Here is a 144,179-nt window from a genome sequence, read left to right on the forward strand (position 1 = left end):
CCATTCTGTACAACATCGATTTTCTCGGAAACTGTGGGCGTAGCGTTAAAGCCGCTAGCCAACTGCTTAGAGCAGGTCCCTGTACGACATACTTAAGACATCAGAATCAGTTATTAACAAGTCTGATGGTTCCCTTGAAAGTCTCAAAATATTCCCAATGGCAAAAAATCGGATTGATTATTCTAGAATATTGCCTTTCATGATGAATATATATTGAAGTGACAAAAATCATGGGACAGTCTTCTGCACACATACAGGTGACGGTAGTATCGCGTAACTAAGGTATGAGGGTCACTCCAAAACAAATGCACACTATTTTTTTAAAAATCTATCTTTTCTTCTACATGTTTGAAAGTTTTACAGTGTGTAGATACATCCTTTAGGAACAATATTTTCATTTCTCTACATAATTTCCATCCTCCTCAACGGCCTTACGCCATCATGGATCCGGCGCCTGTATACCTGCACGGTAAAATTCTGGACCAACCTGTTGGAGCCACTGTTCGGCAGCGTCCACAAGGGCGTCATCTTCAAACCTCGTTCCACGAAGAGAGTCTTTCAGTTTCCCAAAGAGATGATAGTCACATGGAGCCAGGTCATGACTATAAGGCGGGTGTTTCAGTGTTGTCCATCCGAGTTTTGTGATCACTTCCATGGTGCATTGTCGTGCAGCAGCAAAACATCCTGATTTTGCCGATGTTCTCGAACAGGACTCAGTCGAGCTTGAAGTTTCTTTAGTGTCGTCACATATGCATCAGAATTTATGGTGGTTCCACTTGGCATGATGCCCACAAGCAAGAGTCCTTCGGAATCGAAAAACATTGTAGCCATAACTTTTCCAGCAGAAGGTGTGTTTTTGAATTTTTTTTCTTGGATGAATTTGCGTGATGCCACTCCATTGATTGGCTCTTCGTCTCTGGTGAAAAATGATGGAGCCATGTTTCATCACCTGTCACAATTCTTCCAAGAAATTCATCTCCACCATTCTCGTCCTCTTCCAACACTTTCAGTATTCTGCAAACACTTCATTCCCCTATCCCAACGCAGCGTGACAATTCGTTCACTGTGATGCGTCTGTCAGTAGTCACCAATTGGTTAACTCTCTGCACATTGTCTGGAGTGTGTGCAGTACGAGGCCTGCCACTGCGGGGACAATCCTCAATATTGCCGTGCCCGCTTTCATCACGTAACCTGCTTGCCCACCGACTAACTGTACTGCAATCGATAGCAGCATCTCCATAGGCCTTTTTCAACCTCTAGTGGATGTTTTCCACAGTCTCGTTCAGCACAGGAATTCTATGACAGCATGTTGCTTCTGACGATTGTCAAGCATAGCAGCCATCTTGAAGACATGCTGCGACGGCACCACTCAGGGGAACAGGATGAACTAAGTTTGAAAACAAGCGGGAAGGATGTATCTACACACTGTAAAACTTTCACACATGCAGAATGAAAACTATATTTTTACAAAAATAGAGTGCAATTCTTTTGGAGTGACCCTCGTATAAAAGGGCAGCGCATTAGCAAAGCTATCATTTGTACTCAGGAGATTCATGCGAAAAGGCTTCCGACGTGATTATGGCCTCACGACGGGAATTAATAGACTTTGAGCGAGGGATGGTAGTCAGACACATGAGACATTCCATTTCGGAAATCGTTAGGGAATTCAGTATTCCGAGACCCAGAGTGCCAAGAGTGAACCGAGAATGGCAGATTTGAGACATTACCTCTCACCACAGACAACGCCGTGGTCGAACGCCTTCACTTAACGACCGAGAGCAGCGGCATTTTCGTAGAGTTATCAGTGCTAACACACAAGCGCAGTGCGAAATCCACACTGTTTGTCACCGAGACCGTTTGACGCACTTAGAGCGGTACGAGAGGTGTGGCCCAACCTCTGACCGATTACTGAGATACGAGATCAACATTGGCGCCACTATCTACGAGATGCCGCTGTTATCTCTGCGCGAGTGAAGCGCCGTGGCGTTGCGCGGTGTGCGAGGTTTGTAGGCTCAGTGGCTGCGCAACGGTAGCGCCGGACACCTGGTTGCTAACTACACTCGTAGCGGCTGGCCAGGCACCGTGCCCTGCTTCCGGGACTGGTCGCGCTGCGTCAGCCGCCGAGATCTCCTCTGGCGCGGGTCACCACGGGCGTTATGCCACCTGCCACAGGTACGTCCGCAGACCAGCAGGTAGGCAAAAAGTGTACTAGAATAAGCCGAACGAGGAGAATCGTATCGTAACACCGCGCTCAGGACCAATGAATGCTTCTCAGCTCAGGGAAAACGGATCTACATCTACATTCACGATCCGCAAGCCACCGCATAGTTCGTGGTGGAGGATACCCCGTACCGCTACTAGTCATTTCGATTCTTATTTCACTCACAAACAGAGCCCTAATTTCTCCTATCTTTCCTACGTGGTTTAATGCTGAATAAGAAGTGCACTGTTTTTGTACTACTGATTTTTTAAAGTTATCGGATTATTGGGCCATATTCTACATCTACATCTACATCCATACTCCGCAAGCCACCTGACGGTGTGTGGCGGAGAGTACCTTGAGTATCTCTATCGGTTCTCCCTTCTATTCCAGTCTCGTATTGTTCGTGGAAAGAAGGATTGTCGGTATGCCTCTGTGTGGGCTATAATCACTCTGATTTTATCCTCATGGTCTCTTCGCGAGATATTCGTAGGAGGGAGCAATATACTGCTTGACTCTTCGGTGAAGGTATGTTCTCGAAGCTTCAACAAAACCCCGTACCGAGCTACTGAGTGTCTCTCCTGCTGAGTCTTCCATTGGAGTTTATCTATCATCTCCGTAACGCTTTCGCGATTACTAAATGATCCTGTAACGAGGCGCGCTGCTCTCCGTTTGATCTTCTCTATATCTTCTATCAAACCTATCTGGTACGGATCCCACACTGCTAAGCAGTATCCAAGCAGTGGGCGAACAAGCGTACTATAACCTACTTCCTTTGTTTTCGGATTGCATTTCCTTAGGATTCTTCCAATGAATCTCAGTCTGGCATCTGCTTTACCGACGATCAACTTTATATGATCATTCCATTTCAAATCACTCCTAATGCGTACTCCCAGATAATTTATGGAATTAACTGCTTCCAGTTGCTGACCTGCTATATTGTAGCTAAATGATTAGGGATCTTTCTTTCTATGTATTCGCAGCACATTACACTTGTCTACATTGAGATTCAATTGCCATTCCCTGCACCATGCGTCAATTCGCTGCAGATCCTCCTGCACTTCAGTACAATTTTACATTGTTACAACCTCTCGATATACCACAGCATCACCCGCAAAAAGCCTCAGTGAACTTCCGATGTCATCCACAAGGCCATAGCAATGGTCCTACGACACTCCCCTGCGGCACACCTGAAATCACTCTTACTTCGGAAGACTTCTCTCCATTGAGAATGACATGCTGCATGACATGTTGAGGAAACAACTGACTTGCGTCTGAAAGGGGCACTAGTTTAAAGTTAGCGAACCTTAGGGACAAAGATGCAATCCATTTGCATACAGTGTTGTGCGTCGAACATCTTTCTTAACGCTGAAACTATTACAAGTTAAATGGTTATAATATTAAATTTTGTTAGATCTTGGCATTTGCCGAAAAACTGTTAAACAGAGCGAGGCAGCGCAGAAGTTAGCACACTGGATTCGCGTTCGGGAGGACGACAGTTCAAACCCAAGTCCGCCCATCCTGATTTAGGTTTCCCATGATTTCCATAAATCGCTTCAGGGAATTGCCGGGATTGTTCCTTTGAAAGGACATGACCGGCTTCCTTCCTCATCCTTCCCTAATCCGATGGGACCGATGACCTCGCCGTTTGGACCCCTCCTCCCCCAGATCAATCAACCAACTCTGCGTTTATGTTATGCAAAAAACATGCTTTACATTGTACTTTACAATGTAAAACATATTTATTGCATAACATAAGTTAGACACATAGTTCTCAGCCAATGTCACATCACATCCTATGGCGTCACAAACAAAAAAATGGTTCTGAGCTCTATGGGACTTAACATCTAAGGTCATCAGTCCCCTAGAACTACTTAAACCAAACTAACCTAAGGACATCAGACACATCCATGCCCGAGGCAGGATTCCAACCTGCGACCGTCGCGGTCGCGCGGTTCCAGACTGAAGCGCCTAGAACCGCTCTGCCACCCCGGCCGGCCGTCACAAACATATAAACCGTAATACCGTGAGCTTATATATTTTAAATATTGTATATAACACTAAAGTTTAGTTTACAATTATTTAAAAAACATGTTCGTTGCACAACATAAATGAAGAGTGCTCAGTTTACCAGTTTCTCAGCTAATTTCAAGACCACGCAAAATTTAGTACCGGTATTAGAAGCATTTAACCTTGAAGGTTAATTGTTAATTGTCCTTAACCTTGTGCATTGCTTAAAGTGTAATTACAACGTTAAGAAACAAGTTTGATGCACAGCACTATGCAAGCGGACTGTATTTTTGCTTAGAACTACTGTCCGTTTCAGACGCTAGTCAGTTGTTTCCTGAGCATGGCCCAATAGGCCGAAAAATAGTTTGAAATAAAGAAAAAATAGTAGAACGAAAACAGCGTACTTGTTGTACAACATTAAACATGGAATTGTTCTACCAAGAAGTAAAGAATGAATTTATAAATAAGATTATCTACGTGGTCCTTATGTGAAATGTATGCTGACTGGCAGTAGAATCATTCTGCAGGCAGCTTCAAATGTCGGTTCTCTAAATTTTTCGTAATAGTGTTCCTCGAAAAGGATTCCCATTTGAGTTCCCGAGGCGTTACCTTAATACAGGGGTGTTGTTCGAACCTAGATAGTAATAAGTCTAGCAACCTACCTCTGAATTGCTTCGATGTCTTCCTTTAATCCGACCTGCTGCGGATCCCAAACCCTCGAGCAGTACTCACGAATACGTCACACCAGCGTCGTATATGCGGTCTCCTTTACAGATGAACCACACTTTCCTACCACAGTCCTTACTTGTTCTTTCCATTTCATATCGCTGTGCAGCGCTGTGCCCAGATATTTCAACGCCGTGATTGTGTCAAGCAAGAATGCTGTATCCGAACATTACGGGTTTGATTTTCCTACTGATTCGCATTAACTTACATCTTTCTACGTTTAGATCTAGCTGCCATTCATCACACCAAGTGGAAATTTTGTCTAAGTCGTCTCGTATCTTCCTACAGTCACTCGACTTCGACACCTTCTCGTATACCGCAACATCGTCAGCAAAATATTGCAAGATGCTGCCCACCGTGTCCGCCAGATCATTTATGTTTATAGAAAATAATATCGGTTCTATCCCACTTCCCTGGGGCACTCCTGACAATATCCTTGTTTCTGATGAACACTCGCCGTCGAGGTCAACATACTCGGTTTTATTACTGTAGAAGTCTTCGAGCCTCTCAAATGTCTGGGAAACTATTCAATATGCTCGTACCTTCGTTAACAGTCTGTGTTGGGGCACCGTGGCAAATGCTTTTCGGGAATCTAGAAATACTGGATCTGCCAGTTGCCCTTCATCCGTAGTTCGCAGTTCATCATGTGACAAAGGGGCAAGCTGAGTTTCGCACGGGCGGTTCTTTCTGAAACCTTGCTGATTTATGAACATAAACATTCCGTTATCTGAGAAATGTACTGTATTCGAACTCAGGATATGTTCTAAAAATCTGCAGCAGACCGATGTTAAGGATACTGGTCCGTACGGGTTTGCTGTCGGATCCTGAAATCAACTCGATTCAGTGTTTCAGCGATCCAAGTGTTCGCCATCTTCTGGAGAATGCTGCTTCTGCTGAGGAGTCCCGCTGAGAACTCAGGATCCGGCAGCAAAACCGAAGAAACTTCCACGACTTACGAGGGTAATCCCAAAAGTAAGGTCTCCTATTTTTTTATAAGTACATAGACCTGATATTTCTACAATGGTTTACATCAGTTAACAGCTTGAACATTTAGCTATTTTTGGACATAACCACCATTTCTGTCGATGCATTTTTGTAGACGCTGTGGCCGCTTTTGTATGCCCATGTCATACCAGCTCCCCGCTATGCTGTTAAGAAAGTTATGAACCTCTTCTTTCACCTCGTCGTTGGAGCTGAATCGCTGGGATCACAATTAACGCTGACAGGTACTATGAGATGCTGAAAAAACTCAAACTGGCAATTCAGAACCGGAGAAGAGAGATGTTGAGCAAGGGCGTGCACATTCTCCATGACGACGCTCGCCCACACACCGCTCGGCAAACCGTTTCTCTCCTGCAACAGTTTCAGTGGAACATAATCACCCACCCACCCTATAGTCTTGACTTGGCGCCAGTGACTATCACCTGTTCCCTAGGTTAAAAGAACATTTGGCCGGAAGCTCCAACGACGTGGTGAAAGAAGACGTTCATAACTTTCTGAACAACATGGCGGCGAGCTGGTTTGACATGGGCATACAAAAACTGCCACAGCGTCTACAAAAATGCATCGACAGAAATGGTGATTATGTCGAAAAATAGCTAAATGTTCAAGCTGTAAACTGATGTAAACTATTGTAGAAATAAGCAGGTCTATGTACTTATAAAAAAATAGAAGACCCTACTTTTGGGATTAGCCTCGTATTACGCCGGGAAAGCCTAGGAACTCATATCGGTCCGTAATTTTGTTGGTCCGTTCTTTTATCATTTTTATATACAGGAGTCATCTGGCCGTTTTTCCAGTCTCTTGGGGCTTTGCGTTGGACGAGAGATTCTCGATATATGCAAGCTAAGTAAGGAGCCAATGCCTTAGAGTACTTTTTGTAAAATCGAACTGAGATTCCATCCGAACCTGGTGACGTATTTGCTTTCAAATATTTCAGTTGTTTCTCTAAGTCATGGATGCTTATTACTATGTCATCCACACGGTACTCTGTGCGATGGTGAAGTGACAGTATGTTTGTACGATTCTCAAATGGTTCAGATGCCTCTGATCACTATGGGACTTAACATCTGAGGTCATCATTCCCCCTAGAACTTGGAACTACTTAAACTTAACAAACCTAAGGTCAACACACACATCCATGCCCGAGGCAGGATTCGAACCTGCGAACGTAGCAGTCGCGCGGTTCCAGACTGAATCACCTAGAACCGCTCGGTCACCAAGGCCGGCTGTACGATTCTCCTGCGTGAACGATTTCTCAAGGGCGAAATGTAAAACTTCGACTTTCGTTTTGTTATCTTCTGCTGCCGCGCCAGACCGGTCAGCGAGTGACTGGATGAAAGCCTTAGACCCGCTAAGCGAATTTACATAGGACCAGAATTTTCTCGGGTTCTTCGACAGATTTTTTGCTAAGGTATGACGTGGTTGTGGTTACATGCTTCGCGCATAGATCTTTTCACAGATAATACTGGGATGTTGTTGATAGACAGTTGTCCCGGCCGTTGATATTGACTGTTGAAACGGGAGCTCACACTGTTTCAGTCATCTGTTCAGTTGCTTTCATGACAATGAGTTGAACAGGGAGCGGACCTGGATCGTCTGTATAGCAGCCGGACTACTTAGCTGTACTTCTCGTACTAGTTAACTAAATAGCTTCGTTGAGGAATGGAAGGATCCATGCTTGAACACTGGCCAGTAACATAAATCGTAGTCAGCCAGAAGATTGGTTTTAAGATGACAATGCGTTACTTCCTACTGAATATAGTACGTCTGCTCATCCCTCCTATCTGAGAACCAGCTTACTCTGTTATAAGTGCGTTACGTCTAATGTGATTTTTTCCTAACACAAGGCAGTCTCCAAATGAAAGCCACGTAAACGGACAGTAAAGGAAATAGTAACAGCAGGAACGGATAATCGTATTCCGAACCGTAGGATCTGTAACCGGCCGCAAAGCCACACGTCGATAGATTAGCAACTACTAAAAAAAAAAATTTTTTTTCCTAACTAGGAGGCTACTGGTGAGAGCTAATTTGATCATGATTCGGACACCAACGAGAAGGGAGATGCCATGAGATCGTACTGTTAGCGAAGTGATTCTTTATTATCTAAAGCAAAACCTAAATGGGGACGTGCACTTGAGATTGTGAACTTGAAAAAGATTTTCACGGTCTCCCCTGACGTTTTTGGAACACTGAACAACTGAAATTCCAGTAACGCACCATCGCTCTCCTACATCCGTCTCCCCCCCCCACCCCCCCCCGCCCTCCCACGATGCCTCGACCAGACCAATTTAACACACACACACACACACACACACACACACACACACACACACACACACACAAATTAACGACGATTGTGTCTAAACCATAATCGCTCAAGAAACAGCTATGGCGTTGGTGGTATAGACTCAATATTAAACTAAGTACATCGCAATCCATGCAGCAACATGACGCCCTTTAGCATACAACGCGAACTGTTGCATCACAACGTGACCATAAGATGTGGCAACCGATGTTTGTATCAAGTGAGAACTCTCTCGAAAGAAGCTACCTGGTTATCTGTGTTATTAACCATGCTTCTCTCACGCACTGAAGCATCAAATCCTTTTGGTTGAAACCTAGAAGCAGTTTTTTAAAACGTGTTTTGAGAATGAAAACATGGTCCAAGTAGGCTGTAATCTGTTTATTATAAGAGTAATTGGACGATTTCAACCTTGGGTCATCTTCAGGCAACCCTAATATGTTTAAAAATGGTGACAATGGTTTATACTTCAATTGTCTACAAGTTTGCGACATCTGATCCCGAGAGTGTAGTTGTGTAAGAAACAGATGTCAATACTGACAGATTTCGTCATCAATTTAGTTTTTTTAGCGACACAGTTTATATTGCGGACAACCATAGCTGCAAGAATGCATTCTTGTTAAACAAAACGGCAGCAGCTGTTAAATAGTTCTTTACTAGTATAAGCTTTTTAGCAATCTAAAGTTGAATCATGAGGTAGAAATCAATAGGAAAACAGAAATAGGAGGGAAAAATAAAAAACAAATTTGACAAGAGATCCAGTGAAATCAATATGTAATTTCCGCACGAATGTACAATAACGTGCAAGAGAATCATATAAGCAACAAACAGAATACTCATAGTCACATTTTAGTGTTAACTTGAACGAAAGCTTACGTATATACTTTATAAACAAAGCTACTTACATATTTTAAACTTTACGCTTCATTTCACATTCTAATACATCGCTGGTAGTTGTGGACAGATATGCATGCTATTTCTGTTACGTGGCACAAAACAATTCAGCTGTGTACATGACTAAATCCATTAGCCGACACAAACATAAAGCTGTCATATCGGAACAGCTCTTACAGTATGACCAAAGATGTTTAGAATCCTGTCTATGGATGGTCGATAACATTAAGTAAGCATATTATGTTTGCTATTCTCACGTGGTGTTATTCTATTAAAAGTAGAGGATCGGAACTCATACATCACATGTCATATCACATGTAATACTAGAAATTACAATGCAAAGTCCGAACTGCAAAAGATTACGTCGGGGCTTTTAATGAGGAGTACCAACCCATGAATAAAATAAAACAGTAGTGATATAATAGCAAATACGCCATTTTATACACTAGATCCGGAAACAGATTAGGCGCATTTTTTTCACTTTATCTTTTTTTGCGTTGTTATAATAAAACTGGAAAACCAAAGTTGAATTACAACATGTCAACACAGCGCAGATGTTGGAACCTGCAGGTGTTACGTGGAGGAAAAGGGACGTGCTGTAGATTAGCTGTATGGGCCTTCTAAATTACTGCACAGCTGTACTAGACGCAATCGCTAATACTTACTTTCAGCTAATAACTGAATCGTACTGCACTGAATTTTCGACTGAGCATGTGAAGCAACGAAAACACCCATAACATTCTCTGTAAAACAACATTCTCCTTGTCAGATGTGCTTTATTTTAGTTGTTTCCCAACACAGGAGGCTGTAGCGTCAATCTGTAGTTATCGCTAGCTTGTTTTATGAGAGCTGCTCTTGGAAATCGAAGATTTGTTAGCAGTGGTAATGTCAAAGGTCTTATAAACATCGTAGCCCTGATAGACAGCTATTGTGTTTCCGGTAGAAATGAGACATAGTTTACTCGTAGTTCACAAGAAAACATCCGATAAATAATAAATCGATTCATTGTTGAGTTTTTAGAGTATCATTCGCATAATATATTTACTTGAAGTAACATCCAAATTTGGGAAATATGTGTACAAGAAGGCGCAATGAGACACCTGCACATCGTCCTTCACCTGTTTTGAGTGTACTGTGTTGCTACATTTTATGAAACGTTTCACGTCCCATCGCCAACACCATCGTCAGAGCCCAGAAAAATATCTAGGAACATAATATACGTCTATTAAATGTTTGTCTCAGCTCTGTTTCTTTCGATCGCAAAGCTACGGCTTTCGGAGTTGCAAGAGTAAGTTTTTACTGAAATCTATTTCCGACGGTCGTCAAATCTATTTACTGGTTGGTTTGTGGAAGAGAACACAATTAAAAAGATATATATGGGCAGTATATTTCTGGATTATCGTTCCCACCAGGATATTCGATCGCCACCTTCCTGCACAAAATTGCATAGAGAAATGAAACTGATATCGGTATTATTTCATGCCCTGCATGGTTACGTCCGTGAACGATCTGTTGGTTCTAGCTGAGCGAAGATAAGGGAGCACTTCGAGATTAGTACCGCGTAGCGATAAGCGAGCCGTGTCGTCACACATGTAAATAAGAACTGTTTATTATACCAGCATCAGCCAAACTCCCTACAGCCGCGCCCGCATGTAACACAGTTGCTTGCCAAGAAACTAAATCTTTGTTCTAGTAGTCTTATTTGAGAACCACTTTTTTGGTTCACAGAAGGAAGGACTGGCGTCTTTGTAGATTATTTCGTTATACAAATGCTGTAGGTAGCTGGTTCGAGTTCTGTCTGTTGGTGGAAACAACTTCACCAAAATTTGGTTGTCAATGAGCGTTGATCGCGACGCATAGTTGTATGGTACACCAGAGCTGTCCTCAGTGTCGCGTGATATAAGGACGTCTTGAAGGTGTTTCGTCCGTGCGGTGTGAAACGTTAACCTCAGCGGCTCAGTTGGTGCCATTCGAAAGCAGTAACTGTTATTACAAAGTGACTCAGCATCAGAATTGTTTGCATAAGTAGCAGGGTTCCAATGTTCCAGTCCCCATCTGGCCATCTTAAACAATGTTTCTCGCAGTTACGTAGAGCGCGCTAGGAGAAGGCGGAAATATTTCCAACGCTAAGGCCACGAACAATTGAAGAGAGGAAATGTAAAACGTTCTAGTGCCATTTTTTCTGGAAAACGCATTTTCTATGCTATTGTATTGTCGGTACTCTGTTGCATGTTCCTGTACTTGTTCCAAATGTCACATCATGGAGAAAATATTTTAAAGATAGGTTACTACAAGGTGCACAGTCTCAGTGCCAAGAAATGCTTCGCCCAGAAGTTCCAAATGTCATTCCAATGCATACAACTGACTTCTTTAATTTTAAAGATGCTGTTGAAACTTTGATGTCAATGCTGGTACATAAGTTGTCCAAATGCAGTATGATCAAAGTGTCTCATACTCATCCATCTCAAATAGCTCTTGATAATTCTTACTCTGAAACAAAAGAATGGAAAACTGTCAGTGTGTTCAAAGGAGAAAAGACTATGCCAGATGTATGGCATGCTGTACTTGATATGAAAGACCAGCCATGTTTATTAGCCGCAAAACAAGAAATACCTGTTGACGACGTTGCAATTTCTTCCTCAACAGCACGGAAGTTTTATAGCAAAGATTGCGACATCTGATCCCGAGAATGTAGTTGTGTAAGGAACAGATGTCAATACTGAGAGACTGCGTCATTAATTTAGTTTTTTTAGCAACACACTTTATATTGCGGACAACCATTGCTGTAAGAATGCACGAGCGGTTCTAGACGCTTCAGTCCGGAACCGCGCTGCTGCTGCGGTCGCAGGTTCGAATCCTGCCTCGGACATGGCTGTGTGTGATGTCCTTAGGTTAGTTAGGTTTAAGTAGTTCTAAGTCTAGGGATGACCTCAGACGTTAAGTCCCATAGTGCTTGGAGCCATTTGAATTTGTAAAAATGCATTCTTGTTAAACAAAACGGCAGCAGCTGTTGAATAGTCCTTTACTAGTACAACCTTTTAGCAATCTTAAAGTTGAATCATGAGGTACAAATGGATAGGAAAACAGAAATAGGAGGAAAAAGTAAAAAAAAAATTGACAAGAGGTCCAGTGAAAGCAATATGTAATTTCCACACGAAATGTACAATAACCAGCAAGCGCGTCATATACGCAACAAATAATACTCACATTCACGTTTTAGTGCAACTTGAACGAAAGTGATTGGAACCTCCAATAATCTGTGTTTCGCTGAAAATGATTTGAATGTGCGTATTCTGCTTTTTGCGTACCTGATTTTCTTGAAAGTTACTGTGCTTCGCATATTTAGCATCTAAACATCATCGAAATTACCTAGAGATTTTAAAGAACCTCAGGTCGAAACTTCTTAAATTTTCCTCCTGTCTCTGTTTCTTTAATGAGATATACTTGATGATACAACTTTACGTTGAGAAACCGATTGTACTAATAAAGGATTATTCAACAACTGTTGCAGTTTTGTTTAATAAGAATGAACTAATTTTGTTAATCGCTTGTACAAATGAGAAATGGATTTTGTTGACTACAGTTCTGTTAGTTACAATATTTCTGCTGCATTTCTGTACTTGTATTATTACGAATCCTTCTGTATTGATGGCACTTCGAACAAGAACTTTCTTATTGGTACTTAGAACCAGCCAGTTTCCTCGTACGGAACTTAGTGTCCTTAATACTTTTTTTTACTTTCTAATTAGCTCCGTTATGTTTTGCAGCTATGAGTTGGGTGGCATAATTCTGTGGTATCAGAATATATTCTCAGTTTTTTTTAATAAAAATACGTTATGAACAAAAAGAGATACAATGTTTTTTGGGTTAGATAGAGCAGCAATCAGTCGTAGAATTAAGTTGCTTTAATATGACATTTATAGTCACAACTGTGTAAGCATTCACTTGAGCACGAACAACTGCTACAATTCCGCACTGCATTGATAATGACCTGACACAGGTCGAAATCTGATCTGCGTTGTGACTATAAATGTCATATTAAAGCAACTTTAATTCTGCGACTGATTGCTGCTCTATCTAACCCAATGTAACCACAGTCGTTGCGTGCACCCACCCCATGGAGGGCAACCTGATGACAATGTTGTTTGCTTCTCCTGACAAATGTGAGCCTTTGCACTTAGAACGTTCTTCACTTCCGATCTTCAATTCTTTCTTCCACCCTTCTCCATCTTAGCTAATACTGCGTCTTAAATGGTTATGTTGTCGACGAGAAATTAGCTTCCTTATAAGGAAGTACCCCCAACTGGAACAACTAAAATCGAATAAGAAGAATGATTTTAAGACACGGGTATGTGTCTGCTCTACCTTTACATCAAGGTCGTTTATCTGTAATATCTGCATTCGTGGTCAATTGATGTTTGAAGGTTAAGGACTCTACAGACAACAAAAAGTTCAGTACGTTGTAACAGACAGTTATGACCAGCAGATTTACACGAATCATAGGTGATGTATTATTCAGCGAAACGCTAAACATTTTATTGAAACAATATATTTTATGTTAACATATGTAGTACTTACAGGCAGAACGCACACTTGGCGAGGGCACTCTATGAACACGCTACACCTTTCCCAGTGTATCTTCACTGCTGTACTTCAACACAAAAAGTTACAGAGTCTACGTTATACAGAATTTTGCCACGGGGTGTTCCATGACTTTTTTTTATAACTTCATAAAAACTCCACGTTTGCACTTCAGGGACACACAAGGGAAGAGCGTACTAAAAAAAAGCTACAACTATTATGGGAAATATGAGACCGTAAGCACTGCATGTGTTAGCCGACATTGATGATATTGTTTCTTTAGCAGCTTGTGGTTCTGTAGTCGACTTACCACAAATGCAGAATTTTACATACAAATCAGCTTGACGGGTTGCAGGAGAGAAACATCTCCCCATTTTAAAATAATTTTATTTGGCTATAGCCGCTCGAGCATGGGTGCTTTCATTGTTAGTGAGGTTTCTAGACTTCGTAAACTGTATTGCTCCCGAAAAAGGTCCTACTACCACCTTGAGCTGCTGGTAGAATTCTTTACTTTCACAACCGGTTCCTAACATCAGGCTCCTATTTACCAAATAAAATAATACGTAAGTAATTTTACAGGCTTAAACTGTCAAGAATCTGTTAGATGTTAACAACAAGACACACGGAATGAAGTGCCACGTACTAACATAAAAGTATTCACAGCTCATGTTAGGTGATATATGATATCATCATCTTCAAATGATGAAACTGTGAATCAGACACTGAAAATCGAAGTATACCATAATACATTGGTATGACTCAATACGAAAACCAAATATTATAAAAACGTAAATAGTTGATGTTGAACAGAATTACCTTTTATCATATAACAATATAAATTACATCGTCACTCTGTAAAAACACTTGATGCCTGGAAGAATGTGGCATGGTTCGATGAATCATCTTTTACATTGTTTCCAAAAAAGTCTGGGTTTATGTATGGACAAACCTAAAAGAAGCCTGTGAGCCGACACGCCTGCTTCGTGCAGTCAAGCACGGAGGAAATTCTGTCATGATTTTGGCGTCTATATCGTGGTGTTCAGCTGGTCCTATCGTTACGCACACTGGTCGGATTACTTCGAATACACGTCTCGAAATGCCCCACAAGAAGTGCTTACTGTGAGCAGCATATTGCTGGCAAATAGTTCCATATTCCGAGATGATAATGCGCCAGTACTCACAGTCCAGAAGGTTCAGACGTGGTTTCTGGAGCATCAGAATGTCATCAAACATCTTCCCTGGCCAGCACAATCGCCAGACCTCGACATCATTGAACTGTCACGAAGAGCGTTAGAGCAGAGAGCGAGGAGCAGATTTTCAGCTCCAGCATCGCTGAAGCAATTGGCGGATGTTTTGGTACAGGAATGCGAGAACATTCCGCTGAAAACTATTCAGATGCTCTACGAATCTATTCCGCGAATAACTGCAGGCTGCTCTCAAAGCCAATGGTGGCCCAACTCCTTGATTTCCGAGTTTCTTCTTTTGCATAAATATAGCGTTACAGAATGTGCTATAAATATTGGATGACGCAACAAGGTGCTTCCGAGATCAAGGAGCAGATACAAATGGCTGACGAAGATGTAATCGTGGTGCGAACAATCATACTGACTGTGTCTTCTGAACTATTTTCCACGCCTGTTAAGGCGAACACATTATTTACCTTGCAGGAATAAACATACTGCTTATGAAACTGCACACAAAACACCTTCTATCATGCGTAAATGCTTTACAATTATTAGAATTCATGATGGCAATTCAAATTCCTTAACGTATAAAGGAAAACTGTCTACGGTATTCTTCTCAGTTTTTTTATAAACAATCTCGGTAAGATAATATCTGAATTCAAAATAATGGAAACATTGTCAGAGAAACTCACATAGTTAAATGAAATGTAATACGTTTTGAAAGTGAGTAGCGTTATTATTTATTTAAACTGATCTGAGTAGAGCATAAGGTCCTCTCTTACACCAGACCTGGGTTTCACACAAATAGAAGCTTTTTTTTAGATCATACTAATAATGAAAATAATAATAATAATAATAATGGAGGAAAACAAATAGAATTAAGGTAAGCTGCTTGGCTTTTGCGGATGGTTTTACAACACTTTCAGAAAACCTGACAGAAGTACTTATTCAAATAGACCTTCTGGAAAAAATAGCAAACAGAACTGGTCTCAAAATTTCAGCTGAAAAAAAAATCATGACAAATATTAAAAATGCGTCAAAATTCACAGAAACACAAATAGGTAAGATAGAGCGAGTAAATAAATTTAAAGATCTTGGAGAAACTATACAACAAAATCTGCAATAGATGTAAGAATTAACTAAATGGAAAGAGCATATGGTTTGACCAAAAATATTTACAAAAAGAAATGTATATCTAGAAAAACAAAATTAAAACACTACACCACAGTGGTACGACCAGAATGTTTATATGGATCTGAACGCCTAACGATTACCTATAAGATGGACAAACTAGAGGTACTGGAAAGAAAGATTATTAGAAATATAATGGGTGCAATAAAAACTGCAGATGGTTGGAAAATAAGAAGTAATGAGGAGATCAATAAAAATATAGAGAAAATATCTGAAGTAATGGCCAAATGAAGATTAACCTTTTTCGGACACCTCTACCAAATGGATAGAAATAGACTAGCAAAACAAATACTCCTATATTTCTGTAAGAAGAAATCGGCAATAGCATGGATTACTGAAGTAAGGAAAGATCTAGAAAGAAACAACATCAAAGAATCAGAAATAGCAGGAAAGAACAGTTTAAAAAAAAAAATAATGAATTTGGAATGGTTTCAAAGCAGAAGAAATAAAAAAATCAGAACAACATGGACAGAAGAAAGGAAAAGACTTCATAGGGAGAAAATGAGGGAATACTGGAAAAATAGGAAACAACAACAAATGAAGAAGAGGAACTGAAGTTGTTAACGTAACCATAGTCGGTCAATACGATTGTAAATAATAATAATAATAATAATAATAACGATAACAACAATAATGAGAGAGTGACTTATAAAAGGAATTTAAAGGTGTACAAAAGAGATGTGGTCTGATATAGGGAGTTCTGGGGAAAGGAAATTTAAGGAGACTGCACCAGCTAAGGATACTGGAAAATAAGGCAGATCTGGTTGGAAAGAAGTTTGTACAAGGGTAATGAGCGCGTACAGGGACAATGGTAATTATTATTGTTGCTTTAGTAGGCATGCCATTAACTGTCTTCTGAAGCTGAAGATGTCATTCAGTTCTCTAATATAATGCGGGAGGTTATTCCAGAGTCGGGTTCCTGCTACTCAGAAAGACTTCTAGAAGTGACTGAACGATGGAGTGGAACATAAAGGACTTTGCGCTAATGGGAACGGGTGTTTCTGCCATGTTTTTCAGGCAAGAGCTTTAAGGTCGAGGAGAGATGGAAATCTCTGCGCTTGTCTGCACGCTGCCAGGATAGTTGTGCAAATGATAGTAAAATACGATCAAAGAGACGAACATCACAGGTACAACGAAAACAGGCATTCATAACCAGTCCCAGGAGCCGTGAAGTCCTTGCAGGGTAACGTCGCCCTTATCAATAGTAACTAGAAGTATATGTGTTTGTTCAAGTTACATTTTCAGGTCAAAAGGGAAAAGCTTGTTGTATTTTTGTATGGCATGGAGCGATGCTGATACCTTCTTGCACATTGTAGTTGAATGTGCAGTTCATTTTAGATTTTCAGCTATTATTGCTCATAGACTCTTTGCTGAGGGAGAGAAGCTGATATGTGTCCCATTGAGGGTTAAAGATAGTAGGGACTCCCGATATTTCGGGCTAACGATACTACAACGACCAACCAGTACCGCTTGGGTTTTGGATAGATTGCTCTTTAACTCTGTGTCTTTCGCCCATTTTGAAGTGCACACAGGTCGGTGTTGAGATTCTCCATAGCTGTCTTCCAGTTTACTGGTTTTGCCCATAGATAAAACTGTAGGTCATCAGCGTAGGTGTGGTATTTGCAGTCTTCGTGAGATAACATCTGCATTCAAAATGATGGAAACATTGTCAAACAAACACGGATAGTTAAATGAAATGTAATACGTTTTGAAAGTAACAAGATAGCAGTAGGGTCTCGATTAAATCTTAGTCGCTGCTCTTGAAGCATTCTCTTACTGTCGTATATGGACACTGTAGCGCAGGCACGTCTCGCACCTGTCCGCTGCGGATATGCAGGCAGCCTGATTTGCACTTCGCTCCCGACAACTTTAGCACATGTGTGCTAACGAGATGCGAAGTGGCGTAACGCTAGGAAGATGCGCTAGTTTTCGGTTTCTGGTGCAAAATACTTGCCGTATTTTTACTGTACCCTCACAATTTCAAACCTCGAACGCTTATTGATTGCTCTTGTAAAGGAATGCCGAGCTCAAACAAGAGTTATCAAACGTACGAAGTAAATACGCAATATGTTATGAGTAACTTTAAACTAACAGGGTATGTCGCCGAGGAAGCAAACACTGCAGAGGTCGTGAGATTACCTGGGACTGCAACATACGATTGTTTCACAGGGTGATGGCAGTAACATGAAGCAGGCAACCTTTACCTTATCAATAACCCTAAGACCCGAGTTTACTTAGGGATCAACAAATTTCATCCGACTTCAATGTTTTCTTTCTTTCGCAAGTTTTCTTGTTAGAGACAAGGCATACACGAACAGACGAGAGTATCCGCTTCAGTTATTAGATCGTAACACAACAGTTTCGTTTTTTCATTTCCTACGTGTTCATGTAGGAGAACACATTAAAAACGAATGTACCGTTGTCTCCTAAACGCACGCACAGCTGCACTGTTCGACCGTAAAACAACAGTTTTATGTTATTATTGTTCATTTCGATTGTTTTTCTGTACAAGAATGTGTTATCAGAATGTATATTTGTTTTATCTGCTGCACGTATACCAAGTACTGTTCACGAACCGTGTGACCTTTCCACTGAGCGCAGTTATCCCGTTCGTGTGCCATACGAAAAAACCAACGCTGTCAACCGTTCGCAGCGCGCCCAGCTAAAATGGCAGTTGTAGAACGGGTAATAGGCTACCGAACAAAAATGTGTTATCAAGGTTTTATTTACAACTAGCTGGGTACCGGACATTGTCCGGGGAAGTACAGGGCTATTACAAATGATTGAAGCGATTTCATAAATTCACTGTAGCCCCATTCATTGACATACGGTCACGACACACTACAGATACGTAGAAAAACTCATAAAGTTTTGTTCGGCTGAAGCCGCACTTCAGGTTTCTGCCGCCAGAGCGCTCGAGAGCGCAGTGAGACAAAATGGCGACAGGAGCCGAGAAAGCGTATGTCGAGCTTGAAATGCACTCACATCAGTCAGTCATAACAGTGCAACGACACTTCAGGACGAAGTTCAACAAAGATCCACCAACTGCTAACTCCATTCGGCGATGGTATGCGCAGTTTAAAGCTTCTGGATGCCTCTGTAAGGGGAAATCAATGGGTCGGCCTGCAGTGAGTGAAGAAACGGTTACAGGACACGTGTATCTGGACATGCTGGAAAATTGGCTCATGCCACAACTGGAGACAGACAGCGCCGACTTCATCTTTCAACAGGATGGTGCTCCACCGCACTTCCATCATGATGTTCGGCATTTCTTAAACAGGAGATTGGAAAACCGATGGATTGGTCGTGGTGGAGATCATGATCAGCAATTCGTGTCATGGCCTCCACGCTCTCCCGACTTAACCCCGTGCGATTTCTTTCTGTGGGGTTATGTGAAAGATTCAGTGTTTAAACCTCCTCTACCAAGAAACGTGCCAGAACTGCGAGCTCGCATCAACGATGCTTTCGAACTCATTGATGGGGACATGCTGCGCCGAGTGTGGGAGGAACTTGATTATCGGCTTGATGTCTGCCGAATCACTAAAGGGGCACATATTGAACATTTGTCACCGAGTGAGGTGGCGCAGTGGTTAGCACACTGGACTCACATTCGGGAGGACGACGGTTCAATCCCGTCTCCGGCCATCCTGATTTAGGTTTTCCGTGATTTCCCTAAATCGTTTCAGGCAAATGCCGGGATGGTTCCTTTGAAAGGGCACGGCCGATTTCCTTCCCAATCCTTCCCTAACCCGAGCTTGCGCTCCGTCTCTAATGACCTCGTTTTCGACGGGACGTTAAACACTAACCACACCACCACCATCGAACATCTGTGAATGCCTAAAAAAACTTTTTGAGTTTTTGTATGTGTGTGCAAAGCATTGTGAAAATATCTCACATAATAAAGTTATTCTAGAGCTGTGAAATCGCTTCAATCATTTGTAATAACCCTGTATTTGCTCCAAACTCCTGTTAGCCCATCTCATTCTGCCCTCTCTCTTGGTCCATCTCATACTTCACCACCTCTCTATCCACTCCTCCTGCCACCTCTCTCTGTTCATCTCCTCCCCCTATTCCCCCTGTTCATCTCCTGTTTCCTTTCTCTGTCCATCTTCTCCTCTCCTCTCTCTGTCCATCACCTCCTCTTCCATTTTTCTGTCCATCTCTTCTCTCTCTGTCCATATCCACTCACCTTATTTTCCCCATCTTCTCCTCCCTCTTTCTCTCTCCATGTTTTCACGCTCACACAGTAAGCCGTTGGTGGTTCTTACCCCCACACTATTTTTTTCCAGATCGTAATTGTATACTAAACGGGGGTGAAATCGTTCTAGGATGTTTAGGATGAGCTTTTTATCCGTCGCTTTTCCCGAATGCGCAAATTGCAAATATATTTTACTTATATTTGACATATTTCACACGTATTTGTACACATATTTTAGCTGTACCTCTAGCTAATTTCGCCATGGAATTTCATTGTCACGCAAAATAACATTTATGACATCGTACCTTCTGAACCATGTGCTGCAGGATGATACTATTTTGCAGTTATATCCAGTGGTATATGTGGCTACTGTGTGCGAAGTGTGTTGCAAATGGACTTAGTAGAAACGACTTAATAAATTTAAACGTCTTGCATGATGCGGTAGTTTTTCAAGCATCTAAATGTTTATGACGTCATATTTCCTAAACTGTGTGGCGTGCAATGATATAATTTTGCTGATCGCATTCAGTGGTACATATGAATACCGTTCGAAAAAAGTGACGCGAATTCAGAAGAAAGAAGTAATAAATTAAGACGTTGTGCTTCCTGCGCCTGTTTTACTGCATGAACGGTGAAAATGAAGTAAGCAATAAACTTTTTTCCTGTCATCATTTTGTGGGGTTTGTTAGGGAGAAAAAGTTTCGTAAAGCTTTGACATTATTTGTAAAATTTGTTCCAGGTCACTAAGTGCTCTCATTCTCAAATACTGGATGACTAAACTATGGATATTCGCGTGTCATGGGTTACAGTGCTTTTTCACCTCCACCTCCACCACCACCACCCCAGCTCTTTTGTAGATATGTGGTTCTTACCCCCACAGCGATAATTTGCATACACTAAGTGATATGTGTACCAAGTTTGCTTGAAATCTTTCCAGTGATCTAGGAGGAGATATGGAAGTTACCTACATTTACATGTACATTCATTTTTATAATGTGTGTCGACTAGCTGTCATCAGTCATATTAACTCAGATCCATATACGAGGACGCCAATGTACAACATATACTACCGCAGCACACGACTTGGACGGAGCCGGTTCGAATACAGGTGGGTGTAGAGAGTCATCATCATGAGGTTTCGGCCATCTTGGGTAGGAGAGGTGATGGGATAAAGTTCCCGATATCCATATATTAAGCCGATGTTCTGTTTTCATACACTGAGATGAACAGAAAATTCATTTTAAGAGTGATAAAACCTACCGATACTGCTCACACAGTTCGTAAGAACGACCAATCTGTAATTAAATGTCAAGCGAATATGTCTTGTAGACGGTTATTGAAGACTACATTTGCACCGTGGCGTGCGTTTATGCTGACTTATGCATCAGGGAGAGGAAAGATGTAATTCAGTGCCGGCACACGTACCACTCCTGTCGAATATTACCAAATAGGCCGCCGAACATATCGATAGAGGAATTAGCAACACATGAGTCACAGCAGCACGAGTCACATGCTGACGACTGTCTTTGCGTTGCCATCGAAATACTGTAGACACTAAAATTTCTTCCATTCCTAGGATTCGATCAGGTTAAGATAGGTTGAAGAAAGACAAACTTACATTTATGGCATCTGGAGATTTGTAGAAATCTTTTGATAGTGTTCACTGGCCTACACTTGTTGAAATTCTGATGGTAGTATAGGGGGCGAAACGCTATTTACAACTTGTACAGAAATGAGATTCCTTTTGTAAGAGCCGAAAAACATGAAAGAAAAGCAGCAGTTGAGAAGGAAATGAGGCAGGGTTGTAGCCCATCGCCGATGTTATTTAGTCTACACATAGAGGAAACTATACATAGAGGAAACTAACAAGAAATCTGGAAAGGGAATTAAAATTCGAGGCTCTACCAGAAACAGTAACGCGTTTGTGGCGAGGGGAAACGAACCCGAATTTGTAGAACAGTTCTGAGAGTGACTTAGATCCTCTGAGGGCATTTTGGGAGTGGGTGACCACCTGACCTCACGGGAAATATCTAGTGCAGCGCATATACCTACAGTGCATGTGCTTATGCTCTCTGGTGGTCGATAGCTATATGAATGATCTAAAAGGGGCGATTTTTTTATGGTGCAGGACACGAATTGTATGTTTACCACATCAACACAGTATGCAGCAATATATTGCTGGGTTGGAGATCGGTTTCACGCTCTAATATTCAAGCTCCTATCCTCAGTGGCAGAGCAGTGTAATTGAGTAAGAGTCTTTCCATATTTGATGATCTGTAGGCCATTTCGCAAGGTTTAATTGTCGGTGCAGATGCTGCTGCTTCAATGTAAAGGTACCGTGGCTTATATTCTGACATACATTTTTGGGAAGTAATCAAACTACTATTCATGTAAAAACGTGAAAGAAATAAATAAGATTTGCCAGAGCTATCTTAATTTTATCAGGGATGTACAACAATGACTGATAGTGTTCTGAAAAGATTTGATAGAATGAGCATCAGTAAGTAATGATGGTAATAGAAGACCTGGCAACAAGTTTTCAAGTTGTGACATAGTAAGAAAAAAGTTTCCAGGAAAATATTTGCTTTATTATAATTACAGTCTTGGGTTACAATGCCAATTTGTGGTCAGGTTATTAATTTCAGACGGTAATAACCCTCTTGAGAGCTGAGTAAAAACGTCTTGCATTATACATACCACGCTACACCACGTGATGGTGCAGTCAAAATAATCAGCCATTACGGCTTCGTCAAACAAATAGCATTATACAATGAAGAGCCAAAGAACCTCGTACACATGCGTAATATTGTGTAGGGCCCCCGCGAGCACGCGGAGGTGCCTCAACACGACGTGGCATTGATCCGACTAACGTCTGAAGTACTGCTGAAGCGAACTGACACTGTGAATCATGCAGGGCTGTCCATAAATCCGTAAGAGCACGTTGCATGGCATCGCAGATATGCTCAATAATGTTCAGGTCTGGGGAGTCTGGTGGCCAATGGAAGTGTTTAAACTCAGAAGAGTGTTCCTAGGGCCACATTGTCCTGCTGGAATTGGCAAATTCCGTTGGAATCCACAACGGACATGAATGGATGCAAGTGATCAGACAGGACGCTTATGTAGGTGTAAACTGTCAGAGTGGTATCTAGACGTATCAGGGGTCTCATATCACTCCAACTGGACGTGCCCTATATCATTACAGAGCCTCAACCTGCTTGAACAGTCTCGTGCTGACATCCAGGGTCCATGGGTTCATGAGGTTGTCTCCATGCCTGCAGACATCCATCCACTCGATATAAATTGAAACGAAACTCGTCCAAACAGGCAACATGTTCCCAGTCATCAACAGTCCAAATTGGTGTTGATGGGCCCTGGCGAGGTGTAAAGCTTTGTATCGTGCAGGGATCAAGGGTAAACGAGTGGGCGTTCAGCTCCGAAAGCTCATATTGATGATGTTTCATTGAATGGTTCGCACGCTGACACTTGTTTACAGACCAGCACTGAAATCAGCAGCAATTTGCAGAAGGGCTGCACTTCTGTCACGCTGAACGATTCTCTTCAGTCGTCGTTGGTCCCATTCCTGCAGGCTCTTTTTCGAAGATTTGATGTTTTACCGGATTCCTGACATTCACAGAACACTCGTGAAATAGTCGTACTGGAAAATCCCCAGTTCGTTGCTACTTCGGAGATGCTGTATCCCATCGCTCCTGTGCCGACAATAACACCACGTTCAAACTCACTTAATTCTTGATGACCTGCCATTGTAGCAGCAGTAACCGATCTCTAATGTTACTGGCAGCCCGGACAAGTGATTGCCATCACCCGCCTTCTACCAGTTCAGGATTGTCAAAATACAGTTTACACACTGTAACTCTTATTTGTTTGTGAAACCGGTCCGTGAACAGTATTGATGAATCCAAAGATACATAAAATCTTAGTTTCTCTTAATTTAGTGACCTTTGCCTGGAAGTTTTGTTTGCAAATCTTCCCACAGAAAGGCTTAAAAATTTGACACGACATTAGCGATCTGTCAGTGAAGGTCGTTAGTTGGTTCTGCCCTGTGTCATTAGTCGGTCGCAGTCAGATTAATAACAGCAAAACTAAGAAAGATTCCACATCACATTACTTACTACAGGCCTATAAGCTTTCTTCTAGTAGTCTGAAAAGCTTTTAGAAACTTCTGAAATGCTCTCGCATGTTTATAGACTATCACTGAAAGTTGGTTGATATTGTTGAGAAAAAAAGCTTTGAATAATTTGTCAGGTGACAGAATAAATGATGCTCAATTTCGCAACTTACGTGAGCTTTATATATCGTAACAGGAAGGTGAATATGACACCTAACTTAATTCGATGGTAATGAGCAACTTTGCCTGTAAGTATGTAATGCAAAACGGATGACACTCAATCGATGGTATTAACACACCGATCATATAATGCATGTCTATGAGCAGGTGAGACAAGCAGTGAGGGGAAACGTTTTGATTTGGAAGCAGTCGCCAGGAGAGGTGAAGATCACACCACAGGGGGTCACACAGAAAGCACTTAGGGCGCGTCCCAAGGCGGGAGTCAATGACTGACCGACCAGGTGACTCAGACCCTATTGGTCGAAAAAAGCCATGACATGGAGAATGAAAGAACCCAGGTGGGAAGAAAGTTCGGCTACGAGAAAGGCAAGACGGAAATTTTCGAGGACTCTACTCTGAACAGGCGACAAGTGCAGAATGGGGCACATAATGCTCTGTACGACACAGAGGAGAAATTTGTGTGAACATTGCGTTCACAGCGGCTGACGTCCAGTTAGAAATTAGCTGTAGTGTCGTTTAGCTCCTACAGCGAAGAAACGAACCAGCCCGTAAGTTAATTGTTCTTGAGAGAACTGAGAGGGCATTATAATATGCACGCTGCTCCAGCCATGCACGTGTATATCTCCATATTCAAAGACTAGGGGTGAGTACTTGTTTTCTCACATAATGAGAAACATAGGGAGGGTTTCTGCAGGAAAATTCAGCAAAGGCTTAATAAGTTTTTATAGGAATTTCAGGGGAAGAGAGCAGCCATGCATATGATAGATCATCAAAGCTAAGGTAAATACCGCGTGCAGAAGCGTAAACTTGTTGGTTCACCAACTTGCGTCCACTGTAAACTCGAGCGACCTTGGGTAATCTTTCGCTCAACTTGTCACAAAACTAACCATCCTCCGTAGACTTGAATGTCATCCTAAATAGTACCAAACTTTAACCGGAATCAGATGATTTATCGTAGTACTAACAAACATCATAATGTAATTGTACGGCCGGCCGAAGTGGCCGCGCGGTTCTGGCGCTGCAGTCTGGAACCGCGAGACCGCTACGGTCGCAGGTTCGAATCCTGCCTCGGGCATGGATGTGTGTGATGTCCTTAGGTTAGTTAGGTTTAACTAGTTCTAAGTTCTAGGGGACTAATAACCTCAGCAGTTGAGTCCCATAGTGCTCAGAGCCATTTTGTAATTGTACGAATTGTTTTGTAAAGAAACTTCTTGTTAAAATTTAATATTGTTGTGTTTAGGATTAATTAAACTTCAGAGGACAAGATGCATCATTTTCATAACTGTCTTAACATTGTCACATTGTTAACTGTGTAAAAGTGTGTATATCTGTGAAAAGTTTGCAACATTAAATAAATGTCACTACAGCATACACAGTTGTATCCTCAGCCATAGAATAAGCAACCACCATCTCACATCTTACAAATTTTGTCGATATTATTAATACCAAAAATACGTATGGCCAGATTTAGTAAAAAAAATACAACAATAAAGTGTTATTTTTCAGTACAAATTAATTAAATAATGCTGGTTTCTGCAGAAAATATTTTACCTCCTTATAGACGAATGGCGTCTTTAAAAATTGACCTCACATTTTATGTTTTCAACCAGTTGTATTCTTACCTTTAGTAATCGATTGCCGGCCGGAGTGGCCGTGCGGTTCTAGGCGCTATAGTCTGGAACCGAGCGACTGCTACGGTCGCAGGTTCGAATCCTGCCTCGGGCATGGATGTGTGTGTTGTCCTTAGGTTAGTTAGGTTTAATTAGTTCTAAGTTCTAAGCGACTGATGACCTCAGAAGTTAAGTCGCATAGTGCTCAGAGCCATTTGAACCAGTAATCTATTAAACATAACAGTGCTAATCTTACTGAATTAAACTAATAACTACTAGTGAAAAATCTCAGTAACATGAATAAGGTATTATTTAAAATTAAGTAGATATTACCCTTACCAATTGTTTCGTGTTGTCGAAATTGTAGCCTCTAGATGCACAAGCCTGTGATGGTTCCAATTCTGTAGCGCAAGCTTCAGATTCCTTACGAGAGTTTTTGGCCTTACGCTCAGGTTTTCCAAAATAATCCATTAGCTTGCGATTCATTGTAGCAACGTCTTTAATCACTCTTTCCAGTCTCTAATACACTATTATTTCAGAAAAAAACTGATACTTCACGACGCATGATTCGGTCACACTACTCAGTTACACCCTTCAGTAATATCAATATTCGTAATCGAAAAACAAGTGTTCGCTGACAGCACGTGTAAGAGTTGGAAGGACAACTGACTTTTTTTCAGCAGTCGATTGGTCAGTCGATTATTTTTTCGTCCAGTCGGTTTCTTCACTCAGTTGCAGCCGTTATATGAATTTTACACTAGGTTTCTGGGTTTTAGTTATTTTTTTCTACATTCTCTATCGGACTTTTCGGTCACCATAATAATTTTTGGTTGGTTTTTAAAATTTAATATCATATGCTGCCCTGTAAATTTATGTATATATGAATGAACCCTCACCTTTTAACACGTTTCTGAAATATCTATGGTCAAAGTTCTAAAGGTTGTTTTGGAACACCCTGTATTTTCCTTACTTCTTTATTGAGATAATGAGAAGCCGCCAGCAATCGGCGATAGTACACACCGCGACGTTGCCCCGCTCGCCAGACAACTGAACAATTTAAACATCATTTGCCTTCTACTCTTTGAGCTGTATTAAAACGGACTTCATTTACGTTCATATTCCTTACTACAAGCGCGTACTACGATTCAACATGAACGTCTCTACAATGCTCTTTCACAAATTCCTGTAACTCTCGTGTGTAGTTCATATCTTACTCGTCGGTAGGTGACGCGCGCCCGCTGGCGTTGCCAGCACTGCAGCGCGTCTACAGAATGTATGTGCCCGGGAAAACAATACGATTTAAGCTAGATGTCCGGCGATTTCGAAGTTTTTGTCTGGGATTAGCAATTTAAGTGTTGGTAGGCATACCCGGCATATTTAGCTTCCCTGATTATTGTAAGTGGTACATTAATATACAGGGTGTCCGAAAAGTCTTTCCCTGATTACATAAATTGATAACTCAGGCTAGAAATAAGATAAAAACATGAAAGTGGCGTCTAATTTTTTACAAACTATCGAAGTTTTTTTTACACATCAGTAAACTTCCCCATGAGCACCCTTGGTAGCAGGTAGCACATCTAGGCGATATTCAATTTCCGTCCACACATTAGCCAACATCACTGGAGGGATCGAGTCAACGACTGTGGTTATCCGTTGCCGCAGGGTTTCAAGATCTGGTGCACGTGTTCGGTAGACCTCGTCCTTGACATAACCTCATAAAAATAAGTCTAATGGGGTTATGTCAGGAGAGCGTGGAGGCCATATCGTTGGCCCATCACGACCAATCCATCGCCCAGGAAAGGTGATATCGAGATAGGCACGGACGTCCAAACCCCAATGAGGCGGTGCACCGTCTTGCTGAAACGAGACATCGGGGTGATACTGAAGCAGCTGAGGAACAGCATACAGTTGCAACATGTCCAGATACACTGCAGATGTGACGGTAGCCTCAGCGAAGAAGAATGGCCCGATAATTTGATCGTGCAATAGCGCGCACCAAACATTCACCTTTGGACTGCATCTGGTGCACTCCATGACCTCGCCAGGGGGTTGTGAACCCCAAATGCGCACATTATGGCGATTCACTACTCCACTGACAAAAAAGGTCGCTTCGTCGGAAAAGGCAATTCGTCTGAGATAACCATCATCGTCCTCAAAACGTGATAGCATTTCGACCGCAAAGTCATATCGACGGGTACTGTCGTTGGGCAACAAGGCCTGAACGATTTGCACTTTGTATGCACGAAACAATAAACGTTTGTGTAAAATGTCATGGAGAGAGCTTTTTGGCATCTGTAATCCACGTGAGGCCCCGCGCACCGATTTCTTCGGACTTCGCAGAAATTGACCAGACCTCGGAAGGTCAGCAACCGATCCTGTGTTCTTGAACTTGTCATACCAGGCTTTAATGCTCTTGACATCAGGTGGATTCCTTCCAAATGTTGTCTGGAAGTGTCTCTGCACTGTGGTTGGTGATCGTGTCTCATGGTACCACAGGACACACTGTGCCTTCTCCTGATTGGTTAACATGGCTTCTTGGGCACTGCACCTCATCCACTACTTACGTACTGCGAACCTAAAACAGAAAAAAAACTTTGATAGTTGTAAACAATTCGACACAAGTTTCATATTTGTATCTTACTTATAGCCTGAGTTATCAATTTATGCAATCATGGAAAGTCTTTTCGGACACCCTGTACGTCCAGTGTATATTAATAAACAATAAGACGCACATTTTAAGTTAAATGATATTTATTGGTTTAGATGGAAAGCTGTTTGCCGCTCTTATTCTTTTGTTAAAATGTGTTTGAAATACATTGGAACCCATAGTGATACATAATTATAAAAAAGAATGATTGACTCTGTTGAAGTAATATATTCGCTGATTTCTGAAGTCATTTTATGCAGTATAAAATGTTACTCCATTAAGGGGGAGGGGGCTATAGCCCCCATAGCCCCTCCCCCCTTGCCACCGCCCCTGACTGTGTCTTCTGCAAGATTTTTTACTGAAAAGAATACATTTGGATGAATTTTTGATATTATTGTGTTTGTTTTTCGGTTTCATCCTTCAGAGACGCTGTTAGTGGAATGACGGCTTCCATGCTGTTCTACATGTTTCTTGGCATATGCTCGTTAACGAGCCACTGGTCCAGAAAATACTACTGTAGTCCTGAAGGTTTTGGTTTCAGGCGAGCTCTCCTGAATAAACAGCCAACCATCATCCAACATTTCCAAAGGAACATGTACTGGAGTTGAAGACATTCGTATGTGGTAGCGAACCTCTTCATTTTCCTTGTAGGTAGGAACAAGGCCGCACCGCTGAACTTGTTTCCACAAACACTGATTAAAATGAAAGCTGCAACCTGCAATCTCTGTTTCAGAAGACAAACTTATTGCTGACTGCACGATAGCAATTTCGAAATCCATCATGACAGACACAGGATTTCATCAAGGGACCTTGGAATTAATAGCTTTAAAAAAACCATCGTATGTTCCATAAAATTTCGGGCTTACAGCCGCATAAATTCAGCTTCTTCTTCTAATACTTCCTCTGAATACCGTCCACCCATCTACAGAGTGAGGCGAGGCGACTAAAAGCTCAAGAACTTGCTCCGTGTTTCTAAACCCGAGGACCTTCTAAACCCGAGGACCGAACCAATTTAAAAGGGCGTAGCAAGGGCTGGAGCGTTAGCCACCTCGGCTCACTCTGAAGATGGCTGGACGGTATTCAGCCGAAATATTAGAAGAAGAAGCTGAATTTATGCGGCTGCACGCCCGAAATTTTATGGAACAGTCTTTGCGCCACGAAAACATGAAGATGCGCAAACCATCGTATGTTTCTCGCTTTTTGTTCTTTAGGAAAGACTAGACAGCTGCAATAGTGTTCGTTTCCTCACAGGTACTTCGAAGATCAACGTAAAGTATCAACAACTGTCCAAACTGCTTTCTCTAACTATTCAATGTTCCGTCCACAAAGAATCATTCACAGCTTAATAAACATGGTTTTCCTTTTTGGCTGGGAAACCAATATTCTCTCATTCGGTCCTCTGTTGTCAGTTGAAATTGCTGCCATCGTTGATCAGTGCGTTTTTTTAAAAAGATGGTTCCTCCAGCACCGTTCGGATCTAGTGTAGGTCCCATATATTTTCGCCTAATGCGATGCAGCGATTGTTTCGCATTTCTCTGTGACGGTAACGACTGAACAGCCGCCACACTTCTTCAGCGTAAATTTCGCACACTTTTTTGCACATTAAAAATGTTTTCGTACTTCATTTTCTGCTTGGTGTGGAAGCAAGCATGGCTACCTTCGCGTAAAAGTATGGTACTCTTAGTGTGTAGTCTTCCTTTCCACTTACTTTTTCCATAGCTTACACAACGCCACCATATTACATCTTCTTCGCTGGTGTAGTCCACAATATACTGATGCCTCCAGAATGAGATTTTCACTCTGCAGCGGAGTGTGCGCTGATATGAAACCTTCTGGCAGATTAAAACTGTGTGCCGGACCGAGACTCGAACTCGGGACCTTTGCCCTTCACAGATTTAATCTGCCAGAAGGTTTCACATCAGCGCACACTCCGCTGCAGAGTGTAAATCTCATTCTGGAAACAACCCCCAGGCTGTGGCTAAGCCATGTCTCCGCAATATCCTTTCTTCCAGGAGTGCTAGTTCTGCAAGATTAGCAGAAGAGGTTCTGTGAAGTTTGGGAGGTAGGAGACGAGGTACTGGCAGAATTGAAGCTGTGAGGACGGGTCGTGAGTCGTGCTTGGATAGCTCAGTTGGTAGAGAACTTGCTCGTGAAAGGCAAAGGTCTCAGAGTTCGAGTCTCAGTCCGGCACACAGTTTTAATCTGCCGGAAAGTTTCATACTGATGCCTGTTGTAAATCAATAAAGACTTCCCTTTGGAAGTCCCGGTGAACTCCATCTTCACAGCACTAAGAACACGGGACGCTACTTGTCAGATCAAAGATTAACTGCAGTTTTGAACTATGGAAGAAAGCCAAGCTCCACTGCCGTTCTAGCCTGTCAAACTGTCGCGCGGACAGGGTTCACAGAGCAGTAAGGGGGTTTTCACAGTAATATGTAGCAAGGTTCTCTTGTAAGTGTCAATTGTGTTCTACTTCCGGAACAGACTGTTCCGAGGCACTACTACTTGAAGCTTCTTGGGCTCCATGGAAATGTGAATATACTCCATTTCCGCACCTGTGTCTCTCCGCGCAAGTGTCGCAGACTCCTTTAAAGCCTGCCGTGCTTTTACGTAATCACGGACGTCGATTGACTGACAGTTCCGTTACGATTGTATACAACTTCAGGCGTTAATCGTAAACTCAGTTATTAAATCATTCCGTAATACTGATTGCTTATCGGGAACATCTTACTGCTAAATATTAAGTGCTTGCATCAGCCGATAAGTAAAAATACAATTTTACTTTATTTCAAGTAAAGAAGTATTAGCTTCTCTTTCGTTTTTCTCTCTCGACAATGTTTTGTAAAATGTACTTTACTTAGCTAGTTAAGAAGATAAAACAATCATATACTCTCCGTTATGAATCTCTCGGCGCCAGACATCTTAATTTTCGGCAAATGTTCCTGATAACTCTTGGATCCATTCGGTGATAAGAAGCAGTACATGGATTACTGAGAACCTGTGTTATGTCGACATTCTAACATCTGCTTTCGTGATACTACAATTTAGAGACGTGCTTAATTTCAATAGATATTTATAACATACTTCAAAAATAAAGAGAAAATTTAAAATTATTTATTGTAACAAAGTACACACGATTAACACGTAAGAATCATAGACATAAACACACAAATTTCTTCAGTTTGAAGCTAATACGGACTTACACAGGGTACCATATGTAGCACAACCAATCAAATTTCTGATCTTATAATGATTCTTGGCGTTTTCACGATGGTGGTTTTCTGGTTTTCAACCGAATTGATGACATTTCCTTAGGCACCCATGTTCTGACTGGTTCGATGCGGCCCGACATGACTTGCTCTTCCCCGCCAACTTCTTCATTACAGATCAGCACTTACAGGCAATATCCTGTATTATTTATTGAATGTATTCCAATCTCTGTTTTTCCCTGCAGTTTATGCTCTAAAAAACTCCATCTAGTCAGGTGTATGAATGCATCCCGTCACAGTTTTCTATATTTTCATTTCCTCGTCGATTCTGACGAGAATATGCTCATTTGTGGCCATTTACTTCTCAGCATCCTTCTTCAACCCACATCTCAAACGCTTCGATTCTCTTCTTTTTCGTCTTCCTACAGTCCATAATTGGCATCCATACGAACCTTTGCACCAACGGTACATTCTCATAAATTTCTTCTTCAATTAAAGGCCTGCTTCACTTCCGTTTTAGCGAAGAATACCTGTTTTGCATGCTTCTTAAATAACCCTTGCTTCGTCTGTCATGCGTTGTTATGCCTCCAAGATAACAGACTTATTACATAGCAGACTTATTCCAGTTAGCTTAGATCTGAGACTGTTATTCGAGCCATACAAAACATTCAAAACTATACACTCACTTTTTACTTCCAGTAATAGCATGGTACGACACATCACTCTGCCTTCTTTAGGCGACCGTACATTGTCAAACTATCTTATGTTGCAAACACTCTTTTCAAATATGATGTTTCTGCTGAATGCGGCAGACATTAAGTGCCAGACATAAGAATTAAAGGATTGATGTGTAAGGGGCAATCAAAAAGTTTCCTTTCAATGGCCATGCAGTCGGCATGCCAATCAGTCAAAATCTCCGTGAGCACTGAGGCAACCATCACACCAACGCATCAGCTTGAAGATGTCCGTTTGATAAAACAATGTGTTCTGCGTCCGTGATTGTCTGCTGCACATCTTCGTCCGACGGGAATCGTCTATCCTTCAAGGCCACGTTTGAGGAACCGAAGGCCTGATAATCAGATGCGAATAGATTAGGAGTATAGGGCGGGAGCTCCAGTGTTTCCCCACTTCTAAGTTACGACATGTGCGATATGGGGACTCGCGTTGTCATGAAGCAGTAGCACCCCTTGTCCAAAGCGGTGGTTTTCGACAGATGTCCTGCCCCAACAAGTTCTTCATTCTACGAAGGATGCCTACTGGTGTTCGTCTTTCGCCAGCCAAGAAAAGAACAGCAGCACGTTGATCCCGTCTGGAAGCGTTTGGTAATAATATCGCCATAGTTCACGTCTCATTTACTGCACGCACGTCAAAAATAGTCGAATGCCACTGTAATACATTGCCTACATGTCGGTGTTTATATACCTGCATCAAAGTCGCGCTACGTTGCACATACTCTTGCATCAAAGCCCTCAAACGTAAGCTGTTTGATTGCCCCTTATATACCTATGTTTTCGTGATTCATGTTCTGAGACTCTTGAGAAACATACCACGACAAAACTACTTCACCTTGTATGCAAGATATATGAGACCGGCGAAATAACTTCTGGCTTATGAATGTACAAATACCAGTTACAAAGAAAGTAGGTGCTCATAGGTGCGAATATTGCCGATGATCAGTATAATAGATCATGATTTCAAAAAAGACAGGAATGATTCATAGTAGCACGGAAAAACTCAGAGTAGCCAACTCGGCGAAAGAACAGTTTGGGTTGCAAAACTAAAATACAGGGAGCCAAAGGTTCTTACAACTTGTACAGGAAGCAGAATGCAGTTACAAGAGACGAATCACATGAAATGGAAGCAGTAGTTGAGAAAGGAGTAGAGAGAACTGTAGTCTCTGCCTAATTTTAATCGGTGTGCATGTTGAGTGAGCTAGGAAAGAAATCAAGGAGAAATTTGGAAATCGAATTAAAGGTTAAAGAGAAGTTATTAAAACTTGGAGGTTTACCGATAACATCCCTCTGTCATGGACGGTAGCGGTCATAAAACATTAGTTGAATGGAATGGCCGGCCGATGTGGCCGAGCGGTTCTAGGCGCTTTAGTATGGAACCGCGCGACCGGTACGGTCGCAGGTTCGCATGTTGCCTCGGTCATGGATGTGGGTGATGTCCTTAGGTTTAAGTAGTTCTAAGTTCTAGAGGACTGATGACTTCAGATGTTAAGTCCCATAGTGCTCAGAGCCATTTGAACCATTTGAATGGAATGAATAATGTCTTGAAATGAAGTTTAAGATTAATATCAGCAAAATGGTAATGGAACATAGTCGAATTAATCAGTCGATGCTAAGGATAGCCGGCGTGGTTAAGGTGAGCGCTCACGATAAGCGGGAATTCCGGGTTCGGGCCCCGGTCCAGCACAAATTTTCATATGTCACTGTACCTGTCCACTGTTGAAAGCCTGAGTAACCTTCTGTATCCCTCCTGGGCGCGTGGGTCTGCTCCTGTAAACTGAAGGGTAGGCCGAATGTAGGAAGTGAGTAGGAGTAGGAAAAGGTAAAACACGTTGGTACTACGTGTCAAATTACAGATGTTTACTATGGGCAAAAACAAGTTAATGAATAGTTACATAACTTTGCAATGATGAGCAAGCTTTAGACCCGTCGTAAGTAGTGCACAGTCTCAATAGCAAGCCAACACCCTCTGAAGTTGAAGAGATGTTTCCAGGCCGTCTGCTCTTGATGAAATGTCCTCACAAGCGACTTCTAATCAAGCTGCGGGCCCATGGGGTATCGTCTCAGTTGTGCGACTGGATTCGTGATTTCCTGTCAGGAAGGTCGCGGTTCGTAGTAACAGACGGAAAATCATCGAGTAAAACTGAAGTGATATCAGGTGTCCCCAGGGAAGCGTCCTGGGACCTCTGCTGTTCCTGATTATATAAATGACCTGGGTGACAATCTGAGCAGTTCTCTTAGGTTGCTCGCAGATGATGCTGTAATTTACCGTCTAGTAAGGTCATCCGAAGACCAGTATCAGTTACAAAGCGATTTAGAAAAGATTGCTGTGTGGTGTGGCAGGTGGCAGTTGACGCTAAATAACGAAAAGTGTGAGGTGATCCACATGAGTTCCAAAAGAAATCCGTTGGAATTCGATTACTCAATAAATAGTACAATTCTCAAGGCTGTCAATTCAACTAAGTACCTGGGTGTTAAAATTACGAAGAACTTCAGTTGGAAAGACCATATAGATAATATTGTGGGGAAGGCGAACCAAAGGTTGCGTTTCATTGGCAGGACACTTAGAAGATGCAACAAGTCCACTAAAGAGACAGCTTACACTACACTCGTTCGTCCTCTGTTAGAATATTGCTGCGCGGTGTGGGATCCTTACCAGGTGGGATTGACGGAGGACATCGAAAGGGTGCAAAAAAGGGCAGCTCGCTTTGTATTATCACGTAATAGGGGAGAGAGTGAGGCAGATATGATACGCGAGTTGGGATGGAAGCCGTTAAAGCAAAGACGTTTTTCGTCGCGGCGAGATCTGTTTACGAGATTTCAGTCACCAACTTTCTCTTCCGAATGCGAAAATATTTTGTTGAGTCCAACGTACATAGGTAGGAATGATCATCAAAATAAAATAAGAGAAATCAGAACTCGAACAGATAGGTTTAGGTGTTTGTTTTTCCCGCGCGCTGTTGGGGAGTGGAATGGTAGAGAGATAGTTTGATTGTGGTTCGATGAACCCTCTGCCAAGCACTTAAATGTGAATTGCAGAGTAGTCATGTAGATGTAGAATCTGGAGCGGAGCTCGTAGAGCTGCACAGCGCCGGCTAGAGGGCGCTGTCGTCGGTGTCTGTCGTAGTGACAACTTAAGAACTTGCACCTACGTCGTGGCATCGTAACTATCGATACCACATAACCACCCTTCGCCGCGCGGACCGCGACTGCCGGTCCGTGACCAGCTACGCTAGGATTCTCGGTTGAGGATCCAACAGCCCGATCGAGGTGGTCAAGCAGATTCTCGATTGAGTTAAATCCAGGGAATTTGATGGCCAGGGGAGTATGGCAAACTCATCCTGGTGCCTCTCGAACCACGCACGTTTCCTGCGAGCTGTGTGACGTGTTGCATTATCATGCTGGTAGATATCATCGTGCCGAGGAAAAAGTAACTGTGCATAGGAGTGGACGTAGTCCCCAAGGATAGATGCAAGCTACCGTTGACCAAATCACCTACGCAATGCCACGAAAACATTCCCAGCTCACAATGCTCCCTCCTCCAGCCTGGAACCTTGCAACGTTTGTTGCAGAGTATTTGCTTTCACACGTCTCACGCCGTACGCGATAACGGTCATCTTTCTGCTGTAGAATAAAACGTGATTTTACACAGAGTACGCGAAGGAACTTGCCCCCCTTCTTGCAGCAGTGTACCGTAGGTCTCTAGAAGAGCGTAGCGTTCCAAAGGATTGGAAAAGGGCACAGGCCATCCCCGTTTTCAAGAAGGGACGTCGAACTATAGACCTATATCTCTAACGTCGATCAGTTGTAGAATTTTGGAACACGTATTATGTTCGAGTATAATGACTTTTCTGGAGACTAGAAATCTACTCTGTAGGAATCAGCATGGGTTTCGAAAAAGACGGTCGTGTGAAACCCAACTCGCGCTATTCATCCACGAGACTAAGAGGGCCATAGACACGGGTTCACAGGTAGATGCCGTGTTTCTTGACTTCCGGAAGGCGTTCGATACAGTTCCCCACAGTCGTTTAATGAACAAAGTAAGAGCATATGGACTATCAGACTAATTGTGTGATTGGATTGAAGAGTTCCTAGATAACAGAACGCAGCATGTCATTCTCAATGGAGAGAAGTCTTCCGAAGTAAGAGTGATTTCAGGTGTGCGGCAGGGGAGTGTCGTAGGACCGTTGCTATTCACAATATACATAAATAACCTTGTGGATGACATCGGAAGTTCACTGAGGCTTTTTGCGGATGATGTTGTGGTATATTGAGAGGTTGCAACAATGGAAAATTGTATTGAAATGCAGGAGGATCTGCAACGAATCGACGCATGGTGCAGGGAATGACAATTGAATCTCAATGTAGACAAGTGGTTCAAATGGTTCTAAGCACTATGGGACTTAACAGCCATGGTCATCAGTCCCCTAGAACATAGAACTACTTAAACCTAACTAACCTAAGGACAGCACACAACACCCAGTCATCATGAGGCAGAGAAAATCCCTGACCCCGCCGGGAATCGAACCCGGGAACCCAGGCGTGGGAAGCGAGAACGCTACCGCACGACCACGAGTTGCGGACGACAAGTGTAATGTGCTGCGAATACATAGAAAGATAGATCCTTTATCATTTAGCTACAATATAGCAGGTCAGCAACTGGAAGCAGTTAATTCCATAAATTATCTGGGAGTAGGCATTAGGAGTGATTTAAAATGGATTGATCATATAAAGTTGATCGGCGATAAAGCAGATGCCAGACTGAGATTCATTGGAAGAATCCTAAGAAAATGCAATCCGAAAGCAAAGGAAGTAGGTTACAGTACGCTTGTTCGCCCACTGCTCGAATACTGCTCAGCAGTGTGGGATCCGTACAAGATAGGGTTGATAGAAGAGATAGAGAAGATCCAACGGAGAGCAGCGCGCTTCGTTACAGGATCATTTACTAATCGCGAGAGAGTTACGGAGATGATAGATAAACTCAAGTGGAAGACTCTGCAGGAGAGACGCTCAGTAGCTCGGTACGGGCTTTTGTTGAACTTTCGAGAACATACCTTCACCGAGGAGTCAAGCAGTATATTGCTCCCTCCTACGTATACCTCGCGAAGAGACCATGAGGATAAACAAACAATACGAGACTGGAGTAGAAGGGAGAACCGATAGAGATACTCTTGGTATCCTCCACCACACACCGTCAGGTGGTTTGGGGAGTATGGATGTAGATGTAGATGTAGATCCATCTAGAAAAGTCACCTGTCGCCATTGAGTGGAGTTACAGTTGTGGTATTTGCGGGCAAATTCCAGCCTTCGTCGCCGATGGACTGTAGTTAGCATGAATGCGTGAATCAGGCACCTGCTGCGGAGGCTCATACGCAGCAACGCCCACTGAGGAGACACTGTTGATAGCCCATTGGTTCATATGGGCGGACAAGCCACAGCTGCATGTCTATTCGCCCATACACAGCACCACAGCCCTCGTTCACCCCTGTCACCTATGGCCCACGGTGCATCACAGCTGTCTCTGCGCCGGTTTTGGATAGCGCCAGTTTTCCGTGCACGGTATACTTTAACCACGTTGTTTACAACCTATGGCGTTTGGGAAGTGCTTCAGCCCTCGGCCCGAAGACCAACTATCATGTATTTTTGGGCGTTAGATATACAGGGTGTTACAAAAAGGTACGGCCAAACTTTCAGGAAACATTCCTCACACACAAATAAAGAAAAGATGTTATGTGGACATGTGTCCGGAAACGCTTAATTTCCATGTTAGAGCTCATTTTAGTTTCGTCAGTATGTACTGCACTTCCTCGATTCACCACCATGATTTCATACGAGATACTCTACCTGTGCTGCTAGAACATGTGCCTTTACAAGTAAGACACAACATGTGGTTCATGCACGATGGAGCTCCTGCACATTTCAGTCGAAGTCTTCGTACGCTTCTCAACAACAGATTCGGTGACCGATGGATTGGTAGTGGCGGACCAATTCCATGGCCTCCACGCTCTCCTGACCTTAACCCTCTTGACTTTCATTTATGGGGGCATTTGAAAGCTCTTGCCTACGCAACCCGGTACCAAATGTAGAGACTTTTCGGGCTCGTATTGTAGACGGCTGTGATACAATACGCCATTCTCCAGGGCTGCATCAGTGCATCAGGGATTCCATGCGACGGAGGGTGGATGCATGTATCCTCGCTAACGGAGGACATTTTGAACATTTCCTTTAACAAAGTGTTTGAAGTCACGCTGGTACGTTCTGTTGCTGTGTGTTTCCATTCCATGATTAATGTGATTTGAAGAGAAGTAATAAAATGAGCTCTAACATGGAAAGTAAGCGTTTCCGGACACATGTCCACATACATATTTCCTTTCTTTGTGTATAAGGAATGTTTGCTGAAAGTTTGGCCGTACCTTTTTGTAACACCCTGTATTGTATCTGTTTCCGCGTTACGACGGCGAGAGCACCGTTATCAGCATTCCCACGACACGCTTTATACACCCTCCTCTGCTATCGCTGACACCTGCCGTCTCTGAGCAGATGTCCCACGTTGACGTCAAACCTAGGCGGTGGCCACATTAATGCCCTTGGACCATGTAGGCACTATATTTATACTTACAGCAGATGTCAAGATATTCGCACTTACCGTATTCATTTCGAAGTAAATTCATACGGCTGTTGAAGTCTGTTCTTCCAGACATGCAAGTAAGATGCTAAGGAAATTAGATTAGGAAATTAGACTCTAAATGTAGTAGATGAAGTCTGCTACTGAGACAGTAAAATATACTACTGGCCATTACAATTGCTACACCACGAAGATGACGTGCTACAGACGCGAAATTTATCTGACAGGAAGAAGTTGCTGTGATATGCAAATGATTAGCGTTTCAGAGCATTCACACAAGGTTGGCGCCGGTCGCGACACCTACAACGTGCTGACATGAGGAAAGTTTCCAACCGATTTCTGATACTCAAGCAGTAGTTGACCGGCGTTGCCTGGTGAAACGTTGTTGTGATGCCTCGTGTACCGAGGAGAAATGCGTACCATCACGTTTCCGACTTTGATAAAGGTTGGATTGTAGCCCATCGCGATTGTGGTTTATCGTATCGCGACATTGCTGCTCGCGTTGGTCGAGATCCAATGACTGTTAGCAGAATATGCAATCGGTAGGTTCAGGAGGGTAATACGGAACGCCGTACTGGATCCCAACGGCCTCGTTTCAATAGCAGTCGAGATGAAGGCATCTTATCCGCATGGCTGTAACGGATCGTGCAGGCACGTCTCGATCCCTGGGTCAACAGATGGGGACGTTTGCAAGACAACAACCATCTGCACGAACAGTTCGACGACTTTTGCAGCAGCATGGACTATCAGCTCGGAGACCACGGCTGCGGTTACCCTTGACGCTGCATCACAGACAGGAGCGCCAGCGATGGTGTACTCAACGACGGCCCTGGGTGCACGAATGGCAAAACGTCATTTTTTCAGATGAATCCAGGTTCTGTTTACAGCATCATGATTGTCGCATCCGTGTTTGGCGACATCGCGGTGAACGCACATTGGAAGCGTGTATTCGTCATCGACATACTGGCGTATCACCCGGCGTGATGGTAGAGGGTGCCATTGGTTACACGTCTCGGTCACCTCTTGTTCGCATTGACGGTACTTTGAACAGTGGACGTTACATTTCAGATGTGTTACGACCCGTGGCTCTACCCTTCATTCAATCCCTGCGAAACCCTACATTTCAGCAGGATAATGCACGACCGCATGTTGCAGGTCCTGTACGGGTCTTTCAGGATACAGAAAAATGTTCGACTGCTGCCCTGGAGAGCGCATTATCCAGATCTCTCACCAATTGAAAAGTCTGGTCAATGTTGGCCGAGCAACTGGCTCGTCTCAATACGCCAGTCACTACTCTTGATGAACTGTGGTATCGTGTTGAAGCTGCATGGGCAACTGTACCTGTACACGCCATCCAAGCTTTGACTCAACGCCCAGGCGTATCAAGGCCGTTATTACGGCCAGAGGTGGTTGTTCTGGGTACTGATTTCTCAGGATCTATGCACCCAAATTGCGTGAAAATGTAATCACATGTCCGTTCTTGCATAATATATTTGTCCAATGAATACCCGTTTATCATCTGCATTTCTTCTTGGTGTAGAAAGTTTAATGTCCACTAGTGTAACTCACGGTGACCGAAGTAGGAGGATATTTGTGTGAAGCGTAGTCTCATATGGAACGGAAGTGTGGATTATAAGCAGTATAGAGAGGCTGCTTTCGGAACGTGATGGTACAGAAGATTGCTGAGAATTAGGTAGGTCGATCGTACAAATTCAAAGCATGTACTGAGTGGAAAAGAGTAGAAAGTAATTTGTGGTACAACATGAAAAAAAGTATGGATTGATATAACGTTTACTAAAGCGTCAAGGAATCGATAGTTTGGCAATGGACGTAAGTGTGAAGGGTACAAGTTGTAGAGGGAAATCAAGGGTTGAATACCGGAAGGAGGCTCACTATAGAAACTAAATCTTGCAACAGATAAGCAGAGATCAAGAGTACAGGAGAGACTAGCAAGGAGAACTGCACAAAATCAACCTTAGGAGTGAGGACCACAACAACAACTAAACAAATAATGGTTTACGTATGTAATTCATCCTTGGTACACTGAACACTGAGAAACGGAAACGCCGTTGCACAATTATTCTTTACAAATATGTTACTCTGGAATCGTTGAAACTGGTCAGATTATTTGGCGAAACAAGTAAAAGTTATTGAGAAATATTGTTTTTTCTACTGATCGGACATGGTTAAGATTTATTATCTTTTCTGATCAGAATTAATATTTCGCCACTCAACCCAGCAGGCACATCCCACAAAATATCACGTTTGAAAGCAGCTTATGCTAAGCAAGATAATTTGCTAAGATAAAGTTACCTGAAAGTACTGACGAAGGGGTCGTCAAAACTAATACCGGAAATAAAAAGCGACTGAAGCGGTAAACGTGCGAACTTTCGTAAACTTATGTATGCCTCTTCAAGAAAGGAAAATAATACGGAGTGAAAGAGACTGTATTTCCTCACTTGGTCGAGGTGTAACGTCAAGCGTGATACGCTACGGCGTGTTTTTGGAACGGCTTTGCTGATCAAGAATTCAGCCAGCAGTGGTCGATAACTAAATGAATGGGGAAGCAACGGATCGAAACTGCGTGTTTGCGCCGACCGGCAGCCATTTGGATTTCATTTCAGAACGATACAAAATAGGGCCGCAACCCAAGGAATATTTTAGTCCCATGGCCATGATTTCTTTACAACGACAGATTTCCTTTCTTTTGTGATTGTGCTTTTTTCATGAAAAATACACATAGCTATATACTGTATGTGGCCTGGCCCCCTTCTCGAAAAGCAATGCAGTATTCGTATGTTGTTCTTTTCACTCTCTTCCTCTTTCTCTTGTCCTATTTGCGCTATTACTATGCTCTACAAACTGACACAAACAGTTGCTTCACTTTTCAACTTGAATTGATCTATTTTATGTGAGGTTTTACTGCAAATATTTTTATGCCCTTATTTCTCTATTGCTTCGTCTTCTACATCATTTATCTTTCTTGTAGGTTGGACGAAACATTAAGCGTCAAAGCAATCTAAGCAGCAAAGAAATCTTTACAAAAAGCTAAAGGAGTTAGCCTGCAAAATAGTCCGACGTATGAGTAATTGCAGCGCAGGTTGGAAGAACAATTAGCAATTAAGACTCTGTCCAGTCAGAAGACTATCAGATATTAGCTGCACCTATACCCAAATAAATTTTCTTCTCTGCACGAATGAAAGCTGCCAGACAAGTCTGAGGGAGACATACAGGTCCACGGTCTTCATATTCTTTCGGCCCTGTGAACTCGTAGAAACGCGACATTATTCAGTAGGAAATTACTTATTTATTTATTTTCATTTCGTTTTGAAACTTATAATGACACCATTGTAGTGTCCTGAGGGTGAAATTCACAACGGAAAAAATAATTAGACGTTCAATGTCTTCCTCTATGACAGTATGCTTAGGCTGTGTGAATTGAAGTCGCCTGTAATAATAATAATAATAATAATAATAATAATAATAATGACGATTTTGGCATTAGTTCTTATCTTCACACTACTCACACTATTACATATTGCTTCAGAAGAGATAGTAAAGATAGATTTCTTTACTGTGCTTGTAGACGTATGATTTGAGACATACACCTTTCTCGCGGAGTGATATCTTTTGTCGGTGACGGCTATTAATACATAGCAACTTGACCAGTGTCAAGGAAAAGTCTTACAATTGGTCTGCAGTGCTATTAAAGGAAACTGATTTTAAAGTTGCTACGCCCCATGCAACGGAACGGGTGCGCCAGATTTTGACCTTACACATGGTTTTCTTTACATTGTTCCGCAGTTACAGGTATTCTTTTCAAGCTGTGAATTTCTCTTGTATTTTTTACCTGCAGAGTCTAGCTTACACATCATCTGTCGTATCTCTGAGAAGCATGTTTGCTATACAGTGTAGAAAGTCTGTGAATGAAGTCCATAACTTCACTGTCTAATGTCACCGACTGACTGCGCTCTGACATCACATATCTAAACAGCTCTTGAAAGAGGATTATTGTTAATGAAGTAAAAGATCCACGCAGTGGACACCAAATGAAAAAAACTACTCCTTATGTTACTGATCTAGACTGCCACAAAAATGCGAAGGAACTGTTAATCAGAACTCAGGGAGAAGTTGTAGTCTAATTCACAATCGATTTATTGATCTTAAACAAGACAAGACAACGAAATTATTAAAGAAACATCATACAAAAATATTTATTTAACAAAAGCCTTACTAAAATGGGATCTATGGTGGACAAAGTGATCTGCTTGGGATCGACACACGACACTAACCAGAACACTACTCGCTCTATCTCACTTCATACACGTGAATGCAGGTTATGGCATCAAACTACGCCACCACCAAGCATTTATATTCTACCATACAAAAAAAAAAAAAAATGGGAAAAATATGGTTCAAAAAACAGGGTGCTGAGAAGTAGATATTATAGCCCTACATTGCGCCGGCCGGTATGGCCGAGCGGTTCTAGGTGCTACAGTCTGGAACCGCGCGACCGCTACGGTCGCAGGTTCGAATCCTGCCTTGGGCATAGATATATGTGATGTCCTTAGGTTAGTTAGGTTTAAGTAGTTCTAAGTTCTAGGGGACTGATGACCTCAGAAGTTAAGTCCCATAGTGCTCAGAGCCATTTGAACCCTACGTCGCAGCAGCGAATACTTTACCATCCTACTGGTCAAGGCAGCACACTATGATGCGTTTGGCGACTGAAGTCATAGACGTCGGAAATCTGTTATTAAATGCGTGTTCCCAAAAAAAGCAAGTACGCGGTCTCGTGTTCGGTTAATTCAGAACGCAGGTACTTCCCTAAGAGCCTCTGAAACCCTGATGGATTCCAGTGTGCAGGTGGACCCGTCTGCTGGTCTGCCAAACCCATTTGACTCCGTGCTACGACAGTGTGTGTTGGAATACGTCAAATGTTTAAGACAGTACACCCACGCATCACTCGTTGTGACCGTGATGATATAAGCAGTACCTCTGACAGTTCAGAAGGTGACTGGCACAGGCTCTAAGTTGTGCCCTAATAAAGGACACAAGTCTCACCATTTAGGTAGACACCTGCAGTTCTTTACTAGCGAAGCGCCAGTACAAGAGACTCGTATAAGAGTGACAATCTCCTCAGTGTTTCCTCCTCAGTTCCAAAAGCACATTTCTCTTTTTTGACTTCCCCCAATTTCGCACAAGCCAATCACGAGATTGAGCCCGGCATTCTTAGCTCGGTGAATGGTCTTTGCACTGCAAATCGATTTGACCAATCAGAGACTTAAAGTTAACTGGCAGAAAACGGAAAAAAATTCAGTTTCGCGGCCTCTTTCCCACACGTTTGCTGTGTCTTTTGCTAACACAATACAAGGTGGAAGCACAGCACTCCATAAACAGCTTGTTATGTCTCCTGTTGACTCCATTTCAAAGTTTGCAAAGAATGGCTGTAAACTAACATTGGCAAAACATGTTTTGAAACAGAGTCTGCACATCTGGACGCCAGTTTGTCTGTCCCACAGACATTCGCAGAACGTTTACATTTCTTTTGGCAGCTTGCTCGTTAAAAAGGCATACAATGCGCTGTCGGCGACTTTTTGGGCTAGTCCGTATACCTGGACGTCTGCCCCTGTCCGTGGCACCAAGCTTAATGTGTTTCTGCACAATACGACCATGGCACGGGGCCTTCTGGAAATGTCTCTTCATCGTTCTCCAGAAAAAACGCGCTTTGTCGCCCCACCAACGCTGAGCTTTTACTGCAGTCGTTTAAGTCGGCACCCTGTTTCTTTGAACGCACTTAATGCTTACCGTATTTCTTTCCCTACAGCACGCAAACAAGACCATAAACTGCTACCCACCATTTCATCACAATATATGAAGTTAAATCGCCGTAGGTCATATTCCCTACACCAAATCAGAAGTGAGAGTGCCCTGCAATCTCTCACTCTTTTGTTGGGTAACGTAGCTGACGCTGTTTGTTTAACATTTCTTTGAAGGTCAGTATGGAGTACGTTGCGAATTACATCATGGGCAGAGAGACCAAGCAGAGGTCAGACTGGCCCGAATTATTTTATCTGTCCTCTTATTTGCTATCTTATTTGAGCGAATGTGCCTTTGTGGTGTTTGTATAGCCATTACCCGCCTCCGTAATCGAAATCGCTAACGCACGTCTGCACCGTGGCGTTTGACTCCCAGGTAAGCCAGTTCAAATTCTGGTGGTGGATGAAATTTTCACCACCAACATACGGTCAACAAAGGGAGTAGAGGGTGTGGCGTAAAGACTCTTGCTAATGTTCCGGATTAAATTGCAAGCCTCTCTTCAGTGTCACGTGAAGGGAGGGCATGTGACACTGTTGTTGGTGACCTGTTCGTAGGATGAGGATCGGCAGGCCCTTTGGTGCTATTCGAGGGCAGTAGACTATGTTCTGCACAGAGTTTCACCCTCTGCCTTCTCTCATCTTCTCATACAACACAAACATAACACTACCCTTACACGTATCCATAACACTCATCTGCGCTCCACAAACCGGTACGCATGACTAGTGGAGCAAAGAGAACATGAGCACAATGTCCTTTGCAAATCACTTTGCTCATCATTTAACTCATGCAATTCTTGTATCGTATCTCAGGGAACAATCGGTTTCGCTGTGTTTCATATTTATTAAACCTACTCACAAAATTAAAACTTGTCAAATACGATTAGAAAAAAGTGTCAGAAAAATACTTTCCAGGGGGGTGGGGGCAGGGAGGAGGGAAGGGGCGTGCAGTTCTGACAGTTCAGCCAAGGGTGCACCATCTCCTTGGTGCGGTTCTCCCTCAGAGTACGAGATCTGATATAAAATGTTGTTCCTGGCATTTTCGAATAGTTCAAGTGGCTCTGAGCACTATGGGACTTAACACTGGAGGTCATCAGTCCCAGTCCCCTAGATCTCAGAACTACTGAAACCTAACTAATCTAAGGAGAACACACATTCATGCCTGAGGCAGGATTCGAACCTTCGACCGTAGCATTCGCGCTGTTCCGGACTGAAGTGCCTAGAACCGCTCGGCCAAAGCGGCCCGCTAGCATTTCCGTCCAGTACTTTATTTCAGTTTACATGCGATAGCTGTAGTAGTTTCACCACTGCTGCCAATAAGTACGGTATAACATTGTGTGGCGCTACAGTAGCCTTTACTCAGTGAGCTGCTTATCGTTTTGGCATTCACGAAACCTTTTTACTTCCGTGCGTCATTTCCATCACAGCAGATGGTCAAACAGTAGTACGAGCTAAAAACATTGTCAGCACTGCGGGAATCTTCCCCGCAACATTCCACTCCCTACAGAGGCAATGCTGTTTACCCCTTTGTTCCATACGGAAACAACTGCTACACCTCAAGAAAGTTACAAGTTATAGCGCTTGGCCGCGACGGCGGCTACACCATGACGAACGGAGCATCGTGCAGACGGCTTCGCGTGTCATACCGATACTTTGCCGTGGTAGAAATGACGTGTGGAAGTAACGATGTTTCGTGAGAGCGCATTGTAGCTTTTCAGTCATGGTCACTCGCCATCAGTCACAGTATAATGGATCAACACATTGGTAACAATAAAGCGCCACCGACTGTTAGCTTGTGGCAGTTATTCAATGAAGACGGCCACCGACATGTACCGACAAATACCGATCGGAGGCACGCCAGATTGTATCTCCTAGACACTAAAAATGATTTATGTTTACCATTTTTCAGTCTTTCTGCTTCAGCACAATTCTCATTTAATTCAATGGAAACTTGACCATCAGTTGAATGACTTCTGTTCAAAAATGTTTCAAATGGCTCTGAGGTTATCAGTCCCCTAGAACTTAGAACTACTTAAACCTAACTAAGCTAAGGACATCACACACATCCATGCCCGAGGCAGGATTTTAACCTGCAACCTTAGCACTCGCTCGGTTCCGGTCTGAAGCGCCTAGAACCTCCCGGCCACCGCGGCCGGCTACTTCTGTTTCCTGCATTAGCATTGGACACTGAAAAGATACAGGATGACAATTATTGAACTATATGAGAAAAAACGTAAATTATTTATAAACTATAGTGTGCGCACACTTTATTCAACATGTAAACGTCACTACAGATATTTAGATTTAGATTATGACATGTTCATACGCCAGCTAGCCTATGGTTGCGGCAGTTCTCTGTCTGCCAAACGACTAAAAAGTCCTAACCACCACCCCCAAGAGGTGCCACATCTATCAATAGCGCAAGGAAATCTGACATTCATTAAATACTGGCCCCTGTGTGGTGAGTTGGCTAACTTGACATAAAATTAATTTAATCCCTTCAAACCCACAACAAAATAAATGACATCGTAGGGAATGAGGATGGGTGTCGTTGAAAAATTGATTACAAGGACCTACAGTATCACAAAGAGATTTATTAACTAATATCAAGGTCAAGAGAAAACAGACATATAAACAGAAACTTCAACTCTGTAACATTTCATTAACACGAACTCAGGTTAGTTGGCAATAGACTTGGGGAACCTAACTGCAATTTACGTGTAGATGAGACTGGCTACTGTGAGTGCAAGAATGCCAAGCTAAGCAAGCACACTCTGCTGTATCGTTAAACTGATCGGTCTCTCACATCAAATTATAATTAAGCGTGCAATGGACACTGGAAGTCACTACCACGAGTACAAGGCTGCTATAAATAAAAGATGGCCGTGAAAACGATTGATAAGGTGCTGAATTTCCCGAAGCTGCGCAACGTTATTGATATAGACGGTGAAAGACGAGATGCTGTCATCTGTATGTGTGATCTGCCAAAGTTGCTAGGTTCGGTGGCGCGTTGTACTGTGGGAGATGACACCATGTCCACCGGTGATTGTCTCACGTACGCAAAAATATAAAGTTTCGCCAAGGTGTCTGGACAAGTTTACAACTAACTGCTCTCTCCATAGAAACGGAAGAGCTCTTGCAACTGTACTCAGCGACGGTCAAGAAGCAAGTCTCTGCCTCTTCCGTTGCTCAAAACCTTCCGTAAAACAGGCGTTCCGCCTGATGTTCTTGAATAAACCTAGCAGTGCTTACCGTGCCAATCATGTTTTCTAACAAGGAGACCCGATCTTCCTCAACCAATCACTGCAGTCCAGTACACATTCTGTTCTCCGAAAAAACAGCACACAATGCCTGGAGGTCCTGCAGCCAAACTGCGGCGCATTTCACGAGTGAAGTTCCCTAGTGAAAACAAGCTCCGTTTCCGATTTAGTGGGCGCCATTTTGGAGAAGCGCAGCGGTATCTACGAAACGCGACATCCGGAGAAATTCGTCATCCTGTCTCACAAGGTACGCTGACCCTGTAGTAAACACATAAGCCGGGGGCCAGCCCGACATCGCTTTACCTGGACCCGCACACGGGATAGAGAGACCAGACTCCCGCACCGCGTCCAGTAGCTAATAAAGCGGTTAGGCCGGCCCCAGGATGCCCGGCGCCGCTTTCTAAAGAAGTGTCATTTTGCATTCAGCCATGGCATTCCCACCCTCTTGTTTGGTCGCCAGCAGAGCAAGGCCAGCCGCCAGAATGGCGGCCCTTATACCACTGCCCTTCAGGGACCACGGCCAATTTCGGTGACTACAAAGGGAAGGCTAATAATGAGAAGATGGCGAGAACTTGCCTGTGGCTCAGGGAAAGTTCTAAAGCTGCAGTAATGCAATGGTCACCTCCAGCATCCAAAAATCTGTCTCTGTAGCCTAGTTTAATTCTGTTACTGCTACTCAAGTCATGCAAGTACTCTGAGATCAATCAGTGGTTTACCCTAACCCTAATAGTCCATCAGATCAATATCAATCAGCGAAAACTTAGATACACCAAAGGGGAATGAAATTGTATGATAATCACCGAAACAAAATGAAAGGGGAAGTGCTTGATTGGTTGGTTGGTTGGTTTGGGGAAGGAGACCAGACAGCGTGGTCATCGGTCTCATCGGATTAGGGAAGGATGGGGAAGGAAGTCGGCCGTGCCCTTTCAGAGGAACCATCCCGGCATTTGCCTGGAGCGATTTAGGGAAATCACGGAAAACCTAAATCAGGATGGCAGGACGCCGGATTGAACCGACGTCCTCCCGAATGCGAGTCCAGTGTCTAACCACTGCGCCACCTTGCTCGGTCATCATCCATACATGGAGGAAACATTTGTGTAGCTGGATTTACTAAACGTGTGTCACAATTTATACATGAAGTACATGTTGTATTACAAGACTAACAGCCGCGCGGGATTAGCCGACCGGTCTGGGGCGCTGCAGTCATGGACTGTGCGGCTGGGGCCCGACGGAGGTTCGAGTCATCCGTCGGGCATGTGTGTGGGTGTTTGTCCTTAGGATAATTTAGGTTAAGTAGTGTGTAAGCTTAGGGACTGATGACCTTAGCAGTTAAGTCCCATAAGATTTCACACACATTTGAACGTTTTTTTTGAACAAGACTAACAGCATGTGATAAACTGGTGAGGATACATATGTAAATACACTACTGGCCATTAAAATTGCTACACCAAGAAAAAATGCAGATGATAAACGGGTATTCCTTGGACAAATATTTTATACTAGAACTGTCATGTGACTACATTTTCACACAATTTGGGTGCATAGATCCTGAGAAGTCAGTGCCCAGAACAACCACCTCTGGCCGTAATAACGGCCTTGATAGGCCTGGGCATTGAGTCAAACAGAGCTTGGATGGCGTGTACAGGTACAGCTGCCCATGCAGCTTCAACACGATACCACAGTTCATCAAGAGTAGAGACTGGCGTTTTGTGACGAGCCAGTCGCTCGGCCACCATTGACCAGACGTTTTCAATTGGTGAGAGTCTAACATTTTCTGAATCCAGAAAGGCCCGTACAGGAACAGCAACATCGGTCGTGCATTATCCTGCTGAAATGTAGGGTTTCGCAGAGATCGAATAATGGGTAGAGCCACGGTTCGTAACACATCTGAAATGCAACGTCCACTATTCAAAGTGCCGTCAATGCGAACAAGAGGCGACCGAGACGTGTAACCAATGGCACCCCATACCATCACGCCGGGTAGTACGCCAGTATGGCGATGACGCATACACGCTTCCAATGTGGGTTCACCGCGATGTCGCCAAACACATACGCGACCATCATGATGGAGTAAACAGAACCTGGATTCATCCAAAAAATGACGTTTTGCTATTCGTGCACCCAGGTTCGTCGTTGAGTACACCATCGCTGGCGCTCCTGTCTGTGATGCAGCGTCAGGGGTAACCGCAGCCATGGTCACCGAGCTGATAGTCCATGCTGCTGCAAACGTCGTCGAACTCTTCGTGCAGATGGTTCATGTCTTGCAAACGTCCCCATCTGTCGACGCAGGGATCGAGACGTGGCTGCACGATCCGTTACAGCCATGTCGATAAGATGCCTGTCAACTCGACTGCTAGTGATACGAGACCGTTGGGATCCAGCACGGCGTTCCGTATTATCCTCCTGAACCCACCGATTTAAAATTCTGCTAACAGTCATTGGATCTCGACCAACGCGAGCAGTAATGTCGCGATACGATAAACCGCAATCGCGATAGGCTACAATCCGACCTTTATCAAGGTTGGAAACGTGATGGTAAGCATTTCTCCTCCTTACACGAGGCACCACAACAACGATTCACCAGGCAACGCCGGTCAACTGCTGTTTGTGTATGAGAAATCGGTTGGAAACTTTCCTCATGTCAGCACGTTGTAGGTGTCGCGACCGGCGCCAACCTTGTGTGAATGCTCTGAAAAGCTAATCATTTGCATATCACAGCATGTTCTTGCTGTCGGTTAAATTTCGCGTCTGTAGCACGTCATCTGCGTGGTGTAGCAATTTTAATGGCCAGTAGTGTAACTTATATCCACGGTACACAAACAAAAAACAAATGAAATCTGATGGTAACGTTACATGAAAACACAAAACTGGAATGTTTATATCAGGTTCTGACCGGTAGTGGACAGTTGTGGTTTAGTGGTTACCAAAAAAGTGTGTAATGTTCACCAGTGAAATAGATGATGACAAGAGACGAAGTGTCACTGAACATTTGCGCATATAGCAACAATGAAATACATTTTTCTTTGCCTTATGAAATAAGTTGTGGATGGTAGCGTCCTTGGTCTCGACCTTTTTCGTGTAAATGCCGACATAATTGTTTTACACAAGACACTACATAAAACAGGTTGACGGGACAGCAGTCTTGGCTCTGAGCACTGTGGGACTTAACATCTATGGTCATCAGTCCCCTAGAATTTAGAACTACTTAAACCTAACTAACCTAAGGACATCACACAACACCCAGTCATCACGAGGCGACAGCAGTCTTGGTGAGAGTTGCGAGTGGTCTTACAGACCAGGCCAACATGTCAGTCAGTGGGTGTGGGTGACCGTGACGCAAGACGCGAGACACACTTCATACGCCAGCGATGCCACTGGCTACGTTGGGGTGCGGGCGGTCACACAGACCACGCCCACACGAGGACCAACTACACACATGACAGCCACCGTTTGTCACAGTGTGTTACATCTGACATCTCCCTTACATATAACTGTCAAACGGCTGTAAAACAAATCACTGTCAGTGTTGCGGACTCGAAGGTCTCGAGACGAGGTTGAGGTCCATTGCTCTCAGCTCTTGGTATCTCTATATATGAAACCGCAGCCGGCCGCGGTGGTCTCGCGGTTCTAGGCGCTCAGTCCGGAACCGCGTGACTGCTACGGTCGCAGGTTCGAATCCTGCCTCGGGCATGGATGTGTGTGATGTCCTTAGGTTAGTTAGGTTTAAGTAGTTCTAAGTTCTAGGGGACTGATGACCTAAGATGTTAAGTCCCATAGTGCTCAGAGCCATTTTTTGAAACCGCAAGCCTTGCAATACAACTACTTTCCAGTAGTTCCCCCGTTCTCGATGATGCTGACTGGTAACAGGCGTGCACAGGGGCGGCGATCTTCAGGAAGAGCAAGGGGAATCCCAGACACGCTCTAGTTACTTCGACACTGGGAAAGTTATCTGCTGTTGACGCTAAAAGAACTGAGGATTTAGAAGGCACTAGATGCATACATTTTTTTATTCATTCACAGAATAGCCAATGTAATAGTGAATTGTCACGTGCAATCTAGTGAAGCTGAAGACTAACTACCACATTTCTGACTCGGCAACATTGACCTCTGTTATGAACCGATGACTGATGAGTGTTGCCATCTTTGCATATGTTCTAAAACCCAATATGATGCCAAATTAGTTTTATAACAAGAGTGTGATATCTGCCAGCAGAGCACCTTGGTGGATTCGAGTCCTTAAGAGGCGTGGTCCCCCATGACGCTTGGACACTGGGGATTTTGCCCCCCTTCTACCCCAGCCGGCCGGACTGGCCGAGCGGTTCTAGGCGCTTCAGTCTGGAACCGCGCGATGGCTACGGTTGCAGGTTCGAATCCAGCCTCGGGAATGGGTGTGTGTGATGTCCTTAGGTTAGTTAGGTTTAAGTAGTTCTAAGTTCTATGGGACTGATGACCTCAGATGTTAAGTCCCATACTGCTCAGAGCGATTTGAGCCAGCCTACCCCACCTACCCCGCTCTTGTCGGGCCTGTGTGGTAGAGAACAGGAGGGAACCACCGGAAAAATGCTCCTATTGGAGCACAAAAAGGCGAATCTGTTCCAGTCTATTAAAAGACTGACTGAAAATCGGGATACCAGCTGGTGGGACTGCATTGCACATTAATAAGAGCGCGTATGTGTTCACATGCCAATATTATTGGGAAAAATTTTAAAGGTGCTGAGGAAGGTAGAATGAGGCAGCTTGATACCCCTCTTTTCAGTCATACTATTTTAATAAATAGGAACGTATTCGCCTTTTTTGTAATGCGATAGGAGCATTTTTCCACTAGAACACATATGACACAGCCCTCAAATATCCGCAACGAAAGGGGCCCCTGTTTGCGGCGAAATAAATCCCATACCGACCAGGTGGCTGTACCTAACCCTTGGGATCTCCCAACGTTTTATTTAAGAAACAGTATCGGAGAAGCCGAGATGAAAGAAACCTTACCAAACATTGCTGCATCGCAAAGGCGCTATATAAAAAAGAAATTCTTGGTTCGAAGTTTCTCCCTGTCATCGTTCCTTGGACTTCCTTCATGATGCCAGATTGGATGTTAGCGCAAGCGACTGTCGATTAGGGAGTCGATGATTCGCTTACCAAACGTTGGTTCAAATGGCTCAGAGCACTACGGTACTTCACTTCTAAGGTCCCCTAGACCTTAAAACTAATTAAACCTAACTAACCTAAGGACATCACACACATCCATGCCCGCGGCAGGATTCAAACCAAACGATGCAGTTCTCGACTTCTCTGGCTTGCTTGTTAAGGCAAAATTATGCGTCGTCCGCTAGGAACGACCTGTTTCATACACTCTCAAGTAGGCTAAGATTTACCCTTGCTTCCTTTTCATTATCCATTGAGATACAGTTTTCGGCAACGACGCATGTCGTAATACACTACAGGCCATAAGAATTGCTACACCAAGAAGGAATGCAGATGATAAACGGGTATTCATTGGACAAATATATTATACTAGAACTGTGATTACATTTTCACGAAATTTGGGTGCATAGATTCTGAGAAATTAGTACCCAGAACAACCACCTCTGGCCGTAATAACGGCCTTGATACGCCTGGGCATTGAGTCAAACAGAGCTTGGATAGCGTGTACAGGTACAGTTGCCCATGCAGCTTCAACACGATATCACAGTTCATCAAGATTAGTGACTGGCGTATTGTGACGGGCCAGTTGCTCGGCCACCATTGAACAGAGGTTTTCAGTTGGTGAGAGATCTGGAGAATGTGCTGGCCAGGGCAGAAGTCGAACATTTTTTGTATCCAGAAAGGCCCGTACAGGACCTGCAACATGCGGTTGTGCAATATACTGCTAAAATGTAGGGTTTCGCAGGGATCGAATGAAGGGTAGAGCCACAGGTCGTGACACATCTGAAATGTAACGTCCACTGTTCAAAGTGCCGTCAATGCGAACAAGAGGTGACCGAGACGTGTAACCAATGGCACCCCATACCATCACACCGGGTGATACGCCAGTTTGCCGATAACGAATACACGCTTCCAATGTGCGTTCACCGCGATGTCGCCAAACACGGATGCGACCATCATGATACTGTAAACAGAAACTGGATTCATCCGAAAAAATGACGTTTTGCCATTCGTGCACCCAGGTTCGTCGTTGAGTACACCATCACAGGTGCTCCTGTCTGTGATGCAGCGTCAAGGGTAATCGCAGCCATGGTCTCCGAGCTGATAGTCCATGCTGCTGCAAACGTCGTCCAACTGTTCGTGCAGATGGTTGTTGTCTTGCAAACGTCCCCATCTGTTGACTCAGGGATCGAAACGTGGCTGCACGATCCGTTAGAGCCATGCGGATAAGATGCCTGTCATCTCGACTGCTAGTGATACGAGGCCGTTGGGATCAAGCACGGCGTTCCGTATTACCCTCCTGAACCAACCGATTCCATATTCTGCTAACAGTCATTGGATCTCGACCAACGCGAGCAGCAGTGTCGCGATACGATCAACCGCAATCGCGATAGGCTACAATCCGACCTTTATCAAAGTTGGAAACGTGACGGTACGCATTTCTCCTCCTTACACGAGGCATCACAACAACGTTTCACTAGGCAACGCCGATCAACTGCTGTTTGTGTATGAGAAATCGGTTGGAAACTTTCCTCATGTCAGCACGTTGTAGGTGTCGCCACCGGCGCCAATCTTGTGTGAATGCTCTGAAAAGCTAATCATTTGTATATCACAGCATCTTCTTCCTGTCGGTTAAATTTCGCTTCTGTAACATGTCGTGGTGCAGCAATTTTAATGGCCAGTAGTGTATGTGCGCAACTATTCTACCTCTCTAATTCATTATGAACTTTATTACGAATTTCTTTTTCACTGTTTTGTTTCCTGGACATCTTCATTTCCTTACTCTGTCATCCAATCTTCAACGACCTCCTATAACACCACACATCAAAAAACTTCTAACCATTTTCCGACTTCCCTAATGTCTATGTTTCGCATCAGTTCGGAGCTACACTCCAGCATGATTTCCCATGTATCATATAAACACCGTCGACCTGGACGCAGATGAGGCTAATCGAGGCTGGCCGATGACCGTGTCATCATGTGTCAATGGCGTCAGTACGGAGTGGTGGAAACCAGCCTACCGCTCTTCCGATCGTTGTCATTTTAGCTGACCTGGAGCCGCTATTACTCGGTCAAGAAGCTCCTCAATTGGCATCACGAGGGCCAGCGCGCCTCCCACCTAGGAAAAAGTCCCTGACAGTGCCGGGTATCGAACCCGGGTCCTCCACATGGCAAACAGCAATGCCGATTATTCAGCTATTTAGGCAGACCCATGGACAAAAATATGAAAACACCAAAAACACAACAACATGACTAGTACGGTGTGCAAAACCCGTTGCCACTCAAAACAGCTTGCAGTCGTATAGAAGTGCGTAAATACTGCTCCTGTAAGTTGTCAAGGGGATCTGATACCATTATATCTTAAAAATAGTGGCAAGTTCAGGTGACGATAAGAGAAGAAGATAGCTATCGCGTATCCTTTTCTCCAAAGTAACGCAAAGGCTCAATAACACTGATTTCTTTTCACTGTGGTAACCAACGGGCAAGCGACAGTTCATCCTCGTGCTCACAAAACTAGTCCTGAATGACTGGATTATCTCATTTTGATAATACAGAAGTTACAATCTATTTTACTTGATAAAAACATTCAAAAGTAAAGATCGCATGAATATTTCTTAACTTCTCCAATTTAAAACAACTAGTTTCGACAGACTCACTGTCATCTTCAGGTCTTAAAAAATTTATTCTGATATATGGCGTAAGGTGCAACTTAAAAGGAACGTGTTTCATAAAAAAAGAGTTTGTTTATGAACTGAAGACAGCAAAGCCCGTCGAAGCCGGTTATTTTAAGTAAAGAAATTACGGACGGACTACATATCCGGTTATATGCCTGTGTGACGCATTTATTTCATATCCAGATACTTTTACACAACTTGATGATGCCCAAAAGGGTGGAATGCGTCATTGGCATTAAATAATTTCTTATTTCCGTTCATGATATTAGACAATTCAGGAAAGCCTGCAACTGTGTCATTCATGATTTAAATAATGAAAACTGTATCTGTTATTTATTTCTGGTTTCGAGAATTTATTCTAATTTTCAAGGGCATTTGTGAATTTGTTTACATGAATATGTTTGGTGATGTCTGAGTGTGTGACTTTCTTCCCACTCTTGCATATTTTTGAAGTTAAACTGCAATCGGAAAATCGGACAAAATGAATCACTGAGTGTTTGTAAACACTAATGTTAGAAATGGTATTGTGCCTCCTGCATTGTACAGAATATCACACTTACGCAAATCATCATTTACACTGTTTGTTTACAAAACATGCTACAGAGATATTACACTATGGCTTCAGAAAGAGTTTGTACACAGTCAGAGTTGTTACAATACTATTGGATTACATTTTGTACATACATTAGGGCGTAAACTATTAAAGGTATTTTCACCACAATTAACTACTAAATTACAGATTTACAGACTATTATTTTTTTCTAATAATGTAATGCACATATTTATGAAAACTGTTGCAGTTATCATATGCAGACAAAACATTTGAAGAAATTAACTGATTCACTGTTCAGTTTGTCATTATCTACAAAAATTTCGAGCGCCTCTATTAAATCCATTACACGACATTTTTTGAAGTGGTGCACTATCTTAAGATCTTCTGTGTTTTCGAATGGGTGTCCAGTGTTTCTTTATGCGTGTTGCTGTTGGTGATGTGACTAGGTTATGTGTGTACCAGTTGATACGTTCACTGTATTTAATTTGAAAATTCCTGCCTGTTTGTCCTAAGTAGTAGCTCGAGCGCATCTTACATGTTACTTTGTGTTTTCCTGAGTCTCAGAATGTATCTTATTTATTGTTTAAGGTGTGTACTAGTTTCCATTGTAGTTTCTTGTTTGTGTGGAAAGCTACTTGCACTTTATGTAATCTAAGAAGGTTTGCTACTTTTTGAAAAATGTTGCTACATAAGGTATGCTAGCCATACATTTGATTGTATTGTTGGTTCCTTCTAAAAAGTTGGCAATTTCGTTCTTTTTAGTTATTTGTCTCTGCATACTGTCAATCATTGAGCTGGGAATGTCATTGGCCACAGCAATTTGCTTAATGATGTCTAATTCTTTTTCCCTGTCCTCTTTGTTCATTGGGATTTTGCTTCCTCTGTGTATCATCGTTTTATTCGCAGCTTTCTTGAGTACATCGGGGTGAAACGATATGGCAGGGATTGTGTTGCTGGAGGTTGTCTTTTTTCTGACTATCTTGAAATTGTGCCTGTTGCTTTTGTTTTCTATGCACAAATATAGAAAATTAATGCTATTTTTAATTGAGATGTAAAATTTATTTTCTAGTGCACATTGTTAAACAAATCTATGATGTGACTGGTGTCTTTGGTGTCACCTTTGTGTAAAATTAAGATATCATCAACGTATGTAGTACACTACGGTTTTATAAGAAGGGTTCTGTCTGCCGATATTTTCTGTTCTAGGTTGTTTATGAAAATGTCTGCTATTGTGCCAGATATGGATGTGCCCATGTCTAACCCATCTGGATGTTGATAAATATTACCACTGAATGCAAAGCAGTAGTAGTTGAGGATTATTATTGGTAACTCTGTCAATTCAATAATTTCAGCTTGTAAATAAGCTCAATCAGTTACTAAAAATGTATTTCACATATGAAACAACATATACTGTAAAAAACAGTCCCACATTAGTCTCTGAAATAAAAGAAATAAGCATTCCAGATAGTGCCCACATTATATAATTAGAAATCACAAACCTTTATTCCAACATCCCTGTTAAAGAAGCCATTGAAGTAATAAAGTACAAAGTACTAAAGCAGAAAAAGTGTTCACAAGCTGAAGTTACTGAATTTATAGAATCACAGTAATAATACTCAACTACATCTACTTTGCTTTATCATTATTATTGAATTTATAGAACCACAGTAATAATCCTCAACTATATCAACCTTGCATTCAATGGTAACATATATCAACAACCAGATGGGTGAGCTGTGGACTCATCCACATCTGGCACAGCAGCAGACATCTTCACAATCAACCTAAAACAGAAATAACAGCAGCCAAGATCCCCACTTAAAAAACATAGTATACTACATAATATGTGTAGACGGTACCTTAATTTGGCACAAATGTGACACCAACATCATAGATTTATTTAATAATGCACACAAGAAGATATACAGGGTTATTACAAATGACTGAAGCGATTTCACAGCTCTATAATAACTTTATTATTTGGGATATTTTCACAATGCTTTGCACACACATACAAAAACTCAAAAAGTTTTTTTAGGCATTCACAAATGTTCGATATGTGCCCCTTTAATGATTCGGCAGACATCAAGCCGATAATCAGGTTCCTCCCACACTCAGCGCAGCATGTCCCCATTAATGAGTTCGAAAGCATCGTTGATGCGAGCTCGTAGTTCTGGCACGTTTCTTGGTAGAGGAGGTTTAAACACTGAATCTTTCACATAACCCCACAGAAAGAAATCGCATGGGGTTAAGTCAGGAGAGCGTGGAGGCCATGACATGAATTGCTGATCATGATCTCCACCACGACCGATCCATCGGTTTTCGAATCTCCTGTGTAAGAAATGCCGAACATCATGATGGAAGTGCGGTGGAGCACCATCCTGTTGAAAGATGAAGTCGGCGCTGTCGGTCTCCAGTTGTGGCATGAGCCAATTTTCCAGCATGTCCAGATACACGTGTCCTGTAACGTTTTTTTCGCACAAGAAAAGGGGCCGTAAACTTTAAACCGTGAGATTGCACAAAACACGTTAACTTTTGGTGAAATGCGAATTTGCTGCACAAATCCGTGAGGATTCTCTACCGCCCAGATTCGCACATTGTGTCTGTTCACTTCACCATTAAGAAAAAATGTTGCTTCATCACTGAAAACAAGTTTCGCACTGAACGCTTCCTCTTCCATGAGCTGTTGCAACCGCGCCGAAAAATCAAAGCGTTTGACTTTGTCATTGGGTGTCAGGGCTTGTAGCAATTGTAAACGGTAAGGCTTCTGCTTTAGCCTTTTCCGTAAGATTTTCCAAACCGTCGGCTGTGGTACGTTTAGCTCCCTGCTTGCATTATTCGTCGACTTCCGCGGACAACGCGTGAAACTTGCCCGCACGCGTTCAACCGTTTCTTGGCTCACTGCAGGCCGACCCGTTGATTTCCCCTTACAGAGGCATCCAGAAGCTTTAAACTGCGCATACCATCGCCGAATGGAGTTAGCAGTTGGTGGATCTTTGTTGAACATCGTCCTGAAGTGTCATTGTACTGTTATGACTGACTGATGTGAGTGCATTTCAAGCACGACATACGCTTTCTCGGCTCCTGTCGCCATTTTGTCTCACTGCACTCTCGAGCGCTCTGGCGGCAGAAACCTGAAGTGCGGCTTCAGCCGAACAAAACTTGATGAGTTTTTCTACGAATCCGTAGTGTGTCGTGACCATATGTCAATGAATGGAGCTACAGTGAATTTATGAAATCGCTTCAATCATTTGTAATAGCCCTGTATTTCGCAGCTGAATACCAAACACCCGAGAGCATTAATTTTCTATATTTTTGTACAGAAAACAAAAACAACAGGCACAAATTCAAGATATTCAGAAAAAAAGAAAGCCTCCAGCTACACAATTCCTGCAACATCGTGTCATCCAGATGCACACAAGAAATCTGCATACAAAACGATGAGATACAGAGCACACAAAATACCAAGGAACAAAGAGGATAGGGAGAAAGAATTAGACATCACTAAGCAAATTGCAGTGGCCATTAACATTCCCAGCTCAATGATACACAGTATTCAGAGACAAGTAACAAAAAGAAAGAAATACCTGGCTCTTTAGAGGGAACCAACAATACAATCAAATGTATGACTAGCATACCTTACGTAAGCAACATTTCTCATGAAATAGCAATCCAATTTAGGTCACATAAAGAAAAAGCAGCTTTCTCCACAAACAACAAACTACAACAGCAACTATTCCATGCCTTAAATAATAAAAAACATGTATTCTCAGACTCAGGAATATACAAAATAACATGTAAAATGTGCTCAAGCTATTGCTTAGGACAAACTGGCATGAATTTTCAAAGTAGGTACAATGAACAAATCAACTGTTACACACATAACGAATTCACAAAATCAGCATTAGCAACACACATAAAACACGCTGGACACCTATTCGAAAACGTAGAAGAAGATCTTAAGATACTTCACATAACTGCTGCATGTGAATACATTTACCAGTCTGTTATACACATCAAAAATAACATTGGTAATTACTTCACAAACAGCTCTGTCCATGACCAAGCAAAAAGAGATAGACTCAACTTACATTTACCAAGAAAAAATAAATATAAAACTCAAAACAGCATTTTCTACCAAGGAATAAAACTGTCCAATAAATTACGAAAAGAAATTAAAGAAATAGCAAAAATACACTTATTTAAAAAGCCAGCTAAAAAGTACCTTTTATGCAATACGTTTGATACATTGAAGGATTACTTAGATAAAACAGACTAGGGGTTTGATAAAAAATGTTGTACAAATAAATAAAAATAATAATGATGATTATAAAATATCCAACATTCCACATAACAGCTTCACTTTGTGTTTTTTTTTCCTTCTTTTTTCCATTCGAGAAATACACTCCTGGAAATGGAAAAAAGAACACATTGACACCGGTGTGTCAGACCCACCATACTTGCTCCGGACACTGCGAGAGGGCTGTACAAGCAATGATCACACGCACGGCACAGCGGACACACCAGGAACCACGGTGTTGGCCGTCGAATGGCGCTAGCTGCGCAGCATTTGTGCACCGCCGCCGTCAGTGTCAGCCAGTTTGCCGTGGCATACGGAGCTCCATCGCAGTCTTTAACACTGGTAGCATGCCGCGACAGCGTGGACGTGAACCGTATGTGCAGTTGACGGGCTTTGAGCGAGGGCGTATAGTGGGCATGCGGGAGGCCGGGTGGACGTACCGCCGAATTGCTCAACACGTGGGGCGTGAGGTGTCCACAGTACATCGATGTTGTCGCCAGTGGTCGGCGGAAGGTGCACGTGCCCGTCGACCTGGGACCGGACCGCAGCGACGCACGGATGCACGCCAAGACCGTAGGATCCTACGCAGTGCCGTAGGGGACCGCACCGCCACTTCCCAGCAAATTAGGGACACTGTTGCTCCTGGGGTATCGGCGAGGACCATTCGCAACCGTCTCCATGAAGCTGGGCTACGGTCCCGCACACCGTTAGGCCGTCTTCCGCTCACGCCCCAACATCGTGCAGCCCGGCTCCAGTGGTGTCGCGACAGGCGGGAATGGAGGGACGAATGGAGACGTGTCGTCTTCAGCGATGAGAGTCGCTTCTGCCTTGGTGCCAATGATGGTCGTATGCGTGTTTGGCGCCGTGCAGGTGAGCGCCACAATCAGGACTGCATACGACCGAGGCACACAGGGCCAACACCCGGCATCATGGTGTGGGGAGCGATCTCCTACACTGGCCGTACACCACTGGTGATCGTCGAGGGGACACTGAATAGTGCACGGTACATCCAAACCGTCATCGAACCCATCGTTCTACCATTCCTAGACCGGCAAGGGAACTTGCTGTTCCAACAGGACAATGCACGTCCGCATCTATCCCGTGCCACCCAACGTGCTCTAGAAGGTGTAAGTCAACTACCCTGGCCAGCAAGATCTCCGGATCTGTCCCCCAATGAGCATGTTTGGGACTGGATGAAGCGTCGTCTCACGCGGTCTGCACGTCCAGCACGAACGCTGGTCCAACTGAGGCGCCAGGTGGAAATGGCATGGCAAGCCGTTCCACAGGACTACATCCAGCATCTCTACGATCGTCTCCATGGGAGAATAGCAGCCTGCATTGCTGCGAAAGGTGGATATACACTGTACTAGTGCCGACATTGTGCATGCTCTGTTGCCTGTGTCTATGTGCCTGTGGTTCTGTCAGTGTGATCATGTGATGTATCTGACCCCAGGAATGTGTCAATAAAGTTTCCCCTTCCTGGGACAATGAATTCACGGTGTTCTTATTTCCATTTCCAGGAGTGTACTTACTCCCAAGGTATGCATAGCACAATACTACACCTCTTCCTCTTTCTGAGCTCAACATCTTACTCATTATGGAGGGATGCTGACTCAGTTTTTCATGATAGCAAATGGGAAGTTGCGGTACAGAAAATGGCCCAGAGATCATCAGTGTGTGTGTGTGTGTGTGTGTGTGTGTGTGTGTGTGTGTGTAGTGGGTGAAGTGCTATGAAACAATGTGTGTACATTGTGTGCAGTGACTAGTAGTGAGATATGGGTGAACAATGTGGCATTACATTATTTAATAAGTTATTTGTAAAAAAGTGTTGTATACCAAGAGTAAATATAAAGATTATGTCTAACTAGAAGTCTGTAAATATATGTGTATATGAATTAGCTTATTTTAAATTGGTCTAAACTTGTAAATAGTTTGACCTGTCCTGTATCCATGTAAAAAGAGATCTATGGATGAATAAAGCTACTACTACTACTACGACTATTATTACTACTACTACTACTACTACTACTACTTCCAAAAATCTCATGGAACGGATTTAATGGAGGAGCAAGAAATTTTTGTACACCATAAAAAGAAAGGAGAGAAAATTCACAAAGACAAACCAGATAGTGAATCCGTTAATTTCTTCAAATGTTTTGCCTGCTAATGATAACTGTAACAATTCCATAAATATCTACATTTCGTCATTAGCAAAACAAAGTAATCCATAATTTAGCAGTCAATAGTGGTGAAAATACGATTTATAGTTTGCAACCTCACACATGTACATAATGTAATCCAATAATATTGCAAAAACTCCGACTTTGTACAGACTCTTTGTGAAGCCATAGTGCCGACCGGTGTGGCCGAGCGGTTCTAGGCGCTACAGTCTGGATCTGCGCGACCGCTACGGTCGCAGGTTCGAATCCTGCCTCGGGCATGGATGTGTGTGATGTCCTTAGGTGAGTTAGGTTTAAGTAGTTCTAAGTTGTAGGGGACTGATGACCTCAGAAGTTAAGTCCCATAGTGCTCAGAGCCATTTGAACCATTTTTTTGAAGCCATAGTGTCGTTATAACTTTGTAGCATGTTTTGTAAACAAACAGTGTAAATGATGATTTGCATGTGTAAGATATTCTGTATAATGGAGAGACACAACACCTGTAAGTAGTCGAACAAAAGTACCTTTTCTAACATTAGCTTTAAAAGTAATCAATGATTCATTTTGTCGCATTTTCCGATTGCAGTCTCACTTCAAAAAGAAGCAAAAGAGGCAGAAAATCACACACGTAAACATCACCAAACTTATTCATGTAAACAAATGCACTTAAAAATAATAAATTCTCTAAACGCGTTGTATTAAGCATCGAAAAACAAATAAGTGGAGCAGTTATCGTTATGTAATTTATTAAATAATTTCAAAACCAAGACTGTTTTTATTCTGAAATAAAAAATATTTATGCAGTTTTGGCTGTTGGATATTTTTAGTAGTTCTGGAAGATACAATTTGTGTGAACAGGGACTCGGTCGTCTCGGAACTCAGTATCACCATTGGGGAACAAACTTTGTACAAAGAGATCTGATCAGCCGATTTCGTCACATAATCCTTGGCAGTAAAACGACATTGGCTGTTAAGATCTTCACCGAATCCCAGCCATGTTTCACTCTTACGGAAACTGTGTGGAACAATATCCATTCGACCAAATGACCTTCTTCCATAGTTCCATAGTCCATGTTTTATGACATCGGCACCGCGTTTTTCTGTCAAGGGTATTTGCGTCACTTATGAGTGGTTTTGGAATTCCAGCTTGCTCTGCACTTCGCTGCTTCTAGACTTCCCTTCGTGGTTTGGTGCACACAAGGTTCGCGAGTGCGGCATCAAGTTCTGCAGCGACTTTTGCAGCTGTCATCCCCTATTTTTCGTCACAATCCTCTTCAATGGCCGTCTGCCACGATAACACAACGTACTTTTTCGTCTGCGTTGTGACTTAGCGGATGATGAAATATTTCGGCATTCAGAGGAGAAAGTTGACGACTGAAATTTCGTGAAAAGCTATCACTGCAGCTAAAACCGGTTTTCCATGATTGCCACCTCAACTCGCTTATCTTATCTGTGACACTCTCTCCGCTATAATATAAAACGAGGTGCCCTTTCTACGGTTCCGATGTCCTCCATTTATCCTAATGGGTAAAGATCCCACCTCGCACGACAATAAAGCAGAACGGGAAGGAGAAGCATAGTGTAGGTAGTCTCTTTAGAGATCTGTGCATCTTATAAGACTTCGCCTTCCCCCACAACATTTTCTATGTGGTGGTTCCAGTTTAAGTTGTCTGTAATTTTAATCCCTAGGTATTTACTTGATTCGACAATCCTTAAATTTTTGTTCTTATCTTGTGATAAGTGCCGGCTGGGGTGGCCGAGCGGTTCTAGGCGCTACAGTCTGGAACCGCGAGACCGCTACGGTCGCAGGTTCGAATCCTGCCTCGGGCATGGATATGTGTGATGTCCTTAGGTTAGTTAGGTTTAAGTACTTCTAAGCTCTAGAGGACTGATGACCTCAGAAGTTAAGTCCCATAGTGCTCAGAGCCATTTCAACCATTTTTTTTTTCTTTGTGATAAGTAACGTATTCGTTTTCGTACTCGTGGGGAGGACGTCGTAATTTTTGATGTCTAGAGTCAATCGGAGGTATCTTGTCTAATTCATTTTCCAATCAGATGACTTTACTAGAAGATAAACGGCAGTATCATCTGGAAACAATCGGAGAAGAGAACTGCTCAAATTATTTCCTAAATCGCTTATATAGATTAAGGAAAGCAGAGGGCCTATAACACTTGCTGTGAGAGCACCGGGTATCATTCGCTTTCACTACATGACTTTTCGTCGGTTTCTGCAAACTGTGACCTTTCTGGCAGGAATTCACAGATCCAGTCGCATAACTGAGACGATATTCCATGAGATCCCCTGTAGATAGCACTCATTACATTGTGTGAATAAAGAGCCAGTAGTGTTTCACAAGAACGAAGTTTCCTGAATCCGTTCTGTTTATATGCCAATAGAATGTTTTCTTCGTGGTACTTCGTAATGTTGGAACACAGTATATGTTCCAAAATCCTGATACAAATAGACGCCGGTCATATGGGTCTGTAATTCGTTAGATTATCCCTGCTTCCTTTCTTGATTAATGGTATGACCTGCGCAGCCTTCCGATCTTTAGGTACGGATTTTCTGTGCAGCAAGCAGTATATATGATTGCTAAAAATCAAGCTATTTCATCAGCACGCTCCGAAAGGAACCTAACTGCAACATATATTTGACACGAAAACTTGCTTTTATTGAGTGACTTACGTAGCTTCGCTATAGCAAGAGTATCTGCTGCGATGGTAACCTCGTTGGTAACTATTATTCATTCGAATTATGGAATATTTACTACATCTTCTTTCGTGAAATACAATAATTTCAGAAAATCTAATTTAGTAATTCCGCATTATTAGCGCTGTGGTAGGAAGCTTTACCATTACCAAAAAATGGTTCAAATGGCTCTGAGCACTATGGGACTTAACATCTGAGGTCATCAGTCCCCTAGAACTTAGAAATACTTAAACCTAACTAACCTAAGGACATAACACACGTCCATGCCCGAGGCAGGATTCGAACCTGCGGCCGTAGCGGTCGTGCGGTTCCAGACTGAAGCGCCTAGAACTGTTCGGCCACACTGGCCGGCTTCCCATTACCATTAAGCACCGAAGATGATGGTTATCTTCCCGCTGGTATACTTTGCGTTAGACCAGAATCGTTTTGGATTTCTTGTTAGATTTCGAGACATCGTTTCGTTGTGGAAACTATTAAAAGGAACCCACACTGGAGTCCACACGAAGTTTCGCGCTTTTGAAAACGGTTGTAAACTTTGGATATTTTGTGTTCTCTTAAATCGGAAGACCCTCTGCCTTGTGTAATCCTTGCTACTATTTCTGTCTTGCATCTTCTTTCTCTATTCTACTTCCGATGTAGCAAAATTCTTCCACCTCTAACTAGACGTAAAACACTGTACTAGTCTCACTCAGGGATTAGGAGGGCAATGGACATAATTTATAGCGCATTACTCACTTTTCAAATTACATGCATGACACATGCTAAAATGTGGGGGGCATCCTTAAAGTTATCAGCTCGGAGCTTAACCTTCCGCCGGCTCCTTTATGGCTTCACGCATAAAAATAGAAAATGCTTCAGTACGCAAACTGTGAGTGAAACCGCCTCTGTTCCATTTCTGCATTGCGCACGAGAACTTCGTGTGTGGGCCTTTGAAAACATCTGTTTCAGGAGATGAGTGCGTTACAAATGCATATGGAAGTCAAGCATAGTGTAGTAAATGGCTGAAAGTAGCATGTTCCTGGTAGTTGTTAAATGAGTTGAGCAATTTATTTGAAATGCGTAGGAAACAAGTGAATGTGGGAGAACACGGAATTGGCAGTATACTTTTTTAAAACTGACTTCTACCTTGGAGAACTATTATATCTAAAGCCTTGGAGTAGAGCGCCCGCCGCTTCCTACAAAAAGCTAACCTCTCCATCTCAGAGTAGCATTTACATCAAAACATCCTCAAATACTTGTGCTTGTATTCGAATCTCTGCCTTGTTATCTGATTTCAGGAGGTCACTGTAAGCGCAACACCGCGTGCGGTCGGGAGGGACTGGGGGGGAGGGGGGGGGCATTGAATCGGCACGTATTTTATATGGGGAATTTGTGGGAATGCCAAAGAACGTCCGCAAATAAATACAGCTAAATCTTCATCAACAGGCATACTCCACAAGCCATGATACGGGTCACGGCGGAGGGTATCTTGTACCATTCCTAATCGTTCCCTTTCCCGTTTCACTTGCAAACGGAGCGAGTGTAAAATGACCTTCTATACGCTTCCGGACGTGCCCTGATTTCTCTTATATCGTATTCTCTGCTCTCGCGTGAGATCTATGAGAATGGCAGTAGAACTGTTCTGCAGTCCGTGGCAAATGTCGGTTCTCTAAGCTTCCTCAATTCTCCCCTCCAGCGATTACTTTTGAGTTCATGGAACATTTCCGTAATACTCACGTATTGATCCTACCTGTAGCAAACCTAACAGAACATTTCTAAATTCGTTCCATTGGTCTTCCTTTAATCTGACTCACACTCAAGCATTACTCAAGATATGACTCATACGAGTGCTATGTGTCTTTCTAAAAATTAAGACCTGTGTTTCATTCGAGTAGACTTCTCTTGACCAGAAATGCCTTTTTGCCAGTGCTAGTCACCCTCTTGCGCTCCCCTTGCTCCGTCCGTCATTGGTTATTTTGCTTCCTAGGTAGCAGAATTCCCTAACTTCATCTGTTTCGTGAGCACCAATCCTAATCTTAAGTTTCTAGCTGTTCTCATTTCTGCTGCTTCTCATTACTTTCGTATTTCTTCGATTACTTTCAATCTATATTGTGTACTCATTAGACTGTTCATTCCATTCAGCAGATCCTGTAATTCCTCACTTTCACTGAGGATAGCAATGTCATCAGCAAATCTTATCATCGATATCCTTTCACCTTAAATTTTAATTCTACTCTTGAATCTTTCTTTTATTTTCGTCATTGCCTCTTCGATGTACAGATTGAACACAAGGGGCAGGAGATTACACCCCATCTTACACCCTTTTCAGCCGGAGCACTTCGTTCTTGGTCTTCCAAAGTCACTGTTCTTCTTGGCTCCTGTACACATTATAGATTATCGCTATTTTTCTAATAGTTTCGAACATCTTGCACCATTCCACATTGTCGAACGCTTTTTCCAGTTCGATAGATTCTAGGAGGGTGTCTTGATTTTTCTTTAGTCTTGCTTCCATTATCAACAGGAAGGGCAGAATTGCCTCTCTGGTGCCTTTACCTTTCCTAAAGCCAAACTAATCGTCACGTAACACATCATCAGTCTTCTTTCCAATTCTTCTGTGTATTATTCTTGTCATCAGCTTGGATGCATGAGCAGCTAAGCTGATCGTGCGATAGTTCTCGCACTTGTCGACTCTTGCAGTCTTCGGGATTTTGTGGATGATGCTTTTTCCAAAAGGCTTGTGATATATCGCCAGACTCATATTCTTCACATCATCATAATAGTCGTTTTGTTGCCGCTTCCCACAATGATTTTAGAAATGCTTATGATACGTTATCTATCTCTACTGCGTCACTCAATTTCAAGTCTTCCAGACCTCTTTTAAATTCTGATTCTAATACTGGATCCCCTATCTCTTCTATATTGACTACGTCATCAGACAAGTCTTCTCCCTCATAGAGGGAGTGTACTCTTTTATCCGCTCTTTCTTCTTCACTTAACAGTGGAATCCTCTTTGCACTCTTAACGTTACCATTCTTGGTTATAATTTCACCGAAGGTTGTTTTGACTTTTCTATATGCTGAGTCAGTCCTTCCGACTATCATTTCTTTTCCGATTTATTCACATTTCTCGTGTAGCTATTCCGCTTTAGCTTCCCTGCGCGTCCTATTTATTTCATTTATAACTGACTTGTGTTTCTGTATTCCTGAATTTCCCTGAACATTTTTGTACTTCCTTCTTCCGTCGATCAGCTGAAGTGTTTCTTCTGTTGCCCATGGTTGTTTCGCAGTTACCTTCCGGGTACTTTCGTTTATAATTTCAATCTCTGTGGTTGAACTTTTTGGAGATGTCCATTCCTTGTCAACTGAACTGCCTTATCGTAGTATCTATAGCCTCAGAGAACTTCAGGCGTATCTTTTCATTCGTTAGTATTTCCGTATCCTACTTCTTTGCGCAATGATTCTTCCTGACCAGTCTCTTAAACATCAGCCTACTCTTCATCATTATTAAATTGTGAACTGTGGCTGTATCTGTTCCTGCGTACGCCTTACAATCCGGTATCTGATTTCGGAGTCCTGCTTGACCCTGATGTAAACTAACTGAAATCTTCCCATATTTCCCGGCCTGTCCCCTCATACCGCCTGATTTTGTGACTCTTTAGCAGAGTATTCGCTATTACTAGCCGAAATCTGTTGCAGAACTTGATCTTTCTCCTCTCTCATTCCTAGTACCAAGCCAATGTTCTCCTCTAACCTTTTCCTCTGCTCTTTCCCCACAACAGCATTCCAACCTCCCATGATTATTAGATTTTCATATACCTTTACGTACTGAATTGCTCGTTCGATATCCTCATATACTTCCTCCACCAATTCACTTTCTACCTGCGACGTCGGCATGTTTACTTGAACTATTGGTGTCGGTTTGCTGTCGATTCTCATTGAACTATTCACAGGAAATCACTCTCTGCCCAGCCTACTTATTCATAAAGAATCCTACTCCAATTTCCTGCTGCTGTTTGTATTACCCTATACTCATCTGACCAGAAATCATTGTTTCCTTTCTATTTCACATCACTAACCACCACTAAATCTAGATTGAGTCTTAGCATTTCCGTTTTCAGATTTTCTAGCTCCCTACCACGTTCAAACTCCTGACACTCCACGCCACGAGTTGTGGACATCCTTTCATTGGTTATTCGATCTTTTTCTCGTGGTCTCCTCCCCCATCTCTGTGCCCTCCCGGAGATCCGAGTGGGGGACTATTCCGGAATCCTTTGCTAATGGAGAGATGATCATGACATTTTTTCAATTACAGGCCCCATGCCCTGTGGATACACATTACGAGTCTTCTGTACATTGGTTTCCACTGCCTTCTGCATCCTCATGCCGTTGATCATTGCTGATTCTTCCGCCTTAAGGTTCAAAATGGCTCAAATGGCCCTGAACACTATGGGCCTTAACATCTGAAGTCATCAGTCCCCTAGAACTTAGAACTATTTAAACCTAACTAACCTAAGGACACCACACACATCCATGCCCGAGTCAGGATTCGAACCTGCGACCGTAGCGGCTGCGCGGTTCCAGACTGTAGCGTCTACAACCGCTCGGTCACACCAGCCGGCCCGTCTTAAGGGACAGTTCCCACCCTAAGGGCAAGAGTGTGCCCTGAACCTCTCTCCACTCCTCCGCCCTCTTTGACAAGATCGTTAACGGCATGAGAGTGATTTCTTATGCAGGAAGTCTTCGGCTGCCATTGCTGACGATTTTTATTCACAATTTAAATGGTGGAGGAGCGAGAACGTTTTGATTACTAATCAAAGACGCTATCCCTAGACGATGGTTATAGCCACGAATACTGTTAATTAGAAGTAATTTAAAATCGTAGGCACCTGTATTATCTTCCCCAAACAGATTTGTAAGAAAAACCACGTAGTTAAAGTGGCCATTGAAGATGCTCCGGAATAAAGCGGAACACGTGTGGTCAAATAAGATTTCTGCTCCAGCTGCAAAAAGAGAGTCAGACATGAAGTCAGAGGTGAAATTTCAATCGGAAACTCAGACATTTCGGTGTCGGACGCGAAGCTCAGTTACATATCTTGTGCAGAAGATATCAGAAAAGAATAGAGGACACAAGTGAAGTAGCGCCAAAAGTTGAAAGAATGGCTGGTGAACATTATGAGTACCATTCTCAAACAGTTCCCTAATCTGGAGGAAGACACATATAACGGCGACGCTTTATGTAAGAAAGAAGGCGATCGACGCTACGGACTCTCATCCAGTATATTTACTGACTCTTACGTCTAATGGCCTTGGAAGGGTGGTATTTCCACACGGTGGCATCAGCTAGCGAAATCCAAGAAATCCGACACGGCATGCCGAAGATGGCTATGAAAAGTAATTGATTACTGCTTTAGCTTTTACGTATCGTAAGGCAGCAAGCGATATGGTAAACCAGGGAAAGAAATAATAGCCAGAATGTTCAGTTACATCCAAATTTCAGCGAGTATCAAGAACTGCGGCACTATCAGACTTTTCACAAATCTTTACGCCTTGAGCAAGATGAACTACATTAGTGTTGTCAAAAACGAGGAAAATGTATCAGATAAAATAAGTGTGAAGTGCTTTATCTCGGTAAACGCCCAGTGACAGCTCCATATCTGTTTCCTTACTCTTTCTTCGAATACACGCTACCTCTTGAAAGTGAAAACCGTGTACCTCTTATCATAGCACCGCACATTGGAATCTAGCCTAGTGTGCATTTTTCCCTCTCTATATGTTTTTTCATTCCCTATATGAAGACTAATTACTTATCTCTTAGAAATAAATAGAATGCTAATAGTTGATGTTTGATGGCTGGCGTGCACACATCGAGTATATACGTAGAAATCCATGAGACCAGTGAATATACATGGTACCTGTCCGAATGCACGGACGGTTGGATGTAACCATTTGGTTTGCAAAGGGCCTGAAGATGACACTAATGTAGTACTAAAACTGATTGCGTAGTTGCTATAATTTTCAAAAAGTTTGGTTGTTGGTATTTCTTATTTCTACTAGTTTATGACCAGCTGCAATTCCACGTCCACTTTAATGATGGATCATCTAAAAAACAATTCCTTATCTTGTCATTGAAACTTCCCCTTCTTCGATGTTCAGTAAAGTCGATGCACTATCAGTAGTGAAGCGATGAAGATGTCATCCTTAGCGTGTAACGGCTCGTCCACACTGAATTCACCGGTGAAAGCGCAATAGAAAGTCATGTTGAAAACACCGTGCCGGCCGGTGTGGCCGAACGGTTCTACGCGCTTCAGTCTGGAACCGCGTGACCGTTACGGTGGCAGGTTCGAACTCTGCCTCGGGCATGGATGTGTGTGATGTCCTTAGGTTAGTTAGGTTTAAGTAGTTCCAAGTTCTAGGGGACTGATTTCCTCAGATGTTAAGTCCCATAGTGCTCAGAGCCATTTGAACCATTTGAAAACACCGTGAGAAGCTAATACGAAGCCCTTCACTTTCCTATTTCCATTATAAAAGAACATTCTGACACACGAATCGTAATATGTGTATTGGTAAACGGTTGTGATATTGGAAACGACCATTTCGTATTGAATGAGTTATTGCAATGTAATATTTGCTCAAAAAATGTGCAATCTTGGTAACATTTCTGACTCGCCCAGATAGCCTTACTTGTTAAAGCGTCCGCTTCCGGAACGCGGGGAGCCGCGACGGCCCCAGATCGATCCAGCCGGCGGATTAACAGCAGTGGCCTGTGTGGCGGCCAGCGTGGATGTGGTTTTTAGGCGGTTTCCCACAGCCCACCAGTTAAATACAGGGCTGGTTCCCACGTTCCGCACCACAGACACGCTACGCAAACATTTATACAACGTTCTCACACTTGAACATAAGATATTCTCAAGACGAAGACAGATATGGTACACAGACTCCATCTCGTGGTGAACTGGTGGCGTCAGTAAGCGCGTCCAGCCACCGTCTACTACGAACATTGCCACAACCGAAGTAACATGGTGATTCCATTGCATCAGGGGAAAAGCCGAAGGAGAAGAGCAAGACCCTCAGTACACTTTTAATCAAATGAACTTTGAGATTATGAAAAGATTTAAAATATCCACGGGTGTACTGCCGGTCTACAGTGTCCAACGGGCACAATATTTCGGCGATCATACATGCCGCCATAATCAGGCGGCACGTGTGATCGCCGAAATATTGTGCCCGTTGGACACTGTAGACCGGCAGTACACCCGTGGATATTTTGATTATCAAATGCGCCGGGAGAAACTCAAGAATCACATGAAAAGATTTGTTTTTAAAGGAGAGTTGGCTTCATAAAAACTTTTTCTACACAAAATGGCTACCTACGACTTGACTGTTAATGCAAAGCATGGACACCCTTTGGTGACCTGCACGGCTGATTTACATACTTAAGCTCGCGAGCTGCGACAGCAGCGTTCCTAGCGCAGGAATTGAAAACTAAAGAGTCCGCGTGGTTAATATTTATGCCATAAATCACCGATACGAATGGCACCCTTTTAGCGACACTTCATACCGACCAATTACGCCTTAAAATTTTGTTATTACATTATGTTCAGCCCAGCTTCAGAGTCTACATGTAGTTACGCCCTATGAGGATTGTTTATTTACTTGCAACGATTTGCAGCAGCTGTCTTAAAACCTCCAGTTGCAAAATTTTACTTGCGACGATTTGCAGCAGCTGTCTTAAAATCTTCCGTTGGAAAATTTTGCAACGCTTTTAGTAAATAAACAACTTCAGGATATGTAAATAAAAATAAACATCTGAATTTGGGATGCCAGGCATTTTGAAACGGCGTCATGCAAAAATAAATGCCTGTAAAAGCAAAATTTGCAGCTAAATCATTACAAATTACCTTAAATTTCAACAGTTGCAGTGTTCTAGTACGCCCACAATGGACAGCAGTTATTTGCTAACGATAATATGGGAAAGGACAGAAACATAAAATACGGCAATGATGTATATTAACATTCCCATTAGACAAACAGCGAGAAGTAACTTTGAAACTTCCTGACAGATTAAAATTGTATGCCGGATCGAGACTCTAACTCGGGACCTTTGCCTTTCGTGGGCAAGTTCTCTACCCGCTAAAGGCAAAGGTTCCGAGTTCGAGTCTCGGTCCGGCACACGGTTTTAATCTGCCAGGAAGTTTCATATCAGCACACACTCCGTTGCAGAGTGAAAATCTCATTCTGAGAAGTAACTTCGCTATTGATTCACAGCCCCCTTGGTTCTTCTGAGTGGTCAGTTGCTCAACAGTTGCACGTCTATTCCCCAATACTCATCTCTACAGCCGTCGGTCACCCCTGTTACCTACAGCCCGTGGAGCAACTCATTTGCCTCAGTGCCGGTCTTGGATGGCGGCATTTTGGAATGCATGGTATAACTGGACCCCGGCGGCAAGCGAACGGTTTACAAACTGAACCATTCTGAAAATGCTTCCGCCCTTCACTCTAAAGCCAATGATAAATGCCTTCTGGAAGAAAAATCAATCGGTTTCTGCATTATGACAACGACTGCACTGTTTTCTGCGTCCCCCCTCCCCCCCAAACGCGCTTTATATGTGTACCCTCCACTGCTAGCGCTGCCACCTGGCGCGTGTAAGTGGGTATTGCACACTGACGTCAAACGTCGTCACGTGCGTACTATGAAAATGGGACATTTCAGGACAATAAAGATTTATCAAAAAATCACCATAATTAAAGTCAGTCAGGGATATATCGTCGGTGAAACAGAGACCTAGTACAATCAAAGAAATAGACAGAGAAGCCAATTGATTATGACTAAAAGCCGCCTAGTGATCCTGCGGACACGTGGCATAACGGAAAGTATACGAACGGAGCAGAAATAAATGAGGACTCTTTCTAGCGACGATACGGGCCGTAAAATGAGGAATTCTATTGACATAAACAACTCTGACAAAGGGCAGATTGTTGTTGGCCGTTGCATGGGCACGAGTATATCTGAAGCAGCGAAGCTAGTCGGCTGTTCGCGTGCTTTTGTCAGGAACACTCATGGAAAGTGATAGAAGGACGGCGAAACCACGCATAGGACGTCCACGCCACATCATGCAACGTGGAGACCGGAGGCCTGCCCTCGCTGTAAAGCAGGCCAGGCGGCGATCTGTGGCAGATCCGTCGACAGGCTACAATCCTGGTGTGGGCACTAATGTTTCGGAGCACACTATTTAGTTCATGTTGAAAATGGTGCTCCTCAGCAGACACTGACCTGAACGACTTCGTCAGTTACGTTCCCAGTGGGCACGGGATCATAGAGGGTACGACGTGGATCAATGGACATGTGTCGCCTGGTCGGATGAGTCATTTGTCTTGTTACACCATGTCGATGGTCTTATCTGATACACTGCCATCCAGGAGAATTTCCAGAAAAAAAGGAATACCAACAGCCGTACTTAATTACGCGACCAATTTCGACATTACGTAACATCATCTTCACACCCCTTCGTTAACTGAATGGTGATGTCCAACTTTCGGAGCATTATAACAGGTACCATGTATATTCACTGGTCTCATGGATTTCTGCTTACACGATGTGCGCATTTCAGTCATCTACCAACAACTGTCCAGCTCACACTATCGTGTAAATAGAAATCATGAGACCAGTGAATATACAAGGCACATGTCCCAATGCACTGAGGAATGAATATCACCTTTCGTTTCGCGTAGCGGCCTGAAGATGATACTAATCCAAGGTCCAAACTGGTCGTGTAATTTATTTCGTAGAACGTATAGGTGTAGGCATTCCTTTTTTCTACAAGTTTATGACCAACACAGTCCCATGTCAACTTCAAAGCTAGATCATCTAAAATCCAGGCGAATAGCTGCTCGAGACTTGCACTGCTCCACGGACTATGGCAGTACTACTGGGTGTCAGTGGGTTGAAGTGTATGTCACCTCTGCTAGTAATCGAAGGCGTAACAGCGTGAACATTATCGCCGACCACCTGCATCCCTTCGTGCTTGATGTCTTCCCTGACAGCGATGGCACGTTGCAGCAGGATCACTGTCTACACTCCTGGAAATGGAAAAAAGAACACATTGACACTGGTGTGTCAGACCCACCATACTTGCTCCGGACACTGCGAGAGGGCTGTACAAGCAATGATCACACGCACGGCACAGCGGACACACCAGGAACCGCGGTGTTGGCCGTCGAATGGCGCTAGCTGCGCAGCATTTATGCACCGCCGCAACAGTGTCAGCCAGTTTGCCGTGGCATACGGAGCTCCATCGCAGTCTTTAACACTGGTAGCATGCCGCGACAGCGTGGACGTGAACCGTATGTACAGTTGACGGACTTTGAGCGAGGGCGTATAGTGGGCATGCGGGAGGCCGGGTGGACGTACCGCCGAATTGCTCAACACGTGGGGCGTGAGGTCTCCACAGTACATCGATGTTGTCGCCAGTGGTCAGCGGAAGGTGCACGTGCCCGTCGACCTGGGACCGGACCGCAGCGACGCACGGATGCACGCCAAGACCGTAGGATCCTACGCAGTGCCGTAGGGGACCGCACCGCCACTTCCCAGCAAATTAGGGACACTGTTGCTCCTGGGGTATCGGCGAGGACCATTCGCAACCGTCTCCATGAAGCTGGGCTACGGTCCCGCACACCGTTAGGCCGTCTTCCGCTCACGCCCCAACATCGTGCAGCCCGCCTCCAGTGGTGTCGCGACAGGCGTGAATAGAGGGACGAATGGAGACGTGTCGTCTTCAGCGATGAGAGTCGCTTCTGCCTTGGTGCCAATGATGGTCGTATGCGTGTTTGGCGCCGTGCAGGTGAGCGCCACAATCAGGACTGCATACGACCGAAGTACACAGGGCCAACACCCGGCATCATGGTGTGGGGAGCGATCTCCTACACTGGCCGTACACCACTGGTGATCGTCGAGGGGACACTGAATAGTGCACGGTACATCCAAACCGTCATCGAAACCATCGTTCTACCATTCCTAGACCGGCAAGGTAACTTGCTGTTCCAACAGGACAATGCACGTCCGCATGTATCCCGTGCCACCCAACGTGCTCTAGAAGGTGTAAGTCAACTACCCTGGCCAGCAAGATCTCCGGATCTGTCCCCCCTTGAGCATGTTTGGGACTGGATGAAGCGTCGTCTCACGCGGTCTGCACGTCCAGCACGAACGCTGGTCCAACTGAGGCGCCAGGTGGAAATGGCATGGCAAGCCGTTCCACAGGACTACATCCAGCATCTCTACGATCGTCTCCATGGGAGAATAGCAGCCTGCATTGCTGCGAAAGGTGGATATACACTGTACTAGTGCCGACATTGTGCATGATCTGTTGCCTGTGGTTCTGTCAGTGTGATCATGTGATGTATCTGACCCCAGGAATGTGTCAATAAAGTTTCCCCTTCCTGGGACAATGAATTCACGGTGTTCTTATTTCAATTTCCAGGAGTGTATGTCACAAGAACAGAATCGTACTACAGTGATTTGAGGAGCACGATATTCAATTCACGTTGAGTCATGGCCGCGTAATACGCCTAATATGAACTCAGTGGACCGTATCTGGGACGCTATCGGGCACCCGTCCTACGTCGACAAACCACCGACCCGTAATTTGAGGGAACTGCGTGATATACACAACTGCCCATTAAAATTGCTACACCAAGAAGAAATGCAGATGATAAACGGGTATTCATTGGACAAATATATTATACTAGAACTGACATGTGATTACATTTTCACGCAATTTGTGTGCATAGATCCTGAGAATTTAGTACCCAGAACAACCACCTCTGGCCGTAATTTCGGCCTTGATACGCCTGGGCATTGAGTCAAACAGAGCTTGGATGGCGTGTACAGTTACAGCTGCCCATGCAGGTTCAACACGATACCACAGTTCATCAAGAGTAGTGACTGGAGTATTGTGACAAGCCAGTTGCTCGGCCACCATTGACCAAACGTTTTCAAATGGTGAGAGATCTGGGGAATGTGCTGGCCAGGACAGCAGTCGAACATTTTCTGTGTCCACAAAGGCCCGTACAGGACCTGCAACATGCGGTCGTGCATTATCCTGCTGAAATGTAGGGTTTCGCAGGGATCGAAGGAAGGGTAGAGTCACGGGCCGTAACACATCTGAAATGTAACGTCCACTGATCAAAGTGCCGTCAATGTGTACAAGAGGTGACCGAGAGGTTTAACCAATGGCACCCCATACCATCACGCCGGGTGGTACGCCAGTATGGCAATGACGAATACACGCTTCAAATGTGCGTTCACCGCGATGTCGCCAAACACGGATGCGACCATCATGATGCTGTAAACAGAACCTGGATTCTTCCGAAAAAATGACGTTTTGCCATTCGTGCACCCAGGTTCGTCGTTGAGTACACTATCGCAGGCGCTCCTGTCTGTGATGCAGCGTCAGGGGTAACCGCAGCCATCGTCTCCGAGCTGATAGTCCATGCTGCTGCAAACGTCGTCGAACTTCTCGTGCAGATGGTTGTTGTCTTGCAAACGTCCCCATCTGTTGACTCAGGGGTCGAGACGTGGCTGTACTGTCCCTTACAGCCATGCGGATAAGATGCCTGTCATCTCGACTACTAGTGATACGAGGCCGTTGGGATCCAGCACGGCGTTCCGTATTACCCCCGTGAAGCCACCGATTCCATATTCTGCTAACAGTCATTGGATCTCGACCAACGCGAGCAGCAATGTCGCGATACGGTAAACCGTAATCGCGATAGGCTACATTCCGACCTTTATCAAAGTCGGAAACGTGATGGTATGCATTTCTCCTCCTTACACGAGGCATCACAACGTTTCACCAGGCAACGCTGGTCAACTGCTGTTTGTGTATGAGAAATCGGTTGAAAACTTTCCTCATGTCAGCACGTTGTAGGTGTCGCCACCGGCGCCAACCTCGTGTGAATGCTCTGAAAAGCTAATCATTTGCGTATCACAACATCTTCTTCCTGTCGGTTAAATTTCGCGTCTGTAGCACGTCATCTTCGTGGTGTAGCAATTTTAATGGTCAGTGTATATTTAGACGCCTGGCGCCACACGTAGTCGCTCTTGTACTGTGGTTCATTATGTGGTCTAATAAGTAGGTGCTCGTAATGTTTTGGCTCGTCTGGGTACGTAACTGATGCTGTAACGGGGGTAGGTTCCTTTCTAAACAGGAAAACAGGGCAGAGAGAGAGAGAGTTTTCGTGTACAGATAAAAAATAGGATTATTCTCACTAGACTCGACAGAAAGACGACGCCACGAACAAGAGTTCAGGTTCACATGTAGCCGTCACAAGTTGAAGATGGAGAGAGAGAGAGAAAGGGTAACTCCGGATGTAAAAGGAGATAAAAATGTAACAATCATGGTGGATTGAAAACGCTATTTGAGGGAAGACACAGGAGTCAGAGTTATGGGAGGACTCATGCTAGGTAGTAAGAATGAGAGAAGAAACAGAATCCTTGAATTCTGCAATACACTGTTCAAGGATTACAATAAATGTGCGAAAGGCCTGGAATTGCGGGGACATTCTGGCTGCAAAGTCTTTCGCGTGGGAGCTCTAGCATAAACAGTCCTGAGTCAGACTTAGCCCGTGGCAGCAATGGTCGAAGCAGTCATCGAAAGCTTGTGATGTTATACGAATTTGACGCAGCAAGTAAACCGAGAACTTTTTGTGCACAGGAAGATCCTAAGTGGATCACATAATGACGAGACAGAGATACCGAAATACATACTGGATTCTAAGGCATGATTGTAGAATATGCAGAACTTTAAGAGAATCCTCATTAATAACAAATGTGAGACGCTGAAGTACAGAGAACGATCATGTAGCGTGGCACTATGGTAGCACTATTGTGCTCGGCTTAACACATTAGGAATGGCTGGAATTGTTTGGCATTGTTCATTTAAAGCATTTTTGAATTTATTGGGCCTCAGAGTTATTATTAAATTCACATGCAAATTGAGCACCAGATAATTCTTGTGGATTAAGGTGATTTTATGAAGGGAATCTCTATTTCATTAGAAAGAATATAAACCAGTACAATTAAAACTTACAAGATAGGTAAGAGACTTTGGGTGCTCTTTCAGCACTAGTTTAAGTTTTATCTAGGTCCTAATAAACAGGTTTCAGATTCTTTAGTTAAGAAAAATCACAGAATAGTAAAACTTTACAAATGGTAAAAAATCAGAATACCAAACATAACGGGCAGAATACAGACAGACGTGCTGCCTGTAAGGCGTAAGCACCAAACGTGTGTCCTAAGACCGGTATAGGCTCCCACCCGACACATCAACAAGGACAAGGTACGCCCAGGGCACGCGTGCACATGCCAAGCCCGACGTGAGGGACCAGATCGTAACTGACTTCTATAACACACCAAAAGCCTTTAAGACAAGTGAGAAACGCCTATATTCCAAGAACTATGCACTCCACCTCTGGATCTGAGGAAAACCACCGACGCATGAGGATAATGAAGGCGCTTACCCAGTCTTAATAAATCCAGAGGCGGTAAGGCTTCGTACTCTGGATAAATGAGCATCAAAAACGAGATCTGAAAGACAGAAGTTGCTACAAGCTGAACATTATGTGGTCGCGGCGCGTCCTCGGCACAGGAACGCCCTCCTCGGCGTTTTTATACGGTTCCTTAGTACCCGATCAGCGAGCTCCAAACAGAGTCCTCCTGTACCGAGCACCTTGCAGCCAGAACAGACCGCCAGCGACCTCTTTCGACGGCAAACCACCAGAAAATACATCTCTGCGACCTGGCCCAGCCAGCTGTGTCCAAGCAAACAAAAGAGAGCCTCAAATCGTGGCACAACAGTCATACTCGTGAGTCGGGTGTCAGTATCGACCTTGCAGAACGGCCGTCCCTCCCCGCTGCCCCCGCCGAAAAAAAAAAAATCTCGATAACCAAGGCGAGATTGGCTTTGGTCGGTTGGGTAGCCCTGTCGACTTGGCTGTCATGTACTTTCTGGACTTGCCCCGTCTCTTGATTCTGGACGCGCAAGGTGACCGCGATGGACACCCCAAAGAGGTGCCAAGGGCCAATGAAGTGCGGCACTTTCTCAACATCGCATCTAGCTGCTTCCGCCCTCCAATGTTTTCAACAAATGCAGTATCGCCTTACTTACAGTTAACACTTTCGCGCCTGCAGCTATACTGCTGTGTCTCTCTCTGATGGACTTTTTCATTGTTCCTCTTTGCCCTTTGCCAGTTATCTCGAAAAACATCAGCTGTTGTTTTATCTGCTATTAAATCCTCAATGTCTTAATGTCCCATAAGTTAGCTGGGAGTAAACCAGGTGGGCGAAAAGCAAGGAAGCGGGGTGGTCCGATAGGCCCCATGCCTTGCTGTGCTGAAAGCAAAATTCAACCACGGCAAGAAACAATATTTGGTTTGCATCTTGGCATTGAAGGTGATCAAAGCCGCCTTTACGTTTCGATTAAACCTTTCGGCAAATGAAGATTGAGGGTAATATGGTGTAATTGTCACATTGGCGACATCACGTCAAAAACAAAAACGCCGAAATTCCAGAGAAAAAAAGACAGGAGCATTGTCACTGACCAATACATTTGGCGGTCCAGAGAGCTAAAATATCCCGCTTAGATGTTTTACACTGATATTGGTAGTCCCCCCCCCCCTACTCTAACACAGCCAAACAAACTTAGTGAAAGGGTAAACAGCCACGAAAATGTATCTGTACCCAGTCTGATAATGTGGTAATGGACCCACATAATCAATGAAAACTCTTTCCATGGGCTGTTCTACGCAAGAGGACAGCAGCAACTCCTTCTGCTTACTTCAACTGTACTTCGCTAACTTACGCATCTGGCACCGGCCTTCTAGCCAACTAATATCTCTGTTCAGACACGGCCAAGTTGCTAGTTCTCTAACTTTGTGTATTGCATTGTGTACGCCAAGGTGTCCTCCTAAAAGGAACTCATGATGATATTTGAAGACAATTGGCATCAAAACATGAAGTAAACCAACCTTCAACTGATCCCAGACTCGAGGCCTGGAACAAAAGATCCCCTTTTTGATCTGATACCCTCTCATTGCCTCCCAAATGCAACTCTTGCATAAGAGCACACAAATCAGCCTCTGCCTCTTGCCCCTCCCCTAAGTTGGTAAGCAAAGCTGGCACCTCAAGAACAGCTCCAACGATTTCCAGCTCGTCAGAGGGTTGAACGAAATCTTCCGCCCCTTGCTCATTGAACATGTGGCTGAGGGTATCAGCCATCACATTCTCACTGCCCTAATACGCCTCTCCGAGAATTTGAAAGCTGATAGACGCACCGCCCAATGAGCACTGCGGCTAATCTTACGTGGGCGAGCCAGAACACACATAAGAGCCTGGTTGTCAGTTTCAAGATCAGATTCTCGTTGCTCGAGATAAAATTTAAATTTTTCGAACAGAACTGTGAGTGCCTCCAACTCATAGGTTTCTGGAATCATAAACAATAGGCCGTCGCTCTCCATTTTGTTGCTGCGATAGCACTGCTGCTGCTCTAGAATTCGAGGCATCTGTTTCCACAATAAATGGGAGGCCAAACTCAGGGACAGACAACATGGGAGCAGTACTTAGTGTATCCTTCAAACCATCGAACGCCGCCTGAAGGATTTCCATCCACGCCCTTTCGAAGCGAGGTGTTCAAACGGCCCGTTAGCAGGGTAAAGTGTTTAATATACTTTCGAAAAAAATTTATCACACACACGAACTGAGCTATCCTTTTATTGGATTTTGGAGGTGTGAACCTATATATCTCCTGAGTTCATGAGTGGTCCAAACGAACCTCGCCAGCAGAAACCAGGTGCCCCTCGAAAGAAATTTTAGGGCACACGGACTTTCGATGGCTTCACTGTTAAACCCACCTCACCCAGTCTACCCAGTACTTGACGGAGTGTTCCAAATGACTGGAAACGATTTTACTATATACCAAATGGTTAAAATGGCGCTAAGCTCTTTGGGACTTAACATCTGACGTCATCAGTCCCCTAGACTTATAACTACTTGAACCTAACTAACTTAAGGACAGCACACACATCCATGCCTGAGGCAGGATTCGAACCAGTGACCTCAGCAGCCGCGTGGTTCCAGACTGAAGCGCCTAGAACCGCTCCGCCACCGCTGCCGGCTACTACACTACTGGCCATTAAAATTGCTAAACCAAGAAGAAATGCAGATGATAAACGGGTATTCATTGGACAAATATTATACTAGAACTGACATGTGATTACATTTTCACGCAATTTGGGTGCATAGATCCTGAGAAATCAGTACCCAGAAAAACCACCTCTGGCAGTAATTACGGCCTCGATACGCCTGGGCACTGAGTCAAACAGAGCTTGGATGGCGTGTACAGGTACAGCTGCCCATGCAGCTTCAACACGGTACCACAGTTCATCAAGAGTAGTGACTGCCGTATTGTGACGAGCCAGTTGCTCGGCCACCATTGACCAGACGTTTTCAATTGGTGAGAGATCTGGAGAATGTACTGGCCAAGGCAGCAGTCGAACATTTTCTGTATCCTGAAAGACCCGTACAGGACCTGCAACATGCAGTCGTGCATTATCCTGCTGAAATGTAGGTATTCGCAAGGATCGAATTAAGGGTAGAGCCACGGGTCGTAACACATCTGAAATGTAACATCCACTATTCAAAGTGCCGTCAATGCGAACAAGAGGTGACCGAGACGTGTAACCAATGGCACCCCATACCATCACACTGGGTGATAGGCCAGTATGGCGATGACGAATATGCGCTGCCAATGTGCGTTCGCCGCGATGTCGCCAAACACGGATGCGACCATCATGATGCTGTAAACAGAACCTGGATTCATCCGAAAAAATGACGTTTTGCCATTCGTGCACCCAGGTTCGTCGTTGAGTACACCATCGCGAGCGATCCTGTCTGTGATGCAGCGTCAAGGGTAACCACAGCCATGGTCTCCTAGCTGATAGTCCATGCTGCTGCAGACGTCGTCGAACTGTTCGTGCAGGTGGTTGTTGTCTTGCAAACGTTCCCATCTTTTGACTCAGGGGTCGAGACGTGGCTGCACGATCCGTTAGAGCCATGCGGATAAGATGCGTGTTATCTCGACTGCTAGTGATACGAGGCCGTTGGGATCAAGCACGGCGTTCCGTATTACCCTCGTGAAGCCACCGATTCCATAATCTGCTAACAGTCATTGGATCTCGACCAACGCGAGCAGCAATGTCGCGATACGATAAACCGTAATCGCGATAGGCTACAATCCGACCTTTATCAAAGTCGGAAACGTGATGGTATGCATTTCTCCTCCTTACACGAGGCATCACAACAGCGTTTCACTAGGCAACGCCGGTCAACTGCTGTTTGTGTATGAGAAATTGGTTGGAAACTTTCCTCACGTCAGCACGTTATAGGTGTCCTCACCGGCGCCAACCTTGTGTGAATGCTCTGAAAAGCTAATCATTTGCATATGACAGCATCTACTTCCTATCGGTTAAATTTCGCGTCTGTAGCACGTCATCTTCGTGGTGTAGCGATTTTAATGGCCAGCAGTGTATATACGACAATGTCCAAATAATTAGAGATGAACTGCAACTTTAGGTCACCCACAACAGAATCCACTAACCTAGATATCACGGCTGCATTGGTAGAAAGATCAAAGGGTACCTGGTAAAATTCACACAAGTTCCAGTCTGTGGCGAACACAGTGGCGGCCTTGGATTCCTCCACCACTGGTATCTGATAATATGTTTGATTTATGTCAAGTACTGTAAGTACTGGGTGCCAGAGTGAACTAGGTGAAGCAATTCTGGAGGTCAGGAAGAGGGATAGATTCAAGAACTACTTTCTGATTCAAGACGGGATAATCCACCACAGGACAGAACCACCCCACCCCCTCCTCCCCTACATTTGCTTTTTGACCAAAAATATAAGCGACACTTAGGGGATATTTGAAAGACGAATCACTCTGTCTGCTAAAATTGTGTCAACTTCCTGTCTTAATGCTCTGATTTTAGGCAGTGAAAGTCTATAGGAAGACTGCCTAACAGGCTTTCAAACCGATAATTGAATTTGGTACTCGTTTTATTAGTCATACCTGACCCATTGGTTAACACGTGAGAGAAATCACAAAGTAGTTGCAATACCTGTTGTACCTCTTCATTAGATAAATGACGCAACTCAAACTCAGTAAATTCAGAAACCACGGAACAAACACTTAGGTGAGCAGTATGCTTACAGAGCAAAAGCTTTAAAGAAGTGTGAAGCCTGAAATAAGACACGCTGAGCACAGTCCAACAATAACCCAGTTTTTTTTCTATAAAATCGCCCACTAACAGGAGGTCAGTACACAACCCCTTCACCACAGTGACATGAACAGGCCAGCAAAATTCCCCAATACGGCAATACACACTCAGTGTGCCTATCGAATCCAACTGCTGTCCTTTAACTGCCCTACAGCTTCCTACGGTGGGTTCTCCCTTGGGTAGTTTACAAACATGCAGATATCTGGAATACCACTGGTAATGCAACATAGACATAGTACTACCAGCGCCGAGCAAGGCGCATTCTGGCTCGTGGTTGAGGTAAGCCCAAACAAAAGGCAAGCCATTTTGTTACAAGCGGGAAGGTATGTGAAGCTGAGTGTCTACCCTTACTCTGGCGATAGCTGTTCGAAGGTTTCCCAGGGAGAACATGAAAGTTCCGAGCAAAATGCCCTGGTTCGCCGCAATGATAGCAAAGCCGTTGCACCCTCTTGTCCTTGACCAAGGTGTTAGATTTACTGTGAACTCCGTGTGCAACCTGCTCATCAGAGCTGCAACTTGCATCCGCTTGAGAAACCCCAATGATATTGGTAACCAAGAGATCTAGGTCTTGGTAAGTAACTGGTTCTTTAAAAACGATCCTCGGAAATAATTTTCTGTAAAATGACAGTGAGTACCTGCGCCTTTGATAAATTCACATCAAAAGCAACAATAGCAGTGCGTGCTTCACTTATATGCTTAGTCAGGACTTCCCCAGTGCGCTGAACACAAAAAAGATGATGATTAATTAAATCACTCAAAAGCCTGATCTCTGAAAGAGAGCTGTTCTCTTAAAATGCAGGCAAGCGATTCTTGTGTGCCACCGTGACAGTGCTAATCAAGTCGCTAAACGAACCTTTGCACAAATGGGATAGCTTTTCATGTGCTATCTCCCAAGAAATATTAAAAACACTGATCTGCCTTTCCAGGTCGACCGAAAAAAAAACAAAAACTTTACTAAACAAGGAACAGCATTGATTGCTAAAGAATCTGTTCCTTATATCACGCTGCAAAGGGGGTTCAGAAGCTTGGTGAAATGACCGAATCATAACATGTTCAGGTCCCTGATGCACCTTGGTTGTGATTGAAGTTTTCCAACGACAAATTGCCCCCCCCCCCCCAAACCTCCAATTGCTTCGCGCAACCCCGTTCTCTACTCTCAAGCACTTAACATCCTCTGCAATGTCATTATCCGAACGTGTAATTCGCTAATCCTACCTTTTCAAGAAGGATCAGTCATTACCAAGCTTAAAATCGTCGGAGCGATTTCGTAAATGACTAATCTGTTCCAGAAGCCAATAGATTTGGGATCGGGAAGGGAAATCGATTTATAAGAAGTCGATATTCTTGCCCAAACCGCTGAGAGAGGCCAAACAATATTCTAGCGCGGCACTTTCTTGCCGAATACTCTTCAGCGTGATATACAATAGGAGCGCGAGAATCCTACGAAGCCGCAAACACAAATCCAGTACATCACCATCCCTGGACTGGCCACGAATCTTGAGCTCGTACCGGAGCTGCTACGTACGCAGTTCACACAGACCGATTACCTGGCATGGTTGCGTGCCAGTTAGAGAAAACGTGCAAACATCAACAACCGGTAGTCTCTGAACCAAGGACAGAATTAACCAAAACCTAAAAATAACAAATACAGAAATTCACAATGCTCAGTCGACTGGAAATCCCAGAAAGTAAATGACAAAATTACGCTCTGCTACCAGAATGTAGCATGGCACTACGGTACCATTGTGTGGCTTGGATTAACACATTAGAAATGGCTAGATCATGAGGAAGAACAGAGCATTGTTCGTTTCCAAAATTTTTAATTTATTGGGACACAAAATTATTTTGATCACAAATCCAAATTTAGCAACAGAAAATTCTTGTGAATTAAGTTGATTTTAACAATGGAACCTCTATTTCATATTTGGAAATTTGTGGTAAGGTCTTATGGGACCAAACTGCTGAGGTCATCGGCCCCCAAGCTTACACACTACTTAATGTAACTTAAACTAACTTACGCTATGGACGACACACACACCCATGCCCGAGGGAGGATTCGAACCTCCGACAGGGGAATCCGCGCGGACCGTGACAAGACACCCCAGACCGCTCGGCTACCCCGCGCGGCTCTGTTTTATAAGAAAGAAGATAAAACAGTACCATTAAAACTTACAAGGCGGCTTACAGTATTTGGATGCTCTTTCAATTCTCGTTTCAGTTCTATCCAAATGTCTTAATGAACAGGTTTAACATTGACAAACTGCCTATGGCTTCTGTCTCGGGTTCTTTGGCCGACGTTCATCTAATGATTTTTCTGACGTTTCGCCAGCACGAGTGGCTGACATTGAGAACGCTTCGCCCTCCATTGCCGGTGGTGAACTGGAGCCGAGCTTTTTTTAAAAGCTAGATGGGGCCCCCCCACGCCCGCACCAACGTGGTGACCAAACCAAAAGTTCTACTGTCACCTCCGTAAACATGTTAGTTATCTAGTAAGTGGATCACAGGATGCTGGGCTGTGATGTTGTCCGTGCGTCTGGGTAAGACTACGCATTAACACGGTCCATCAGGTGATAGATAGTGGACGAAACGCGAGTGAGGGTAGCGATTTGAAGAGCAGAGGGAAAAAAGTGCCATGGCTCGTGCCGTGGGAAAAAAACCTCTGCGACAGTGGGATGGGTAGTAAGAGCAGTAGTGGCTTACTAGCTGCGATAGCTCATGCAAGGTTGGATTTGTTAGTATGGGTATCATGCATCATTACCGTGACAAGCGATGGCGATGTGTCCCAGTGGCTGCAGCTGCTACATTCCTGGAACAATCAATATTGTTATACAGTAGTGGGAGATCGGCCATAGATCGTCTCACTGTGTGAGGGATGCGTGGAGCTTGTTTGCATGCAGTGTACGGTACGGCTTCCCTGTGTGGTGCCAGTTATTCGGCAGTATATTTCAGCTGGATATCCAGTAATGGCGTCTGATTAACAGGGGCTCGCCTGTGCCGTTATGTTTGCGTATGCTTGGCCATAGATGTTATGCCCTTACAAGTATGTCTTTTGGTCTTTTATGTTTCCATCTATGGTTGTGGTCGTAGTTCCCCAGATTCAGAATAAACGGGTTCTGCGAATGTCTGGAGTTTCTGTATAGTCTTGTGGTGAGTTTGTGGATTACCTCCGTGAGAGTCTCAAGTCGGTATTCCCGGTGAAGGTCCGCGATGCGTGTGTATCGTGGAGCATTGCTTATGATTTTGAGTACTTTGTTTTGTATGAGCTGCAGACGGCGCAGGCGTGTAGGCGCAGCGTATCCCCAGACAGGAGCTGCGTACGTCATCAGGGGTCGGATAAGTGTCATGTACATGGACCTCGACACCCTTCTGTTCAGTGTGCTACGCCTGTTGAGCATAGGATAGAGCTGTTTGAGCCTCGCGCTAGCTCGGTTGGTCATGTGTTGTATGTGGTCCCCCCAGAGTAATTTCCGGTCCAGCCAGACACCGAGGTATTTGACTTTCTCGCGGAAACGTATTGGACGTGCATGTAGGGTTATTGGTCTGCAGTAGCGGTGTTTGCGCAGTTGCTTCGGTCTTCTAGTGAACAGAACGGCTTCGCACTTGTCGACGTTTACTCTAACACGCCATTTCTCCAACCAAGGCTCGGCCACTCTGAGTGCAGTCTGTAGGCGTGACGTAATGTTTGATGGTTTCCAATCTTGCGCAAGGATGGCTGTGTCATCCGCGTAGATTGCCATCATTGTGTTGTGTGTGGTTGGGAGATCGTTTATGTAGAGGTTAAACAGTAGGGGCCCTAGGATGCTTCCCTGGGGTACTCCCGCGTGTATACCGTGTCGTGTTGATTGTTTTCCCTGCACGTCAGTGTTGAAACTCCTGTCTGTGAGGTATGAGTGTATTAGACGCAGCAGCCCGTCGGGGAATCCCGCGTCGCTGAGTTTGCGGATGAGGCCGTTGTGCCATAGACGATCGAAAGCCTTTTCGATGTCCAGGAACACTGCCCCTGTAGCTTTGTTTATGTTGAAGCCATGTGTTATATGTTCAACGACCCGTAGGAGTTGTTGTGTTGTGGAGTGGTGATTCCTGAAGCCGAATTGCTCCGGTCTCAGGATGTCATTTGTTATGCAGTGCCTAGTGATGCGTTTGAGAATCACCTTCTCAACAATCTTACTGAGCGAGCTCAGAAGGCTGATGGGTCGGTAATTTTGTGGGAGGCTGTGGTCTTTCCCCGGCTTCCTGAACATCAGGACCTTGGCCGTCTTCCAAAAGGCGGGGAAGTGTTGGTGTTTTAGTATGGCATTCGTTATGTGTGTTAGGTACTCAGTTGCTTTATCCGTGAACTCCTGGAGGACACGGTTTTGAATGCCATCATGACCAGGGGCTTTCCTAGCAGCGGAATGCATTATAGCCCAGGAGACTTCGGCTGTGCTAGCATGTCGAATGTCGTCGCGCGATGGTTGGGCTAGAATGCGTGTAACCTCTTGGTCAGAAGCAAGTGTGAACACTGGATCTGATGGTGCCAGGTTCGGTGTGAATGACGCTGCAAGTGTTCGGGCCATTAGTTCTGCTTTCTCTTCCGCTGAGTATGCAGGTCCGTCGGGCCCTTGAAGCGTTGGGGTGTATATTTTCTCGAGCCGAGCTCGCGGCCGCAGACTATATGTACCTGGCGCGCCAACGTCCGAGGGCTTCTCCGCGGTCATTTCCGGTGCGGTTCTCCTCTTGCTACCTGCGACGGTCGTTCGCTGCAGTACGGGAAGCCAGGATCCGTTTACCTTAAGGCTTTCCTCTTTCGTGTTGAAACTGTTCGCGTATTTTTGTATTTCTACAGCTTCTGTGAACAAGCGCGTTTCATAGTGCTTCTCTACAGCCACGCAACGGTAAACTTTACGAATAGTGAAAGATAAAAATACTAAACCTGACGGGCAGAATACAGACGGAAGCGATACCTGTATGGCGTGATCACCTACTCTGTGTCCTAAGACCGGTCAAAGCTCCCAGCCAACACGTCAACCAAAACACGCATGGACGAGGTGCGTCCAGGCCGCGCCAAGCCTGACGTTAGGGGCTACATTGTAACTGACTTCTGTAACACACCAAAACTCTTTAAGACAAATGAGAAAACGCGTATTACAACCGCCCATTTTAACGTAATTAGAAAAAGAGGGTCTCAAGAGAGTCTGCACCTTTTGACATAAAAATGGTTCAAATGGCTCTGAGCACTATGGGACTTAACATCTGTGGTCATCAGTCCCCTAGAACTTAGAACTACTTAAACCCAACTAACGTAAGGACATCACACACATCCATGCCCGAGACAGCATTCGAACCTGCGACCGTAGCGGTCGCGCGGTTGCAGACTGAAGCGCCTAGAACCGCTCGGCCACTCCGGCCGGCCCTTTTAACATATTCGAACATGAAATACCAAAAGGAGGCTCAAATTGCCAACATGCTTCAAAAAACTTTACAATGGGTACACTAGCCTGAAGATAATAACATATAAAGCGCAATCAACAGCTGAACACAATGAAACAGAAACGCTTAGCAATATAAGTCAAAAGCTGAAACAAATTACATGCAACAGGATGGCAGAGCATAGCGTTACTTGATCGACATGAACAAGCCCAAGATGCACTAAATACGTGTAGAAATAAAGAAGAAAGTAACGCACCACAACGGGGCAAACGGGCAAGCTGCGCGAATAGTATTTCAAGAACTGTACTATTCACTCCACTGCCGGATCTGAGGAAACCACCAACGCACGAGGATAATTACAGCGCTGACCCAGTTTTAATGAGTCCAGAAGCAGCAAGGGTTCTTCTTCTAGAAAAACCAGCACCAACAGCGAGATCTAGAAGACAGAAGTTTCCACACACCGCACATCTTCTGGTTGCGGCGCGTCCCTGATGCAGGAACGTCCTCCTGTCGTGTTTATACTGTTCCTCCTTACTCGGCCAGTGAGCTCCAGAGTACTTTCGTACCGAACGCCTCGTAACCAAAACAGACCACCAGCGACCTCTTTCAACGGCAACCACCAGAGAATACCTTTCCGCGCCCTGCCTCTGCCTGCTGTTTCCAAGCAAACCAAACCACAAACATCCTCGCGAGGTATCGACCTAGCAGCATTGCTCAGAAGATGTGCTTTTTAACTGTCTGCAGCTGTAGATACTGTAATAAAGAGTACCACAACAGACTGCGCAGTTGATGAGAAAGTGCCGTCTTCAACAGAATCACAGACGCTAGACTAACAAATCTAAAGTGGTTATAATTAAGCATTCGCTATCTGAGCCAGCGTAGACAGAACTATTTACAGTTGTAAGTAGGCTGTTCAGGTTTTTATGTTGGTAACGCCACGTAGCGCTCTGTATGAAAATCACTGCCTGTGCTGTGTGCAGTCTGTGTCTGGTATGCATTGTTGTAATATTTGCTATTGTAGTGTTGGCCTGTTGTATGTGAACAGCGCGTAGCGTTGCGCAGTTGGTGAGCCGCCAGCAGTGGTGGATGTGGGGAGAGAGATAGCAGAATTTTGAGAGCTGACGATCTGGACGTGTGTCCGCCAGAAAAAGGAAATTTACGACTTTTGAACATTATTAAGGTAAATACATTGTTTGTTCTCTATCAAAATCTTTCATTTGCTGATGGTTCAAATGGCTCTGAGCACTGTGGGACTTAACATCTGTGGTCATCAGTCCCCTAGAACTTAGAACTACTTAAACCTAACTAACTTAAGGACATCACACACATCCATGCCCGAGGCAGGATTCGAACCTGCGACCGTAGCAGTCGCGCGGTTCCGGACTGAGCACCTAGAACCGCGAGACCACCGCGGCCGGCTTTTCATTTGCTGGCTATGCCTATCAGTAGTTAGTGCCTTACGTAGTTAGAATCTTTTATTTAGCTGGCAGTATTGGCGCACGCTGTATTGCAGTAGTTCGAGTAACGAAGATTTTTGTGAGGTAAGCGATTCATGAAAGGTATAGGTTATTGTTTGACAGGGCCATTCTTTTGTAGGGATTATTGACATTCAGATTGCGTTGCGCTAAAAATATTGTGTTTCAGTTTATTGATGATCAGAATAAGTAAAGAGACAAATGTGTGAGCAAGTTCAGGTTTGCTCAGCTGTTTGAAAATCAAATAACGTAAGAGGTTTATCAGCACAGTAATTTATACTTTTCAAAAGGGGACGTTTCACAATTTTGGGCACCCAACTTTATAGGAATGATATTCAGATTGTGGGCTGCAGGATTTGTGTTGTTGGTAGTGTCAGAGTCAATAACTGTCGTTAGGCGCCCGTTCTGGTACGGCAACGTATGGTTGAAGCACAACCATTAGTGTGCATCACAGTTTCAGACAGTCAATATTGGTCTGGACAAGGTGAACAGGGTAGCACTATTGCTGTTTTATCAAAACAACAGCAATAGTGCGGCTGCTCTTCGCGAATACCGACGCATTAAGAGAATACGGAGATATCCTCTTTCCACACTGGGGTTGAGGAAAATGATTCGGAAGTTCCAATTAACTGGCGATTTGGGAATTGCGCCACGAATTGTTGAAGAAGTTACTGTTGCCATGGCTGAAAATGCTGGACTTGATGGCGATCTTCAAGCAGTGCAGGAGCCATGACACGTCAGCTGAATATGTTCGCAAAGTGCTGCTACAATTCTGAAGTGGTATCAATAGCGGATTTCCAGGCTGTCGCGGATGAAGATGGTTGTCACACTGAATAACGTTTGTAGCCAGGAACGTAAACACGGTATGCAACAAACAAATGGTACCCTCTGATGTGGAAATTAAATTTCTTTCTTTCAATGGTTTATTTTTTACTTCTCTTCCGCACTTCGTTACAAATGTTTCCACAAACTTTCGTTTAGCATGCTGGCCCTGTCGAGTAGCGAACGTTTAATTATAACGTCCTTGTCCAACGAAGATAGCTGCGAAGAAATGTTTAAACTGATCAACGAAATAAAAAAAGCAATTTAAGTCACTAAGGACGAAAAAATATAGGGAGTATAGAGAAGTTAAAGTGAAATGACCAGAGGAAAAGTGTAAAGAAATAGAAAAGAAATGATTGTCGAAAGGACAGATTCAGCATATAGAAAAGTCAAAAGTACCTGCGACGAAATTAAAAGCAACTGCGTCAGCATTAAGAGCACAAAAGGAATCCCATTGTCAAACGCAGAGTGGATAGTAGGAAACTGAGGGTCTCTAAGAGGGTGGTGATGATGTTTGGTTTGTGGGGCGCTCAACTGCGCGGTCATCAGCGCCCGTACAAAGTCCCAATTTTCACACAGTCCAATTTAGTCACTGTCACGAATGATGATGATCATGAAATGATGGGAACAACACAAACACCCAGTCTCCGGACAGAGAAAATCCCCAACACGGTCGGGAATCGAACCCGGGACCTCGTGAGCCAGAGGCAGCAACGCTAACCGCTAGACCACGAGCTGCGCACACTCTACGAGGGTGAGGAACCATCAGCTGACTGACAGAGGTAGAAGTCAGTACTGCGGATGTAGCGGATGCAGTGTTGGACTCTGACAGAACTTTGGAAGACATACGATCAATTAAGGCACAACGGATGGATAACATTCCTCGGAATTTCTAAAATCATTAGGAGTTGTAGAAACCAGACGATTATTGTGAATCTTCGAGACTGGAGACATACCATCAGACTTTCGGACGAATATCATCCACATAATCCCGGAGACAGCAAGGACAAACAAGTACGATAACTGTCACACACAATCAGCTTAAAACCTTGTACTACATCCGAGTTGCACACACAAATTACATGCAGGCGAGTGGGAAAGTAAATTGAAAATATTTTAAATCTCAGTCAGTTTCCTTGATGAAGTTTAAAATGGAAATGCCACGTGGCTAGGGCCTCCCGTCGGGTAGACCGTTCGCCTGGTGCAAGACTTTCGAGTTGACGCCACTTGAGCGATTTGCGTGTCGATGGGGATGAAATGATGATGATAAGGACAACACAAAAACCAGTCCCTGAGCGGAGAAAATCTCCGGCCCAGCCGGGAATCGAACCCGGGCCGTTAGGTATGACATTCCGTCGCGCTGACCACTCAAGAACCAGGAGCGGACTTATGAAAGGTAAAAGCAGCAGACTAACAGTTCTGACGTTTCGATTGATAATGGAAGCAAGACTTAAGAAAAAGCAAGGTAATTTCACAGGATTTGTCGTTGTAAAAAGGCATTCGACAACGTAAAATATTGCAAGATGTTTGAAATTTTCGGAAGAAACAGGTTGCTATAAGTCGTTGCCAACGACAACAGGCAAAATTCAGTGTGTACAAGAATCAAGAGCAAACAATAGGGATGTAAGACCAAGAACGAAGTATTCCAATTTAAAAAGAGATCTGTAATCTTTCTGCCCTACAGTTGCATGTGTACTTCAAACAATCTGTGGCGGAAATTAAAAAAATAGTTCAGGAGTAGGATTAAAATTTAGAGTGAAAGAGTATCAACGTCCAGATTCTGTGATAACATTGCTAACTTCAGTGAAACTGAAGAAGAATTACAGTAATTGTAAAATGGAATTAACTGCCTGAAGGCCAAAGAAAATGGATTGCAAGTAAACCAAAGAAGGGCAAAAACAAAGAAAAGTAGCAAAAATGACACTAGCGAAAAATTTCACATCAAAATTGGAATCTATGTAACAGTTGAAGTAAGTGAGGTGTGCTACCTAAGAAGCACAATAGCGAAAGATGAAAGAAAAAAGAGAGATGTAAGAAGCCGAGTAGTACTGGCAAAGTGGGCATTCCTCGGTAAAAGAATATTGGTGACCAATATTGGCTTTAATCCGAGGGAGATATTTCTGAGAAATTTACATTTGGAATGTAGCATTGCGTGGGAGTGAATGATGGACTGTGGGGCACTGGAACAGAAAAGAGTCGAAGCGTTTAGATGTGGTAGAAAATTGTTGAAAACTAGGTAAATTGAGAAGGAGATTCTTTGAAGAATCGTCGAGGAAACGAATATGTGGAAAACACTGACGATAAAAAGGGACGAGGTGATAGGACTTGTGCTGAGGCATCAGGGAATGGAGTCCAAAACCTGTGAGGGAAGACAGAGGTTGGAATAAGTCCACAAACAGTCAGTTTCACTATCTGTAAATGCTACTCTGAGATGAAGAGACTGGCCAGCAGAGGAAGTCGTGACGGACTGCATCAAACTAGTCGGAAAACAACTGCTCCCCCCCCCCCCCCCCCAAAAAAAAAAAATCCACCTACACACAAAATGGACCTAAGATAGCAACTCTTAAATATTGAGTATTAATTGCAAATCAGATATTTGATTGTAAGACGTACCCAGGAGCAGAGGTAAACACAGATCACAGTTTACTAATGTAGGCTGAAGTCAGAGAATAGTGAGGAAGAGTCAGTTCACAAAGAAGTGGGATACGTAAGTACTATGGAATGAGGAGATGTGCTTGAAGTTCTCTGAGCCTATATATATTGCGATAAGAATAACTCAGTAGGCACTTCAGTTGAAGAGGGATGCGCAGTGCTAAAATTGACAATCCCATAACCTGGAAATAAAAGCATAGGTGCAAGGAAAATAAATGCGAAGAAACCGTGGGTAAGTGAAGACATTCCGGTATCTAAATTGGTCAAGGAAAGAAGGAAGTACAAAAATTTTCAGCGGAATTCAGGAATACAGATATACAAGTCTCTTATGAATTAAATAAATAGGAAGTGCAGTGTAGCTAAGACGAAATGGCTCCATGAAAAAGTGAAGAAGTCGAAGAAAAGGATTGTCGTAAGGATTGACTCAGCATATTGAAGAGTCAAAACAACCTTCCGTGAAATTGGGAACAAGGACAGCAACATCAAGTCTGCAAGACGACTTACACTGTTGAGTGCGGATGAGAGAGCAGATTGGTGGGAAGAACACATTTCAAGGCTTCTATGAGGGGTTGGGATTGTCTGATGATGTGACAGAAGAAGAAACAAGAATCGATAGGCAAGAGACAGAATTTAAATGAGCTTCGGGAGACTTATGATCAAATAAGAAGGAAGAGATAGATTATATTCCACCGGAATTTCCAAAATCATTGGTGGAAGTGGCAACAAATCGACTGTTCATGTTGGTGTGTATAATGTATGACACTGGCGATAACCCATTTCGGAAAAACATTATCGACAAAATTTCGTAGACAGCATTGGCCGGTAAGTGCGAAAACCATCGCACAATTAGCTGAACGGCGCATGCGTGCAACTTGCTGACAAGAACAATATACAGAAGAATGAAAAAGAAAATGGTAAATATGTTAGATGACGGTCAGTTCGGATTTAGGAAAGGTAGAGGTACTAGAGAGGCAGTTCTGACGTTGCAGTTGATAATGAAAGAAAGACTGTGGAAATCAAGATATGTTCACAGGACTTGTCGAGATGGAAAATGAATTCGACAATGTAAAATAGAGCAATACGTTCGAAGTTCTGAGTAAAATAGGGGTTAACTACAAGGAAAGGCGAGTAATATACAGTCTGTACAAGAAACAAGAGGGAGCAATAAGAGTGGAAGAACAAGAAGGAACTGCTCGGATTAAAAAGGGGCTGGACAGGGATGCAGGATGACAGGATGCAATGACAAGATTCGCTGATGACATTGCTATCCTTAGTGAAAGTGAAGAAGAATTACAAGATCTCTTAAATGGAATGACAGTCTTATGAGTATATATTATGGACTGGGAGTAATTCGAAGGAAGACGCAAGTAATGAGAGGTAGTAGAAATGAGAACAGCGGGAAACGTAGCATCAGAACTGATGATCATAAAGAAGACGAAGTAAGGAATTCTGCTACTTATGCAGCAAAATAACCCATGACAAACGGGGCAAGGAGGACATAAAAAGCATACTAGTACAGGCAAAAAGGGCATTACTCGCCAAGAGAAGTCAGGCAGTGTGAAACATAGGCATTAATTTGAGGAATACATTTTTGAAAATGTACGAGGGAGAGTCAAATGAAAACCTTAAAGATGTAATAAAAAATTGAAATTTCGCGCCGTTATCCTGTAAGTTGGTAATCGTGATACAAACAGCGTGCAGAATGGCCTGTAGGTGGCAGCATAGTGCAGATGCACACACACCGTCGCAGTATCAGTATAAAGATGACCGCCCCACTTGCAACTTGCACCAGAGAAGAATAGCGTTCTGTTATTCGGTTTTGTGTAGTGAAGGTGTGAAACCTGTTGAAATTCATCGACGAATGTAGGTTCAGTACGGTGATGCAAGTTTGTCACAGCAGCAAGTCTACGAATGGAGTAGTAAGTTCGCAAATGGTGTGACTTCAGTAGAAGATGCTCCTCGTCCAGGTCAGGCACAACGAGTTGTGACTCCACAGAACATTGCAGCAGTTGAAGCCATAGTGAAGGAAAACCGCCGAGTGACACTGAATGCCATTGCAGCATGTTTACAAATTAGTCATGGGTCAGCACACCACATTGTGCATGATGTACTCCAGTTTCACAAAGTGTCTGCAAGATGGATGCCATGGCAGCTGACTCCTGAAATGAGAGAACGACGTGTTGATGCTTGTGAAGAACTTCTTCGGCGCTTTGAACGAGAAGGTGATGGCATCCTTGCAAGAATCATTACTGGGGACGAAACCTGGGATCAGTTCCACCAACCGGAAACAAAGAGAGTGAGCAAGGAATGGCGCCATTCCTCATCACCAAAACTAAAGAAGTTTCGAACAGAACCATCAACAGGGAAGGTTATGCTGACTCTCTTTTGGGACGAAAAAGGAGTTATTTTGGAGCATTACATGCCTAGAGGGATCTCTGTCAGCAGTGCATCATATACAGATCTCCTAAAAAATCATCTGCGGCCTGCAATCAAATCAAAGTGACGTGGATTGCTGTCAGCAGGTATCCTTTTGCAACATGACAATGCAAGGCCCCACACTGTCCATACAACAACTGCAACAATCACAGACCTGCATTTTGAGTGTGTTCCTCATCCAGCATATTCACCAGACCTTGCCCCAAGTGATTTACATATATTTGGACCACTCAAAAACGCAATGGGAGGAAAGAAGTTTCGTTCTGATTAAGAGTTACGCCGCGCGGTGCATGAGTGGTTGCGCGGACTACCAAAAGAATTTTTTCTAAAGGAATTTATGCACTTTGTAAGCGCTGGAAGACTTGCATTGAGCATGGGGGAGATTATGTTGAAAAGTGATACAGCTTTGTGCCACTTCTGAACAATAAATAATATTTTAAAAAGTATTTAAGGTTTTCATTTGACTCACCCTTGTAGGTTTGGAGCATAGCATTGTATGGTAGTGAATCATGGACTGTGGGAACACCCAACTGAAGAGAATCGAAGCATCGGGATGTGGTGCTACAGAATACCGTTGAAAACTAGGCGGCCTGACAAGGTAAGCAACCAGGGTGCTCTTCGTAGAATCGGAGAGTAAAGAAATACATGGAAAACACTGACAAGGAAGAGGGACAGGATGATAGGACATGTTAAGAAATGAGGGAATTGCTTCCATGGCACTAGAGGGCAAAAACTGTAGAGGAAGACAAATATTGGAATACACCCAGCCAATAATTAGGGACGTAGGTTGCAAGTGCTACTCTGAGATGAAGAGGTTAGCGCAGGAGAGGAATACGTGGCGGAGCGCATCAAAACAAAGACTGATGACCCCCCCCCCCCCCCCAAAAAAAAGAAGTAACGTCGAAGATGATATTGCTATTTCATATACAATTAGAACGTAGCACACTAAAATCTGCAAGTATAAGACTCTTTCAATAAAACGTTTGTTTCATCATTGGTCAATCGTAAATGGAATGAGCGAAAAGGCAGACACTGTGGCATTCCTTAGAATCGTTAACGATCGACTACAACTTGACGGTGGCCGCCATAAGTCTTTCATGGCCTATCTACCTGCGAGCATGATTGTTAATTAACCATGACAACGGCGAGGACTGGTCGATGCTCCAGTTCTCCTGTACTGCTTTTGCCACAGCGGCAAAGGAGGCAAAGACGCTTTAGAGCTTTAAAAACGTTAGATTTGGATGTTAATGGTTAAATGGCCTTGCGTTTTTCTTGGTTTCTAAACAAATACTTCTTTGTTTAGGCAGAGCTGTGGTCGACGGCGCTCAGGTTGATGCCATATTCCTTGACTTCAGAAAGGCATTTGACACCGACCAGCATTGCCGTTTAGTGAAAAAAATACCAACTTACCTGGTATTGTACTAGATTTTCGACTGGTTTCAAGACTTCCTTACACGTAGGACTCAACACGTCGCTTTTAATGGAAGAAAGTCGATAGACGTACAAGTAATTTCTCGAGTACCCCAAGGAAGAATGATAGGACCATTGCTGTTTAAAATGCGTATAAACGATCTAGTAGAAAGTGTCGGAAGCGCTTTAAAAATGCTCGCAGGTGATGCTGTTGTCTAGGATAGTAGCAACGCCAGGAGACAGTATCCATTTGCAGACTGGTCTGCAGAGGATTGATGAATGAAGCATGCTCTGCCAGTTGACCGTGAACGTAAATAAGTACACTACTGGCCATTAAAATTGCTACACCGCGAGATGACGTGCTACAGACGCGAAATTTAATCGACAGGAAGAACATGCTGTGATATGCAAATTATTAGGTTTTCAGAGCATTCACACAAGCTTGGCGCCAGTTGCGACACCTACAACGTGCTGACATGAGGAAAGTTTCCAACCGATTTCTCATACACAAACAGCAGTTGACCAACGTTGCCTGGTGAAACGTTGTTGTGATGCCTCGTTTAAGGAGAAGAAATGCGTACCATCACGTTTCCGACTTTGATAAAGGTCGGATTGTAGCCTATCGCGATTGCGGTTTATCGTATCGCGATATTACTGCTCGCGTTGATCGAGATCCAATGACTGTTAGCAGAATATGGAATCGGTGGGTTCAGGAGGGTAATACGGAACGCCGTGCTGGATCCCAGCGGCCTCGTATCACCAGTAGTCGAGATAGCTGTAACGGATCGTGCAGCCACGTCTCGATCCCTGAGTCAACAGATGGGGACGTTTGCAACACAACAACCATCTACACGAACAGTTCGACGACGTTTGCAGCAGCATGGACTATCAGCTAGGAGACCATGGCCGCGGTTACCCTTGACGCTGCATCACAGACAGGAGCGCCTGCGATGGTGTACTCAACGACGAACCTGGGTGCACGAATGGCAAAACGTCATTTTTTCGGCTGAACCCAGGTTGTGTTTACAGCATCATGATGGTCGCATCCGTGTTTGGCGACATCGCGGTGAACGCACATTGGAAGCGTGTATTCGTGATCGCCATACTGGCGTATCACCCGGCGTGATGGTATGGGGTGCCATTGGTTACACGTCTCGGTCACCTCTTGTTCTCATTGACGGCACTTTGAACAGTGGACGTTACATTTCAGATGTGTTACGACCCGTGGCTCTACCCTTCATTCGATCCCTGCGAAACCCTACATTTCAGCAGGATAATGCACGACTGCATGTTGCAGGTCCTGTACGGGCCTTTCTAGATACAGAAAATGTTCGACTGCTGCCCTGGACAGCACATTCTCCAGATCTCTCACCAACTGAAAACGTCTGGTCAATGGTGGCCGGCCAAGCGGGATTAGCCGAGCGGTCTTAGGCGCTGCAGTCATGGGCTGTGCGGCTGGTCCCGGCGGAGGTTCGAGTCCTCCCTCGGGCATGGGTGTGGATGTTTGTCCTTAGGATAATTTAGGTTAAGTAGTGTGTAAGCTTAGGGACTGATGACGTTAGTAGTTTAGTCCCATAAGATTTCACACCATTTGAACAATGGTGGCCGAGTAACTGGCTCGTCACAATACGCCAGTCACTACTCTTGATGAACTGTGGTATCGTGTTGAAGCTGCATGGGCAGCTGTACCTGTACACGCCATCCAAGCTCTGTTTGACTCAATGCCCAGGCGTAACGCCGTTATTACGGCCCGAAGTGGTTGTTCTGGGTAGTGATTTCTCAGGATCTATGCATCCAAATTGCGTGAAAATGTAATCGCATGTCAGTTATAGTATAATATATTTGTCCAATGAATACCCGTTTGTCATCTGCATGTCTTCTTGGTGTAGCAATTTTAATGGTCAGTAGTGTATAACATGTCGCATACGTAGGAAAAGAATTCCACTATCATGCAACTACACTATTGATGACGAGTTGCTGAAAGCAGTATCTGCCGCAAAATATCTAGGAGTAACTATCCAGGGCAACCTTAAATGGAAAGAACACATGAAACAAGTAGTGGGAAAAAGCGAATGCCAAGTGTGAGGTGATCCACATGAGTTCCAAAAGAAATCCGTTGGAATTCGATTACTAGATAAATAGTACAATTCTCAAGGCTGTCAATTCAACTAAGTACCTGTGTTTTAAAATTACGAACAACTTCAGTTGGAAAGACCACATAGATAATATTGTGGGGAAGGCGAGCCAAAGGTTGCGTTTCTTTGGCAGGACACTTTCAAGATGCAACAAGTCCACTAAAGAGACAGCTTACACTATACTCGTTCGTCCTCTGTTAGAATATTGCTGCGCGGTATGGGATCCTTACCAGGTGGGATTGACGGAGGACATCGAAAGGGTGCAAAAAAGGGCAGCTCGTTTTGTATTATCACGTAATAGCGGAGAGAGTGTGGCAGATATGATACGTGAGTTGGGATGGAAGTCATTAAAGCAAAGACGTTTTTCGTTGCGGCGAGATCTATTTCAGTCACCAACTTTCTCAACCGAATGCGAAAATATTTTGTTGAGCCCAACCTACATAGGTAGGAATGATCATCAAAATAAAATAAGAGAAATCACAGCTCGAACAGAAAGGTTTAGGTGTTCGTTTTTCCCGCGCGCTGTTCGGGAGTGGAATGGTTGAGAGATAGTATGATTGTGGTTCGATGAACCCTCTGCCAAGCATTTAAATGTGAATTGCAAAGTAATCATGTAGATGTATATGTAGAGAAATTCAGAGGGAAGATCTGAAGGCAATGTAATTCATCCACGAAGGAAGTGGCTTACAAGGCGGATGATCCACCGATTCTTGAGTACTGTTCATTAATTTGGGACCATCACCAGATAGGGCTGATAGAAGAGACAGAGAATATCCAACGAAATGCGGCGCGTTTCGTCATGGGATCGTTAAATCGGCGTGAAAGCGTTACAGAGATACTCAGCAAAGTCCAATGGCAGACGTTACAAGATAGGCGTTGTTGTACATCACGGAGACGTTTGCTACTGAAATTGCGAGAGAGCACTTTCCGGGAAGAGTCGAACGACATATTCCTTCCTCCCACATACACCTCGCGAAATGGCCACGACGAGATAATTCGAGGAAATAAGGTCAATACAGAGACTTGCTGACAATTATTCTTCCCACGCGCCGTTCGCCAGAGAAACAGGGGAGGGGGATCAGCTAGTGATATCAGAAGTATGCTCTGCCACACACCTTTAGGTGTCTTTCGAAGTAAGATGTAGTGGTAATGCGTATACAGTATATAGGAGTAAAACTTCCTGGAAGATTAAAACCATGTGCCGGACTGAGATTCGAACTCGGGACCATTATCCCGCCCCCCCCCCCTTTTTTTTTGCTGATCTCATTTTGTTCGTGAATGTTCGTTGCATTTGCCCGGGATGGACGTCCCAAGACACCTGTTCAAGTTCATCGTTGATCCGTTCACTCAGTTTTTTTTAATTACAGAGGGTAGCTAACCCTCTGACCGAACACGCTGAGCTACCGTACTGGCTCCAACGGAGTTACCCAAGCACGACTCAAGACCTATCCTCACAGCTCTACTTCACCCAGTACCTCGTCTCCAACCTTCCAAACTTCACAGAAGCTCTCCTGCGAAACTTGCAGGAGTAGCATTCCTGGGAGAAAGGATATTACGGAGACATGGCTATATCACAGCCTGGGGGGTGTTTCCAAAGCAAATTTTCACTGTGTAGCGGAGTATACGCTGATATGGAACTTCCTAGCAGATTAAAATTGTATGCCGAACCGAGACTCGAACTCGGGACCTTTGACTTTCGCGGGAAAATCCTCTGTACAGGAGTATGTGCTAGGGGTAAGTATTTTAAGAGTGAACGGACAGACAAATCTGTGAGGAATGTAGATGTATGGCAAGAATCGAAAACAAATGTAATACTATCATGATTAATATCTCTTACATATATCTTATTCTACCTGTTTTTCAGTATTGTTCGCTGGTGTGTGACCCTTAACGAATGTTTAATAGAAGAGAGCGAGAATATTCAGTTCTACAACAGACCAAAATCGAAAACGAGCCTTGTGCTTTAGCAAGTGTACGCGAGAAACTAGTTCCACAAATCCGTAGCTCACGTTCAAGAAACCTATTTCAATGCTCCTTTGCCAATAGTTTTTTAATTAGAGGTTCAGCGACTGTTTTAAAAAATGTCTGCTAGTATCGTTGCGACATAAAATGCAGTCCACATATTTCTGCTGATAAATAAGTACTATTCACGGCTACTACAAATGCCTCATTCGTTTTCAATGTTCTGTATTTTCCAAAGTATTACGTGTACAAATATGACTGTTGCATGAAAAAAACCGTTAACTGACGCAAGTTGTGTGTCAGAATATGCGAGATGTGTATCTTTTACAACAGTGCAGCGCGCATTCAGAAGGAACTATGGAAAAGTACCACCATGCAAACAGACTGCTGTGCGTTGATATCGGCAATTTTGGGTACTGGTTGTTTCTGCAAACAGAGAAGTACTGGCCGACTAAGTGTGCCAGATGCAACCGTGGAGTGAGGACAGTGAGGGGTTCCTCTTACCTTGATGTGTTGCTGTTTTGCATGTTTCCACAATTCACTGCTGATTCCGAATATTTCATCTTCCAACAAAATGCGGCACCCTCTCAATGGAGCATAGATGTTCGCCGATACCTAAATGACGAACTTTTTCATCGCTGTATTTGGCGTGTGGTGAAGATTTTGTGGCGGTTTACCCATTCCCACCCTTCCCCAGGTCACCTGACCTGATCCTAATGCTTTGTGACTTCTGCCTTTGGAGCTGCAGTAAGGACCGTGATTACTTTTTCCCACTGCCAATAACACAGGAATAACTCAATGCATGAGTAGTGCTACTGCGGTGACCATTGACGGAATGTTGCTACATAAAATATGGAACGAGCCTGACTGCTTCTTGAAGCCGGCCACGGTAGCCGAGCAGTTCTAGGCACCTCAGTCCGGAACCGCGCGACTGCTACGGTCGCAGGTTCGAATCCTGCCTCGGGCATGGATGTGTGTGATGTCCTTAGGTTAGTTAGGTTTAAGTAGTTCTAAGTTATAGGTGACTGATGACCTCAGATGTTAAGTCCCATAGTGCTCAGAGCCATTTTTTTGCTTCTTGAACGTGTGTCGTGTGATCGAAGGCGCGCGGTTCTGGCGCTGCAGTCTGGAACCGCGAGACCGCTACGGTCGCAGGTTCGAATCCTGCCTCGGGCATGGATGTGTGTGATGTCCTTAGGTTAGTTAGGTTTAACTAGTTCTAAGTTCTAGGGGACTAATGACCTCAGCAGTTGAGTCCCATAGTGCTCAGAGCCATTTGAACCATTTTTTTTTTTGTGATCGAAGGACTACTCATAGAACATCCGTAGACTGCAAAATGCAAACGTGGTGAGTTTACGGCCCTATTCAATCATTAATCATATTTGTTAGAAAATATACAGCTGTGAAGTCGAATAAGTCATTTTTAATAGCCCTGTAATTTTAATCATCATTACTACATTTCGGTAGCCAACACTAATGAATATCTGAACACTCTCTTTCTTTAACCATTTCATACAGAAGCAAAAAATAAAAAAAAATACAAAAGTTATTGCTGTGATTGGATCTGAATAAACCGAGTGATAGTATTTGCTTGTTTATAAGACAGCTGCACAAGCAGGAAGCAATCGAAGAATGAACTTCGCTGGGGTTTCTATTCCCTCTGCTGTTCTCATACGCCTGCTTCTAGGCATACAAACGATACATCCAGAGACACAGCTTTTCACCATCTCTGTACCCCAACAAGAAACAATGATACATCGATGTTAACTCCTGCGTTGTCTTTTGTCGATGTTCTTGTATGAAACACCAGCATCCGTTGGAAACAGTGTATGTATTCCTTCAACTAACAATTCGCCGACCCATTGTCCAGCTAGTTCAGTAAATTACACGCTTCTCTCATAAGATGAGTTGGTAGAACGAACAATGTTTGATTGTAATAAAGCAATGAGTGTTGGTTTAAGAAATTGGCCTTCATCCTTGACCGTTTTTAGCTTGTGCTTCAACTGTATGAATGTTGTATTACTGCATTCATTGAAACATACGAACGAAATTCTGACAGGTCTGTTGTGGAATCGAAATATAAAAGAGGTACAGGGTGTGGGCGAAATAATACGAGCACCGTGCAATGTCGAACACTCATGTTCAGAAAAAATAGAACAACTTGAACGACTAGAGATAGGGCGTTAATATTCAGAAGACATGTACATTAATATGTTCTGCAGAAATGATTAGCATTTCAGTCACCTCGGTTCAACATGTGTCCTGTTGCCTAGCAGGCACAGGGTCCGCCATGGGCCCTGATAACTTGTTCCATGCGTGATGGCATCGACGCGTCCTGTAGTATAATCATCCATGCTGCATTTACCTGGTCCCAAAGTTCAACAGTGGTGCTTAGTATCGGGTCCAGCGCTGCCCCCGTCGTTTCACCATATTCCGATTTACGACAAGTCTAGTGATCTGCGGGCCAGGGCAAAAGGCTGATATTCTGCGACGCCAAGAAGGCACGCGTTCGTACAGCAACATGTGGTCGTGCATTGTTTTGCTGAAAAATGGGGTCTAGAGAGTTGTGCAGAAAGGGTACGGCTGCGGGTCGGAGGATGTCATTCACGTAGGTCACAGTGACCTAGACACCAACCAAGTGTGATCTCTGGTTGCACCCAGTAGCACCCGACACCATAAGACCTCGAGTTGGTGGTGTATGTTTTGTGCGAATGCAGTCACTGTGATACCGCTCCCACTGTCAGCGGCGAACCAAAGTGCGACCATCATTTTCAAACAAGCAAAACCCGGATTCGTCCTAAAACACTATCTGATGCCACCCCTGTCCCCAGTGACGTCGTTTCATACACACTTGCCGTCTAGCATGTTTCTGCATATTCGTCAGAAGTAGGCGGAGAAGTGGACGACACGCACGTAACCGACGCCGTAATAAACGGCGGCAGACTGTCACCCCTGACAGTATACGATGTGTTTCACTGTACCACTGTTGCGCCAGAGACGAGGAGGACGCAGATCTGTCTTGCAATGCCATTCAGATGAGGTTTCGATTTTCTCGAGGGGTGGTATGGGTGATGCGACCTGACCCATCTCGTCGTGTTGTACGACCTGTGAATCATTCTGCGCACAACCCGTTGTACTGCAGAAAATCTTCGTCTCACAAGAGCAGCAATTTCCCCGATGGATGCATAACTTCCTATCATGCCAATAGTGCGCCCTCTTTGAAACTCACTGATTTGACGGTGCGGTTCGCGCATACGTGTGCGAGACACCCTGCCGTCTGCTCAGGTCAGACGTACATTGCCTTCGGTTTATGGCGACGACAGCCGCAAGCACATTTTAGCGGTAGATGGTGCCGTGGTGTTGTGCCGCGATATCCTAGTATTGTATGTTAACCTAGGGCCTAGAAACGACGGAGAGGCTCCGTCCCCGCCGCAGCCGCAGTGGTCCACAACGCCACGACGACTGCCGCAGTCCACTTCACCCAGCCGTCGCCCCACACCGAACCACTCTTTCAGGATTATTGTGCGGTTCGGCCCCCGGTGGACCCCCCCCCCCCCAAAGGGAACGACTCACACCAGACGAGTGTAACCCCTATGTTTGCGTGGTAGAGTAAAGATGGTGTACGCGTACGTGGAGAACTTGTTTGCGCAACAATCGCCGACATAGTGTAGCTGAGACGGAATAAGGGGAACCAGCCCGCACTCGCCGAGGCAGATGAAAAACCGCCTAAAAACCATCCACAGTCTGGTCGGCTCACCGGACCTCGACCCAAGTCCGCCGGGCGGATTCGTGCCGAGCACCAGGCACTCCTTCCCACAGCTAACCGGGCGGGCTGCATACTAATGTACAGTCGAGGACTACATCTACAGGATTTCTTTGCAATCCAGACTTACTTGCGTTGCAGAGGGTTCATCGAAACACCTGTGGACTATTTCTCTACTGCCACGCTCTTTAACAGTATGCGGGAAAAGGAACACTTAAATCTTTTCGTACGAGCCCTGCATTGCATTATTACTATGGTCATTTCTTCCTGTGTAAGTTAACGAGGAAATAATGTTTTGGCATTCGGAACACATGCTGGTGATTGAAATTTCGTGAAATGATCTCGCGCCAACGGAAAACGCTTTTGTTTTCATGAATGTCACCCCAACCACCAAATTCATCTTCTTGAATCCAGAAAGCTCTATGCAACAGAAACTGCAGATGAATTTGCCATTTTCATTGCGAAATTTCCGGCTTAATCATGTCTGGGGTAATAATAGAGGGCTGTTTGTCTGGTTTGTCTGCTAGCGCTGTGAAAGGTGTTTGCTACTGCAAGGGGGTCTGGTTTGTTTTCGGTTCTAATTTCGATGGAGGCAGATACTAACAGTAATGCAATTTTAAGAAATTCTCGCCCCCCCCCCCCCTTCAATATGTTTTATTGCTTCCTTTGTTCTGTACCAGAGCCCTGTGAATGTCAATATGAAACTTGTAGAATTTCATACTTGTTACTGACTACTTTTTCCGCTTCTGTCAATTATTGAACTGACTTAAGTGTAGCACTGAATGATTTTTAACTGAATTTCGTTATGAATCTTCACGCATTACTAAGTTTGCACACTTTCATGGTACGTCAGCAACGGTAATCCAGTATGACTGGTCTGAACGTTGACACAGGCCGTTTCGTGGCCGAATGCACATAATATTTTGCTAATTCGTAACGATTTGGGGTACTTTGTCTTACTAAAACAGTAGTGTTATCTCGATAAGCTGAAATTCATTTTTATTAGTACAGTTCATACTAATTATACTAATTAGCATTTCTTTTTTAATTTATATCTTATATTTACGTGTTGTGTTTAACACACTAATCAGCATTAATATGGTCTTACACATGATTGAAAACTGTCTGACAAAGTTCGGATAGTTTTTCAGTTTCACGCTTGTGCATAGTATGTTGGTAGAACTTCGTCGCCTTGCCTGTTATGCTGTGTAGCAGACTTTAAAGCTGTGCGGATCAGCATAACGAAAAGGGGTGGGGTCTCGCTCGTTTTATCTACGACTGTACATGTCCAGTAAATATTTCTAGTCGTACAAAGTGTTCTGTTTTTTTTCTGAACATGAGTGTAGATCTTGTTGCAAACTGGCACCCCTACGTGCGTATAAATACTGAGACGCAGCAGCTGAGCACAGTTGACATGCCGAGTATTGGACGTTATCTTTCAGTGTATTATACTTTTTGTTCTGCAACGGTTAATACAGGCGATCCATGAAATGAGTGATCTCGCAGACTTCCAAAAAGCGTAATTCGTTGGTGCGCCGTTAGCGGGAGCATCTGTGACACAAACGGCTGAACAGTTTAACGTTTCATGAGCGACAGTAACCACGGTAAGACAGCATACACAAAACATGGTCAGACGTGGGCGAAGAGGAATAGTGGGCGAAAGCCGTGACGAGCATTAAAAAGAATTGTGGCCAGACAACATTAAACTTCCGCGGCAGAAGTAACTGCAGAACTCAAAACTCAGTTCAGTAATACTGTGTAGGCAAAAAGAGTACGGCGGGAGTTTCACAAAGCTAACATTCATTGAACGGCTGCAGTTGCGAAACTCTTAATAAAGGAAGCCAAACAAAGATGCAGAAGAAGTGGTGCCACGATCATGAAACGTGGACACTTGAGGACTGGAAGAATGTAGTATGGTCCGATGACTCATCGTTATCATTGTTTCATACAATCGCCTGGGCTTACGTGTGGAGAACCGCAAAAGAAACCTACGATGCGGCCTGCCTGCTTCCTAGTCAAGCAAAGGGGTGGTGCCGTTATGTGGGCGGTTAAATATTGGTATTCAGCTGATCGTATCGATACCCTCACTGGTCGGATTGCTGCGAATGAATATCTCGACTTCCTCAACAATGAAGTGCTTACTGTGACTAGCACATTGCTGCCAATCACTGCCATATTCCACGATGACAATGCGCCCATACAAACAGCCAAAAAGTTTCAGGTGTGGTTTGTGGAGTACTGGAATATCATCAAACAGCTTCCCTAGCCAGCACAGTCGCCAGACCGAAACGTCATAGAACCGTTATGGGGAGTTTTAGAGTTTAGACTTCCAGCTCCGAGACCTGTGAATCAATTTGCGGATTTTTAGGTACAAGAATGGGAGAACATTCCGTTGGACACAATTCAGACACTCTACCCCTCTATTCAGCGAAGAACTGCAAACTACAGCTGTTCTAAGGTCAGTGATGGCCAAACCCTTATTAATCAATAAATATTGTATTCATATTATTTTCGAGTTATAACTCTAGAATCAGTCATGCACTCAAAATTAAGTTGCGTCAGTTGTAGAGTTTATAACTAAAATCTGTTCACTTTTCTCGTTCCGTGAGCAGAGGCGAAACTTGTAGCAGCCACCACAGCTGAGTACGGCGTTGTCGACGGTATCGTCGTCGCTTCTGCTGTATAAGGTGGATGGTCACAAGACAGCAGGTGACTTACATATAACTGCTTTATCTGTTGAAAAAAAGTGTATAAATCGCGACTGCCTATTTAGTGTGTCCGTAATGCATAAAGAAAAAATGCATACGGTAGAATACCGAGAAGGCGTTCTTTCCAGCATGGCTCAAAATAAGCAGTTTTGAAAGCACTTCCATTTAGTATCACGAAAAGAAGCAGTTATACGCTAAATAAAGTTGTTGAGACGCAAACAATGTCAAGTCCGACGAAACTGGATAAAATGTGCAATTTAGTTGCTCCAGATCCAAAATAAGGTTTGAGAGATTTTTTCCGTATTATCGTTAATATCAGTGCGTATTAATTATAGCTTCAACGCCGAGAAGATAAAGGGAATGAGGGAAAAGTTAAAAGATGTTACAGGCAGAGCGGAAAAAAAAATTTAGATGACCGTGACAAGAAGGAGAGCAATGTAAATGGTATTAATGGTAGATCCAAAATAGAGGAAAGTGCTGGGGGCAGGATGCCATATATATTTTCACGTCTAGACGCCGCTTCATCACAACGTCTGGATTCAAAAGACCATGGCATGTGACGGGCTGTGCATAGCTTACTTCGTCTTTCTCTATATATTACAAAGTGTTTTTCTCAGCGATGCCATTGTAGGTATTTAAAGAATTGTTAGGTCATTGTATACTACCATTTACATTTGTTTCTTTTTTTTATGAAGCTGACATAGGTACATTTCAAGTGTTGCGTAGACGCATGGTATAAGGTGTATGATTCGCCGGCGATGGGCGAAGCATGACAGAATCTTTGACCAGAGAGTAGTTTATTGTTAGTTGTCGCTTGTCGCGTGTCTACACTAGTCTGCGCGAGTCGACAGTAGCGAGACGGATACAGTAGAAGCGAGTCTGCGCTTGACCGCGCGAGTGGACAGTTGGATAGTAGTCTTCAGTCCTTGCTAGTCGGCGGGAGCCAGCATGCGTCTGCGGTGTGCTCTTCTCGCGACTCTGGTCACGATTCTGGACGATGAGTATTGTTATAGAAGGTAAAGAAGCAGCATTGCGCATATCTAATAATGTATGTTAATTGTAATTAATTTGTTCCAAAAATGCCCCAATAATAATTTCTTTTATAAAGTAACTCATTTAAAGAAAAACAATCATTTCAATTTAAAGAATATTTCCTATGCATTTCCTCCAATAATATATATATATATATATATATATATATATATATATATATATATATATATATATATACGCCAGCATTGCACGAAGCTGTGTCGATAAATAAGAGCAGAAATAGTTGCAGTTTTTATTGAGGTAAGAATACAGGGCCGAAGGTCAGCGCTGCTGTCCTTATAAAATTTACCAGATATTATTATTTCTGCTGAAAGGTTCCATTTGGTTCATGGTTCATTATTTAATTAATATTATTGTGTGGCTTTTGGTGAATTTTCATTCTTTAATTTTTGTGGGGAGTTTAAGCTTGGCTCCATTTCACATTTTTTATAACATTATTTTGTTGCGAGGTTACATTTGGCTCCATTTTGCATTTTCATTAAACAATAATTTTTGTGGGGAGGTTACGCATGGCTCAATTTCAAATTGTCATTTATTAAATTATTGCGGGGAGGTTACACTTGGCTCCTTTTTCATATCTTTTCATATAACATTTCGTGCGGGGAGGTTACGATGATAAGAATAGAGTTGCCAATACTGCCAGATCCAGTCTTCGCTATTTTCAAAGACGCAACCAAAATGATAGAATCCAGCGCTTTCTTTTGTCATCTGTTTCACAATACCGTTGACACTTTCCAGTACGACACTAGATTTTATTATGAACGATTTGAACTTATTCTCACTCTTCTTCATTTACAAAAAACTTTTTTGTCTTGTTTAATTCGTCCTTTTGGAACCATATTAATATTTAAGATTTTACCGTCCGCAAAATCCTGCCGGCCGTGGAGGTGGCACGGGTTGCCCCCCCCCCCCCCCCACCCACCCACCCAACCAAATCCCCTATAGTCTGCCCTGTTCTTGAGTGGAACGGGAAGAAATCTAAACATGGGGTACTATAAAAAGTACCCTCTATCACTTACATCACATGTCACGATCATAAAATTTCTCACTCTTGTTTGAGTTTACCTTATGTATCAAAATCTGCTCTCGTACATTGGTACTGTATTGTTAGACAATGAATGTAGGCTTCGCTATATCGATGTTATATGGAATTTGTCGAGGTCTACGACTTCTTACTAAGTTATAAAATTTTTAAATTCAAGCACATTTATTTACAAGTATTTATTTATGGGTAGTGCGCGTTTCGGCAGCATACTGTCATCATCAGGGGCCTAATTGTTACATGTACATTAATGTTTACTTGTGATACCTTTGAAATGTGATAAACCCAGTTACTTGGTGTACTAGTTACTTGGACACAAAATGGGCAAGAGACATCAAACAGACTTATTTTAAGAACTAGAAATTTTCATTCATGGCACAATATGTGTTATGTGCCAACGGTTTTGCCGCAGTGGTAACACTGGTTCGAGCCAGACCACCGAAAATAAGCGCTGTCGGGACTGGCTAGCACTTGGGTGGGTGACGTCTAGGGTCTGCCGAGCGCTGTTGGCAAGCGGGGTGCACTCAGTCCTTGTGAGGGCAACTGAGGAACTACTTGATTGAGAAGTAGCGGCTCCCATTACGAAAACTGGCAACGGCCGGGAGAGCGGTATGCTGACCACAGGCCCCTTCGTATCCACATACAGTGAACCCTATCGGCTGAAGATGGCGCTGCGGTCGGCCGGTACCCTTGAGCCTTCTGAGACGTGTTTGGACGGAGTTAGTTATAATATGATGTATTGTACAACAAATGGTAGCATGCAATTCCTATGTGTTGCGTTTTACACTACTTGCCATGCAAATTGGTACACCAAGAAGAAATGCAGATGATAAACGGGTATTCATTGGACAAATATATTATACTAGAACTGACATGTGATTACATTTTCACGCAGTTTGGGTGCATAGACCTTGAGAAATCAGACCCAGAACAACCACCTATGGCCAAAATAACGGCCTTGATACGCCTGGGCATTGAGTCAAACAGAGCTTGGATGGCGTGTACAGGTACAGCTGCCCATGCAGCTTCAACACGATACCACAGTTCATCAAGAGTAGTGACTGGCGCATTGTGACGAGCTAATTGCTCGGCCACCATTGACCAGACGTTTTCAATTGGTGAGAGATCTGGAGAATGCCCTCTCCAGGGCAGCAGTCGAACATTTCCTGTATCCTGAAAGACCAGTACAGGACCTGCAACATGCGGTCGTGCATTATCCTGTTGAAATGTAGGGTTTCGCAGGGATTGAATGAAGGGTAGAGCCACCGGTCGTAACATCTGAAACGTAACGTCTGTGGTGTCACCGCCAGACACCACACTTGCTAGGTGGTAGCCTTTTAAATCGGCCGCGGTCCGCTAGTATACGACGGACCCGCGTGTCGCCACTGTCAGTAATTGCAAACCGAGCGCCGCCACGCGGCAGGTCTAGAGAGACTTACTAGCACTCGCCCCAGTTGTACAGCCGACGTTGCTAGGAAAGGTTCACTGAGAATTACGCTCTCATTAGCCGAGACGATAGTTAGCATAGCCTTCAGCTTAGTCAATTGCTACGACCTAGCAAGGCGCCATTTATCCTTTGCTATGTATCTAATGAAGCATGTACAGTAACAAGACCAATGTTCACCAATTGTTGATTAAAGTTAAGTATTCCAGCAGCTACGTACTTTTCTTTATAGCATTCATTAAGTATCCTGTTTCAGACCTCACGCCATCCTGCGTGAGCTTATAGCGTGCATTTCGGCTTCCTCAAACAACACGGTGTTGGCACTTCTGCCGACACATCAACGTCCACTGTTCAAAGTGCCGTCAATGCGAACAAGAGGTGACCAAGACGTGTCACTAATGACACCTCATTCACGCCGGGTGATACGCCAATATGGCGATGACGAATGCACGCTTCCAATGTGCGTTCACCGCGATGTCGCCAAACACGAATGCGACCATCATGGTGTTGTAAAAAGAACCTGGATTCATCCGAAAAAATGACGTTTTGCCATTCGTGCACCCACGTTCGTCGTTGAGTACACCATCGCAGGCGCTCCTGTCTGTGATGCAGCGTCAAGAGTAACAGCAGCCACGTTCTCCGAGCTGATAGTCCATGCTGCTGCAAACGTCGTCGAACTGTTCGTGCAGATGGTTGTTGTCTTTCAAACGTCCCCATCTGTTGACTCAGGGATCGAGACGTGGCTGCACGATCCGTTACAGCCATGCGGATAAGATGCCTGTCATCTCGACTGCTAGTGATTCGAGGCCGTTGGGACCCAGCACGGCGTCCCGTATTACCCTCCTGAACCCATCGATTCCATATTCTGCTAACAGTCATTGGAACTCGAGCAACGCGAGCAGCAATGTCGCAATACGATAAACCGCAATCGCGATAGGCTACAATCCGACCTTTATCAAAGTCGGAAACGTGATGGTACGCATTTCTCCTCCTTACACGAGGCATCACAACAACGTTTCACCAGGCAACGCCGGTCAACTGCTGATTGTGTATGAGAAATCGGTTCGAAACTTTCCCCATGTCAGCACGTTGTAGCCTGTAGGTGTCGCCACCGGCGCCAACCTTGTGTGAATGCTCTGAAAAGCTAATCATTTGTATATCACAGCATGTTCTTCCTGTTGTTTAAATTTCGCGTGTGTAGCACGTCATGGTCATGTACCCAGGAACAAATATTATATTACAATTTAAAAGTGTCGCAATCCAGAAAATCTTCTCAGTACTGTAGTTAATAGTCTATATGTTACATTATTACTCTACGACACTCAAATAATCAGTAAGTGAAATAAAATTAAGTAGAACAATTGAAAAAAATTACAAGGTAAATACATTTCCTAATAGGTCTATTGGAAACTAATAAAAGACATAAAATTTTTAAGACATTAAAAGATGTGATTTGCAAGTATCATATGTTCCATGGTAGAAAATCGGCCGTTTCAAGGTACAAGATGGTGCACGACAGACGAAGTATGTGTTAACGGCCCACACATTATATTAACAGTTTTAAAACGGTATATAATTTTACTCACTATAATAATTTGTAACAGAAGGATTAATAAACTCTTCCATATAGCTTTAATACAGCATATTATATAGCACTTTAACTCTGGCAATACCATGGTGGAGTGGGGGGGGGGGGGGAATTTTTTGCCCACATTTTGAAAATATCTAAATCTAGTCTGCTACTTAATACTTTTTTTCAGTAAAACTTAGCCCAAAAACGTAAGTCTTAGTAGTGAATGTGACTTTTCGCAGTAACTATCATATTCATACTTCCAGGTTTAGATACCTTCTTACACATCCGTATTATTTTAAACGGTATGTTTTGAAAGAAAATCAACATTTGACAAGAACTAAATTTTTAAAATTTTTGTGGTGGTCGTAAAGTATCTCTCCACTTGGTGTACACGTGACGGAAAATATGTTGGTACTTCTCAGATTGTATATAAAGTTATTTTCAGGTTTAACGAAATTTGCTTTTTTTTTGTGTTGGGCACAAAGTACGCCGCATTGGTACTACGCGTTATGGAAAATATGTTGGTATTGCTAGTGTTAATGTGTCAAACACAAAATATTTGCAAATTCTGCTAAACACAACTTCACGTCTCACAACAGCAGCAACAATAGAAAACGCCGGGATCTGATTATGGCGGTCTCTAGCGCGCATTCCTTCACGTGATACTAGAGTCGGTCAATACGTGAAACATCGACCTGGAAATGTCTTACGTTCCCAGTGCTTAATTTCTGAACTTTTTGGTGCCAGAACGCACCTCTTCAATCTTGCAACTTCAAACACAGCGCCCCCTCCCCCTACCCCTACCCCCGAGCCACCGGCGCTGCAACCATAAAAACCACAAGTTTAAAAATTTGACAACTTCTTGTAAAACTTGCAAAAAGAAACCATTTGTTACAAAGCACTGTTCTGAAACTGAGTTTCCTGTAACAATTTCTTATAATCAAAACAATAAAACCATAAGATTTACTATAAAAAACCGATGCTACTGTCTGTTCCTATAGCAGTGCCACTTTACTTCTAGTTCTGCTCGATACATATAAGCACAAGTAGGTGTCTTCGTGACTATCACGTCATGTTCTCAACTGCTGCCAGCCGCACCATTCAAACAGTTGCACCGTAGCTGCTCGGTGAACGTGCGTTCAGTACATAGGCGTCCGCAAGGGTGGACGAGAGAGGAGGAGGGGGGAGGGCAAGAGTGGGCACTTGTTCCCTCCTGGAATCTGGGACACACGCTTTTTATTCACTGTAGAATTTTCTGTGAATTTAGCAATCAGTGTATACACTACTGTTTGTAAAAAGTGAAGCACTCAGAAGCAATGGTGTGTAAAACGCTACCGATAAGAGGACGTGCAGAGCAGCGGAAACATAATAATTTGTTTAAATGACAGAGAGATGGTGTGCGGTTAGGCACAACAGCGGCCTCTTTTGTGTGATCGGACAGGTGTTACGCAACGCTCAGTTGGTGCGGAGCTGTCATACGAGGTGGAAACGTGTAACCAAGTAGCCATTGTACCCCGCCGACATCACAAGGTGGAATATAAGCATGTGAGAAGGTTCGAACGGGTCAAAATGATGGCTCTCCGGGTCTGTTGTTCCGTAACACTGCGGTTCGTACAGGACATGCTGTTTGAACAGTTCTAGTTCAGTACCTTATATCCGATCTCTTCTTCGTTGCAGCTTCTGTTCTTCATCTGTGGTATCCATCTACACTTTCCTTATTTTAAATTATGAGTTTCTTGTTCGTTCTGGGCAATAATGCAGCGTTATTTTCTCCAACCAGTTGCTCTTAAACAAAATGCATTCCGTCTTCAGGCCACAAGTGGCCCATCCGACCGCCGTGTCATCCTCAGCTGAGGATGCGGATAGGAGGGGCGTGTGGTCAGCACACCGCTCTCCCTGTCGTTATGATGGTTTTCTTTGACCGGAACCGCTAGTATTCGGTCGAGTAGCTCCTTAATTCGCATCACGAGGCTGAGTGCACCCCGAAAAATGGCAACAGCGCATGACGGCCCGGATGGTCACCCATCCAAGTGCCGGTTACGCCCGACAGTGCTTCAATTCGATGATCAGACGGGAACCGGTGTCTCCACTGTGGCAAGGCCATTGCCCCCTTAAACAAAATGCACTCAGCTAATATGGATGGAATTCTAGTGCGCTTCTCTGGGCTGAAATGAAACGACCGATTATTAACCGCCAGTTAAAAGAGCCCACGTACCTCATTAAACGATTTTTTAAAACTTGAGACGTGATCTACAAGAGGAAAATAAAAATCGTGGCCTTGGAACTTAGCATCACGAGATACGAACACAAGGTAACACTAGCCACTCGGCAGCTCGAGTAACAGTGAGTGGGTTTGGGTTACGAGGAGACGACTGCGCCACCTCGGCCGAGACGTCACATTGTGTCGAGTGAGCCTGTTGCAAGGACTCTGGCAGTGCATTACATGTTATTTTTCTTCTAAATACAGTCAAAAGATGGAAGCTGTAGTTTAGGTACCTCGCACTTTTAGGCCTTCCTCAAATCGAGAAATGCGACGAATGGACAACAATGGGACGAAAGATTACACTGCGAAATTGAAAGTATCTGGTCCAGTTCATAAACTGCAACTAAGCCCTGTTAACGTAACGGCGATCTTGAACATTAGCTAATATTTTCATTGTGTCACACAAAAATTCTATTAGAGTGCAGTAAAATTGCATGGGATAGGATTCAAATGAGTATGTATAATTCCAGCTCAGCTGCCGCCAAAACTATTATTTTAAAAATATGCTCCTGGCATAATACATAACAAACAAAAAATTCGATGTAAAATAGTTATGTATCACAACACTTAACACAAGGACACTAAGCGATATAGTTACGAGTAATATTGATACCGTGCGGCGTCATTACCTTAAATGAGGTGATTTATAATTGTAATGCACCATTCTCCGTTTTTCTAAAGATATTTTACGTTGTTACACAGATTCAAGAAGCTACATAGAAAACATCTAGACGACGTTACAAGAGCGTACTCTGAGACGTAGGGTAAGCAGTTTGACGTCCAGCAGATTACAAAATGCGATTCTTTGATCCGAATTTGCAAGCTAACAAATAAATGTAAAAGAAGGGGCATTCGAAGTTCAGGTTTCTTAATATGCGGGTACAATAAACACAAGCTGCCTTACTTCAGTTACACATATTTGATTCATTCAGTCGGCCAAAAAAGATTCAACTCGTGTAACACAACTCTCCGTGCCACTAGTATAGAAAGCGCTTGTTACATCGTAAGCGACTGCGAGAATGGCATTAAATATGCGCTTTGCTTGTGTATCTGTAAATGCGTGAACTGCGCTCATTGTAAATATTTTAATTAAATAACTAAATTTCGGTTTATAGATGCCAAAACAAAATATTTAGTTTTTATGTTTTTTGAAATCCACGAAGCTTCTGAAAAATCATCTTGATACCAATAATTACGAAAGAAAGTTACAACCGGTGGTGAGAATTCGATCATGCTTATCTCAATACAGCGTAGGACTGTGCAGCAGTGGTGGTAAGTTCTTTGGTCTTCTTCGTCCGGAAGTGTACCATTAAAGTTTCGCTAACTTGGATCCATTTTTTATTTCAAATTAACGTAGCCAAACAGAGGAAATGCTTTTAACAATGCTGCCTTTACAAACATAGTGATTGCCGCCCCAACTCTTGGATCATGTTTGTCACACTCTCTCTCGTTTCGCGTTAATACAAAACGATTGCCCTTCTTCGAACGTTTTCGAAGTCTACCGTCAGTTCTATCTCTTACGTATCCCACGTCGCACAGCAGTAGTCTAGCAGAGGATGTACAAGCGCAGTCTCTTTAGTAGATTTATTGCATCTTCTAAGTGTATGCCAATAAAACGCTGTCTTTCCATCTAAACCGTTTGTTGCTGTATGCGCTCTATTTTTCACGCCGACAGACAATAGGTTTGGAATGTTAATCATAGTAAGAAGCACAAGAACAACGAAACAACTGCAGAGGCCAGAAAACAATTGTAAAGCAAGTCGTGATTAGAATCTCACAAGCAAGTTTTCTCACTGAAGTTCATCTTTCCAGCGACGTTATGGTGTGGTTGTTGTTGTTGTGGTCTTCAGTCCTGAGACTGTTTTGATGCAGCTCTCCATGCTACTCTATCCTGTGCAAGCTTCTTCATCTCCCAGTACCTACTGCAACCTACATCCTTCTGAATCTGCTTAGTGTATTCATCTCTTGGTCTCCCTCTACGATTTTTACCCTCCACGGTGCCCTCCAATGCTAAATTTGTGATCCCTTGATGCCTCAAAACATGTCCTACCAACCGATCCCTTCTTCTAGTCAAGTTGTGCCACAAACTTCTCTTCTCCCCAATCCTATTCAATACCTCCTCATTACATATGTGATCTACCCAACTAATCTTCAGCATTCTTCTGTAGCACCACATTTCAAAAGCTTCTATTCTCTTCTTGTCCAAACTAGTTATCGTCCATGTTTCACTTCCATACATGGCTACACTCCATATAAATACTTTCAGAAACGACTTCCTGACACTTAAATCTATACTCGATGTTAACAAACTTCTCTTCTTGAGAAACGCTTTCCTTGCCATTGCCAGTCTACATTTTATTTCCTCTCTACTTCGACCATCATCAGTTATTTTACTCCCTAAATAGCAAAACTCCTTTACTACTTTAAGTGTCTCATTTCCTAATCTAATTCCCTCAGCATCACCCGACTTAATTCACTACATTTCATTATCCTCGTTTTGCTTTTGTTCATGTTCATGTTAAATCCTCCTTTCAAGACACTGTCCATTCCGTTAAACTTCTCTTCCAAGTCCTTTGCTGTCTCTGACAGAATTACAATGTCATCGGCGAAACTTCAAGTTTTTATTTCTTGTCCATGAATTTTAATACCTACTCCGAATTTTTCTTTTGTTTCCTTTACTGCTTGCTCAATATACAGATTGAATAACATCGGGGAGAGGCTACAACCCTGTCTCACTCCTTTCCCAATCACTGCTTCCCTTTCATGCCCCTCGACTCTTATAACTGCCATCTGGTTTCTGTACAAATTGTAAATAGCCTTTCGCTCTCTGTATTTTACCCCTGCCACCTTCAGAATTTGAAAGAGAGTATTCCAGTTAACATTGTCAAAAGCTTTCTCTCTACAAATGCTAGAAACGTAGGTTTGCCTTTTCTTAATCTTTCTTCTAAGATAAGTCGTAAGGTCAGTATTGCCTCACGTGTTCCAACATTTCTACGGAATCCAAACTGATCTTCCCCGAGGTCGGCTTCTACCAGTTTTTCTACTCGTCTGTAAAGAATTCGCGTTAGTATTTTGCAGCTGTGACTTATTAAACTAATAGTTCGGTAATTTTCACATCTGTCAACACCTGCTTTCTTTGGGATTGGAATTATTATATTCTTCTTGAAGTCTGAGGGTATTTCGCCTGTCTCATACATCTTGCTCACCAGATGGTTGAATTTTGTCATGACTGGCTCTCCCAAGGCCATCAGTAGTTCTAATGGAATGTTGTCTACTCCCGGGGCCTTGTTTCGACTGAGGTCTTTCAGTGCTCTGTCAAACTCTTCACGCAGTATCTTATCTCCCATTTCATCTTCATCTACATCCTCTTCCATTTCCATAATATTGTCCTCAAGTACATCGCCCTTGTATAAACCCTCTATATACTCCTTCCACGTTTCTGCCTTCCCTTCTTTGCTTAGAACTGGGTTGCCATCTGAGCTCTTGATATTCATACAAGTGGTTCTCTTCTCTCCAAAGGTCTCTTTAATTTTCCTGTAGGCGGTATCTATCTTATCCCTAGTCAGATAATCCTCTACATCCTTATATTTATCCTCTAGCCATGCCTGCTTAGCCATTTTGCACTTCCTGTCGATCTCATTTTTGAGACGTTTGTATTCCTTTTTGCCTGCTTCATTTACTGCATTTTTATATTTTCTCCTTTCATCAATTAAATTCAATATTTCTTCTGTTACCCAAGGATTTCTATTAGCCCTCGTCTTTTTACCTACTTGATCGTCTGCTGCCTTCACTACTGCATCCCTCAGAGCTACCCATTCTTCTTCTACTGTATTTCTTTCCCCCATTCCTGTCAATTGTTCCCTTATGCTCTCCCTGAAACTCTCTACAACCTCTGGTTCTTTCAGTTTATCCAGGACCCATCTCCTTAAATTCCCACCTTTTTGCAGTTTCTTCAGTTTCAATCTGCAGTTCATAACCAATAGATTGTAGTCAGAATCCACATCAGCCCCAGGAAATGTCTTACAATTTAAAACCTGGTTCCTAAATCTCTGTCTTACCATTACATAATCTATAACGTTACAATAACGTAACAATAACGTTATGGTATCAGTAATAATACCAGGTGGTCGCCTATATTTCAAATTTATAATGTTGCGTGCACAATTCGTTTGTGGCACTGTATTTGGAAATACAGTAAGAGATTATGGAAATGCCACAAAGCTACGCTCAATATCAGCTTTCTTTGATGGCTTCCCAGTGTGGAAGATAGAGCGTAGATTGTTCGTTACTGAGACTGAATATGTAGAGAATTTATGGGGAAACGGACTATTGACACAGTAATGCTTCTGCTTGCGAAGGTTGAGGGTCGTATCAAAGTAGATACGGTTTTATGTAATTTTCCGCCTCTGTAAAGTAAACTGCGTTGCTGAGGGACAAATTTCCGCTTTTGAGATATACTACGTCCAGCTTGATACCAATAATAAAACAATACCAAGTCAAAAATATCCGCACCTGTTTTTGTGAATTTTCAGCTTGTGTCGATCTTAAGGTCAAACAGGAAGGAGCGATAAGGTGAGCCATTTTCGGTTAGAAGGATAAAACGAAGCAAGTCTTCGTCAGTCTTAATGGCTCACCTGAAGATGACTGGTAGGTGCCCAGTTGAAAAACCTTAAAGGACAACCGGGCAGCAAGCCCGAAATTTGTTTTAACGGGGTAAACGCCTTTAAGCGTGTATTTTCAAGGCCGAGGATGTAGAAAAGCTTGAGGTTTAGCCAGACAATCACCTCGAGAAATAACGTAAATCCAGCTACCTGGTCAGTGTTTCGCTAACTGGCTGCACTCAACCGAAGTCTCCTCACACACAGCACTAAACAAAACAGAAACGCTTTAAGTGTTCGAAGGATAATGAAAATGTAGGGGCTATGGAATATGCGGCAACGGTGTAACGACGAAGTAAGACGTAATTGGCTTATCTTCTAGTAAATGTACATAATGAGAACGAATACTTCCGCGACGGGTCTGTTGTATAAGACATTCTCGTACTCTTGCTGCGTCAATTCAGGCTAAAACAACAAACTTCCGACGGACGACTATCTCCATCGTCTTCGTCATGAGCAACTGACTGTCTAAACTACTCCCTTGGCGGCTTTATATAGTCCATAAGTAAGTTCCACACTATGTTTTTCTGTATGAAACTTAGCCCAGATTTACCTCCTCTCTATAAAAAGTCTATATATTACCAGAATTATGTACTCACAAACTGTTATCCAATTTAAACTCGTATGCTAATCTTTGAATAAAAAGAACCTATTTTGAACTGAACTGTAACTGGTCTGAGTACAATTTGTCTTTATATTAAATGCGCAACTGGAGTAAAATAATTTCTGACCCTTACCTCTCGTCTTGACAACATTGTTGCAGATTTCTCGAAAACACAACAGCAAAAACAGCAAGCAGGCAGCGGCTAAGCTAGATTTCTATTTTTAAATAAAATTTCCAAACAGTATTCAAATTATTACGTACCATATAGTGCAATGTGGTAATACGTAATGATAAACCTTCTTTAAACAATGGGATGTGGAAAGTAACTACGAGGGCCGTTCAGAAAGTAACCTTCGGTTGATTTAAAAAAATACACCAAGTTAAATAAAAATATTTTAATATATACATCTTACAACTACATCTTTGCACTATTTTTCTACATAGCCTCCATAGCGATTGAGGCACTTATCGTATCTCCTCACAAGCTTTGAAATTCCTTCTGCATAAAAATCACCCGCTTGTGCCTGGAGCCAGCCTGTGACCGCATCTTTGAGCTCTTCGTCGTCATCAAACCGCTGTGACCCGAGTCATTTCTTCAAATGCATGAAGAGGTGATAATCACTTGGCGCCAGGTCTGGGCTGTAAGGTGGATGGTTGATAACGTCCCACTTGAAGGACTCAAGAAGGGCCGTTGTCCTGCGAGCAGAGTGAGGACGGGCGTTATCGTGCAAAAAAACAATACCGGAAGTCAGCATACCACGGCGTTTGTTCTGTATAGCCCGTCGTAACTTTTTTATTGTTTCACAGTACACTTCTTGATTAATGGTCGTACCACATTCCATGAATTCAACCAACAACACCCCTTTGGCATCCCAAAACACCGTTGCCATCAGTTTTCTGGCAGAAAAATCTTGCGAGGCTTTTCTTGGTTTGGTAGGCGAATTTGAATGTGCCCACATCTTTGATTGTTCTTTTGTCTCAGGGTTCACGTACTTAATCCAGGTTTCGTCACCGGTCACGATTCTGTTTAACAATGGTTCTCCTTCGTCCTCATAACGTGACAGAAAGTCTAATGTAGAGGCCATTCTTTGAGTTTTGTGGTGGTCGGTAAGAATTTTGGGCACCCATCGTGCACAGAACTTACGGTAACCCAATCTTGCTGTCACTATCTCGTACAAGAGAGTCTTAGAAATCTGTGGAAAACCAGTAGACAACTCCGACATTGAGAAACGTCGATTTTCACGAACTTTTGCATCAACTGTCTGAACGAGTTCGTCAGTCACCAATGATGGTCTACCACTCCTCTCCTCATCATGAACGTTTTCTCGTCCACTTTTAAATAAACGTACCCATTCACGGACAACTCCTTCACTCATAACTCTTGGTCCGTACATGGCACAAAGCTCACGATGAATAGCTGCTGCAGAATATCCTTTCGCTGTAAAAAACCTTATGACAGCACGCACTTCACGTTTGGCGGGGTTTTCTATTGCAGCACACATTTCAAACTGCCACAAAAACTAAACTAGCGCAGGTACGACGTTCACTCGACCACGGCTTGATGCCGACTAACCTGTTGAGTGCGTGAACGCACAGATGGCGTCGCTACTCCCCCCACAACCCGCACTGTGACCAATCGGAGGTTACTTTCTGAACCGCCCTCGTATTAAATGCGCAACTGGAGTAAAATAATTTCTGACCCTTACCTCTCGTCTTGACAACATTGTTGCAGATTTCTCGAAAACACAACAGCAAAAACAGCAAGCAGGCAGCGGCTAAGCTAGATTTCTATTTTTAAATAAAATTTCCAAACAGTATTCAAATTATTACGTACCATATAGTGCAATGTGGTAATACGTAATGATAAACCTTCTTTAAACAATGGGATGTGGAAAGTAACTATTTCTATGACACGATATCCCAAGACAACGATTTTAGAATGAAGTATGCATTCAGAAAGACATAGCAAAACTAGTGTACAATGTTAACAGAAAAGTCTATAGAAAGCAAACTGCTTAATCAATTGCTATGTTAAAGCATGACTCAGGGAAATGGAGAGGTCCTTCTCTCAGCTCTGAGCGAATATGCATTGTATTCATCCTCGCTGTCCTTTACAATAAATCTTTCTTCTTCTGACAGATACAATCACAAGCCAACGCAACAATACTGCACACGTCCCTTACGTACCATCCATCAACTAAGAATATATCAGACTGCGCAGAGGCAGAGGCTGTGCCACAAGAAGACCAAAGATTGTGTAACAGTAACATAACTGTTCTCTCTCTGATGTGCACATCGATAACTTACAAAAATCAAAATGAAATACCCACCTTAATCATAGACGGCTTCTGACCGGTCAATAATTACATAATGCTGTCGCAGATGGTGGCAGCTTCTACACTGCTGGCGCCATTACTCCCGTAGTAGCGTAAACATTGTGACATATAAGAATAGTTCATATTTACTAAAGATGGTATCTGTTCTTACAATGAAATGAACACCCTTAGCTGCTTACAGGCGTTGACATACGTCAACGAGGACAGATGAAAATGTGTGCCCCGACCGGGACTCGAACCCGGGATCTCCTGCTTACATGGAAGACGCTCTATCGATCTTTTCTCTTTCTTTTTTTTTTCATTGTTGTTCGTTGTGTTCGGTCGTTGCGGACGTCGCATCCTGTTCAAGTTCGGTGGTTGATCCTTCCACTCAGTTTTTTATTACAGAGGATAACCGGCTCTCTGGCTGAACACGCAGAGCTACATTGCCGGCACCATCTCAGCCACCGAGGACACAGAGGATAGCGCGACTGCAGGGATTTATCTCTGGCACGCCTCCCGCGAAACCCACATTCTCAACGTATTGTCCCGCACTACATTCGTAGTGCCCCTGCCCATTATACTCATTACTCGCGGCGCGTTGCCGATTCCCGTAAGAGTTCGGGCACTGTTTGTGCATTCGCACAGAAGAAGAAGATGGTCAAGTGGCCGGTGAGCCTTAACTATATATTTACTAAGATGGTATCTGTTCTTTCGGACATGTTCGAAAGAAGAGATACCATCGGTGACCAAGCAGCTCGTTAGAATGAAATTACAATGAAATGAACACCCTTAGCTGCCTACAGGCCTTGACATACAACGGGGACAGATGAAAATGTGTACCCCGACCGGGACTCGAACCCGTCCGAAAGAACAGATACCATCTTAGTAAACATATAGTTAAGGAGGAGGAGGAGGAGATTAGTGTTTTAACGTCCCGTCGACAACGAGGTCATTAGAGACGGAGCGCAAGCTCGGGTGAGGGAAGGATGGGGAAGGAAATCGGCCGTGCCCTTTCAAAGGAACCATCCCGGCATTTGCCTGAAGCGATTTAGGGAAATCACGGAAAACCTAAATCAGGATGGCCGGAGACGGGATTGAACCGTCGTCCTCCCGAATGCGAGTCCAGTGTGCTAACCACTGCGCCACCTCGCTCGGTCATATAGTTAAGGCTCACCGGCCACTTGACCATCTTCTTCTTCTGTGTGAATGCACAAACAGTGCCCGAACTCTTACGGGAATCGACAACGCGCCGCGAGTAATGAGTATAAGGGGCGGGGGCACTACGAACGTAGTGCGGGACAATACGTTGAGAATGTGGGTTTCGCGGGAAGCGTGCCAGAGGTAAACTCCTGCAGTTGCGCTATCGTCTGTGTCCTCGGTGGCTCAGATGGGTAGAGCGTCTGCCATGTAAGCAGGAGATCCCGGGTTCGAGTCTCGGTCGGGGCACACATTTTCATCTGTCCCCGTTAACGTATGTCAACGCCTGTAAGCAGCTAAGGGTGTTCATTTCATTGTAAAAATGGTTCAAATGGCTCTGAGCACTATGGGACTTAACATCTCGGGTCATCAGTCCCCTAGAACTTAGAACTACTTAAACCTAACTAACCTAAGGACCGCACACACATCCATGCCCGAGGCAGGATCCGAACCTGCGACCTTAGGATCGCGCGGTTCCAGACTGAAGCGCCTAGAACCGCTCGGCCACAGCGGCCGGCTATTGTGACGTATATCTCTGCGTCTTCTCCATATCGAGAACTCGTTTCCACGCATCGCTATCATAGGTGATCTTAGCGGTGGATAGAAGCGAGCTCTCGATGCAGAAAGAGGCAGAGATATACTACATATTGTTTACGCTACTACGGGAGCGGTGGCGCCACCAGTGCAGTCACTGGCACCATTTGCGGTAGCATTATGTAGTTAATGACCAACCAGAAGCCGTCTATGGGCTACAGAAAGCCACCATAGCAGCAGTTAGACTGTCAGTTGCTCCTGACGAAGACGATGGAGGTAAACGCCGAAAGCTATGTGTTTTACCCGGTATTGATGCAGCAAGACGCCCGAGGATGTTTTATACAAACATTCGTAAATCTGCACTACTTTGCTCTACTACAGCATTTAATAGTTTGCAGCAAGATAATTGTATCTCACACAGCTCCTATGCAAATTTCTAAGAGCGCACTCGCAGGCTTCGTGTACAGGATGTTCTCTAGTCTTGCTTTATATCTATATTTACCCTACCTCTTACGATTCTGTGATCACCATCGATTATAAAATAATTTAGGGCGTCACATCACACGCAGTTTCTACATTGCTTGCTAAAATGTAATTGATTTCATTTTTTGTTCCAGTTGGTCCTTGTCAGGTCAAATCTCTGTTTGCTTCATTCCGGGAGAAGGTGTCAAGGACAGACATGCAGGTCGGTCGGAGTGGTCACGCGGTTCTAGGCGCTTCAGTCTGGAACCGCGCGACCGCTACAATCGCAGATTCGAATCCTGCCTCGGGAATGGATGTGTGTGATGTCCTTAGGTTATTTTAAGTAGTTCTAAGTTCTAGGGGACTGATGACCTCAGATGTTAAGTCCCATAGCGATCAGAGCCATTTGAACCATTTGAACAGACATACAGTTCCTCTTCGTAAATACCACTAATAAGACCTCTGTCACTCTGGAATGATACCCAACGGATGAGGCTGGTTAATCTAGGTATTGCTCGATTTCACAAAGCCTTTACCAGCTGAAACTCTAAAGGCGTTGGGTACAATATTCAGAGTAACCAACCTCAGCAATAGGATACACGATGAGGGAATTTGATCAAAAGCTCCAGTTGAAACTATCCTGCACAGTCCAGTTACATTAGTGTGACCACCGCCTTTATTCGACGTCAACATACAATAACCATTCACACACAGCAGGTGGCAGCTTTAGCAGTGGATGGTACATAAAACTTGTCGGCTGGCCGAGGAAAAGAGTGCAGTCGTTGTTATAATGCGTAAATGGAACGGTTTATCTGACGTCCAAGCGGTCATGATCACTGGCTAAGTTTGTAACCAGTTCGCGTGCCGCCTTTCTTAAAGTATACCGTGCACGGCAAAATGGCGCTATTTAAAACCGGCGCCAAGGCAACTGTGGTGAACCACGGTACATCGATGACACGAATAGACGTGCAACTGTTGAGCAACCCACTGCCCCGATGAACCAAGGGGCTACCAACAGTGTCTCCTCAACGAACGTTCAGCGAACGTCGCTGCGTATGGCTCTCCACAGCAAGTACCTGGCTCATGCATCCATGCTGACTGCTGTTCATCGGCGACGAAGCCTGGAATTTGCACGCCACTGTTCTCCATCAGTCGGATGGCCGTTGGCGTGTAATGCGTGATACGTCTAAGAGCAAAATCCTGCAACCACGGGGAAGCATTGTGGTCTGGAGAATGTTTTCGTGGCATTCCCTGGATGATCACACCATTCTGGAATGCACAACGGACCATCGGAAGTACGCATCTATCCTTCGGAACTTAGACCACCCCTAAGTGCAGTTTGTTTTTTGTCTCCATTATGACATCTATCAGCAGGACAATGCAATGTGTCACACAGTTCGCGCTGAACATGTGTGGTTCGAAGAGCACCATCATGAGTCTGACGTACTCCTCTGGCCACCAAACTCCCTGTAGGACCATCTCAATCGGGCTGTTTGCGCTATGGATCCTCAACCGAGAAACCTAGAGCAGCTGGCCAGGGTGCTGGAGTCGGTATGGCTCCACATCCCCGTCGGTACCTTCGAAACCTGATAAACAAAGTAAAACCCTACGGAATATCAGACCAGCTGTGTGGCTGGACTGAAGAGTTTTCAGCAAACAGAACACAGCATGTTGTTCTCAATGGAGAGTCGTCTACAGACAAAGTAACCTCTGGCGTGCCACAGGGGAGTGTTATGGGACCATTGCTTTTCGCAATATATATAAATAACCTAGTAGGTAGTGTCGGAAGTTCCATGCGGCTTTTCGCTTAGTATACAGAGAAGTTGCAGCATTAGAAAATTGCAGCGAAATGCAGCGGATAGGCACTTGATACAGGGAGTGGCAACTGACCCTTAACATAGACAAATGTAACTTGTTGCGAATACATAGAAAGAAGGATCTTTTATTGTATGATTATATGATAGTGGAACAAACACTGGTAGCAGTTACTTCTGTAAAATATCTGGGAGTATGCGTACGGAACGATTTGAAGTGGAATGATCATATAAAATTAATTGTTGGTATGGCGGGTGCCAGGTTGAGATTCATCGGGAGAGTCCTTAAAAAATGTAGTCCATCAACAAAGGAGGTGGCTTACAAAACACTCGTTCGACCTATACTTGAGTATTGCTCATCAGTGTGGGATCCGTACCAGGTCGGGTTGACAGAGGAGATAAAGGAGATCCAAAGAAGAGCGGTGCGTTTCGTTACAGGGTTATTTGGTAAGCGTGATAGCGTTACGGAGATGTTTAGCAAACTCAAGTGACAGACTCTGCAAGAGACGCGCTCTGCATCGTGGTGTAGCTTGCTCGCCAGGTACGAGAGGGTGAGTTTCTGGATGAGGTATCGAATATATTGCTTCCCCCTACTTATACCTCCCGAGGAGATCACGAATGTAAAATTAGAGAGATATGAGCGCGTACGGAGGCTTTCCGGCAGTCGTTCTTCCCGCGAACCATACGCGACTGGAACAGGAAAGGGAGGTAATGACAGTGGAACGTAAAGTGCCCTCCGCCACACACCGTTGGGTGGCTTGCGGAGTATAAATGTAGGCGTAGATGTAGAAATGGTTCAAATGGCTCTGAGCACTATGGGACTTCACATCTGAGGTCATCAGTCCCCTAGAACTTAGAACTAGTTAAACCTAACTAACCTAAGGACACCACACACATCCATGCCCGAAGCAGGATTCTAACCTGCGACCGTAGCGGTCGCGCGGTTGCAGACTGGAGCGCCTAGAACCGCTCGGCCAGTTCGCCCGGCCGCCGGTACCTTCCACACGCTCACTGTCTCTCTTCCTGCCATGTCTCGCGCTGCAGAAAGTTGTTATTCACGCACCGGACTGGTGCTCCCATTAATGTGACTGAACAGCGTAGTTTCTTCACCAGAGGTACACAGAGCGAAAAAATGCAAAAACTATAGGACATTTCATATGACGCATCGTAAAGGTCTTGTATAGCCTTTTACTCTCAAGATTAGAAATAATAAATGAACAAAACATGGCGAAGAGTTAGTTTCAAGTCGAGAACGGAAGAGGAAGATGCTCATGGATAGATGAGGACGATAAGACAATTAATGCTAGAAGTTAATACTTGCTAGTGGATAGATGAGGATGATAGGACTAATAGTGCTAGAAGTTAATACGGATATGTACAGTCGTGCAGAGAATTCGCGAGAATACGCCTTTAGTTATGCTGATCTGCAAAGTATTACAGTTACGCAGCCTAACAAGCGAGGATAAATGGTGCTAACAACATACTGCCAACTCACATGTGTTTCTAGTTTCCCCTACAGTACTCAGATAATGGTTGGACCAATGCTGGGAATTAATAAAAACGAATTTTAAGCAAAAAGAGTTTTAAAAAATTTCAAATTCATTCGTGAAATACAGTCGTCTAAAAGTATCAGAGCCAGTAATAACAAATTTCTTCGCGTTGCACGCTTTTTTTTAATGGCACGATGTGAACCTCGTAAACGGATTCTCAACTGCTGTGCAGTATAATTTTCCCACAGTGTCTTAAGCGCTGTATGACTGAAGCATTCCTTTCGACGTCCCTGACATCAATAAGATGTTGCAGTTCTGACATTTCTCACACATTGGAATGAAACTGAGCTTAGATAATACATAATTCCATATATAAAATGACGGGGAGCTACCGGTGAAGATGTATTCTGAGAAAGATAACACACAACCAGAGTGCGTATTCTTTTTACCGGTATTAACATAATTCTGTATCTATATGGAAACCAAGTTATATTAACAACCGCTATCATAGTTGTACTGAGATCCTGATAAATCCTTTTGTTGCTAAGAGTCAAACGTTTAACTATAACGAAAGCAACAGCAAAGTTCGCCTGGACGAAGATGAGGACGGGTCCAAAACCCACACCCTGACTGGCTGACACAGTCGTACGGAACAATTTGAATTCTATCGGAGACGGCTTTCTTCTATTCAGCGTGGCCATTCCAGCGAGCACTACAGCGCGAGTCCGTAGCCGCGAAGCGTCAATTTTTGAAATGTCGCATCGTATACCTTCCTCCGAGAAAATTTATATATCGATCCCAGTTGCCACAGGAGAGCCAGGAACTAATATGTGCTGCACCATCACGCTCTCTGTACCCGCACCAGAAGCACTTACTCGTATTGGTTCGCGGGACAGACAATAGGGTACCCGCTTTACGCCCTCTGTTACGAGTTACTGGAGGCCAAGAAGTTCCACAGTTTTCTGGTCGCCCCCCAGTTTTGTCCGGTGCTAGGACAGCGCCGACTGTTGGGCGTGGTCAATTACGGTACGGAAAAAACGAACGAAAAGTCTGTAGCAAATGTTTCCATAAAGCAAGTATTAGTAATACAAGCGTTCCTCTAACGCATTAGTAAGGTGTTACTCAGTTTTGACCTAAAAGTGGTCTGTGTCAATGTTGAGTCTTGTCTCACACTCAGTTTGCATTACAGTACTTCCACAGATTTTTAATAATTTTGCAATGGGAGTAAACGCATCATGAAACCTAGGTAACTGGTAATGGGGTCACAATCTCATTAAAAAATTATCTAAAAATTATATTGGTCGAAGCAGTAACTTATGGTCATTAACAAGTGTGCCATTAACAAGTGTTCCATTCTGAAATATAAAGAGTTTTCCATCTAGGATGGACAATTTTTCTTAAGATTTCCTTATGCCGTCGGCACAGGGACTGTGCTGTCGAATGTCAACACTGAGTGCGCCGCATACAACGTGCTGCTGAACGTTCAGAAACGTTGTGACTTGTGCATACGGTAAGTTGGTTGGTTGGTTGTTTTTGGGGAAGGAGACCAGACAGCGAGGTCATCGGTCTCATCGGATTAGGGAAGGACGGGGAAGGAAGTCGGCCGTGCCCTTTGAAAGGAACCATCCCGGCATTTGCCTGGCGCGATTTTAGGGAAATCACGGAAAACCTAAATTAGGATGGCCGGACGCGGGATTGAACCGTCGTCCTTCCGAATGCGAGTCCAGTGTCTAACCACTGCACCACCTCGCTCGGTGCATACGGTAAGTGGACCCCGTCGTGGTATAGGCGACCGCTTCGCACTCCAGCGGCAGTTGTCTGCTATACCTGGCTCGTAAATCACACCGTTTACAAAATGGACGAGCGTAAAATTCCTGTATTAAGTCTATTAAAACGTACTTGTCTCCCTTGACACGTTGTTGTCTATAGTATATGTAAATAAAAACTTCAATACCCCCCCCCCCCCCTCAGTGAAAATATTATAAGGCAAAAAGGAAAGTACCATGTCCAGTCATTAAGGACATCAGCTGATGAAAGTTCCATTACAAATAGCGCGATACAAATTAACAATAGTTCTCCACATAAAATAAACATTATTTCATCGTTTCGCGTTTTAGTAAAACCATGATGTCATTCTTACATGATCGCTGTTGCTACTCACCAGCAGAATCTCTACATTTTAATTACAGAACCTCAAAGAAAAAAAAAATGGCAAAATATCTTACTGCAAGTAGTGCAAGGTGTACTGTAGATTAAGCCAATCGAACAAACTCACATCTCAAAAAGAACGCACTTGTACTTACATAACAGTATATTATTACAGTACATACATACATTAAACTTACAAGAAAATATCAGAACCTATTAAAAACGCGAAAGTTAGAAAAAAATTTGGATCTAATGGGACGCGAACCACCAAAAGTTCAAAATTTCATTCCTCTGCTGGGAAGCTACACATTACACTAATGCGACATCATATCTAGCTTCTAACCACGTTCTGAAAGCTTTAATTATAACTATCTTGTTAACTGATATTTAATTATAACAAATTGTACCCAGAACAATGCGTTTTTAATGGATCATCAACATATCGTTGCTTTCAAATGGCATACTCTCATAATATGCAAGTTACAATAGTTCTTTTTCTACGGATATGACGTTTCTCGGCATTTTATTACAACGAATCATAAATTAACGGCGGATTTCCGAGAGCTCCACATTGTACATATTGGCTTCAACTGGAACACTACACCAAAGAGAGAATGTGTGCATGTGACATAGATGGCGACCTGCCAACTCACTGGTCAACGTTCAAACGCACGTTCAGAATATCTGGCATGCTAGATGTTGCTCTGCACGTTCGGAAAGGCTGCCCAATATGCTATTCTATGCTATGACGCCACAAACTCGGAAAAAACACCGTCCAACGTTCCGATACACGATCCGTGTGCCGACGACTTTACTGATTTTCGATCTGGCTTCTTGTAGCATAGTCACAAAGAGATTAAAACATTGTCTCAAGTAAGGCAAAACAGACTCCGCGTTAATCGCGACCAAGTTACGGTAGCACATTTTTCAAAGAATTTTTACTACTGATTCACATTTAAATATTTGTACATCTAATTATAACAGTGCTAAAGGCTTATTCAAAGGTCAGTCTACAGAGAAAATTTATGAGAATAAGTATTTGTTTCACGCATAGTTTAAAAGTTTAGAAATTAACACAGCTCAGAGAAACTGATCCAGTTACTACTAAAACATCTGACAAATATTAGACAAGATCATCGCTATCACATATATCACTTAAAGTATGAAGTCAGGACACATTCAGTACCAGGGAACATCTGAAGTAGAAACAGATATCACGTACATCCATGAGTCAAGAACACCAGAAATCAACAAAAATAAGTCTGTACACATTAATGAGAATAATACTTTGCAACATTTTACATGTCTCTGCAGTCTACATTAAAATACTCTTAAACAACTCCTCGTAAAAATTACGGTTTTGTTCTTCTCCCAAACCAGAAATTGTATCTGCCTTGCTATTAGAACCTTGCTTAGGAGGCTCCTTGGCTGGGGATTTCCCTTTTTGACTGATCTTTTTCTTTGTTTCAGCTTCTTGTTTTTGATCATTATCAGAGGTTTGTTCAGAACTGACATTTTCCGTTTCTGATTCTTATTGCGTTTCACTCGACTCTTTAGTTTTTGGAGGATACATCGATAAAACATAAAACTGATATTTATACTTGTTGCTCATGATTCAGATCTGGAAGTTTATGTGCTGGAATGATTTCTGCAAAGCATCATCAGATGTGTTTTTTGCAATATTTTGTTTGTAACAAGGTGCTATACTTTTCTTGTGGTTCTATTTGTTAAACTGTTTATAGAACTCTGTTACAATGCAGCATTTTTAATCTTCAATGCTGTCTGAACTTTTTTATGAATGACGAAATTAACGAAATTCCTATAGAACGTTATTTTTTCGTTTCAGAAAGTACTTCAAATCCGGAGCAATTAGCTCTTCTGTAGTGATGAATGTATCGTAATTCCTTCTGAAAATTACTACCAGCTCCTTTATTCACGTCTTTGTAGCATGTGCAAGTTAACCTATGGATTGTGCCAACAATGTTGTCAACAAGTCCACATCTGGGAAACAAGTGTGATTCTAACAGGTCTGTAACATCCAGCCTTCCGTTGTTGCTACAATTAACAATTGTAGAGCTAACAACCTGATTCAACTTCGACGGTACTTCTGTAGTTAGGATTTTGTTACTAACGTTCTTCCATATATTATCCCAATGTTTAGTGGGATATTTTTCTGTATTCCAGGCTTCACTCCTTCGCAGTCTATGAATTACAGATGATTGGCTTTTACTGTCTGTACTGTTGCGAATAATCTCCATGTAACTTACCTCAGTGAAGTACGTTCTGATATGGTTCATTCTGAAATTTATAGAAGCCACATTTACAAGAGGATCTAGACGCTTCGATTCTGTTATTTTAGAGAGACATGTCCTAATGACTTGTGGGTAGCTGCTGAGAATTTGAGTCCTCTTTATAAATGAGGCGTACTCTTTGGCCAAATGTCTGTTAACCCGACCACCCTTGCCAGATCAGTTGCCAAACGGCTCTTCCAACATTTTTTTCAATGCCCAAGGAGATAGGCAGACATTGCTCTGGGTAGATTGCTTTTGACAGGAAGTGCTGTTAATTAGTTGTCCTTTCTGAGTTAAATTGAGATCCGTATTTCTGTTCTCTTGAGATTTTTGTGAGCATCTCCTTCTAGTAGTAAGACGGCAGTAACAGTCACCAAACATCTCCTGCTAGGTTGTACTGATTCATTTATACTAGAGGCAGGAAATATTGCTTAACAAAGCAACACTTTCTTGAGGTGCACTGTTTGTCAGTAACGCTGCACAGACAGCCGCTGACTCGATTTAGGACCAAAATACTAAACGAATAGTCCAGTGAGTTTTATTCACATTTCTGTAACTAGGCGTTAGAGCTAAAGCATAGCTAAGATATTTATCCTCTGCAACCATAAATTGAGTGGTTGTCCCCTTCAGTAACGGCTAAAATTATTTTTATTTTCCTGTCTTAAGCATCCTGCAAACTAGCAAACTGATTCGCCAGAGGCGATTCGCTTTCTTTTTTTACTTTCCGTTATTTGTAGTGGTTGGACTGTAAACATTATGAGTAGATAACACATCCTGATCGTAAAAAAGAGTTTATCTTAGGAAATACTTTCATTGATATCATCCCGAAAGCTATGAATAATATTAAGTTACAAAGCAGTAAAGAGAACTTCGCGAGAAAACCATATGTATTGACCAACTGAGTGAGCTCAAATATCTGAGAAGAACTGAAACCAACCACTGTGAGCAGTACAATTTAGATTACAGCCTCTGCTAACATGAATGGACAAACAGCTGCCGTAAGAACATGCGAAAAGAAACTCCAAGCTCTTAGAGTACTGTCTAGAAAACGTCATCTGTTAGCGAAACTGTCATTGAGTCTCTAACAATCAAAAGAACAAAGCGTCATCTTCTAGTAAAGATAACAACAACTCCTTTATCGCTGCGCTGTCGTTAAAAGCGAGAAGCATCTGATGAACCGACTGTTCATTGTCACTACGCTTACGACTGACAGAAATCAATAACAGGAAGTTTACCAATCGGAGCGCGGGGGGAAGTTTCTATGCAGCATCTCGCAGTAGCCAATGTGTACTCTTAATTTAATCCCTGTTGATTTCATACTAACGAAGCCTCTAGGCTATGAGAATATTCTTGTCAAATTTTCAAGGTGCACTTGGGAGTCCAGTTTGCTTCTTTTTGGTAGTACCCTACTTGTGGCTGAATATGACAGTCGGTGACGCTATTTTTAATTTCGTTGCATCTCCTGACGAAATTCGGAATGAGTTCTGAACTGCTCTGACTGTTGTGATGTCTGCTTCGTGAAATTCTCCAGGATAGAGTTTCGTCGGATGGCAATAGGAACTGATTGCAGATACGATTCTTCACTGTCGTGGATTATCTCTTTTTAGGAGCTTACAATATTTCGTATAATAATTCGTAAAATACAGTAGTGCTCATTCTGCTGAAGGGCTGAATGATAACAAACCAGTAAGTGAGAGACTAAAGAGCTGGAGCGCATTTAAACACTGTACCTCGCAGTAAATGAATGGGCCTACGGTGCGGCAAAGGACGGAGCTTATCCCTGTCGTCCTGATCCATGAAGCCAAGCAACAATCGTCATTCAACAGCGGACGCTGGCTGCTTCAATATAACCCAGACAAAATTTGTGTAAGACAAAGTGGTTGTGTGTGAATACCATTGGCAACTGTGCACTCAACACACTATATAGATATGCACGGTGGTTGTTGGGTATTTTACTGGACACAATCTAATATTCTGTTATCTGAATATAATATCCAGTTTAAGGTTAAGCCTTTCTGTGAAGATATGTTGCAGGAAGACTTGACGTTTGTAGCAGCTGTAGTCACAGAGAAAGACAATAGCTTGATCTCAAATTTGAAGTATTCGACACATCAAAATCCAGCGCAAAAGGAAAGAAAACTATTGTAAGGGCTTAATAATGTCTTTATGTTAACTCTTGGTCACATTTACTTGTTTCCTGATACTGTTCCACAACTCATGTTCAATTGAATAAGAGGATTTCACATAAATAAAGACAGAACAACAAATGTCACTTTGGCATTATGTCTGTGAAAATAGCTAGGAGAAAGCGTACCAACTCCTGTTCACGCACAAAGTCATGTTAAATCAAAAGTATATACTGTACAAACGGGGAAAAAACTAATGCCAAACTAGATTCCTAATGCGTACTAACGTGGCCTTATCCTGGCAACAAAGAACACATTCCGTTTGTCAACATCTCACGTCGTTTTGTACGTGCTGTAGCATCCACGACTAGAATAAAGGGTGTCCCAGAAGTCTTTCCCTGATAACAAACTTGCCTACGAAAGAAAATCTAACAAATATAGACATATATTTTATCATGAACCGCAGGTAACATATTGAAGTTTTTGAGTATACACACACACAGACACAATTAATAAATTTCAACATGTGCTCTTTTCATTGCCCGAAGGATATCCAGGCGATATTCCAGTCCCATCGATGTGTTGTTCAACATTTCGTGAGGGATGGATGTTATCACGTCAATAATTCTGCGATGTTGTTCACTGGTGTTTGGTAAACCTGGTCCTTGGCATAACCCCGAAGGAATAAATCCAGTGGTCTTGTGTCCGGTGATCGCGGAGGCCAGTTGATGGGACACCACGCCCGATCCATCTTCCCGGAAATGTTGTATCGGAACAGCACGAACATCTAACCCCCAATGAGGTGACACACTATTTTGTTGGAAAATTAAATCCAGAATGTCCTGAATCTGTAGCACAACTAATAACTGCGATATTTCAAGATAGGTATTGGCTGCGACTATCGTTCCAGTGAAGAAAAAAGGACCTATGATTTTATTGTGCCTCGGATCGCACCACATGTTCAGCACAGGACTGTCTCTGACGGTCTGTCTATGGTGTGCTGTCTGGAAGTTTCTCTGGACTGTTTTTGGTGACCGTGTCTCATGATACCAGAGGATACATTGGACTTCCTGCTGGTTTGAGTATATCTTCTTTGAAAATGGTGTCTGATTCAGCTGTTGTTACATCACTGGGCACTGTGACTCACAAAGTAACAGTTAATATGTATGTGCACCAAAACTTGAATATGTCACATGCAATTCAAGATATAAAGTATTTGTCTATGTGTCATGTCTTACGTCTTTTGAATGTCTTGTAATTAAGGGAAGACTTTTGGGACACCCGGTACGACTTCAGTCGATACATGGCAGTCCGTATCAGATTCAGAATAGAGTGGGGCGCAGCGAAGCAGCGTGGCGTATCGCGTTTTGACGTCCGTTGATCTTCAAGGGTCTTCGCCAGCTTCTTTTTCGACGGTTAGACTTGAACCTACACGAACACGGAGCTTCCGCTCCAAGCGCTATAAACGGTTGTATTTGCGTACATTTTTAAAAGTCCTAACGTAAGTTGGTTTCTGAGCCAAAGTATTTGCTCGCTCTTGTCTCGCAGTCCTGTCAAATACTACATAGAGCCTCTACGAAAAGTGCCGGTAAGAATTGGCGAATAGGAAACACATGAGACAGATACTGGAAGAGGAGTTAGACAAGGATGGTGCTCGTCGCCAATGCTTTTCAATACTTATTCTGAGATACTAAGAGGCAAAGGCACTAGAAGAGGCATAACAGTAGGAGGAGAGAGGACAAAATCAGTTACGTAGACGATCAAGCCGTGTTGCCTGAGTCGGGAAAGAGCCACAATTTATGATGGAAGGGATCGCAACAGCATGGAATGTGGATAAACGTAGAAAAGGACAAAGTGAGGACAATCAGTAAACGTGAAGAATCTGTCGCAATATGATCAGAAGCAAAGATCTTGGAACGATTAACATTTTTTAAGCGCTGAGAAAGGTTGGTGACGGGAAATGGAAGCTGTGTGGAAGAAATAAGGAGTAGAATGTCTGTTGGTTTATTTATTTATTTAATCGTGTCTGAACTACATCTGTAGTTAATATACTAGGTTACAAATACAACTAAATTATAGTTTACACGCATTCATATATACATTCATGATCTTCACATACAGTAAGTCGTCATTATTGCATATAGCAAGGCTCATACCTCTCTCCAGTGTTCGGCACACTTCACTGCAGCGTCGTTGGCCAACCACAGGTCTTGGAAAGTGCATGGGGCCAGCAAAGATGGACAGGTCAGCAGGTGTGTCATCGTTTGTTTTCCTCCACATTGGCAGGGCTCTTCTTCGGCGTATCCCCACCTGAACGGGTCATCCATTGATCTTCCCATTTGACACCTAAGTCTATTTAGCCTCTACCATACTCTCCATTCCAATTGTGATCCAGCAGGAAGTTTTTCTTTAATGTTTCAACTTTTTAGGCTGCCTTTATCCAATTTCTGTTTCCACAATGATTCTCTGGTTGTAGATTAACTTTCGTTTAGTGGACGTACAACATTTATGGAATCTTTCCTAGATTTAAGTCTGGTAAAACAGCATTTGAAAAGGTGAACAGTTTGTTGACTGCAAAAAGAATTAATTCCTACAGAAAGAGATCCGCCAAGTGTTTTATCTGTCTTATAGTGTTATATGTTTGCGAATTATGGGCATTCAAAAAACAAGAAGAGAAGTAGTTCGTTGGTTTTGATGTGTGGCTGTGGAAGAAAATGTTATAAGTGAAAATGGACTGATAAAATGACGAATGAAAATGCACTCACCAGCAGAACGGTGGGTTCTTTGGTTTGCCCCAGGAGGGTACTGAGTGGAACTACAACATGCAAAATATTAGTCCACTTTTTACAGTTTTTGCCCTCTACAGCTGCCTCTCCCCGATGTCTTAGCAGATGTCCTGTCATCCTGTCCCTTCTCCACGACAGTGTTTTCCACATATTCCTTTCCTCTCCGATTCTGTGCAGAACCTCCTAATTCCTTACCTTATCAGTCCAACTAAGTTTCAACATTCGTCTGTAACACAACATCTCAAATGCTTCGATTCTCTTCTGTTCTGGTTTTCTACTTTCTTACAATATATAGATATCAAGATTTGCTTAACTTTGCGCAATCCATTTCCACAGGTATATTCTGAGTTTTTACAACTGTCTCTGAATATTAAAATATAACTTGATACAGACAAATTTACAAGACTCTTCATTTTAAGAAAAACTGACATAACATTCACATTACGTTTTGCCTAGAACATTTAATACACTGGCGGCGATTCTGTCGTCTTGGTCGTAGGCTGCGAACTGGGCGAGCATTCCTTTACTTGACTGTCAGCAGACGAGCCCTTGCGGTGCGGTGGAGATCCTCTAGGACGCATGGCTTCCCCTGCATTTCTCATTCGTCGGTGTGGTATGCAGCTACTATACTGCGAGGTGCTAACCTTACTTTGGCATCTCCCTCTTCGTACGGAGCCACAAAGAAGTTCCTTCTAGGAAAAGGAGAGGAAAGGAAACTAGTGGCAACGATAAGAATAAGGAAAACGCCTTGGCTGGGACGTACGAGTGTAGTGCGAAGCAACTACGTCTAACTGGGAGTCACTGAAGGAGATATTGTTGGATAGAAAGAAGAAGATGACAGTAAAAAAGGACCAAGTCTGCAGTAATTTAAGAAAGAGGCACAGGACAGAGGGAAGTGGAGACCATCCGATCGATACCTGTCGTAAAAAATACAGGGTGTTCCAAAATTTCCGTTACAAACTTCTAGTACTTTTAGAAGGCAGTGAGTAGATAATATTTTGAATTGGAACCCATGCCCAGAAACTTACCGTTTCCGTGCTACAAAAACTGAAAACATGCTGGTAATGCGACCAATTTTTATAAGTAATTGATTAGGCGTGACCCAGTAGATCACTTGCTTTACAGTTCCACTCATTAACAGCCAAAGAAATTGTTTGTGTACGCGTTGACGGTTTCTCTTCAACGTGATGCAGTAGGGCCTCTTCTCGTTCGGGTGTACAGCGTCTCCTTGGAGCGCCACAGTCACGCCTGGTGACGGTAAAGGTACCTTTCTCGAAGCCGTTGCGTAATTGTGGCAAAAAAGGTACGCGATGGAGTCGGACGTTGTGAAGAATGATCTTGATTAAGGCGACGAGCAGCTCTTCCATTAGCGTCTTTTGCCATCTCTGTCAGGATTATAATGTCATTGGCAAACCTTTAAGTTCTTATTTTTTCTCCCTGAATTCCAAATTGTTCCTTGGCACTGTTGGTCCAGATCGTCCCACACCTCCACGGCGATTCGACGTAGATCCCTCAGAGTGGTTGGTGGGTCACGTCGTCCATAAACAGCCATTTTCAATCTATCCCAGGCATGTTCGATATGGTTCATGTCTGGAGAACATGCTGGCCACTCTAGTCGAGGAAGTCGTTATCCTGAAAGAAGTCATTCACAAGATGTTCACGAAGGTGGCGCGAATTGTCGTCCATGAAAAGGAATGCCTCGCCAGTATGCTGCCGATATGGTTGCACTATCGATCGGAGGATGGCATTCACGTATCGTACAACACTTACAGCGCCTTCCATGACCACTAGCGGCGTACGCCGGCCCCACATAATGCCACCCTAAAACAGCAGGGAACCTCCATCTAGCTGCACTCCCTGGGCAGTGTATCTAAGGCGTTCAGCCTGACCGGATTGCCTCCAAACACGTCTCCGACGATTGTCTGGTTGGTGGCATATGCGACACTCATCGGTGAAGAGAACGTAACGCCAATCCTAAGCAGTCCATTCGGCATGTTGTTGGGCCCATCTGTACCGCGGCGCATGGTGTCGTGGTTGCAAAGATGGACCTCGCCATGCACGTCGGGAGTGAAACTGCGCACCAAGCAGCCAACTGCGCACAGTCTGAGTCGTAACACGACGTCCTGTGGCTGCACGAAAAGCATTATTCAACATGTTGGCGTTGCTGTCAGGGTTCCTCCGAGCCATAATCCGTAGGTAGCGGTCATCCACTGCAGTAGTAGCCTTGGGCGGCCTGAGAGGGGCATGTCATCGACAGTTCCTGTCTCTCTGTATCTCCTCCATGTCCGAACAACATCGCTTTGGTTCACTCCGAGACGCCCGGACACTTCACTTGTTGAAAGCTCTTCCTGTCACAAAGTAACAATGCGGACGCGATCGAACCGCGGTATTGACCGTCTAGGCATGGTTGAACTATAGACAACATGAGACATGTACATCCTTTCTGGTGGAATGACTGGAACTGATCGGCTGTCGGACCACCTCCGTCCAATAGGCGCTGCTCATGCAAGGTTGTTTACATCTCTGAACAGCCAAAGAGACTGTGTCTGTGATACAATATCCACAGTCAACATCTATCTTCCGGAGTTCTGGGCACCAGGATGGTGCAAAACCTTTTTTTTATGTGTGTATAAACGTTTTTCTGACTGGGCACATAGTGGCCATTTCTCCCTGCTTAATGAGCTGTGGTCTCACGGTTGCGTTCTCGCTTCTCGAGCACGGGGTCCCGGTTTCGATTCCCAGCGGGGTCAGGGATTTTCGCTAGTCTCAAGATAACTGCGTGATTGTGTTGTTCTCATCATTCATAAAAGTGGCGAGATTGGACTGAGCAAAGATTGGGAATTTGTACGGGCGAAGATGACCGCGCAGTTGCGCGGCCCACAAACCAAAACGTCATCATCCGACATTCTATTCATCCAGTCTTTGCCTGCCAGAGTCTCTGTTGAAACGATGTGGTATTTTGTTATGCTCTGCCAACTGGAATGCTAATCACCGCAGGTCATTCACTGTAATTTCATAAAATAAACTCTGTTTTTCCCTAGACCTCTGCTTTTTAGCGTATTACCGGAATACTGTAATGTTTTGCTGCTGAAAAATTACCTTTTGCATTGCAAGAGGGTCCCGTGTTTGTTGCTCTGTTTTATGGATGGCATCTTGAAGCTCTTACAAACTCTTGCAGAAGAGCAGTATAACGAATTATGCAGGCGCGCTATCCTCTGTGCCCTCGGTGGCTCAGGTGGATAGAGCGTCTGCCATGTAAGCAGGGGATCGCGGGTTCGACTCCTGGTCGGGGGAACACATTTTCACCTGTCCCCGTTGATATATATCAAGCCCGTTAGCAGCTGAAGGTATTAATATAATTCTAATAAAGTATAACGAATGTTAGTTTTCCGTATAAAGCGATTTCTAGTATTTCAATTTCAATTGTTTGCATAAAATACGGAATTAGCTAATTATCATTGAGAAATACAGATTGAAAATAAATTGTCTGGAATAGTGGCCATCTGTCGAGAAAAGTGGCCACCTTGGCCACTTTCCCGACGTGTAGCGTGGCCAGTTTTCCCGATCGAACGCCATGTCTGTATCAGTGGCTCACAAGCGAAACAATGCAAGCGAAGGAAACGACAGTGACCTATATTTGCAAGCCAAAAGGCATTGCATGAACCGTGATATAGCAAAAATCTGTTGCTCTACATAGAAGTGAAGCAGCTGAAGTAAAATAAGTGACTTACCTTACATCAAACGATCGTAAAACCTAAATTTTTTTCACAGAAAGATAACACAGAAAGCTTCCTTTGTCAACGTCACTGACAACACTAGTGGTGTCGGTAACACGTAGTTTGGCCACTTCTCGGTAGGAAGCAGCAGTGTTGAAGACATCAAATAAGCAATAGCCACTTTTCCCAACCTCCACACTTTACCCTTTTCTTCCCTACATATTTTACCGAGAAAACAAATGTTTATGTTTTGAAATATCTGGGCGACATTTTTCCTATTCTTCCACTTGTCAGCAGTCTGGTAAATTTACCACACTAGGTTTGCCAAGAAAGTGTATCATGACTTTTTCGATGCTCAGTAATATCCTTCCCTGCCATTTGTTAGTTCCTTACTAGTCTCTGCAGTTCTGTACGTTCCAACTGTTTGTATGGCGAACGTTATCTCTTAACTTCAATGTTGCCGTTCAGTGCAGGAGTAGACGACGTAGCGTTACATTGGTGTTCCGTTTAGCGTGAACACACCGCCATTTGACGCTAACATTCCGTTCCATAGACC

Source organism: Schistocerca nitens, chromosome 7 (genome assembly GCF_023898315.1).
Source record: "Schistocerca nitens isolate TAMUIC-IGC-003100 chromosome 7, iqSchNite1.1, whole genome shotgun sequence".
Lineage (NCBI taxonomy): Eukaryota > Metazoa > Arthropoda > Insecta > Orthoptera > Acrididae > Schistocerca > Schistocerca nitens.